The sequence below is a fragment of the Panicum hallii genome, chromosome 9 (assembly GCF_002211085.1).
Source record: "Panicum hallii strain FIL2 chromosome 9, PHallii_v3.1, whole genome shotgun sequence".
NCBI lineage: Eukaryota > Viridiplantae > Streptophyta > Magnoliopsida > Poales > Poaceae > Panicum > Panicum hallii.
In genome coordinates this window covers 5211901-5332702 of record NC_038050.1, presented here as the reverse complement: position 1 = coordinate 5332702, position 120802 = coordinate 5211901, and the positions used below count along the sequence as shown (strand labels likewise).

Genomic DNA, 120802 nt, shown 5'->3' with positions numbered 1-120802 from the left:
AGAGCCTCTTCGCGCTCCCAGGTCGCTTCTTCTACTCCGTGTCTACTCCATTGAACTCTGCATATCCGTACTTCGGAGTTTCTGGTCCTCTTAGCGAAGTGTCTAGAATCTTGACCGGCACTTCCTGATATCGCAAATCCGGCTGCAGGTCTATTGTTTCCACCAGCACATGTTCTCCCTCGGGTACTCTCAGACACCTTCTTAATTGCGAGACATGGAACACTGGGTGTATATCTGACATTTCTTCTGGTAACTCTAGTCGGTATGCCACGGCTCCGACTTTCTTTAGAACTTGATACGGTCCAATGTATCGAGGGGCTAATTTTCCTTGTACCTGAAATCTCCGTGTCCCTCGAATGGGTGAGACTTTGAGATAGACAAAATCGCCCGGATTGAAGCTTATCTCTCGCCTCTTCTTGTCTGCATAGCTCTTTTGTCGGGACTGGGCTGCTTTCAGTTTCTCGCGGATCTCCGCTACTTTTTCTTCTGCCTCTTTTATGAAGTCGGGTCCCTCTAGGGCACGTTCTCCAACTTCCGACCACATTAAAGGAGTTTTGCACTTTCTTCCGTAGAGGGCTTCGAATGGCGACATACCCAGGCTGGCTGGTAACTATTATTGTACGAGAATTCTGCATAGGGCAGACTCTGTTCCCAATCGTTTCCATAGGTCAAGACACATGCTCTCAGCATATCTTCCATGATCTGATTCACCCTCTCGGTTTGACCATCCGTCTGTGGGTGGTATGCGGAGCTAAAATCTAACTTAGTGCCCATGGCTTTATGTAGGCTTTTCCAAAACCTAGATGTAAATTGGGTCCCTCTATCCGAGACGATTCTGCTGGGCATTCCATGTAACTTCACTATGTTTTCCACGTAAAGTTTGCCAGCTTTCTCCACCATAAGTGGTTCTTACGGGTATGAAATGTGCCGATTTAGTGAGTCGATCCACTATTACCCATATGGAATCATGTCCCTTCTGTGTTCTGGGTAGGCCTATACGAAGTCCATTCCTATTTCATCCCATTTCCAGACCGGGATGGGCAAGGGTTGCAATAATCCTGCTGGCTTTGATGTTCGCCTTGATCCTTTGGCAGGTATCACAATGAGCCACGAATCTTGCAATATCCGCCTTCATTCCGTTCCACCAATATTTTTGCTTTATGTCCATATACATTTTGGTGGATCCTGGGTGGATAGAGTAGGCCGAGTTATGTGCTTCGTCCATAATTATCTGCCGGAAGTCTCCATTCTGGGGTACACAAATTCTATCCTCGTACCATAATGTTCCTTATCGTCCACTCTGAAACCCGGTGCTTTGTTTTCTCCGGTTTGTTTGCGAATTTTTACTAACTCTTGATCCGAGCTTTGGGCTTCTCTAATCTTATCCTCTAATGTGGATTGGACGTTTAGCACTTGGCTGGAACCTCGGGGTATAATGTGCACATTTAATTGTGCCATTTCCTCTCGCAGATGGTCATTCGTGGGCCCATAGGATTTCCGACTTAAGGCATCGGCTACCACGTTCGCCTTTCCGGGGTGATACTGAATTTCCAGATTATAGTCCTTGACCAACTCCAACACCTTCTCTGCCTTAAATTTAAGTCTGGCTGAGTAAAGATGTACTTTAGACTCTTGTGGTCAGTGTAAACCTCACACTTATTTCCGATCAGGTAGTGTCTCCAAATTTTAAGGGCATGCACTACAGCTGCTAGTTCCAAATCATGGGTCGGATAGTTTTGCTCATGGGTTTTGAGTTGGCGGAGGCATATGCAACGACTTTCCCGTCTTGCATTAGTACGCACCCTAATCCTTGTCGGGATGCGTCACAATAAATGACAAAGTCCCGATGAATGTCCGGTAGGGTCAGCACTGGGGCGGTTGTCAGTCTTCGCTTCAATTCTTGAAAACTCCTCTCACAGGATTTTGTCCAAGCAAACTTTTTCTCCTTCTTAAGAAGTTCCGTCATGGTCGGGCTAACTTGGAGATCCCTCAATAAATCTCCGATAGTATCCGGCTAATCCGAGAAAACTTCTGATCTCACTAACGTTAGTTGGCTGCTGCCAATTGGATACGGCTTCAACCTTCTCTGGGTCCACTGCTACACCTTCCGCGGTTAGAATGTGACCAAGAAAAGCTACTCTCTCCAGCCAGAATTCGCACTTGCTGAACTTGGCATATAACCTATGTGCCCTCAGCTTTTCTAATACTACCGCAGATGTTGCTCATGTTCCTGAATACTCTTAGAGTAGATAAGTATGTCGTCGATAAAGACTACGACAAACTTATCCAGCTCGTCCATAAACACTTTATTCATGAGGTTCATAAAATAGGCAGGGGCATTGGTTAGTCCGAAGGACATTACAGTGAACTCAAACTGCCCGTAGCGGGTGACAAAGGCTGTTTTGGGGATGTCACTTTCTCTAATCTTGAGCTGGAAATACCCTGATCTTAGATCGATCTTCGAAAAGTACTTAGCTCCCTTTAGCTGATCGAACAGGTCATCAATCCTGGGAAGAGGGTACTTGTTCTTAATGGTAACTTCATTCAGTGCCCGGTAATCCACACACATCCTCATACTCCCATCTTTCTTTTTGACAAACAGGACTGGGGCTCCCTAAGGCGACGAGCTTGGTCTGATGAAACCAATCCGTTGCAGTTCTTCTAGTTGCTTCTTTAATTCTGTCAATTCCGAGGCCGCCATCCTATAGGGTCTCTTGGCTATCGGAGAGGTTCCGGGAATAAGGTCTATGACGAATTCTATATCCCTGTCCGGCGGCATACCGGGAAGCTCTTCAGGAAATACATCTGGGTATTCGTTTACTACCAGGACTCCTTCTAAGGGCTTGGCTTCCATGCTAAATACCATTGGGTCATATTTACTATCCCGGGTACGGCAGATCACTTGTACTCCTTCGTGGTTGGTTAAGTGTACACTTTATCAGTGCAGCCTATGAGACCATTGTGTCGGCTTAACCAATCCATCCCAAGGATTACGTCTATTCCCCCAGGCTTAAGTACTACCAAATCTGCTAGAAAGTCTACCCCACTTAAATTGATCCTTACCCGTGAACAACCTAATTGGCAGTTGATGTCGCCTCCAGGCGTCCGGGTTAATAGGGGTGTTTTAGTAGTACTGTAGGTATTTTGTGTTTCTCCACATAGCTCGAGGATATAAACGAGTGTGATGCTCCAGAATCAAATAATACTGTCGCCAGGGCTGAGTTGACTAAGTACTCACCGAGCACTACGCCCTGAGCTTCTTGAGCCTCCTGCGCGTCGATGTGGTTGACGCGGGCTCGTCCAAAGGATTGCTGCTTCAGCTGCTGGCTGCCGTCGTTGTTGCGGACGGGCACTCGGTTAGCACCAGTCAGGGCTGGTCTGGGCCCATTCACCGTGTTGGAGAAGGCCGATGTTGCCGGTTTATTCTTGGCGTAGGGGCAATTGGCGATGAAGTGCCCTGTCTCGCGGCAGTTGAAACAGGCCCTAACGTTGTTGTTGTCGGGGGTGGCCTGACTTGCGTTGCTTTGCGGGCCCTCGAGGTATTCTGGCTTCTAGGCGGGGCCTGTGATCCTGTCACCTGGGACTGAGTTCTATACTGCATTGGGGCCTGAGTTCCTGGTGCAGTATAGCTGGAATTTCTCTGCTTCTGGAAACGGTCTTGTTGGCGAGCCTTACTTTCCAAGAACTTGCGTTTGTTGTCCTTTCTTTCTTCGGCCTTGGCCCTTTCCGTGAGGATGGCCTTGTTCATTAGGGTGTTGAAGTCCGGATAGATTTGGGGAGTAAGCAAGGTCCGTAGCTCCGGGCTTAACCCCTTCTTGAACATGTCTTGCTTTTTGTCGTCGTCGTTCACCTCTTCCGGCGCATATCGGGCCAATTCTATGAACCGGTGGGTGTATTCTTCCACCGTCATATTCCCTTGTTGTAGTGCGCGGAATTCATCCGCCTTGCGCTTCATAGTGGCCGAAGGGATGTGGTAGCGGCGGAACTCCCTTACAAATTCTCCCCAGGTGATGGTGGAGGCATCTTCGGCCGCAGCACAATAGTTTTCCCACCAAGATAATGCTGTTCCGGTGAGCTGGTGGGCTGCCAGAAGGACTTTATCCCGGTCCTGGCATTCGAATGGTTCGAGCTTCCTCTGAATTACTCGCAACCAGTCGTCAGCATCCAACGGGTTGCAGGATCCGGCGAAGGTTGGTGGCTTGGTCCTTAAAAAGGCCGTCAGCTTGTCGTTCATATTCTGCACTCGCGGCTGCCGGTTAATGAGGGCATTCGCCAGGGTTTCCAGTATGAGAGTTTGGTTATGGATGATCTGCGCCAGGTCTCCGAGGGGTGGGGGTGGCGGTAGTTGTTCTCCTTCCTGGCTTCCCCTTCGGTTCTGGCTTACTTCTTGTTCTCCTTGGGGAAGATCTTGCTCAACGGGATGTGCTCCGACACTAGCGGCTACGGGGTTCCGGCCGCGGGAGGCCCTCGCGATGTTCCGGGGAGTCACCTGTTGATTGGGTAAATTGGGGTTACGGTCTGCCTTCTGCCGATATCTATATAATTAAGCAGCACACAACACATCAGCACACAACATCACAAGCAACAAGCACCAACTATTTTATTAAGCAGGGAGGATACAACTTAGGGGTACGATTAAGTCTCGTGCTACTCGGCCAGGGTCTTGCAAAAGGGCACGTCTTAAACAGGAAGGCTGGGAAGGCATCACTGGGATGGCGTCGGTCACTCTACTTGTGTGGTGTGTCTTCTTCCGGGGCGGACAGGGTGAGAGGTTCTCGTTCGCCGTCTTCTGGGTTCCCATCGGTCAGGGGTTGCATAGCAGCATCCCCTCCATCGGCGGCAGCAGAGCTTTCAGGGTTCTTGGGTGGGGCTCGTGCGCTCCCGAAGAGTGATCCCCACCCTATGACGGGGGTCCCGAGTAACACGTGGTCTTCCCCTATCGCCGGGACTGGTGTTCCACTTTGGGTCCAATCTTGCATACGCCGGTCTCGGGCCTGTCTAAGGCTTTCTTGGGCGACAGCTTCGCTACTGACCGCTGCTGCGGCTCTCGCCTCGGCATGGGCGGTTCGGATCTGCTGTATCCTTACCGCGAGCTCTGCTTGCTCGGCTCGGTGAGTCTGCTCCCTCAGAAGGTTAGCTTGCCCGTCAAAGAGTTGGTCCAGGGCGGCTAGGTAAGTAGCCACTTGGTACAGGGGGCCTTCTTCGTGGCGACGTCGCTCCAGGTTTCTCATGCGCGCTTCCCAGACTGGGGTTCTGATGGCCGGTGGGAAGAACTTCGCTGGTGTAGGGGCGAGGTGTTCTTCAAAAATCCAGCATAAGTAACGGAGTGCTTTCCTGATAGCCAAGGGGTAGGTGTCTTGGTGTCTAAACCCTGTGGCGGTCGCCCGCCAGGGCTGGATGTCGGGGTAGCGGTGGCTCCTGGCGATGACCAGGATCACCCTGCAGCGGAGGGTACCATGGTGCTCGTACTCTCGGCTGTAGTACCTTGGGCGCTCCGTAACGCCAAGGCCTTCCAGGGTGTCGATCAAGAGGCTGGGGAATCCAGGTGCAGCTTGGCAATCGCCCTGGGTCCATCCGTCCTCAGCCATCTGAAACAGAAGTAGGGTAAACAACATGGTACAGGTGCAAAAGCGAGTAGATGATATTTATTATTACAACAAGGGTGGTACAGTTTTCATGGATACGTGGTCATTAGGGTAGGGCTCTTGCTAGGGTGCTAATCCTATCAAGGGAACTCTTCCTCAGTCCTGATGGAGCGCTTCTTTATTGGAAGGAACCGATCCATCTCATTTTCGGTCTGAGTGCCCTTGTCCCAATGGGTCTCCATGGGTTCTTCTTCTTCTTCTTCGATCCATCCACCTATTCCATTGCGGGTCTCGTATTCTTGCATCTGGACTTGGAGGGCGGCTAAGGAATACTCGGCGGTTGCAGCTCTTGTCCGTTGTTCCTCCAGCTCCTGGTTTAACTTTTCAACTCCATGGATTAATTTCTTCAGTTGTGCCGACTGCTCGTTGCAGAGTGCGTCTAAGCCTGTAAGGTAAATAGACAAGTGGGAGACCGTATCTTCTAGATCTTCTTCTTCTCGTCCAAGCCCCCTCATCCGGGCAATCCAAGTGCGTCCACTTCTTTCAGCGGGTGGGAAAAATCCCATAGGAGTCCGCTGAAGGTGGTGCCTATAGAGCACACGCAGTCGGCGTAGAGCTTTACGGGCGGCCTTTCGGTAGGTGTCGGGGAATCGGAAGCCCTTTGTGGAGATGAACCAAGGGTCCACCTCAGGGTAGCGGGGGCTTCTTTCCACAAAGATCATCGTGTCGCACCGAAGGGTGCCACCGGAGATGTATTCTCGGTAGGCGTACTCCGGCGTTTCCATGACCCCGACGCGTTCCAGGCTGAGCAATAGTAACTTGGGGAGGCCGGGCTCTGCGTGGCAGATTCCGCTAACCCATCCATTGCCAGCCATCTGGAACAAGGCAAAGACCAGTGGTGAGTGTTTGTGCAGAAAGATATCTAACCCAGGATAAGTTCTAGGGTCTGAAAAGGGGTCTCGCTCCTAGGGTTGCGTCCTACGGCCAGCCTACGGCTCTGATACCACCTGAAGCGTCCCCCCCATCAGGGAAGACTTAAAAGTGTCACTTTATCAGTCCCAGGAGGCTGATAACACTTTTATTACATCAGATGGTACATCACCGTACAACTCTACGCGGTAATGGGCAGTGAAGCGCCACTATCGCGAGGATTACAACCAGAACCCACACAACTACACTAGCTACGAACAAAGGATCGTCAGAGTCTTGCGCCATGCGGAGCTCCAACGGTGACCTCACCCACAGGCAAGACTGGGTGCAGGACGGGACCCTACTCGTCGTTCTCGGGGATGTAGTCGGGATCCTCCACTGTAAAGTAAAATGGGGTGAGTACAAACGTACTCAGCAAGTCCAATCACACCCACGGAGGGGTTATCACAGAATTACATGCACAGAATAATCCAAGGATAAGGTTATGGTTCATTTGCGGAAAACTTGACTTTATGCAAAGGTTCGTTTTAAAACATTTTTCAAAAACAAGTCGTTAAGCATCGAGGGGCACACGGTGTTGATCCACACAGGATCTAGTTTAAAACTGCTACCGGACTCCCCGTCCGCCGTAGCACACGGCACCACTGCCGGATACTTTCCAAACAACTCACACTGGATCAACCCTTCCCAGAGAGAAACACTAGTTATGTGACCACACCGTAACTTGCCCAGTACCGTGGGCACGGCTATTCGAATAGATTTCAACTCTGCAGAGGTGTGCAACTTTACCCACAGGTGGGGTACCACAGCACGAACACCTGAGTGCCGGTGCAGATCCCATCGAAGCCCTTACCCACCGTAGCTAGACCTGACTAGCCATCACGGGATCTATCAAGGGGTCATTCGACCTAACACCGAGGTTTAACCGGGGCATAAGTCACACAGAGCTTATCCCGTCTCCTTGATCACCCGTTGCTCCCAGCTCTCCTGATGGCTATCAGACTAACTAGTGGGGTTGAGCCAAGCCGTTGCCCATACAACGGTCAAGTGGTTCGCACTACGAGAAGCTAGGTGAGATGTCACATCAACTCGGTCCTTAGGGGTGACAAGATGGATATCTCCCATCCACGCTCAACCACACAGGTACGAGCACATCAGCGGCAATTCACACAGAAATGCCATCCATCTCATCTAATTCGCTTTTCAAAACCACATTGTATCCCTTCCCACACACACGCATTTTCTTTATAAATCAGGCAGTCAAAGTATGGTTATTTCAAGCAAGGGTGGCTATCCTATCGGGTTTCCAGCATGCAAAACAATGCAATTTTATAAAACAGGCCATTGGGTCGTGTTTATAAAAACTAGGACAGAAATATGCATCAAAGGGCGGAATTGAACTTGCCATCGTCAAACCCTTGCGGGAAGTCCTGATCGAAGCACTGTCCTTCGGGTTCGGGGCCGCAGTACTGGTCCTCAGTTGCCTGGTCGCGGTCGGGAACCTCGTCGTTTACTCCGTGTCCTACGACGCAAACAAACAGACACACAATCAAGCGAAAGAACTAAAAGCTTTTACGATAGGCTTGAATCGGAAATAATTTAGTTACGGAGTTAGGGGCAATATCTCTGGGTGGTTTCTTAATGGCATGGCTAAAACTATACTAGAAAGGGCGTGGTAAAGTTTCGGGTCAATCGGAGGTCGTTTTGCACATAAAATGACGCGCTAAAGGTGGTTTCAGGGCTTAAACGGGGGTCCAGGGACTTGTTCGTAATTATCTAAAGGGGGTAAGGGTTTATCTGCGAAACCTAGAATTAATCAGGGCATGCTAAAGGGTGTCGGGCATGGTTGGGTTTTTATGTAACGGAGGGATTCAATTTGAATTAATAGAGTGGGCAGGGTTTCTTTCGCGAAAGGGAGCTATTAGAGAGGGGGGGTCCTTATTTAGAAAAGAGAGTAAGGGCGGGGGGGGTTAAACGCAAAACCACCCCTTCTTCTTCCTCCTCTCACCCGTGAAACAGAGGAAGGGGAAAAGGGGCTCGGCGCCGGCCTAATCCCGGCGGCCGAGGCCCGGGGTGGCTCGGGTGCGTGGGGGAAAAGGGAGAGGGGCCAAGGGGAACTGATTCCCCTGCTCACCTTGAGCCGGGGCGAGGCGTGGGAGTGGGGCGGCGGAGGCCTGCGGGTGGCGGCCGAGCGGCGTGCGGCGGCGGAGCTGGGAGCGTGCGAGAAGGGGCTGGGGGTGGTGGCGCCGTTCGTGGAGGTGCCGAGGTGCGGGGGAGGGCTACTTATAGGCGGCCGCGTGGAGGAGCGATGGGGGTCGGTGGGAAGGGCCGGCGGGCGGTGCGGGCGCCATTAATGGCGCCCCGGCCGCTTGCGGCCGTCGCGACGCGGTGGTGCAGGACGGCGGCGGTGTGCGGCAGCGTGCGGCGCGGCCAATCGACGGGCGGTGCGGCACGCGCGGGGGTGGGCGCATGTGGGCGCCGTGCGGCACGGCGAGCGGCGCGGCACGCGCGTGCGCGTGCACTGGTGGCGCGACACAGCGCGGCCGGGGGGCGCGGGTACGGCGCGGCTGGGCAGGAGCTCGCGCGGCCACGCGGGGCACGCGGGGCGAGCGCGTGCGCGGCACGGTGGCGCGCGGCGTGGGGGTGCTCGGGAGCAGAGGCAGGGGAAGGAGGGGAGAGGAGAGGAGAGAAGGGAAAAGGAAGAAGGGAGGAAAAAGGGGAAAAAAAGAGAAAGGAAAAAGGGAGGAAAGGAAAGGAAAGAAAGAAAGAGAGAGAGATTGGAAAAAGAAAAGAAAAGAGAAAGAGGGGAAGGCGTGCCGGCGCCGGTCGCGGCGGCGACCGCGGCCGGTCGGCCACGCGCGCGCGGGGATTCGCGCGCGGCACGAGGAGCGCCGGCGCAGAACGCGGCGGGTGATCGCGTGCGGGTCGGCCACGCGTGCTCGGCGTTCGCGCGCTGCGCGAGGAAAAGAGTCGCGCCAGCGCTATTCGCGGAAAGCGGTCTTGTGTGAGTGGTGCGGGATTGGGACGGCGGTCAAATCCGCTGTCGGTCGTCAAGGGTTAGAGTTAGGGTTTGACGACGAATGGTTTTTCATTGAAACATTTTAGCGCGTGGTTTAATTTGGTAAGTTTTTAGGGCGTCACACCGGAGCCCCGGAGTTGCCGTCGATGACCTCACCAGAGACCAGGAGAGGGAGATGGGGATTGGAGAAGAGAAAGGCGAAGAAGGTCGCGAAGCAACAAAACAAGAGAGGGGGAGCGGATCTGACACCGGGCAGAGGAGACGAGGGGGCACCGCTGGCTTGCGTCGCCGGCTCGCCGCCTCTCGGCCTTCCCCTTCTTCCATCCCCTTCACCGGCTGTAAGCATCTAGGCCCTCAAGATATGTTTCGGTGATTAATGACAACCATTATTGTGACTAATGAGTTTGTGCAGCTTAATAGATCATTATCGCTCATTTGGTCATATGTCAAAAGAAGCCCCTAATTTTCGTTATTCAAAAAGGAGATCTCGGTATTCAACTCAATAATATGTCAAGACTAAGGATCTTTCTAGTCCTAAGTGTCATAAGGTTGACAAGGACACTTAGATTAGTATAGACTTTATAGTTTTGTAGTGATCGCACTATTAAGAGGGGTTTAGGCTAAGTAACTTGAGCATGGACATGGTCATTTGAAAATGGATGCACACAATGGTCACTCAGGTTTCTAGAAGTTCAAATTAGTGGTTCTCAACTCATATCCCAAAAATATTTGGATTTCATTCAAGACTTAAATCAGAAAATGCAAAATCAGGAAAAGTCCTTAACACCGGTTTAACCGACGATCTAAATTTTTCATACGTCGGTTAAACGGTGTCAGCAGAAGTCTGGACAAGTCAATACACCGGTTAAACCGACGATGTTTGAATTTAACGTCGGTGCAGTTGTCCAGAGACTTGGTTTTTCAGTTGATCAGTGGACAACTACACTCACCGGTTAAACCGATGATACGTCAGTTAATTTGCCCAAGTTGTAACGGCTAGTTCTCAAAAGGGGCAGCTTACATTCACCGGTTAAACCGACGATGACTATTGGAAGTACGTCGTATTAACCGGCGCTACGCAGTTTTCTGGCAGTTTTTTCTCCAACGGCTCTATTCGTGTGAGCTGCCTATATATATACCCCTCCAATGGGTCATTTTGCTACTCTTGACACCAGGCAACATACAAACACTCATACTATAGTCAAGAACTACTTTGAGCTTCATCATTTCACATATTTGTTCATTCAATCATTGTGGGAGCCCGGAGAAGAAGATTGTACGTGGTTTGATCTCCATCACACCGGGATGGTGAACGGAGACTCTTGGTGAGCGCCCTCATCTTGGTGACTTGGGAGGTGACAAAACTCTTTGTGAGTGTCACAACGTGGATTAGGGGTGTGTGCCAACACATCGATACCACGGGAAAAAATCCAGTTGTCTCTTGTCCACTTCTTTTATTCAAGCATTTTGTTTCATGCAATTTATTCATGTGCTTGACTTAGGGATCATTACTTTGCTCTACCTTGCTAGGCTTTACCTCTCTTTTATCTCTCCTAGCTTGTGTAGGTAGCTTAGTTACCCGGTTGGTGAATTGATGCCTTTCTAGCTTTGCATAGCTTAAGGTTGCTTTACCTTGTTTTAGAAATTGAAAAAGGCCCAATTCACCCCCCCTCTTGGTCCATCGATCCTTTCACCGGCCACAGGAGAGAGAGGAGAAGGATTGCTAGCGTCGGATCTGGCGGCGTCGAGGAGCTAGATCAGGCGAGCAGAGGAACCAGACCTGGCTCGTGTCGACGCCGCTCGGCCACAACCCTAGGCCCCGGCACCCCGTTGCCCCGCTTCACCTTCTTTAATCCCCCTCACCGGCGATAGGTGAGGGAGGAGAGCGGCTGCCGGTGTCGGATCTGGCCAAGCCGCGGCTCGAAAGGCGGCATGGGAGGTGAGGAGGACCATCGAGGAGCTAGATCCGGCGAGCAGAGGGGGAGGAAAAGGGAAGGGAACACTGGATCTAGGCAAGGAGAGGCGGAGAAGGCGAGGGCAGCGGCGGATTTACACCGGTGATGGCGGCGAGATGAGGGAGGCAAAGAGGCCGAGGGCGAGGGCGCGAGGGAGGCGAGGAAGCTGTGGGCGAGGGGCGGGGACGCTAGGGTTTCAGGGCGCGGCTCGAAAGGCGGCATGGGAGGCGAGAAGGACTACCTAGGAGCTAGATCCAGCGAGCAGAGGGGAGGAGAAGGGAGGAAAACACGGGATCCAGGCGAGGAGAGGCGGAGGAGGCGGGGGTAGCGGCGGATCTACACCGGCGGCGGCGGCGAGACGAGGGAGGGAAAGAGCCCGCGGGCGTGGGCGCGAGGGAGGCGAAGAGGCCGCGGGCGAGGAAAGGAGGGGGGGCGGGGGGGGGCAGGGGCGCTAGGGTTTCTGGGCCCGGCTGACGCTCGGGCTCCTGGGCCTTAGCAGGCCTCCCATGCCCGGGCCGACCCACGTGCCTGATCGGTCCGCGGTTTAAACGTGCCGGGCCGGGCCAGCCCACGTGCCGAGGAGTCGGTCCAGGCATGGCACGAGCCGGGCCCGATTAACTTCGTGCTGGGGCCGGCCCTTGGGCCAGATGGAAAAACTGTACCTATCGGATTCTTTGCTCTAGGAAAGGGTTTGACAGGTTTCAGAAGTATATGTGGGATAATGTGTGATATAATTAGCTGGCTGGCATGTTTTAAAGATAATAGTGCTACTTGAGAGGAGCTGCTCGCGCCTGTGAACCAGTGCATGGTTGTCAACTTTCCTAGCTTCTTGAGATGCACTTGATACTTTGATAGTTATAGTGTTGTTCCTCAGTATTGTTCAGAAGGCAACAAAATTTGCTCACCTAACTGTCAATTTTCGCATCTCAATGTGCTTGCCAAGTTGTTGTGGCAAAAATCCACGCGGGTGCGGAGCTCCGCGGGGACCCGCCCCGTTCCAGCGGGGACGGGGTCCATTTTTTCGGCAATACTAGGAGTCGCGCTCGAGACCACGATGCAACGCGTCACAGAAAGGTGCATTAGCTCCGTGCTCTTCCATATTTTAGCCTTTTTCTTAACTCTTTTGGCCCATGATTGCTCAAATGGCCCGTGTACAACACGGTCGCCGCAGTTGGCCCAGAAAAAAGACCGACACACGCGTCGGGCTTTGTGCAAAACAGATATTGGAGGAGAAAACCCGTAGCGTTTAAATTAAGTATCCAAACATAGTTTCGGTTGCACCGTTGTGTTTTTTACTCAAAACTATATCATATTCAACTATACTTAAATTAATAAATAAAATATTCTTAAATAAAGGTGGAATAATTTTATTATGAATCAGGAGCAATTTTTCCAAATTCGTAATGAAATTTTATTATCAATCGGGAACAATTGTTCTAAATTCATAATAAAATTTTATTGCAAATCAAGAACAATTGTTCCAAATTTATAATAAAATTTTATTGTCAATCAGGAATAATTGTTTCAAATTCATAGTAAAATTTTATTGCGAATTAGGAGCAATTGTTCCAAATTTATAATGAAATTGTTCTTTCTTTTCTTTTTTTAAAGAAAAGTTCTATCTTTAAAATTATTTAAATATATTCAAGTATGGTTTTATTTTTAAGATATTTATTTAAGAAATTCATCTATGTAATTGGATGCTTGGTTGAGAAGATATGTTTTTTTTCCGGATGTGGAACCTTTTGTTTCTCTTGAAACGTGTGCCCCGCCATTTCTGGTTGATTGGTTCCGCAGCTACGTGAATTTAGATGGAAAAATATGGACCTCTTTCGATCCACGGCCCGAAACCCGAGAAGATTTGCTGCGATGGGCCTTACGTGACTAGTTTGCACGCAGTCGCATGAGCTTCCTGGAACAGCGCCCCCCATTTCCCCCGCGGGAACCCGAAAAAAAAATAGGGAGACCAGCCCAATATGGCCCATTGGCCCAACAATCGAGCTCCTGTGAAACCCTAACCATTCAATCACTCGGTCACTCCTCTCAGCCTCTTGCCCTCTTCCTCTCCTCCTCCGCCCCATCTCCCGCTGCCGCCGCATCTGCCCGGTGCCCGCTCGGGCGCTCGCCGCTCGCCCCGGCCGCGGGCCACCCGTCGCCCGACACCGACACCGGGGCGCCACCCCCGCTGGCCGCTGCTACCTCGGGAGCAGGGGACGCTCCGACGGCGACGCCAAGCCAGCTCGGCCGCCCGAGTACCCGCCGCCGCTGCACTGACTCTTCGCTCCGGAGCTCGGGCGCCCAGCACCGTGCCTCGTCCTCAGGTCCTCATCCTCCTCCCCATCCGGCCGTCCTCGCCAGTCGCCTCCGCCTCTCAGTCCGCCGCCTCGCCAGTTGCCTCGATTTGCCGTCCCCGCGGGGCCCCATCGGGGATCGGGGATCCGCGGGGAACGGGGCCGGGGGGCAATTTTGCCCCGTATGATTTCGTGGCCGGGGCGGGGACTGTGAATCGGGATCGGGTCGGGGACGAGAATCGCTCCCCCGGCCCCGGCCCGCCCCGTTGCCAACCTTCTGTGTTAATCCTTTCGCGAAAAGACAAAAATATATGTTGGATAGACTTTCATGGAGTGTTACTTTGTAAATTCTGGCCGTGGTGATCAGAGTTGATGCAGCTTCAATGGCTGTTAGTTATGCTGTTGCAATTCTTGGTGCAGTCAGAGCTGCTAGTGTACCGTATATTTTCAATTCTTCTACAAATTGCAACAGCACAACTCTGTCTTTCCACGGGTTGTCTTTCCTAATATGTTCATTTACTTACTTCCATAGAGAAAGAAATGAGTTTTTCTTTTCGTGAATACGCAGGACATCTGCGCATCAGAAAGAAAATCTGTCGTTATAGCTTTATTACTGACCAACCCTGTATCGGTTGAAGCCATTTGCGCTCGTTAGTTATTTTTTTGGCATGCATATATTTGATCTTTGATTATAATTTATCAAGACCCTCGGAACAAAAAAACGAGAGGATCTTTTCTGGGTTTTATTGTCTTTGTTGGTTATCACAAATAGAAAATTTGTAATGGGTTCAATTACTTCACAAATTGTAGTTCTCCAAAACATATACTAGATAGCCCTGTTGGAGTTGTCCAAAAATTAGTTTTATATGAGTGACTGAGCATCATATTGCATATTAGTATATGTGCTATAATCCCTGTGTTGAATCTTTTGCTAGAAGTACCGTATGTTTGTTTCCTTTCATGTTGTTTTTGCACCATGTTTCTAATAGATATGTATGCTACAGCATTGTAAATTTCTTACCCATGTCAACAGTGAGGCAGTTTTCTAATCTGCTTCATTTTTTTTTTGTTGCTCTGGCTAAATTGTTTCATGATGAAGTTTTTTCTAACCATTTCCAGGTGTCAGGGTATTTGCAAACAGTGACAAAAGTTGTGCTTTGTCGTGGAGTCATGGCTGCAAAGATACGTGTAGTGATGAAGTCTTTTGCGAGCCAAAGCAACAAAGTCTCAGGGCTGTTGCCATACACAAAGAAGGTTGGATTGCCTGAATCCCGAGCCTTATTTACTGTGTTGCGGTCACCTCATATTGACAAGAAGTCCAGGGAACAATTTTCAATGCATGTCAAGAAACAGTTTGTGGAACAGAAAGCCGAAATACATGAGCTGCACAAGAAGTTGTTCTGGTTAAAACGTCTGCGTATTCCTGGGGCTCAGTATGAAGTCCAAATTTCTTTCAAGACACGGCTGGATAAGGGGAGCCTGAAGTCCCTAGCTGCTTGATGGCTCTTAATTCTTTCTTACCATCCCTTACGTTTGAAGTGGATTGCTATTCTGTGTTTTCATGTGGGGATTGTCCAGCAGAATTTGCATCCATCAACATTTCATATGAAGAACTGCTTTATTTGAAGAATTTCCAGAAATGCAGCTGCTATTTATTCAGAGCTTTTAGAAACCATGAATCTGCAACATGATGTCATGCTATAAATATGCTTGATTGTTGGAGCTTTGTGTGGTACTGTTTCCAATGCAGCTCAAGCAGTCATCATGTTCCAATCCAATTTGTTTTTTTAACTCGTGGTTTTATCTTTGTCTATTCCTTACATTAGATAACTGCTTGAAAACTCCCCTACAATTATAAAAAAGGGATGTTGGATGCTGTGGCAGACTGGCAGCAACTTGCAGTATAATATAATATTGGGTGTTAATTGGATATATGCCATTACAATTATCACGCTTCGAAGATACATTAATATTCATCATATTGTAAATGTATCATTACAATTTCACATTTGTTAAAGATACGATATTACACATTACCTATCATTATAATTTCACATTTGTTGAAGATACGATGTTTATATTTGGTCTGGGCCAAAATACCTTCATCTTCCTCTTCCGTATGTTTATATTTGGTCTGGATCAAAATACCTTCATCTTCCTCGTCCTCACATGAGAAATTTGTGATTTAGCCATTCTTAAAACTAGGCTTCGCTGGGATATCATTCTGCAATTGGGTTTCGCCGCTTTGCCATTATGAAACGGTGGGCCTAGCTTATTAGTATTCCAAACAGGAATTCTCCAACAATGTCCCAAGGAGTAGTTCAAATCCAGCAAGCACCGGAAAAGATTCCATCACCCTAAACAAATCTACAATTCAACATATGCTCTTTTTGTTGTTTTCCCTTTTAGCAAATTGACGTGTAGCGTGTCTTCGTATGGAAGCTGGAAAGGAAAAGCCAATTCCACAATCAGCAAAACCACAATTTTGCACTACCATAATGCCTGAAAATAAGAGGCTGGTGGGAGCAAAGAACCTTTTCAGTTAGCAGCTCCCAAAGAACTATCCCGAAACTGAAAACATCCGCCCTATGATCATACGGCAAGTGCTTAATGACCTGCAAATATTTTCTAGTGAAAAAGATGCTACAAGCTTAACTCTTCCAGTGGCACAAATCTAAAGCGTAGAGTGAAGATGGCGCATTAATATGACACCTCCTAAGGAACTCATTAACACCAATACACCAATAAATCATCTGTTATGTCTTACTGAAAGCAATCTAAAGATAAAAAAAAAAGATGATAAGAGTTTGTTGGACGGCCTTCGGTTTGTCGGTCACTGTCAGGTCACTATTTTACTCTAGTTGAGACCTGCAGTGTAATCCAACAAAAGGATTTGTGCATAGAGCAACCAATAGGATAGAGGCAAACGCTCTATTCTCTGACCACACAAGCATCCATTTTAACATTAGTGTTTAACCAAAATGGCAGAAGTATTTAACAAGTTCGGGTACTAACTTGATACTTGAAGGAGACCACAACTCACAACACCAGCAGTAGAAGATTACTTACAGCTACTCTGTAACGAACCAGAGTTTTACTGAAACTACCATTGCTTGCATTCAATTTTTACCACCATAACGAACCAGATCATGCTAAGAACTTGATCAAGCATCAGATTTACCACCATAACGAACCCTAGAGCAAGAACTAAATTGAGAGCAGATCGACCACGAGGACCAAATCCAAGAACACCCAACCAAATCGAGTCAACGGTAATAGGTTCCTCCGCCTCCGAGCTGCAAGCATCCTCAAGTGGTATGACGAGGCAAACTACTGCAAGCAACAAGTCAGGGGCTGTTTAGATTTGAGGTGTTTATAATAAATTCTGTCATATCGAATATTTGGATACTAATTAGAAAGACTAAACATAATCTAATTATAAAACTAACTATATAAGTCCAGAGCTTATTCGCGAGATGAATCTATTAAGCCTACTTATCCATAATTAGCACATGTTTACTGTAGCATCACATGGGCTAATCGTGGACTAATTAGGTTTAATAGATTCATCTCGAAGAAAAGCCTAGGGTTATGGAATTTATTTTATTATTAATCTATGTTTAATATTTCTAATTAGCATCTAAACATCCGATGTGATGGAGTTTATAATAATAAATCTTATTGTAACTAAAGCTAGTCTAAAGGAGGAGAGAAGCGCGGGCTCTGAAGATGCTGCTGGGTCTGCTATTCCTGAAGCTGATGCTGATTCAAGCGGAGAGAGAAGCAAGCGGGCGATGGAAGTCACATTTTTTAGCTAAAATAAACTTAGAAAGAACCGGGCTAGAATATAATATGTTTTTGAGCTAAAAATGAATGGGAAGGGTGCACAAGGGCTGTGTGTTTGGTTGGGAATAAACGGATGTTACATTTTCAGTGAGAATATTGTTTCTCTTAATATTGGGGAAAGCTAAAAAATTGTGGATGATGGTTCTAACATATCCAATCTTTTTTGCAAACTAAACGCATGCTAAGAGAGGCATGCACACATGGTTTAGTTTATTGAAGCTTCTTCTATGCTGGCACTAGGCCTATGGAAATATTCTTTTCTGAAAGAGAAGGTCTTCTATGCTGCTTGAAATATTCTTTATTTATGTTATCATTTATTCATTTTGGATGACAAGGTTGCTATCGCTATATTGTGGCGAACAACAAGCAGATTGTTTCACCCTGAGCACACGGTGATGCATGCAGCAATCTAGGTAGCGACATTGGCAGATTGCAACTCGAGAAGATAGGACTTCAGGTGGATTGCTGACTGCTCTAGCTGAGTACCGTGGGCCGTGGGGGGCTTCGACTTCGAGCGCTAATACGGATCACTCGTGGGCTGGGTCAGCAAAACGGTTTCGAATGGATCACTCGTGGGCTCGAAAGCATTGGGGCACCTGCTGACGTGGTAAGCCGGGCTACTGGCTACCAGTTCTGTCTCTGTACATTCAGACGATCATGACGTACCCGAGTCCAGCGCATAATTTTACAGCAATCTGATCTAAACTACTCCCTCCATTCTGCTGCGCGTCCTATTTCAGAAACTCAAATATTGATAAATAATAATCCTATTTGCTATTAGTATGAGCTATGCTAATAAATAGCACCAATAACAAGAAGTTCACAGTTAAAATATTGGAGGACCAACTAAAAGATTTATGTTGCATTTGTTATATAATAAGTAAGTTTGTTTTCCTTGGTCATTGTGCCAATGTGAAACAAAACTATCAAAAGAGAATGAATGGAGGTAGTATTTTCCATTTGCAATAGCTCTAATAAAAGCGAATTCAGACTGAGCAGGCATTGTTGGGGTCTACAACATGTTATTGTTCTAGCTTGTTGCTTATGCTCTGTTTGGATCACCTCTGCTAAAGTTTAGCTAGCCATTTTTAATCCCTAAAGCTCCAAACACATGGACTAAAGGGGGACTAAAAGAGCTCAAAACCCCTTTAGTCCATTAGTTCCTAAGGGCTGATTAAAGAAGACTAAAAGTCCCACTTTTCCACCTCTACCCTTCCACCAACCCTATCCGATACCGTCTCTCTCCTCCCTGCGTGCTGCCACCTGTCCTCGCCGTTGTGCCCCGCCTCACCTCGCTCCTCCATGACCGGAACCTGCTCACCAGCGCGCCGCCGTGGGAGCTCGCCTGCGGCGGTGCCTGCCTGTGGGCGCGGCCCTGGGCTCTACGCCGCTTACAGCGGCCACAGCAAAGTTTGCTCCTCACCTTCCTGCGCGCCGCCATCTGTGCGCTCCCCGCACGCTCGTCCGCTCCCCATCTCCCTGCGCGCCGCAGTGGGAGCTCATGTGCGCCAGTGCAGCTCGCAGCCGCACGTCCGGAGGTGCTTGCCCCCGCGTCGCCGTCGGTTGGGATGACCCGATTCGCCACCTAGGGGAGCTCGGCCACACACCGCGCGTGGGGGCTCACTTGCGCCGGTGTGGGCGATCCGGCGGTGCAAAGCAACGGTAGGGGCAGGGGTAATATTATCTTTTGTGCAGTTGTATTAATAATTTTTAATTCTTCCATCCAAATAGGGTATGGGCTAAAGTTTAGTCCCCGAACTAAAATTTAGTCCAGGAACTAGAGGATTCAAATAGGATCTTAATTACTCTACTTCCAGAAGAACTTGATTTGCCAAACACAATGCATCAACATTTCTCTTGTTCAACATGTACTATACCATAAACTTGTTTGAGTTTTTGAATCGCGGTGAACGTAATGCGTTTATGGACAGGGCTGATTTTAACTCAGAAGCGAAGCGAGTCCTGAACAAATCTTGCCCGGTACGAAATCGCCCGCATGGCCGCACAGTTCAACTCCTCATTCACCCACCAGGCCACCGCTCCTCGTGACACTAGCCCACACCATATTGTCCCCACATGTCAATGGCGAAGACTGGCTATGCCACCATACAACGAGAGCATTGTGCACTGAAGGCGGTTGCGATTTCCACCGGCTGCCCAGTTGTAAGAATCTGGCTCCCCGTCCCGGCTGCTGCGATTCGAAATGCTCCACCACCCCTGCTCTGCTCTCGTGCTCGGCTCCGTTGGAATTCCACCGGCTATAAAACAAGGCTCCGTATCCACTGCTCACAGGCTCTCAATGCTCAACTACACATTTTAAATCCTGGCCGTTCGCGTGCCATCTAAGGGTGCGAGGTCTTTTTTCAGTTTAACCCTCCTGCTCATAGGACCACAGTGTAAAGTCTGATGCATGGCTTGTCGAGGAAGCCTCTTACCAGAGTTTCCAGCGCGACACTTCGTCCCCAATCAGGTCGACGCAAGGACGAGGGCAAGGTGCCGCCGTTTCGCCCGCTGCCGGCCGTCGCGCACCTCTTCTCCGGCCAGACGCGGCGACGACGGACGATTCGGGCGCGGCTGCGACGGTGGGCGAGCAGGGCGCGGCTCCGACGGTGGGCGAGCAGGGCGCGGCTCCGACGGTGGGCGAGCAGGGCGCGGTTGCGACGGCATGTGAGCGGGAAGGCGTATCTGCGATGGAGGACGAGAGGGAAGGCGTATCTGCGATGGAGGACAAGAGGGAAGGCGTAGCTGCGACGGCCGGCGACCTGAAAGGCGGAGCTGCGACGGCGTGCGACCTGAAAGGTGGGGCTGCGATGGCGGGCGAGCATGGCATTGCTGCGATGGCGGGCGAGCAGGGCGCTGCGACGATGGCGGGCGAGCAGGGCGGCGCTGCGACGATGGCGGGCGTGCAGGGCGTTGCTGCGGGCGAGCAGGTGCTGTTTCTGTTATTCATTGATGTCATTAGTTAAAATTAGGCAAAGTAATTGCGCTATTTGTTATTCATTGATGAAGGAAGTTTCAAGCTTCACTTTCTAGAGGCCGTTGCGCGAATAACTTAACTGGTGCTGGTTGCAGCACTGTCACGATGTGATTTCTGTTGGTATGATGTAGGTTTCATGTGGTTCAACTAGTGATGTTCCATTCTCTTAATTTTCTCATATTTTTTCCATATTATTTCTGTTAGGCTGAAAAAATAATTCTATTATTTTTCTCATACTTCCTAGCAGGAGTTTCATAGTGATAAGGTACTTAAATTGGCTGGTAGCCAAGACATGAATAGTTTGGCGGCTCGTCGCCTCTCATTTGACGCTTGGGTAGATGAGTCCCAGGGTGGAGTGGTTGGATCATCTTCTGTTGGGTTTAGTACACCAACAGAGTATGTTCCCCCAAAGGTGAGATTCATTTTTTTTATTAGAACGTTGAGCTTGATCACTTGTAATATATTTATGACAATATCGATTTATATTGCAGTACTCCTCATTCAAGCCTATATGTGCGGATGGAATGAAGCCTGTTGTTGGAATGTCATTTGATTCTATAGAGGATGTGGAAGAGTTCTACAAGGTATATGCACATGAAGGAGGGTTTTCAGTTCGTGTTGGCTCCCGTAATTTGTCTACTGATGGTCAAATTGCAAACAAGAGGTTTTTGTGTTCGAGGAATGGTTTCAACAAGAGCAACGACGACAAGCCAAATGCCCCCACTAAAAAGAAAAAGAAGCGTGCGGTGAAAAGATGTGGATGCGATGCGAATATATATGTGAAGTTGGGTGCAGATAAGAAGTATCATATCTCTTCATTTGTCGAAGAACACAATCATACACTCGTCTCACCTGATAAAACTCCTTTTCTCCATTCAAACCGAGTGGTCAGCCAAAGAGCCAAGAATACATTGTTTACATGTCACAAAGCAAGCATAGGCACCTCTCTAGCATATAGACTTCTACAAGTCACTGACGGTGGATTTAGCACTATTGGATGCACGAAGCGTGACCTTCAGAACTACTATCGAGGACTTAGGGAGAAAATAAAGAATGCAGATGCACAACTATTCATTGCACAGATGTTCGGTCCAAAGGACGGTGTAAAAGAATCAAGAAATCAAAAGAACTACCCAAACCACGCAAGCGGAAGAATTCCAGTGAGCAACAACCAACCCAAGGCACGCAAACGAATCAGTGAGCTGGAACTAGCATTGTATGAACTGGGATTGTAGGAGAGGAATATCATTTTGTGGTTATAAAACTACTCATGTGCTGGTTCACAGCTTTTGGACTGGTGGTACATTCCTGAAAAGTGATATCTGTTTGTGCTATTAAAGGGTGCCAAAGGAAATTTTGATATATGTTTCATTTAACATTTCATTTGCTTCCTGCAGTCCATTTTTGAAAACTGATATAAAGGTGATTTTCTTTTGTGCAAGTTTGGATAGTTGACTGCAAAGCAATTTATTTGGATACATCACTCAAGCTGTAAACAATCATTCATGCAATCTGGTAACATGTTCAATATATTTCACAATTCAGCAGATTACACATGAACATGACTGCAATGCAGTCATCTCTGAGCTACAATTACACATGAAGTCATCTCCGATTTACACATAAACAACACACTGCAATGACTCATCTCTGATCATCATGGACTACATATGAAGTCCTCTGTGTGTGAAACTGCATTATGGATCTCTACGGCTCCCAGCAATCTGACTTCTGAAGGTCTTCTTCTTCCCTTCCTCGCTCCCTGCATGTATCCTTCTTTTTGTCAGCTGAACAGACTTTGAACCGTGCAAGAACTCCTGTCAAATGCGCACCAAGTTAGCTCAAGAATTCTGTAGAGAACAGAAATTCAGACATGCTCTATGCATATGCACGACACAGCCAAGGCTAGCTCCTAGCACAGAACAAAAATTTAGATTCACAACTAACACACCAGACCAGCAATATATACGTTTGTAACTAGAAATTCTAATTCAAATTCAGATTCACAGAGTCATGGCGAGCTTGGCCTTGAGCTCCACCCTGCGCTTCTCAGAGTCATGGCGACAAGGGACAGCACGGGAACCAGGTCGGAGGCGGCCGCATAGGCGGAGGACGCGGTCGTGGAGGAAGCAGAGGCTGCCGCTGAGTTCGCCGCGCCGCCGCGGCCGCGTCGTCGGGTTCCAGGCCCCGGGCGACAGTTGGAGAGGAGGGCGGAGCTCGCGCCGAGCCGAGGCGAGGCCATGGAGGAAGCAGAGGCTGCCGCTGAGGCGCCAGGTTCGCCGCCCCGCCGCGGCCGCGTCCCAGGCCCCGGGCGATAGCTGGAGAGGAGGGCGGAGCTCGCACCGAGGCGAGGCGAGGCCGGAGCTCGAGCCGAACTTGGGGGGTGTGCCGGGGCGAGGCCGGAGCTCGCGCCGAAGTTGGGGGGCGCGCCAAGGCAAGGCCGGAGCTCGCGCCGAGGCGAGGCCTGCGATGGGGGAGGGCGTGCCCAGGGGCATGCCATGGGAGAGAAGGGTGAAGGCAAGCTGAGGCATCCGGGAGAACAAAGGGTCAGGGGGTTGCTGCCTAGTACATTTAGCTCCTGGGCGCGGAGGGACTAAAGTAAAAAATATGATGCACCCTTGGATGACGCACGAACGGGCAAAAATTTAAAATGTATAGTTGAGCATTGAGAGGCTGTGAGCACCGTAAAACACCCGAAACTCTCGAGCCGCTCCCTCCTCCCATCCTTCCGCTTTCCGTGAGGCGCCGCAGCCGCAGTGCGTCAACAGTGTGGCGCACCTCCGCTACCTCATCAAGCAGGCGCCGCGCGGGGAGCGCCTTTTCCTAGAGATCGCGCCGAACATCTCATTCGAGGATGTCCGGATGATGTGGGAGGCGGCCACGCTCGAGGGAGGACACGCCATCTTCAACCCTGAGATGCTCCGCAGGAAGATGGAGGCCAGCGACTTCGTCAATGCAAGGATCCGCGAGCTCAAGGCTGACCGGGACTACCTCAACGGGGGCATCGGGTGTATGCGAAGCTGGTCCAACATGATGAAGAGGGACCTGGAGGACGGGAGGCCACGCATCCCTGCGCACCATGAGCCCCTGATGATGTTCGGTCCGCCCATGTTCCTCGACCTCGACCAGGTACGTGCAAACTGATGCCGTGGCGTGTATGGGTTATCTCTGCTTGGAATTGAGCAATTGGATGATGATTGGGTTTGCAGTTTGGGTGTTAGAAATGGGACTGTCTGTGCGGCTGTAGCCCCTTCTGTTTAGTACATGCTGCCGTTTTGCTCTTTCTTTATGCTCAGTTTGGCCTAAGTTGGTGTTGATACTGCTTGCAATTTCGGTGCTCAAAATGGATCAGTCTGTATCAGTTGACCCCTTGTGTTCAGCAATGCTACCGTCTGCTCTCTTTTGATGCTCAGTTTGGACTGATTCGGTGATGATACTGGTTGTTTGGGTGTTTGAAATGGAATAATCTGTATGAGTTTACCTCCAGTTTATTCAGAAATGCTGCCGTTCGCACTCTCTTGATGCTCAATTTGGGCTGATTCCGTGATGATACTGGTTGTTTGGGTGTTCGAAATGGAATAATCTGTATGAGTTTAGCCCCCCTTTTATTCAGATATGCTGCCGTTTGCTCTCTCTTGATGCTCAATTTGGACTCATTCGGTTTTGATACTGTTTGCAATTTGGGTGTTGAAAATGGAACAGACTACCAGTTTACACCCTCGTGTTCAGCAATGCTGTCGTTTACTCTCATTTGATGCAATTGCTGTTGAAAATGTCAAAATAGATTGGGTCTGTGGAGGATTTCGAGAAGCACCGCGAGGAGATCCTCGACGAGTACCTCAACTTGGCTGTGCCAGCAGGAGGGAGTGACCTCGACTACTGGAAGACTCCGGCCTCAAGGTGGAGAGAGATGCAGGACCGGCGCTCCTTAGTCAACTTTAACATTGACTTTCTTGAGATCAAGATCGAAGGTCTCCTACTGCTGCATGATCGCATCACCGAGGGCATCAAGGCTATGGAGAGGCTTTGCAAGGAGAGGATGCATATAGGCTGCGGGACCGCCGGTACGTACGGACGCTTTGTCCTTTTTTCCCAATTGCATTTTGATATTTTCGTTGCTTGATCACGATATATTTTTGGTAACTGTGCAGATTTTGGTTCCTTCCGTGACATTCGCATCGGAGACGGCATGGATGTGGATTGATTCGCTTCGTTCACCGCCCAGAAGTTGTCAAAATTTTGCGAGTCGTCGGCATGTTGTGATTGATGGTACTTGCCTGTCTGTGAATATGTTTCCGAGGGCCTGTTTAGATCAGGCTATAAAGGCAATTTTTTTTGCAAAAACGGTGTTTTTGTTTTTACTCATCTAAACGGACCGGTGTATTTTTTTTTGTATTTGGACCCTGTAAACGCAAAAAAAATTTGCGACGGAATCTTACCAATTTGAAGTACTAAATGAAGTCTATTTACAAAACTTTTTGCATAGATGGGTTGTAAATCGCGAGACGAATCTAATGATGCTAATTATTCCATGATTAAGCAATAATTAGCGGATGGTTACTGTAGCATCACTGTTGCAAATATGGATTAAGTAGGCTCATTAGATTCGTCTCGCAATTTACAGCCCATCCATGCAAAAAGTTTTGTAAATAGACTTCATTTAGTACTTCAAATTGGCAAGATTCCTTCGAAAATTTTATGTTTACGGTTTTTTTGCGTTTACGGGGTGGGAGCCGTAAACGTAAAAATCTGTAAACTTTTACACCCTCATTTTGCGTTTACACCTTTTTTACGTTTACAGGTTATCTAAACAGGCTCTAAGAGTTGTTCTGTTTTTGAATATGCGTTGTCTTTGAGCACGCGTCATGTCAGTGTCAGGAACCTTGTAGTGCCTGCCAAGAAAAAAATAATTGATGCAGTGCTTGCTCTATGCCTTCTTTGATGTTTGATAATCCTTAGCCTCTGTACACTCGAGCAGTCCCTCAACTTGTTCTATGTCAAATACTATCTTGCCACTGCATCTTCATGGGGCAATGGGGATTACTATTCGTTAGCATCGTATCCGATCTCCCCCCTCTCCCGATCATGCGCAGCTCCGCCGTAAGGCAACACAGTTTAGTGCACAGAAAACAAAACAAAGAATCTGACACATGAAACTCTGCAATACACGCACAGTTTCTGTTCCTGTTCAGACCAAATCCAGAATACGCCTGCACGGAGATCACATATACTAGATTCATAGCAGCTTCAGAACACAAGAAGTTGGTTGGGTCCCGGGCGTAGACGCCTCGGAGAAGGACGTGCCTCGTGTCGAGGCGTCGGCCAACGGCACTCGTAACCAGGAGACGCCCCAGCCATCCTCTGGACGCGTGGAGGTACTTGCCGTGCTCCAAGGCTCCGAAGCCGCATGAACCGTGGCATCACGACTCACAAGGGGGAGGACATCGCAAGAGAGGACAGTAAAGAGCTCGTCGCGACTTGTGGCCTTGTGAGCATTTGAAGAAGGCGCCGTACGCACAAGAGTAGCCACTGACAGGTGGGGGCTAGGAACTGGGTCCCGTAAACTGAAGCCAACAATGGTCACTGACGTGTGGGGTCAAAGGTGGTTGGACGTGCGGTAGAGGCTGCGAGCATCATTGGTTTGGTTTCAAAATTTGTCTCGCTAAAGTTTAGCAATTATAAACTTTGGCACTTATTTGGTTGGAATCTAAAAAATAGTCCGTATTTGCCAAAATTTTGACAAAATTTTTTTGCTAATATTTTAACCTGCCCTAATTTTAGCAAGGCAGATTTTGAAATCAAACCAATCAACGAGGCTAGTCTACGCTTTGCCCTGAGCAAACCGGTGCTTCAAAAATCCCGGGCGTCCCTCACCAACTTCCTCCCCCACAAATAGACCCCGTTTCCCTTCTCTTTTTCCAGCGAATCACACCGCCGCGCAATCATCTTTCCATCCCTCTTCGAGTCGGGGCCAAACCAAGGAGAACCAGCTAGGCGTGTGCGTGGCCGCGTCGTATTCTTCTCCCCACCTTTCCCCAACCTCTCCCCGCTCCTGCAATCCGATCTCCCCCCTCCCCCGATCATGCGCAGCTCCGCCGCCGCCCAGCCCCCACCTCCCGCCTCCTCCGCCGCCATGTACGGCTCCGCCCCCGCCTACGTCGCGTCGGCCTCTTCCGCCTCCGGCGGCGGCGGGTACTCCTACCCAGCGCCCGCCTCTTCCGGCGCCGGCGCCGGCTACGCCAAGATCCCCACCTACCCCGCGCCCCCGTCGTCGGCCTACCCCAGCCCCAACCCTCCCCCACCGCAGGTCTCCACCCAGGCCCCGATCCAGGACCCCACGGCGCCGCCGTCCCCGCTCGCCAGGGCGGCCGAGCTCGTCACGCGGTTCCGCGAGCAGGGCCAGGCGCTCATCGCGGCGCGCCGGCCCTGGGGCGAGGTCTTCCGCGCGCCGGCCTTCTCCAAGCCGCCCTCGCTCGGGGAGGCCGTCGCCCGGATGCGCCGCAACACGGCCTACTTCCGCGCCAACTACGCGCTGGCCGTGGTCGCCGTCTTCGCGGCCTCGCTGCTCTGGCATCCGGGGACGCTCTTCGCGCTCCTCTTCCTCTGCGCCGCCTGGTTCTTCCTCTACTTCGCGCGCCCCGCGCAGGGGGGCCAGCCGCTGAGGGTCTTGGGGATGGAGTTCGACGACGGCACCGTGCTCGCCGCGCTCTGCGGCGTCACCGTCATCGCCATGCTCTTCACCGACGTCGGGTGGAACGTCGTGGGGTCCGTCATGATCGGGGCCGCGCTGGTCGGCGCCCACGCGGCGCTCAGGTCCACCGACGACCTCTTCCTCACGGAGCAGGAGGCGGCCGGGGACGGCCTGGTGGCCGCCGCCGGGCCCATTCTGCCCACCTACGTCCGTATTGGTTGATTCCGTGCCTGGCCGTGGTATGATGATGGTTTCCAAGGTGCAGTCTCTACAGAGCATGTTATTGGTTGGTTGCAATGGCAGTTTCTTTGTAATTACCATGCTTAGCAGTTGGATTTGATCTCTGTGTCTAATATTGGTTGCCTTGTGGGTGTGTAAACATGCTAGATTTGCTTGTCATATTATGTTTGTGGTGAAATGCAATGGTACTGTGAACATATGAAGCCATTGCTGGAATCAGATGGTCATTGGTATGGTGGTGTTCATATGTGATTCTGTTGTATCTGATAATGACAATTGCGATTTTGCCTGCACATTATAATGCTGACGTTTCAAGTTCAGCTCTCTCAGTGCATTTGGTAAATTTCCAGAACTTGGAGTGATGTAGAGGGTGCATCCTGTAGAATATATTATCTGACTTGTGACTTGCCATAGATCCATACTTCCACAGCCCTGCAGTGCTTGTGTATGTCCATCACCGTTGACCTTCAGACTGTCTCTATATATGTGAAGTATAGTATCATGGCCTAAATTTTAATGCGAAAATCATGTTATCGTGTCCACGATCTTGTTCCCTCTTCTGTCTGGAGTTTTGGATGCTGCTGAACTTGACTCTACATGTGTAATGTATTTTCTGTCCACTTTGGTTCTTTCTCTCTTCTGTGATTGGGAGGTGATGCAGCATGCCTGAATACATATTTGGCCTTTAACATTGGATAAGCAGTAACCCAAAAAGAAAGAAAGCCTTGGAGATGCCCAACTGTATTGTGGAAACTGTTCTTTCTTATGGTGTATAGCAGTTAATTACTCCCTCCGTTTCTCCAAATTGTTTGGTCGTTTTGGCAAATCTACATACCTAGATTTTGCTATGCACCTATATATTATATATTGTATTTTAGATTTTGCTATGCACCTATATATATTATACATTATATCTAAGATATATAGCAAAATTTATGCATCTAAATTTGCTAAAACGATATACAATTTGCATCTAAATTTGTTAAAATAATCTACAATTTGGAACGAAGGGAGTAGCATTTGTAATGTGTTAGTTTTGGTGACATTTTGCTTGCTGTGACACTTGCCTTAATTTCTGAACCACTGGAGATTCAGGCTGATTGCCAGGAGGCAAAGGAAGTGAAAACCTCCGTGTTCCTTCTTTGTGATCCAGAGGCAGAGGATGCTCTGCCACTGGGGCGGCATTCTCAATGCTGTTCACAGAACTTTTTTTTTTTTGTCAATTTGCGGTGGATCACTACTATCTTATATGTATACGGGGTGTTTGGTTACTCGAGACTTGTAATAAATCCCACTTAAATAAACCACATTCCATGTAAACATCTAGGGTGAGGCTTATTATAAACCTTTCCATAAGCTTAAGAGTCTTTATAAGCCTATAAGCCTTTTAAGTGCTACTTTCTGTGGGCCCCACCAAGAAAATAGCACTTTCCAACCTCTAGCCCTCCGCAACCCTTTCCAACCCCTAACCCTCCGCAACCCTATCCATTCAGCCCCTTTAAGGACACCAATGAGGAGCATAATATCTATTTAGGCTTAAAATCCATGGTAAAACTTTAGCCCTAACTTTTTTTTGCCAAAGGGATCCAAACAGGTAGGGCAAATGGCTAAATTAAGGGCTAAATTTTTCCCCCAATGGGCTCTAAACCGGGCTAAACCACCTCGGGGCGGGCGCTGGACGCCTGGTAACCCCTCTCCACCCGGTCCCCACTCCCCAATCCTATCCTCTCCGCCGCTTTCCCCACCCACTGTGCCTCGCTCCTCAGCCGCCGCTGCCCCACTCGCCGCACATCATCCGCCGCCGCTCAGTCCAAGCTCTGCGCCAGATCCAGATCCGCGTGGGCGCAGATGAGCGGCTTTGGGGAAGACGACACCCGAGATTTCTTCTTCCAAACGGACACATATCCCCCTGCCGGCGGCCTCGACTTCTACTCCGACGAGGTGGGCCATCATCCGTTGTTGAGCTTCGTCCATGGCTCTTGGTGAGCATTGAGGCTCTCGCCCTCAACTCCCAGACGGAAGGGGAACCCCATATGGTGGCGTACCAGGGGTTCTTCCAGCCGCCCGAGGGAAGCGGAGGCAACGGTGGTAGCATGAGCCATCCTCCCCCTCCACCCCCGCGGTGGCAGAGGAGGCAGCAACTGCACCTTCGGCCTACGCGTGACACGCAGTGTAGGCGGTGAAGGGTCCATGCCCAGCCGCGGTCGAGGCTGCCGTGCTCCCTTGCCACTGGTTCGTCGCCGGCGGTGAAGGGTCCATGCCCAGCGTCGGCGGCCGTGGCAGAGGTGGAAGCCGTGGACCATCTCGCGGTGGCGGTCGGCACGGTGACAACGACGATATCGACTATGGTGACGATAATGACGTGAGATCCATCGGGTATGTTCCATGGTCTAAGATTGCCATGCGTTTGCCCTGTTGTTGGGATGATCTGTTGGTCTGTTCTAAGATTGCCATGTTCTTGTGATGCATGATGTAGAATAAAACTGACAAGACTAAATTTTTGCCCCTAAACTTTAGCCCATGGTAGCTGGATCGGAACAGCATCTTATTATAACCCTCTTCATGTGAGAGGTTTATGGGCTTATAATAAGCCTCCAGTAACCAAACAGGTTTGGGTGGAATGTTTGATTTGCCAACTTTTCTTCCAAGACATGGTCTTGAAGAGCAAGCGTCACCTCTGTGTGGGCGCCGATGGACCAACAGCTATTTCTGACCTCTTTGTTAGCGAAACCAGGGAGCAGTCGGTCACCTGTTCTTGGAGTTTGGTCAAAAAAAAAAACCTGTTCTTGGAGTGCCCTTTTGCCTGCAGTCTCTGGAGCAGGATTGGGGCATGGGTCGGCTGTAATGCTTTTCAGGCGACAGTCACCTGGAGGAGAATAGGGTGTCTTGCTGAATTGCAGCTTTGGTTGTCCATCACTTTTCCTTTCTCTGGCCTTGGCTGAGGAAAATAATTTTGCACTCTTCTTATTAATATGTGCTGGCAATATTCTGGGTTTTTTTAAAAGAAAGAAGAGCAAGCGTCGTCTGGATCTCCAACGGCAACATTTTGTCTAGGTTTTGCTGGATTTCTGTACCCTTCACGCACACGTTTTACGTTGCATTATTATCAGTGTTTCGAGTGGTTTGCTCCCTGGAGCAAATGTTTGGCCTGGGAAGGAGCTATTGCCGGGAGCCTGGGACGACGACGGATGCGTGTTGTTTCTGCTCGATCTCAGCGAGAAGAAGCATCAGGTAACGTTCAGTAACAAACAGATGGTCAAAGTCAACCGCCGCGGCATCTGCTTGCTTCGCTCAGTCAGAAGGTAGAAAAAAGGGCTGCCCTCCTCGCTTCCTGGGAGGAGAAGGGAATCACAGCGCACCGCGCGTCAACCCCTCCTCTCCCTGGCCTGCCGGCGTCAGCAACGCGGAGGAGTCGAGGAGCCATGACGTGGAGCCCAAGCTGGCAACCTCGTGAAGCTGTGAGCTGCGCGCGGCCAGCTTGGAATGCCATTGCCAGCCACGCCGCGCAGGCAGAGACCGTTACCGGTCAAACCAACGGGCAGGATCAGGTGGCCACTACTACGACCAGACAGAAACCAGCCGTCTGTGGCAAATCAGGTTTACGGTCGCCCGTAAACAACAAAACTTACGGTCGATTTCCAGCCGGATGTTTTTTTTTTCTGTTTTCGGTTTTGCGGCCGCGCCTCGTTCGGTCGTATATTTAGCAAAAACATTCTAGAACATAATTTTCTTTGACGAAAATGAAAAAAAAATGCAACAAAAATGTTCAGAAACATAAAATCAAGCAAATAAAATATAAAAGAAAAAAATTAAGAACAAAAAAGTTGTAAGAAAAAAAACGAAATAAAAAGATTGGAGGGAAAAAAGGAAAAAAATTGGGAAAGAGAGAAATTTGGCAACAAAATTTTGGGAGAAAAAATTATGAGAAAAATTCCCAAAACAAATCGTTTGAGCAAAACTTCGAAATGAAAAAAAGGAGAACAAAATTTCGTGAAAAAATGGAGACCTAATATTATAGCCATAAAAAAAAAGAAAAAAAATGGCGGCGCTGGCCGAGCTCGTTGGGGACAGCTGCCGCGCGGAGCACGCCGGGGGCAGGCGCCGTGCGGACCTCGCCGGGGGCCGCCGCCACGCTCTCCCGCTGCGGCGGTTCAGTCCAGCGGAGCTCGCCGGGGGCCGCGGGCAGCAATCACGCACCAGCCGCCGTTCCCCTGGGAGGCGAAGCTCGCGGAGCTCCCCCCCACCCCAACGGCCGGAGACGATGCCCCGTCCCGCTGCCGCCCCACGAGCTGCACCACGCGCCGTGCTCCATCGCTGCCTCCGCTTCCGCTAGCACAGTTGCAGATCTCCTCGGAGAAAAACGAAAGGAGAAGGAAGGGGAAAGGAACGAGGAAAAATCGGAAGGAGGAAATAGCGGGTGGTTGCTGTGGGGTCCACCCACGTGCTCCGACAGCGCGTCGACCGCAGCAAGCGCTGCGTGCGGTCGACCGCAAAACCAACTTCACGGCTTCACCCTTGGGCTGATAGCACAGCAGAGGGCACCGTGCACGGCCTGGCACGGCAATGGAGAGACGAATCACGGCGGGCAAGGATTGAAGAACACGAGATCGATTTCACTTTCAACCTAATTTTTTTTATCGTCAGAGATGTTCTAGAAGTAAACACGAACGATCGTTTAAGTTACTGAACATTTACCACAGACTGACTGCTGACACGCTAACTTCTTTCTTCTCCCTCTTTAGTCTTTACAAGATCTAAGGAACGAGGAAAAAAAACAATTGTAGGGGGTGATTTCTTTCTTCTCTTTCTATCCTAGCTCTAGCTGACTGAGAGGATGCACAGGAGCGGCGGACGGGGCAGTTCAGCGCTGCAGCTTCAGGCAGGCTCCACGGCGGCGCCGTCGCCCTCGCAGGGCTCGCCCGGAGGCACGGCAACGGCGACGACGCGGGGCGCCAGACAAGGGCGGTGGCGGCGACGGTAGCCCAGCGCCATGACGAACCCGGTGGCCGGGGCGCCCAGCGGTGCCTGCACGGGCTTCTCCGGCACTCTCCGCAGCCACAGCTCCACCAGCCCCTGCATCGTGCTCGAGGGGCAGATCGGCTCGCCGTGGAAGGTGATCTCCACCTGCAGTTGATGAGAAACACAGGGAAGACTTACTTGCAAGGGACAAGACTACAGAAATGGTCGTCATAGGTCAAGTCTACATCATTTCAGAGCCCCGCTCTGCATGAAAGTGTATAAACTACAAAAAGTGATGTCTGAGAAAAACACCTCATTTTCATCAGCTATATCCAGTTTCGTCGCGATGTACCTCTGTACCGAGGAAATCTGCAAGCTGCCGTCTCTGAAATAAAGAGAGAAAATTGTAGCAAAAGAAGAAATTAGAATTCAGGGAACAGAATACATGCCACTACGGCTGAGAAACATTGGAATGTTCAGTACTGTGGTTTACAAGTTCGAATGGATTGTAGCATTACAAGTCTAGCCTATGAATAAGTGGGCAGCACATAAAAGAGCTTCTAGCATGGCAAGAGTCAAAGAAAATTACGGGACTAAATGAGACTCACTTAATTCTCAAGTAAATCTTTGATAACTCAGGCAGCTGGGGTCCTCCTTTCCTGAAAATAAATAAGCATTTTGAACTGAAATTGGAAAAAAAAAGGCATAATAGGGCTCATCAGAATCATATTCTGAATACTGAGATCGTGTAATCTTACTGGTTAGGCGAAGAAACTAATGAGAACCAGACGGCAGTAGTTATTGGATCACGCAAAATGCTTGCAGGACCAGATAATCCTTGGTTCGAAATATCCTCTGTTGCTGCTTTAACTGTCGCTGTTGCAGGTTCTGAGGAACTGCCATTATTTTCCTCTTCAAGAGTCGGCTCATTTAAATGTTCCCCCACCCTTGTTCCAGGAATAACTACTTCGTTTTCTGTCTCCTTATTCCCTATTGGGAGTTCACCCTCTTTCTTCTTTGTTTTTTCTTCGGTGACGGGATGGATTTTGGGAGTTGACCTAGGTGCTTTTGTCTTGCTTGCAGCATAAACCAAATTATTTGAAGGTTTCTGGAGCTCTTCCTTTTCAGCTGTCATGCCATTCTTTCTCTTGGAAGACGGCTTGCTTGAGACTTCTACATCTGTATTTTTCTGTTTTGAAGCATAATGATTTGTGAGAAAAGCAAATTTACAAGAGAATTCACACCAAACGTTTTCATGAAATCATGCGTTATTGCACAAACATCAGATAGTTCTTCATATTTACCTGTCTTTTGTTTACAGCTGTCGCTGCCTTGGTCGGTTGTTGTGGTGAAGTTTTCTCGGTCTTCTTCTGATCTCGACTTTCAGTTTTCTTTGTAGGTGTTTCCACCTTGGTAGATTGTGGTGCTGAGCTTTTCTCAATCTTCTGATCTCGACCTTCAGATTTAGTTGAGGATTTCATGGTTCCATTATTACCAGGAGAAGTCGCATGAAAAACTGCTGCCCTTCTTGTACCTTTGGTTCTCTTTCCAGTCAAACCGGTCCGCATTGCTACACTTGGAGTGTCAACCGCCAAGGAAGAAAGGGACCTCTGTTTTCTCTTTGGTGGCAATGTTGTTGGAGCCTTTAGAGAATCAACTTTTCTCTTCTTAATCGGAAACAGCTTATTCCTGATATCTTGAAGGTTGTGGTCAGGCCTTCAAAACAGGGAAACAATCACAGTTAGGCAGCAATCCATAGTTGATCATTCGATACACTAGACATAAATAAGCAGCTGCAGCACTATGGCCGACAATTCTGTTTCACACAAACAAGAAACCGGGTACTTGAGGCAAACAAAATATTCAAAAAAAGGAACTAAGGTGGAAGGGGATGGTTTCTCCAACTTTTGTCAAATTAATTCTGTAAAGAAGGTAGTTACAAGCTGCTATCCTTCCTCAAGTGATAATCATAAGAAATGATGTATGCTACCAGAGCTTCAAAAGGAAACAACAGTGTCGAAGGAAAGTTAATGTTTACTCCTATGTTTACGCCTAGTATTAAGCCGATAAGATGAGGCTATATTTATGACGGGGCTCACTTGTTTGAATTACATATATCCTAGGCAAATAGCCCTATGTATGGGTTTTTTTCACAAGGTTTTATCCATTGTGATAATCTCGGTGATCCTTTTTCTGCACTTTGACCATCCCTTGATCTTGGCACCCTTGCTGGTCGAGTACTCGAGTTCAACGAAGAAGTTTTCAAGATACACAGTTTGTAACTTATTAGCAACAGCATGGCGTCTAGGACTTCACATCACATTAATACTTCAAGGTTGTACTTATACAATAATCTAAAAGTAAAAGGCATTGCCAGAACTGAGTAAGGAGAAACAATTATTCACAGAAGAAATTCAAAACTTAGAAAACTAGTTCACCTGAGTTTCTCTTCAGGATCACAGCCAAGATCAATGTTGCATACTGGGCAGCAGTCAACATCCTCGTCATTTATTTTCTCCATAATGCACACCCTACAAACTGTCAAAAATAGTCATAAAAGTTCTAGTAAGACAAGCAAGCCAGATTCAGAAAGATATTTAAAAGAACCTATTACAGTAACGACACTTGTTAACTTCTTTCTCAACAACAAGTAATGTGCAATATTTGGCGCTCAAACTCTGCAGGCTCCTGTCCAGCGAACCGTTTCCTTTGGTATCTGGTTCCTTACAAGCATATGTGCTGCTCTATGTAGAGCGTGGCTGACATCAACACTACACTTACAGTGCAGCAGCATTGCCTGACTTATGTCGCAAATTGTTCAAGACACACTGATATTCAGTGAAACCAAGAATATTTTATCGACTAAGAATGCTAAAGAACCGCCATCCACCCTATGCCATGAAAGCATGAACTCTTTGACTAATATCTATATACAAGCCTCAACTCCCTACACAAATAACTAGAAGGCAGTAGACAATCACAACATCCTACTGAATTCCAATTCTCAACCTACAGTCATAAGCACAGAGACTCATAGCTAATCGAGGATGCCACGTTTCTGATCAGAACCAGGCTAGAATGGCACCATCTCCAAACACCCCCACCATTACCAAACTCACTGGAAGCTACTAGAATGCCCATACACTCTGCAACAAGTGCCAACGCTTTACAGCCTTTCCCCTAGCACCAAAAGGTCCGCGGTCCGCAAGTGTTCATGCACCGAAAGTTTTTCGATCACCCTGTGACGGGAGGCTGAGCCACGAGGATGTGGCACCGGCGGTCACCGCCTAGGGTCTGCTCAGGTCAGGGCCCAAGATAAAGAGCGCCACGCGTCCCAACGGTTGTTTCGAGCTCAGACTGCGAGTAGCCTGCAGCGGCGGCGATGAGACCTGCGAGACGCCTGAGCGCCGCGGCTTTGCGGCATTGCCATCTCGGAAGAGCAAGAACCGAGCATACTTGAGCGAGACAAGGGTCATGGCGGCGGCGAGAATCGAGCCCGAGCATGCGCAGGAGGAAGCGATTGCACGAGAGAAGGAACCACGGAGGCAGCCGGTCCAGTCGTAGGCGGCGGCGCGGGGCCACCCGGGCTCGCTCCCGCGGCAGCCGGCGAGTACGTGGCTCCGCGTCGACAGAGCAGACCCAGGCCAGGAGAAAGCCCGCGCATTTTGGACCTCGTGCAGATCAAGAGGCGCCACAGGGCACCTCGGGATCGTCGAGAACAGCAAAGAAAACGCTAGGATGCACAGGAACGTGGAAGGAAGCATCGCCGGCGATGCCGGACACGAAACTCCGACGCTCATGGCCCGCTGAGCTCCTACAGCAACGCCGGCCACGGGGAAGTAAACGCGAACGCGGCGCGAGGTGGCCACCACGGGCAAAGATGCGGGACCAAAGCCACAATTCACGCGAGAGGCGGCGCGTTCGCCACCCTCCTGGGATCAAAGAGCTCGCATCGGACACCAGCCCGATCGCCCGGGGCACCGGAACGAGAGAACGAGAAGAATCCGACACGAAAACCAAAGGACGCAAACGCGACGCGACACGGCGGGAGGAGAGCGCCCACGCGGGGGCGGCGCGGGAAACCATGGCGACCTCCGGCGCTGGCGCTGGCGCGGGCAGAGACAGGCGCAGCGAGGGAGCACGAGCGAACGGGGACTCGGAGAGACAGAGAGGGAGGGAGGGAGAACTCACATGTGTGGAGGCACTGGGTTATGGCGGTGGCCTCCCTGAGGAGTCCCTGGCAGAGCGGGCACTTCATGCGCGCGGCGAGCGCATCCCGGCGAACGCGCGCCACCCCCCGCGCGACCCCCATCTCCTGGGCTCCTCCTCCTCGGCGGCCGCCGACCACCTCCGAACCCCGTGGGATGCAGGGGCTCGCGGCGTGGAAGCCTCAGGAAGACGCGGCGTCGAGGGGAGTCCCCACAGGCATTCTACGGCTGGAGGCGGCGGCGGAAACGTACGGCGGCGTGGCGGCGGCGGCGGAGCTCCGGCGAGGCGCGGGGTGGGCAAGAAGGGGCCGAGTATTATGTCTGTTTTATATCGCCGTATTGGTGTGTATAAATAGGGGGGAGCGGGGGATTGCGTGTGGGCGGCGCGGGGTGCGCGTAGCAGCGCAACCGAGGGCCAGGAGAATTTCTAGCTCCAGTGTTACGTCGTATACGTCCACGGAGGCGCCACGTAGGGAAACGTATTCCGAGTAGTTTTTCCTACGAAATCGCTTTCACACGATTCAAATTAGATTGATAAAAAAGGAAAATTGCTGGTGACTTGATATCACACGACATCGTCGAAGCTTTGCGGTAATTATAAGTAAATAATAAGATGACCGGTTTTCCTCACATGAGGTGGATTATTCGACGGTTCATAGGTTTTCCTCCGACTTGTCTACGAAGGCACCAATTTTCATGGCTACAATGATGCATAATAGACAGTCATTTTTTACACCTTCCACATTTAAGTCGACTCAACTTATATAGTCAGTTATAGTTGATTTTCGTTGGCACCTAGTGAACCATATCGGTTGGGGGTGGGTGCGCGGGAGGCCGTCGGACCGACAGATAACAGGTGACGAGGCGAGTTAGTAGGAGGGCTGAGAGGATGATTAGTGAATACCTGGGTGGCAGGCCGGTAGTTCTTGGGTTGGATAGCTAGTTCATGGTGATGTTAAAAAAAGGAAATTTTTGTTTCGTCCTCCTTCGGTATCTTGATTTATTTCTTTCCTTTTCTTATGCGTTTGTGCTTCGATTCCGGGGAAATCCAATCTAATATCCTCTTTCTCTAGCGAAATTGTGTGCATCAAGTTAGGATTGCCGGTTTAGGGAGGACGGGGCTTATCGAGTTTGGACATGGGGCCAAGGTGAGGGCGGTGTGGAATTGTTGGGTAGTGGGCATAGAGTGGGGCGGCAAACACCGCCAATGGTTGGAGGTGGAGGAGGCCGGTGAGCTATCATGTTTAATTGTACAAGTCCGCCGTCCATAGCTGTAGCCGAAAATTTTATGCAACTACTTTTACAGTAGTGCCGTTCTAATTTTTTCGAGAGGCATCCGGAATCTCTCGGATTACGCTAGTACGAGGCCTCTCATCTAAAAAGAGAGAAGAGATTATGTCAGGTCTCATGGTCTACGATGACAATGGATGAAAGAGATATGTATCCAATCTTAACAACCTTATTATTATAATAGGACTAGAATTAGCGGGGGGACCAGGAACTGCCGAATCATTCTAGCAGTACACTTCAAAATCTGCAATACGACTAGTCAAAAAAAAATCTGCTATGCGACGGTACCATGTTTTGGCGCGTCCGACCACAGGCCTGGGCCCTTGATGAAACGTGAAGAGGGAAGCTGGGGACCCCCATCCCCATGGCGGTGGTCCAGCGCCCGCGGCTGCACCCGATTGTGCCTGTGTCCGTCCGTGCTCTGCTCCTCACCTCGACCGACCTTTTCTGACGGCAGTTGAAGGGAGCAGCAGCGGCCAAAGCATAGCCCGCCCGTACTCTGCAACCACCAAACAAAGCCAGTGATCTGAGCGAGCTCTCAAGGCATTGTAGTTGTAGTTCAACGGAACATTGAGTATGCATGGCAGCTAGATGTATTTTTGTCTCTGTTGTTGCTGTCAAATGGTTGTGCAGCACTGAATTTACTGCAGCGCAGGCCACGCTGTTCCGATCTGTATACCATTGAGGATCTTGTTTTCAGAAGAAAAAAACAGAAAGGCAGCTTCTGCCAAGAACAGTCTTTGCAACACGCGCGATCAACTGGCAAGTGCTCCGGGGTCTGCGTGGATTTAGCATGCACACAGACACATCGCAGCCGACTTGGCAGCAGAAAAAAGGAGTGTCCACTCTCCAGGGATGGACCTGGCTCTTTGTCTTGGGACCTGACACCTTTATGCGCGTATGGTCTTCCCTTTTGCCGTTAACCTGACAGCGAGCGACGAGTGGAGCGGCGGCGGCCAGGGGCAGGGGCCAACGATGGGCGGAGATTGGAGTGGAAGGCAAGTAAGGCGAGTCCAGTGGCTGGCTGGTCGCGTTCGGCCAGCTGTCCTCAGGCCGCGACGAGCCGACGACAGAGACAGAGAGGAGACGCCGCGTGCGGCGAGAGGCTTGTCCGGCATCCTGCGATGTCCGGTTGCCCCCCGCCGCCGTACTTGCTGTACGGGCATCTCGCAGCTCAGTTCTGTAGAGACACTCCACAGACCACACTGCAGGCCCGCAGCGCAATCCGGAGCGCGCGCATCATCAGCTGCGCGGTCGTGGCGTGGTTGCATGCAGCGATTCCTGACCGTGCCCTGCACACTCGATCTTAGATGGCGGCGGCCGGCCGGGTGCCGGAGGATCTGGGGCGTCGTCGTCGACCGAGAAGGAGGCCGGCCGGCGCCTAGTCGCCATCGACGGTGCGGGCACGGCGTGCACCGGCGGTCCGGCAGCGCTGATCGGTGCCCAGTGTGCGTACGCGCTACTCTCGACGCTCGCAGGATCTGCTCCTCCCCGGCCGCGGCGCCGCCGAAGACCAGGCCAGCGCGGCGGGCGGCTGCCGCCCGCAGCAAGGTCCTTCTGGCCCTGGGCCGCCGCTTGCGTGCGTGCGGCGAGGGCAAGCGGGAGCGGGCCGGGGCAAGCGGGAAGCCCGTTTCGCTGTCAACCATGCCGGACGGCCCATGATGAATCAGACCTCGCAGCTGTGTGATCCGATGCGATGCAGAAACAAGGACGCTGATGCTACGTTCCGTGCTTCCATGTTCCATCACTAGACTAGATGCATCAACTGCAGTCACCGATGCCGAAGCTACTGCCACCTCTGAAAGATCTCGAGCACTGTAGCCTGTAGGGTTGTTAGGCTCCAGGCCAGACGGAAGCGGGCCGCCCAATTATTCGCGCAGGTCCAGACCCGCCAGATATTTAGCATCAGCCCGGGCAAGCAGCCGAGGCCGGGCGACCCGCGGCTTCAATCGCCGCTCCCCCCCTCAAAGCGGTAACAAGGCCGGGCGGGCGACGCCGTGTCCGTGTGTGGTTTTGGAGGCCGCGCCAACCGGTCGGCCGGGCATGTCCGTGCGAGCGCACGCCTCCGAACCGCGACGGTCGATCGATGGGAGCCACACGAAACCGAGTCATGAGCACATGGAGGCTTTCCGGCCTTGCCGAAACGGGGCGGACACCGGTAGATTGCGTGGAGATCCCTCCCATGCAACTCTCCGTGCAACGTTGTTGTCCCGGCAGGCAGGGCCACCTGCGCGCCGGGTGCTACGCCGGGATACTTAAACGTCTTGCCGGCGGCCGGACCGCCGGGCAGCTGGTAACTAGAGTTGCCACCGTGCACTCGGCTTGCCAGCGCTTACGCTGCCTGAGCTGGGCACTGAGCCACAGAGGTCGGGTAGCCAAGCGTTCTGCAATGGCCGGCGCGGCGGCGGCGGCGGAGCGCAGGGCGATCAGGGTCCTCCTCGTCGAGGACGAGGAGATCCACCGGGTACGTACGTACGTTGCTAGCGCACGCAGCCACGCACCAACTCGTAGTCGTAGTTTGTACATGTTCGATGATCGCTGGTGATTATATATTAAGTGACCGGCCGGCCGGTGCGACCGCCCTGGTGGCGCAGGTTCTGGCGAGAGCGCTGCTGAGGGCCGGCGGCGGCGTGGTGCTGGACGAGGCCGGGAACGGCGCCGAGGCGGTGCGTCGCGTGCGGGAGGGCGGCGCCGGCGCCTACGACCTCATCCTCACCGACAGGCAGATGCCCGTCATGGACGGACACGAGGTGCGCGCGCCGTTACACAGCAGTGGTACAACACAGTCGCATCAATCGAACGACGTCGTCAACGAGCTGACCGCCGGCTGACCGGCGCGTGCGTGCAGGCGACGCGGCAGATACGGGCCCTGGGCGTGACGACGCCGATCGTCGGTCTGTCGAGCGACTGCCTCGCCGCCGACGTCGACGCGTTCATCAAGGCTGGGGCCGACGACTTCACGCCCAAGGTGAGCCAACTAACCATGGACCGACTCTTCTCACTCTTGCTGTCTTGCACAAGGGATAGGTGGGCAGTGCAGCTTTGAGCAGCTCTGATGAGCGATCGTTTCTTTGAGATGATTCAGTGAGCATTTCCTGATGATGTCTGAACCTGTGTGCTCGCAGCCGCTGTCCAAGGAGAAGCTCAACCGTATCCTCGCCAAATTCAATCTCGCTTAGCTCTGCCTGCAATCTCAAATTCTCAATGAGGTCCAATAAATGAAGCATCGCATTAGAAAAGTACTCCACATCGAATGGGCTTTCTTCCCGAAGGCCTCAATCTCTGGGCCTTGGGCCTTGTAGCTGTCTGTGTCCGAAGCTGTTGTTCAAAACAGGAAGCTGACACCTCTGGCAGTAGTAATGTACGATTCATAACAGCTCTATGCGTTGGTAATGGCTTTATCATACGGAAAAAATATGATGTTTTCAACAGGCGGCATACGCCTCTAGTAATGTAATATCAGCTTGCAGAAGGGTAAAAGAGTTCCAGACACTCAAATCACGAGATATGAGAACATAATGTCACGCTGGTGCCATCGTGTTACCACTCATTCAGAAATGTCACAAGCAATGATTCAAACCCTGAAAGGAAAACGGAGGCTTTTCTAAACGAAAAAGTTAAGGAGAATGCAGGTACCTGTGCAATAGTTCTGAAATCGTTTCAGAAAGGCCTACCTAGTTAATAGCATAGACTTCGATAACTCGCAGATAACATTATGAAACTGGGAAACAAGTGGGAGAAAGCCACCACATATTTCTTTTGCATTAACTCTTTTCTATTTATTGTTCCTATTCAATATCCCCAATTTGATACTAATGAATTTGGTACAAGAGATGAATCGCACCGCAAAGTTGATGCTCTCTAGCTCAATTTACAGTTGAGGGAAGCAAGCTGCGGTTATTTCAGCTATTCAGGATCCAACGAGACCCTTGTGCCTCGCATAAGCAACAATGGAGACAAACATAAAGGCGCAAAAAAGCCCGGATACGAGAACCACCTGTCACAGGGGGAACAAGTTACAGCAAGCAACAAGTCATCAATCAAACAATTATCATATAGCATGTCAGAGTGTCTGCGGTAACTTACCCATTTGAAGACATATCCATGGTTGTCGTTCCAGGTGTATGGTATATTCATACCAAAGACTCCAGCAACTAACGAGTAAAGCGACAAGCATACGGTCCCGGAACTCAAGAATAACTCTAGCTGCGGGGACCAAAAGGAAAAATATGTTAAATTAACAGAGTGCCAAAATGCAACAAGTATTAGTAAAGACTTTGCTTGGGTGATACAACAAGATTATGGGAATGGAATGCCCATTCAGCACCTATTGATTACTAAGGTGCTACTTTTCTAAAATCAACATGTATCTCTGAAGTTTCTACATATCTGACAAGGTCCTGTGTTATTGTAAATTACCTGAATCAACTGATTACGGTGGTTGTCCAGCTGCACACCAAAAGAAAGAGAAACAAAAAAAAAATTAGAAATTGAATGGTTAAAACATACCAGCATGAACACACACATCGGAAAACGTTACCTGGATATTGATGTAATCTTCCGTGTCATCAATGTACTCCCTCAGCTGAAAAGGTGTCGCAGAAAAATACCGTGTCAACACAGGGCTAAATCCTAAAAGTTCTCTTAGCATGAGGACAGGCTTTGCTATACATTGTGATGCTGTAAAGTTAAAACCAGCTGCACCAACTTACCGTTGTCAATTTGTTTAAAGTGCCATCAATTTGCATGAAATATGCCTGCAAATTAAAGTAACTTACTCAACCAAAGGCAATGACAACTGATAAGTTATGGCCTTCAGGTAAAGGAGCAAAATACAAACCTCTAGCAACATCTCCAGTTCTTCCACATCATTCTCATTTCCATGTATGGTAGGTGCACTGGCTCGGCTTGCTCTTGATATTTTTGAACCAATAGTTGGGGATGCAGGGAACCAATTTGGTCCTCCAGAACCACTGACAGGGGAAGATGCCCCAGCCAACTTTCTAGACAAGTAAAGATCAGCCATGTCATCATCATCGTCCAATAATTGTTCAAGCTCGTCTCTCACCTGGCAAATAGAGAACAGTTTGTGATACCTTTTGTTTATGGACAAAACCATAAAAAGAGAACACAGATCCAATACTCATACATCATAAAATAATTAGCTTTAAAATGGCTGCATTGTGAATATCTTACCAGAAAGGTCAACCAAATTTGTTGGTTCATTCGTAGAAAATATGTTTTCCAGAAACTAAGTGATTCAATCCCATCAAAGCATTTTAAGGCAAACAATACGGTACAAAACTAAGGTAATTCAACACTGGTCCAGATACCGACATCTAAGTGTTTGCTTCAGTTCTTAAAATGAACAAATTGAACCTACTAGGAAAAAAAATATGTCCTGATCCCTAAAGTCGATTCTATCTTCTAAGCTTATCAATCCCCAAAGGCCAAAGAACATAGTGCTTCCCATCACGACTGTCTAGCCTCTTACAACATGGCTCATGAACAGAACGAAGCTTCCACAAAGCATAGGAACTGGGATTGTAACATGACTTTCGGAACACAGTGAATAGCACAGCTGATCCACATTCTCAAGAAAATATGCAAAAGTTTCACTGTACATAAAAGTTATAGCAAACAAAATGGAATAGAATAAACAGGAACCAGACCTTCTGAACCCTTGCAGTCAATCTTGTCATGCCGCTTTTTAACTTTCGTACTCTATCCAAGTTGCGGCTGCTGATCTGTGAGATCCACGACAGCTCAGCTTAATGTGGAAAAAAATGAAGAAATTGCTACAGCAGAATGTATGAAGAGGATGTAATTAGGAATTAGAAAGGTCCTACTAACGTGCCTTCATGGGTATACATATTCACCAATGCAGGTTTTGTCTATCCTGGGGTGCCACCATGCAACTTAGCCAATATTATGTTGGAAGTGAATTAAACTAACCATGCAGCAGATTATCTGTTAGAATGAATTGAAAATTATGCTTATATGGACCTCCAGCAGATTATCTGTTAGAATGAATTGAAAATTATGCTTATATAGACCTATGTTTTCACTTTTCAGACTAGCATGCTTGAAAGATAACAATTTTAGTATTTGTTTAGCCTTATTTGCAAACCAGCATGTAAATTTGATTGCTACCAAAATGATGCCAAACTATCTATGAGCAAAAGGGGCTAAGGGAGGTAGAGCATCAAGGTCACTGTTGTTGCAATCTTTTGTTGTCATTACGTGTAGAAACTTCTACCAACCAATGCTAACTCTCCCTAGTTCCCTACAGATAAGAAACTAAAAGATGATTGTGCAGCATTACTTTATCCAATGTCTGCATGTATATCTAAATTTCATTTATGAAAAAAATTGTGAAGTAGCACATTTCTGCACCCTGCAATTAGCATATCTTTCAAATGTTATTTAAAATAAATCAGATCATGTTTCTAGGATGCTGAACTTTGTTAAAACGTGCTAGAATGATCTAACCAAGTTCATACTAATGGAACATGGTATGCTAGCACATTCACTCACCTTAGATGTCAATTCATCCAAAGCTGGGTAAGCATCAGTCTCAAGCTCAGTAGTGCGCGCATCAAGGAAACTGCATATAGCTTCCAGAGTAACCTCCAGTGCACGGAACTCAAAAGGAGATTCTGGAGTTCATGAAATCAGATTGCAGGATGTTAATGAATTGTGTATAACTACTCTGGGAATCCACTAACATAAATAAAAGACTTAACTAGTAGATCCTAGCAAAATAATCCAACCAGAATAAACAAAAGTGAAACAATAACCAGGCTTTTGTTGTACTTTCATCTAGCATGAACCAATTACACAGATAGAATGTTTGCCATCAATTGACCCAAGGGGGTCAAGATATGGCTCCAAATGGGCAAATGGCACGTGAATTGTAATTTGTTTTCTACAGTAGACAAACTTTAACAAGCCTAGGATCAGTTTACTGAAATGAAAGATAAAGGTCTCGTATAAATCAAGTATTGATTTGGGATTATACTTAGAAATATGTTACTATGCTCTGGTCAACCTTATTCTTTCTTCATGATCATCTTTGTTTGAGAAAAGAAAAGGGATAGACATGTGGGCAGGCACACGAATGTCACAAACAAATCATAAGTTGGATATCTCAAGTTGCTTTCATAATTTCATTTATCTGAAAATCCTAGGAGAAGTCAAATGGACATAATTTAGAGAGCGAAGAGCCATACAACATTATTGACCCAGTGCAAGGAGACCCAGATAGCGCATTAGCATATCACAGTTAGGTGCCAAGTGCCATGGCTATATACTATGGACTTTTCTACCTGGACCAACATGTCGTATTTTTCCCAAAAGAATGTCCCAAGACAAGGACACAGACCAAAAAAAAAAGGAACACAATGACATGTCCATATCTCAATCAAAAATTTTTACGTCCATTTATTCCTTGTGTACTTTTTATGTCTAAAAACATTTCGTTGCTTGTTTGTTCAGGCATCAAAGTAAAATGGAAAACAAGAGGGATAGATGTCAAACAAAGTAACTACATCAACACTACACAAATATAGAAACATCCTTCTACCACATGCAGTTGACAAAAGAATGGCAAAGCCCAGCTTACCATCTTCTTCCGCCCCTTCTGCATCATGCTGGCCACTTAAGTTCTCCTTTCCATCATGCTGAGTGGCACATGATGGTGCTAAGCGCCTCCGGAGCTCCTCTACCACGGGGATTAAATTCTCATCAGATGGATCCCTAAGCAAAACCTGAGCCAAGCAAGACACAACAGCTGTGAGTTACCACATCTACCACCCTAAGAAAGGAGTATTTAAGATCCTCAGTTCCATCAAATAAACTATGAAATTACAGAAATCTAATCATCCAAGTTAGCATGAGTGATATTGCAAGTTTAACTCACAGAAACCTGTTAGTACTCTAGAGCCCAGATTATGAGAAGAACAAATTGAAAGCTCGTAGCAGCTAACCAGCTGGAAGAAGAATTAAGCAGTAAAATTCAAAATTTACCTCCTCGGAAGTGATGATCGCCTTTATATGCTGCTCGAACCACCGATGAAGATTCCATCAAAAGAGAAAACAGGAGTTGTTAGAAACCGCCTTTTACATGTTGAAAGCAGCTGCATCAAGTAATCAGCGCCCTTAACCATGAAAGCAAAACCAAGCCATCAGAAATTCAGAGATCATGAAAAATCACCCGCAGCTAGGGGATCAGTCAAGCGGAGCCTACCAAAAACTTGGTTCTACCACTCAACAATTGGCAGCACCGTCTCGCCACAAAGCACCATGTAACATCAAAAAATCCTCAAAAGGAACGGAAATTCAAGTAATTCCGGGGAACGCCCCGCATACGCCGTTCCATGATTCCTCCCACGACGTCCACCGAAAAAAAAACGGCATAATTGGCAGCACAGAGGCACCTCAGGATCGGCGAGGCGGGCGGGACCAGGGGGCGCACCTCGAGGTTGAGGACGATGGCGCGCTCGCGCCCGAGGATGGTGGAGGGGTAGGAGAGCAGCGGGTCGAGGATGCGGAGGTCGCGCGCGTTGATGTCGACGCGGTGCATGATGGCGTACTTGTCGGCGTCCAGCACCCGCTCCTCCCCGGCCGCGTCGAACAGGATCCAGCTCCGCGACGCGCCCCGCTTCTTCCCCTCGCCCCCGGCCCCCGCCCCCGCCGCAGCCATCTCCAACGGCGCGGCGGCTCTCACATCTCCGGCGCCCGCCGACGCCGCCGCCGCCGCCGCCCACGTGGACGGTGGACGCAGGGGCCCTTTATTGCGTCAGGAATTTTGCGGCGAGGAGGAGTAATAAATGGCGACGACGAGAGAGAGGGGGAGGCAGAGAGAGAAAGGTCAGAGGAGGGTGCGCAGAGAAGAGAAGAGAAGAGAGAGGAGGAGGGATGCGGCGTGGCTGCTCTGGTGCCCGTAGGATTCGTGTGCGTGCGTGCGACGGGTGGATCTACGAATACGAGCACGAGCGATCGGTTTGTTAGCGGAGGGGATGAAAAAGGAATCGTAATTATGCTCATGGTAGTTAAAGCTTTCCTTATAATCAATGGTTGTATGAATTGACGGGGTGTTTTGCAGTAAAGCCCCTGGTATTATTTCATATGGGAGGGCTGCTTTAGTTGAAATGGTAATGCCCTAATGGATTCGATTTGATTTAGTTGATATGGTGTTTTGGTTCCTGGACCGGACACTATTTGAAAACATGTTGGGTACGGTCTTTTTGTGTGTATTTATTTACTTCAAAAAGTTTGTAAGTTCCTTATCAAAAAAAAAGTTTGCAAGTTCGATACTCAATGCAAACATCACCGGCTTTTCAAAAAAAAAAATGCAAACATCACGAACCCGGTGTGCTGACTATGCAGCCCACGCCTGCTGCCATAAAATTTAATTGGAAGCATGGAGAAGCATTCACGTCGCCGAGGTTGTTCACGTACATTGACGAGGTTGCAGGTTCAGATGCAAATCGCGCTAGCGACCACCAGGCTCCAGGCACCAGTCAACGGCCCGCCGAGCGCACGAGATGCTCGGCGCCGAGGTGCGCGGCCGCGCGACGGCGATGCGGATCGGCCGGTGGGGGTGGGGCCCTGCTCCTGAACCGAATAGGATGCCCGCCCACCGAATGACCGGATTGCCCCCTGGCCGGCCGCGGCCACGCGCCCGGCGCCCGTGCCGTGCCGATCCCATCCCAAGCCGTCAGCCGAGAGCCGGTGGTGGGTCTGGACCGTCTGGTTGGTTGGTCCACGCTTTTCTCGCCGCGCGAGCAGGGTCGGGCGGCAGGCGCGCGCCGGCACCGTCGGCACCCACCCAAGGCATCTTCCTTTCCCCGGCGGCGGTTGGCGGCCTTCTCGGCTCCGCCCTCTCCGCCTCCGGTTCCGGTCCCCGCGGGCTCGGCGGCGCGCGCGGCGCCGACCGCCGAGCCGGCAGCAGCAACCGCCCCAGTACGCGTGTCGGGTCATCCTGCGCCGCCGCCGCTGCCTGCCTGGCCTGCGCGGCGCCCTCTGGAGGCTACGTGTCGGCGCGCGGATGGGTGCTCAGGCCGTCTGATGTCACCGCGTGTCCGTTGCGTAGCCTCTCCCCTCGTCACCTTCTTTTCTTTTCTTTTTTCTGAAAAAAAAAAGACGCGGGCAGCATTCGCAGTGGTGAATCGATCATGAGCTCTGTAAGCAAAAAATGAGCCATGTCTTCTCTTAGGTACAAGTCTCTATCGATGGACCTATTGCAAAAATAAAATATCGATGGACCTATTTCGTTTCTCCTCAAGCAGAGTCCAAATTGCATTTTCTATTCGGCATGAGTTGACTCCCAAATAGGAGTCGAACTTTTCTCTCTCTTCCATGAACTGGCTAGCTCCAGTGATTATGAATCGATTCATCATCTCCACGTCGACTGATGGCTCGGCCGCTGGTGAAGCCCTTACACGCCGGCCGCGGCCGTCGCCGTCGAGGCGTCAGCGTTCAGGCTAGGTAAAAGCTCACGCGTGACGGACTGACGGTGATGGGTGAAGAAGAGCTTCATGATTTGACCGGCTCGACAGCTTTAACCGTTCTTTTTCGAACTACTGCGTTGGATTATTAACCGTTCTTTTTCCACGCGCTCATGATTTGACCGGCACGACTGCTTACTGGCTGCGGTCGCCTTGGTCTTTTCAGAAGCAAGAAAGTCCAGAAGCGCTGCTCCAGTGCATCTCGTCACGTCCTAGAGTGTTTCGTAAACAAAAACACACGCATTAGGATGTATACCTTTTTTCCATGTTTGTAAATAATGTTTTCACTGCCCCCGAAGGAAGATGACAGGGTCGAGAGCTGGCAGCTGGCGATGGTGGATCTTACTAGATCAGGTGACGCGTACAAAGCTAGCTTGCTAGCTACAGCTGCCATCAGGGGACGTACTCTGATCGAGCTTGCAGCTTGCTGAAACTGAGAGGCGAGAGCGTCGTCTCTGGGCAATGGGCATAGATTCCACAGGCAACTCCAAATAATTCGAGGACAAGAACCCCTCGTTTCACGAACTGGATCCACGGCCAGCTCTGCTGACGCTACGCGCCAAGACGCCCCGCATCAAAATAAACCCCCAGCAATTACCGCGCATCAAAATAAAGTGTTTTTCCGGTGTGCCTCCACGTCAACGACGGATGATCTCACCTTGGAAAATATGCACTTGCCCCTCTGGATTGGCAAATAAATAAAAATCGTCGAACACCCCGGGCCTGAGAATTTCTGGTCACTAGCATGGTCATCCTGGCGCGGCGCCTCGGAACAGGTGGTCGTTGACACCCGGGATCGCGGCTCCTGACTGCCTGCAGGGGGGCACCTACGGACCGAGGGATGCAGCGGACCGGAGCAGGTGGGTACTGGAGCACGCCGCGTGTGAGGTGAGCAGGCGCCCCTACCTGACGCCACCGGGGCGCCGGGACAGGAGTCTTCTGTACGGGAGGCTGCGACGGGTCCGGTACGATCTAGCACGGGTGCGTATAGGAAGAAGAAGAGGAGGAGGAGGAAGCTGCCGCTGCTACGCATGTCGCAACAAATCCATTCGTCTGATTTCCTGAATCTTTACAGGCCAGGAAACATGCTGAAATTGTCGGTCTTCCTTGAGGAGGATCGCAATCGAATACGGGCCTGGTTTGGGTTCAAATGGGCGGGAAAACCAGGCTCACCCACGTATGATTGGCCCATAAACTTTTGCCCGAATTGGATCCGGCCCATATTTCGTCGATCAGCCTAGTAGGCCAGCAGTATCCAGAACAACGTGACAATGCCACGTTAAGCAGAGCCTCGAGATCAGCTGTTCAGTGATGATCCAACGCCCACTGTTTGACGAAGCTAACAAAGCAGGAAAAAAAAGGAGGAAGCATCCAGCCAAATTCTCCCGAGGAAGAAAGGAACCTTGGGGAAAAAAGGCAGCACACTGGAAGACGACGGCAAACCCTAGTGCTCACTCCACCGCGGCGCCCACCACCCCGATCGGGGCTCGATTCCGATGGACTTCGCGGAGCTGGAGGCGGTGGAGGGCCTCCGGTGGCCGTGGCACTCGTGGCCGCCGGCTCCCCCTGCCGCCGCGTCGCTCGTCGTCCCCACCGCCGTCCTCTGCTCGCCGCTGCAGCACCCCACGGCGCCCGACCTCCTCCCGCTGCTCCCCTACGCGCCGCTCCGCTGCGCGACCCCCGGGTGCGGCGCCGCACTCAACCCGTTCTCGCGCGTGCACCACGGCTCCGCGCGCTGGTCCTGCCCCTTCTGCGGCGCCGGCGCCAACCCGTTCCCGCGCCGCCTGGCGCCCGACGCGCTCCCCGCCGAGCTCTTCCCCACCCACTCCAGCGTCGAGTACGCGCTGGCCGCGGACCCTGCAGAGGCAGGCGGGCCGGGGCCGCCCGCGCTCGTGTTCGTGGTGGACGCGGCCACGGAGCCCGCGGAGCTCGCCGTGCTCAAGGGCGAGGTGCGCAGGGTCGTGCAGGGGCTGCCCGAGGGGGTCAGGGTGGCGCTCGTGACTTTCGCTGCGTCGGTGTGGGTGCACGATCTCGGATTCGAAGGGTGCGCTCGGGTGGTCGTGATCAGCGGCGAGCGCGAACTTGAGTCTGACAAGGTTTGTGAATCTGCAATGCGATCCTTCTGGGCCAATTGATGTGATCGATCAAACACTCTAGTATGCATCCTGCCACTACCACTGCCACTAGTCATCTCATTTAAAAACCACTCTGGGTGATCTCTCAAACTTGTAAATTGTAATCTGGTTTTGAATTTGAATACCGGTAGCTTTTTGAGATGCTAGTTTTGAGATGTAATCTTGGAAACCAAGGAAGTACTCTGCTCGTAATCAGTAAATGCAGGGGCAGTGCCATCTTTGCTTTAATGTTACATGACTTTTGCCTTAGGTTGGTGTTGCTCTAGTTGTTCTGTGCAGTAGTATTTCTACTGAAATATTGAAATGGACATTGTGCATAGCAACTTGACATGGCTTGGTTTGTAAAATTCTTCTTGATCTGGATGCTTTATTCAATTTTGCTTTTCTATACGAGCTGTGGTGTCTTAGTGTTCTAAGGTGTTAGTTGTTGCTGGATGTGTAATTTGGAATGTCTTGAAAATCCGCATGCCCATATATAGTGTTTTCGAAAATGTGGAAATTTGAAAACTGCGTAGCCGGATAATATTTTCCTTTATCTAAACCCATCGTGTCATGGAAACTTTAAGCTCGGTTCAGATTCCCTGTAGCTATGTTGCTAAAGTTGCCTTGTAAATTTGTTTCGCTTGTATTTTGAATTACTTCAAGTTTGGTGATCTGCTTTTGTGATTACTTGCATATTGCATTATCGAAATTCTTGTGATTGTTGTATATATATATCTCAAAGGCTGTGTTTTGTGTTTCAGATACAAGAACTTTTAGGTGTCCACCATTCACGATACAATAAGTTGGCTATGCCAAGGTCCGCTGAAGCACAGAGATTTTTGCTGCCTGTTTCTGAATGTGAATTTAACTTCACATCTGCAATAGAGGATCTGAGCTCCATGTCTGCGTGCCCACGTGGGCATCGCCCTTTAAGAGCAACTGGCGCAGCTATTTCCACTGCTATTGCTCTTCTGGAAGGTTGCTGCTCACCCAGTACCGGTGGTCGGATTATGGTCTTCACATCCGGTCCTGCAACAGTTGGTCCAGGGCTTGTGGTGGAAACTGATCTTGGGAAAGCAATTCGTTCTCATCGTGACATATTCAATAGCAATGCACCGCTCACTGACAAAGCACGTGACTTTTATAAGAAAGTTGCAAAGAGGTTAACAGACCATGCATTAGTTCTTGATCTATTTGCCTGCTCCCTTGATCAGGTTGGGGCTGCAGAGCTGAGGAATCCAATTGAAGTGTCAGGGGGTTTAATAGTGCATACAGAGTCATTTGAGTCCGAGCAGTTTAAAAGCTGTTTTAGGCATATGTTCAAGCGTGAAAGTACTGATTACCTTAACATGAACTTCAATGCTACAATTGAAATAGTGACATCAAAGGAGGTGAAGATTTGTGGTGCCCTTGGTCCCTGCATTTCCCTCCGCAGGAAAAACAGCTCAGTTAGTGACAAGGAAATTGGTGAGGGTGGGACAAACTATTGGAAAACTAGTTCTCTGAGCAGCAAGACCTGCATTGCTTTCTTTTTCCGAGTTGATTGTAGTCATAAAGCTGAGCCCCCAACTGTCTTCTTTATTCAGTTCATGACAAGATACCGACATGGTGATGGTAGTTATCGCCTAAGGGTAACAACCGTTGCAAGAAGATGGGCAGCACCTCGATCTCCTGAAATTGCTGCAGGGTTTGATCAGGAAGCTGCTGCGGCTGTTATGGCCAGGCTTGCTGTTTACAGGGCAGAGACATACCACGTTAGAGATGTTATACGATGGCTTGACAAGATGCTTATCCGTTTTACTGCTAAATTTGGAAACTATGTTCCTGAAGATCCATCCACATTTCGGCTGTCAACAAACTTCTCCCTGTATCCGCAGTTCATGTACTACCTGCGGAGGTCACAGTTCATTGATGTTTTCAACAGCTCTCCCGACGAAACTGCTTTCTTCAGGTTGATGTTGAATAGGGAGGGAGTTGTGGGGTCTCTAATCATGATCCAGCCGACTCTATTCCAGTACTCATTTGATGGACCACCTATTCCTGTGCTGCTAGATGTCAGCTCCCTCTCTCCGGATGTCATTTTACTATTTGATTCATACTTCTATATCGTGATTCATTATGGCTCAAAGATTGCTCAGTGGAGGAAGCTTGGTTATCATAAGGACCCAAACCACGAAAATTTGCGGAAGCTACTTGAAGCACCAGAAGTAGATGCAGAGGCACTTATGGTAGATCGTTTCCCTGTGCCAAAACTCATAAAGTGTGATCAGCATGGTAGCCAGGCCAGGTTCCTGCTCGCTCGGTTGAATCCATCTGTGACACAGAAAACACAGCTTTCAGAGGGATCTGAAGTCATTTTCACCGACGATGTTAGTTTGCAAGTTTTTATTGAACACTTGCAGGAGTTGGCTGTTCAGGGCTAGAAAGGCACGGAGCCTAACCATTTTTGTGCTATCCCAGTTGGGTCCATATGTGATCCTGAAAAATATGGCTTTCAGCGGGACCGGACTTCATATTCACTGATGAAGTTTACTTGCAAGTATTTATTGAACACTTGCAGTAATTGGTTGTGCAGAATTAAATTGTTAACGTGGATTATTTATATGCTATTTTCTGGTCGCCTGCATATATACTGGGAGAGCTCTACTGCCTGGAGGGGTGAGATCTCCCTGAGTTGTACATTGCTCAAGCTCCAGTTTGATGTAAGCCATTACATTTTAGTTTTTGTATAGCATGTGGTATTATCCTCTGAAAATGCTGGATTTTCTGTGAAAATGCGCAGTTCCTATTTTCTAGACTCGTCAGTTGGTATGCTCTTTAAGCAGGTGTCAACACCACAAAGATATAGCCTGCCTGTATTTCTTCTCACCACATAACTTCCACATAATTATTGGGAGGTTTCAATTAATTGTTGCGTGATCCCAAAAGGACACCCATCATTTGAGTACAGTTTTCAAGATATTATCATATGTTCAACACCAGGCAGACCAAACACTATTGGCATCTTATATATCTGTTACATTTCCCTGATCATAAATGTGTAATGAATAAAGTATGGTTTAGTTTGTTTATGCAATGTACTTGGCTTTGTTATGACCACATAGAGCAGGAGCCAGGAAGCTTCATGCTGTGATCATGCCATCATGCCTCAAGACCCAGCCTTCTCAATAACTCAAAGAGACAGATAGACTAGGGTTATACTAATGGATTCCCCATCACCAGGCACATGGCCTGTTTCCCCCACTTGATCACATATAGATTGCCAAATATTGTATTGACAATTAACAAACAGGTTAACTTACAAGATACCATAATAATAATAGTCTCATTGATGCCCTTTACTTAACAATCACACAAGCTTGATTAACAACACTGGAATAAAATCACCAAGTAGATTCTGGGACACACGGTAGGGGACATCACATAACACCATTCCAGCTACACACAGATAGATTATTGCTTCTGGTCCATGAACAAATTGAACAAGACAGCTCTCCCTCCACTAGTAATTAAAACACATTATATTTCTAGGAAAACCGCAGCACACTGCAAGGGCACCATTCTTATGACACAAGGCGCAGCATCTTAAAGCTGCATCTTGTTCAGCTCTTGTTCTTGCACTTGTCCTTGGTTCTTGGTGCTGCATTTTTTTATGTAGAAAACATAGAGGGTCAGAATTAACGTGTAAATTTTGAAATGAAAGAGAATTTTAGCTGATGACACTGACCAAGACCGATGGCTTCAGAACTCTTCATGATCCTCAGGCGCTTGCATGACTCGACAAACATCCTGCAGGGATTATAATTGACAAGCCAACATAAGGAGCTGAAGTCTGAACATCTTGATCTCATCCTGATCATGGGTCAGTAAATATGAAAGCATGTATTATTAACGACCAGGCACACAAGGATGAAGAACATACTCCCATGGTACGTCGCCAACAAGCATCCAGTCGCCATCCTTGTCTTCGTAAGTAGTGACAACATCGGCACCACTCACCGGATCAACCAATTTCCCCTCATTCATGTTCCCTGGTAAGATGGATCATTGATTCAGCTCTTATCAGTTCAGGTCAACTTTGCATTGATATCAGTTGACAATTTGTATGCTGCCGTTTCCCATGCCAGTGATGATTTACCAGTTGTGAAGGTGCTGAACATCTTCTTCAGAGCAATTGACAGGTCCTTGTAGCTGTTGTACATCTTAAGGTCCACCTTGCGCAGATAGGGTGCGCCGTCCATGCTGACCTTCACGAAGGCAGAGCTGTTGCTGCCGGCGTTGGCAGCGGGCTGCTGCTTCTCGGGTTCCTCTTCCTTCTTGCTCTTCACTGACTGGACGGTCATGACGTTCCTGCGGTATGATCGTACTGGTGGCCAACCCACAGCTTGTGCCCTGATATACACGCACAAATTTAGTTGTAGTTCCATGAATTTCACATATCAGTTCTGGTCTAGAGCTTGAAGAAGTTGGGATTCTTTTGCTATCTTCTCTGCGACCAGCTCTGCTTTCTGCTAATATTGTGTATAATGAAAATGTGGTGTGGTTAAGGCCACATGAATCATGACCGTCATGATTATTCAGAAATCACTTGGGAACAGGTGTGCTTCACCTGATACTTAAAATATTTTGCTAAGTATAATCCTTCATTTTGCTCAGTAAAAAGAATGAAAGAAAGCTACGAGCAGACCACTTTTTCCTAATGGAATCTGCCAAAAGGCGAAGCAAGTACATCATTCTTTTCTGACAATCTACCGACAAAGGCAGGCATCAAATGTGCGTATGTTTTGATTTTAAAAAAGGTGATGATAATTCGCGCGGCGCTTTACTAGCGACAAAGAACCTACACAATAGTTCCGCCGTCTGCACTTTCTGCCAGAGGATCTGTTCTATGGATATTTTGCCCTACTCAAAAGTGTTTCACGCTGATATAAAAAGGAGGCAAGGGAGAACAAAGAACAGCCAGCACATGCACATAAAGTCACACACACGCTTTCTACCAAATGCCATTAAACCATTTATGGGTCTTTTTATTTCATACAGAAAAAAGAAAATAAAGTCTCAATCATTTCATAAGAAAAGATTAGAATCGTAGTGCAGATTGAATCGCCATGGTTAATTAGTAGCAGTCAAAATTAAGCCTATCCCATGCAGATAAATCAGCATGGGCGCAGATGGGTGGTACGTACTTGGGTGCGGGTGGCTTCTCCGCATCAGCGGCCGCCGCCTCGGCGGGCCTCTTGGCCTTCTCGGCGGCCGGCTCCGGCTTGCCGGCGGCGGCTTCCTCCATGCCGGCGGTGGGCAGCTTCAGCTTGAGGTCGATGGTGTCCTCGAAGCCCCTCTTCGCGGCCTTGGCCGCCTCGGCGCCGCCTCCCGGCAGCCCGAGGCTGAGCTCCGTCCCGACGTCGACGTCGGCGCTAGCCATCGGCTCCGCGGGAGCTAGCTGCTGACCGGCTAGCCTGTCGCGGCCGTCGTCGTGTCTCTCCCACCTTGGACACCTTCAAGGCTCCAACAAGCTAAGCTAAGCTAAGCTGCCTGCCTGCTGCTTCTTGGGTCGGAGCTCCTCTGTGTGTGTGTGAGGATGGAGATTTGGGGCAGTGGGTTGGAGGTGGTGGAAGAGAGGACCCAGGAACAGGGTGGAGATGCGTATATATAGAGGAAGGGAGAGATGGAAAGGAGAGAGAAAGTGGTGGTAAATACTCCTATTCTAGGGTGGTGTGGCAGGAGGAGAGAGGGAGATGGAAGTGGGGTTGCAACTTACAATAGCAGTTAGTTAGAGCATGAGTGAGGCTAGTTGGAGGTTGGAGCCAATAATTTTTGTTTCCATGTTTCCTCCGTCTGGATTCTCTATTCATGGGCAGAAGCCAACTTGTTAGTACTGCATGTGTTATGTGTAGTATTTTTTTTCCTTTTGAAACAAGTGCATGTGTAGAGTCTCAATCGGATGCTGCGGCTCCAAAAGAAAAGAAATAGGATGTTCTATTTACTTATTTTATCCTTGACCTTTTCTCCTTGTTTCACAGTTCTTGCCCAAAACCATCATCTGCACGAACGGCAAGAAATCAATCCCTGGTTGGTGCTGAGAAAATATTGAACAGGTTTCTATGAAATTCAATATTCAGGCCCGTAGAGAGAGAGAGAGAGAGAGAGAGAGAGAATTGATAGTGCCACCAAACCATGCAACATTTAATCTTCCTTATAACATCGATGTTGCAACAGACAGTCAAAGTGAATTTTTATGTATTTATGTCTGCTGGTGAAAATTATTCAATTTGCACACCAGCAGAGTCAAATGTACACAAATCCATGTAAAAGAGCGAGTGAAAAAGAATGGAATAACTAAGGATGTGTTTGGTTGGAGAGTGAATTGGAATGAACCGTTCCGCTCCTTTTTTTTGGGCGTTTGGTTGCAATCGAGAAAGAACGGGCTCCGGGAGCCGAAAGATACGAATATTCCGCTGATATGCGGAACCATCCCGCTCCCCAAATCCGACCAGACGCGAGCTCTCCTTTTCTTCTCTCCCGCGCGCGTGAGATAGGGGCACCGCTCCCTCTCTTCTCCCCGCGTGGCCACCGCGCGCCGCCCCCCGCACGCCGGCCCCCCGAGCGCCGCCCCCCACCCGCCGGCCCCCCGCGCGGCCTGCTCCCTGCAGCGCCAGCCCCCGCGCGGCCTGCCCCCCGCGCTGGCGCTGGACGCCCGCAGCAGCGCGGCGATGTCGGCCGCGCTCGACGGGTAGAACACGGCCGCCGGGCGCGCGGCGTCCACGGACGACACGTTGGTGCCGAAGTCGGTGGGCCGGCGGCAGCCTGGAGCCCCCCCCTCCCCCCCCTCCCCCCCCCCCCCCCCGCGTGGCTTCTTGATCTGCTTGGTTTCAGTGATTTTGGCAGTTCGCAGGAGAAATTTGGGCTCATGTATGCGTTGCATGTGTCCTTGAACAATGCACTTAGGATTAATTTTACATATTATATCATGTTGAAACTCAGTTATATATGGTGCATTTTAACTGAAATATATAGTGGTAAGCTCACCCTAACAAAGGAGGAGGTAACCATACTCACCTGGTTGTTCAACCAAACACACAATGAAACGGTTCTAATCTAGCGCACTCTCCAACCAAACAAAAAATAGAGCGGCTCCGTTCTTCTTGCCAAACGTAGAACGGAACGGCTCCATTCTCAAAAATTGGAATGGAGCCATTCCATTCAAGTTAGCTCCCCAACCAAACGCACCCCACTCAAGCAGTGAAAAGTCAAAGGTGCATTCGATTTCCATTATCACATTGTTATCTATTTCATATAAACATATTTTTCGCAAGGATTTTGTTTCAGCTGATAAATATGATGCCTTCCCCATCTCCCTAAAGCAGATGCTCCTAGAAGTCCATAAAATAGATACAAACATGAAATAAACCCAAAAGCACTCTGGCGAACACGTAGCTAACGCATGGTTTATGAGCAGCATATAATCAGGGAGGGGTTCCCTGAAAGCGGGGGAGGGAACAGAGGGGCATGCACGGCTGGCAGGACGCATCCCGAAGACGATCCCGGGGCCAGCTCGGACAAGTGAACGGAGCCCATATGCAGGCCGGGCCACCCTGCAGACCAGGCGCCGACACGTGTCGCAGGATGAGCTGGACCGCGCCGATTTTGCCGGTGCCCGATGCGTGATGCGCAGCCTGACGTCACCGCCCCTCCAACTCCTCCTTTCCCCTGTAGTATAAACCGGATGATTTTCACCGCCGAGCCCACGGGCTTCAGTTGGTGGGCCATGCCGGCTTGTGGGGCCCCGATGATGCCGATCTCCCCACCTGTCAGGTCCCACCGCGCAGCAGGATCTACCTCGTTCCTTTCTCTCTGTCAGAATCCGCTTCGGTGACGATTGTGCCGGAATTTCGAAACAGGGAACTCGGTAGAGATTTACCGGACTTTTTTGTACTGCTTGGGTGCAAGCTGGTGAAAAGGTTTCACTGTCCTGATTAGTCGCCTCTCATGGATGAGCCTTCAGATTTTACCACCCCAATCACCGAACTTGCCGGATTTCTCCGGCTGTCTGCCATCCACTTTTCAGATGTGCGATTCCCATACCGTCAACACGGCCGTTACGACTTGACACCATCTTGGAAACCTCTTTGTCTTTGAGCACCATCATTGCTGCCGTCAAAATTGCGCGATCCATCCTTATCCCTGGTGCACTTGCTCAGCATTACCGTAACCGTCGGTGTCACTGCAAAAACGCTGGTTACACGACCAGGAACCTGATGATAACGTCGACAGGGACAGACAAAAGCCGCTGCTGTCTCCACTTCACTGCAAAAGAAAAAATTCTGGTAAGGCAAAAAGATGAAGCAACCCAGCCGGCACAGACGGGTTTGCCAAAAGGAAATGCCTGTCTGAACGGAGACGGCGACAGCTGGAGGGTGAAACAAGAACAGTTGCTTGCTTTCACGGCCAGCGCGAGAGAGAGAGGGGGGGGGGAGGGGAGGAGGACGGAGTAGTTGGATTTCCAGGCCTCCAGGGCGGCGGGGCCCACATGCCGGGAGGGGTGGGGGCAGGTCAACTCAGGTGTCGGCCCCACGCCGGCGCGCATGTGGGCGCGGGACGGATTCCCCAGCGCCACGCGACCATATTCCGGAATGATTATTGTTTACAGTTTAGTCGAATAATTATTAATCGAATGAGGATTAGCACAATGGAACGGCCGGGCTAGCGGTATTTCTTGGCCCCCAATCATTCTCCAGCCCACCATGCCCTGCTAACGAAAGGCTTTAAAAAAAGTTACAACCCGCTAGGCAGGGGAGAAAAAAGAAAGGAAAACGCACTGTACGTACTGACACAGCAGCCCGGGCAGAATGGTTGGTTACTCAAAGAGGCAAGCATGCAGCAGCGCTTGGATCCAACGTCAGGAAATTCTTGGCTGGATTTAGGAACGGGTTTCTTTCAGATATACCAAAAAAAACTCAAATTTCGTGGACAGGTCGGAACGCAGATCTTGCCAAAAAAACTTGAAAATTGTGTTTGCCATCCTAAAATGATCACCCTGTTCCAGACGGCGATGGACATGGCCAGTTGGTCACCAAAAAAAAATTAAAATGGCAGTGCTTGGTTAAACCAAGTGCTTGTACAGGAGCAGCCGGCTAGCGACATCGATCGCAAATCCACGAGAATTCCTGGCCGAAATGGTGGTGCCCCCCGGGAAAGCCTCGACACCGGCTAGCATAATAATAGCGGCCATGATCACACACACAAACACACAGAGTAAAGCGACCGAAGAAAACGCCGGCCGGCGAGTATATTATTGGCGGCGATCGCCCGGCCGCGCGGCATCGGCTCGTACGAGAACGCCCGGTGCGCTCGGGTGCGGGTGGGGTATAGAAAGATAGCGGAAGGGGAGGGGGGCAGCGCCGGCATGTGGGTGGGTGTAGTGGGTGTCGCCGGCGCGTTGAAACCCAGGGCCATGTGCCCCGGGCCGCTGCGCCCCACCGCCCCGGAACCCTCCCCAGCTTCCGTGCCCGCGCCTCCGTGCGCGTGCCGGGCCGGTCGATCCATGCCCGGCGCCGTGCGAGTCCGCGACGCGAGCGCGGCGGCGCGCAGGCCTAGAGCCTAGCGCTAGGTAGCTGCGTGTACACTCGCTTGAACGGATCCCGATGCGCGTAGTTTTCTTCTTCTTTTTCTTCGGGGATCTTGTGCCATCATGCCATCACCTCGATCATCGTTGACCATATACGCTGCTGGTGATTAGTGGATGATTTGTTTTAGTTTATAAAGTACTAGTAGGAGTACCTTTTAACCGTTCGAGTTGGTACTTTTGGTCGTGATCATGAGTTGCATGATGACCTGAACCTGATTGGCTGAGGTACGAGTGCAACATAGCAACAGAAGAGCAACGAACCAGTGGTACTACTGCGTATAGCAACAAGCCAACAAGCAGAGTACTTGCAGGGACCGACCACGTAAGCGCGAAGCGTCTGTTGTTCGGGACGAGACGGCCGGCCGTCGTCCGGCCGGGCCAGCGATCGATCAGTTTGGGGGCACCTCCTCCTAGTAGCCAATTCAATCATGGGCGTGCATGATTGGCACCATCATCTTCCCCCTCCGGCCTCTTCATTGCAAGACGCAACGGCGTGGTTGGGATTAGAGACACACGCAAATACCCCACTAATCTACTTGCATGCATGACCCTCGAGCGATCGATCTAGCCCTAGACAAGTGGACAATGCTCGCATCTACCTGAGTGGCCTAGAAATACGCTCCAGCCTCCGTCCATTGCATGTGCCCGCGCGATTCCTGCCCTGCCTAGCCACCGCACGGTACACGCACACTGATAGATGACGGATCACAGGACCAGCACGATCCAAGAAAATGTCATGGGAAGCCTGCACGCCGGCCGCCCGCGCCAGCAAGCTTCTCGTACCGGCGCAGCGGCACGCCAGCTCGGCATGCAGCTCATTCTTCCACTCTCCTCCTCTTGGCAACGGCAGGCGCGCGCTGGGAAACGTGTCCCCGTTTCAGATTGGAAAAAACGGCGTGGTTCTACACCACCGCGGCTGACCCGGGCAAGCTGCGCGCTGCAGGGTGTCCTGTCCGCGCGCCGCGGCGCAGGGGCGTCAGGGGGGCACGCCCCGGTGTCGCGGGCGGGCAGGAGGTCGAGGGAACCCATGCGCGGCAGGCGACGGGCGCGGCGGTACCGCCCTGTTGGATTTCTTCTTCCGCGAAGGAATGTGGATCGTACGACTCCAGCGTAGTGGAGGAGCAGCAGTTTTTCTTTTTGATTCTGTCTATGAGTCTCTCTCTCTCATTCTCTCTTGGTTGACTTCAAGCCTCCTGTTTAGAAAACCCCTTGTGTACGGTGGCGGCGTCCGCGCGCCAACAGTTCGCTCTCGCCGGGTTTTTTCTACATCGTACAGTGGCGCTGCTGGTTACGGTTCAGACGACAGTGTTTAAAAGAAAAGGAAAAACCCAATCGATACCGTTCCGTTGACATCCCGATCGCGGTGTACAGTGTACTAACTGGGCGGTTCTGAACCTCATGTGCCTGAATTTTAGGAGCTCTTCAGTCCAAACAGGACCCCCAACCGATTGGGAATTTGGAACCCCCACTAGAACGACACGAGCTAGCTACCGCCAGGATACGGAGCGACCACTGATCGACGCGACGAAAGCAGAGCAAAAGGGGGCACGGCGTGAGCAAGTGGAGATGTGGAGTGTGGAGCGAGCATGGCCGACCTGCCGTGCCTGCCTGCCTGCCAATAGCGCAGCCCAGAGCACGCGGCCGCACTCGCGCCGGCGCGCGCACCTCGCCAAGCGACGCCACATCGCGCGCGCACTCCTCTGCGCCAGCGTCCAGCGACGACCGCGAGGCGCGCGTGGCGTCGCGATCGCTATCCCTAGATCCCGAGACCGGCGCGTACGGCGCGCCACCGATCGGCATGACGCGCCCGCACCGCCGTCGCGACGAGAGATCTCCTGTCGCCGTCGACGCCCACTCGCTGCCGGCCCGGCCGCCGATCGATCGAGCGTGCGTATAGCTTTCCGCCATCACTGCGTCGCGCCATAGGCAAAGCGCCACTTCGGTGATGATCCGGCTACAGTGATCCCGGATCTTACACAAAAGCAGAATCCAACCAACTGGCCAACTTTTGAAGAAAAAACTGGCCAGCGATTGGAATGTGTACGCTTTGTGGTTTGGAAGAGACAAGTAATCATATCATGTTATGATTTGTTTATGGTGCAAAGCAGAGACCAAGGTTGATCATGCGAAGGTTTTCTCGTGGTGTAATATGTCCATCTATATTCAACTTCCCGACTCAAGAACACAAGTAATCATATCATGTTATGCTTAGAGATGTCCCCTGTCGAGATTTGTTTATGGTGCAAAGCAAAGATCAAGGTCGATCATGCGACGGTTTTCTCGTGATGTAATATGTCCATCTATATTCAACTTCTCGACTCAACTCCGGCGGGTTGGATTGGGGCATCAACACGCGTCAAACTCAACTCAACTCAAATAACTCAAGCTGTTCAGCTTGGGACGTCGACACAAGCTACACCACTTGTCTCCACGAGACAACTTAGCCCAGTCAGATTGGGATATCGACACGGACGAGACCACTCTGCTGGGCAACACGGGCAGAAACGAAAGCCTAGCCGCCGCGGCTAACAACCTTCTCCAACACATGAAGTCGCCGTCGGGTACGACCCCGCGCCGATAGGGAAACGAGAGAAACAGACCGCACCTCACCCGAAGAAGGCCACCGCCATACGGGACCCACCGCCGTAGTGTCGCTGCCACACCACACACCATCCGACAGGGTGAAAACACCGGATCCGGACCACACACAGGTTGCCTCGCAGTCGCCACCGCGATAACTCAATGCGCGGGGTCTCGCCACACACACCGTTGGACTCTACCTCGCTCGTCGCCTCGCCGAAAACACCACTCGCGGGGGCCTTGCCACGCCCGCCTTAGTACTCTGAGTCGCAAGTTCGTTTACTAGGTCGCCGTCAAGAAGACAAATAGTGTCGCTCTGTTTCCAAGAACCCCATCAAAACAGCCGAGCCGCGCCCCCGGATGACAGCATCTCGTTGCACTCGTCGAGTGGCTTTTTTTCTTTTTCCTAGTTATGGCCTTCTGGGGTTATAATCTTGTATTTTTTTCTGCTATATCAATAAAAACGTACTCGTCGAGTGTTGTTCGTTAAAAAAACTTCCCAACTCAAGATAGGTGCAGCTATTTTTCTGATTTGTGTCTCGTAATTTTTAGGGCAATTCATGCTCAGAAGTTAAAATCTTTGACGCACATGGTAGTTGAGGATCAAAGGACATATAATAACCCACTTATATGGTTCCGTTTGTTTCCGATTATAATCAATTTATTGGTGAAAATAAACGATAATTCCACCGAATGCTCTATTTATTTTTGCTTACTTTCGCTTATGTGGTAAGCTGCTTCAGAGGTTTGAACTATGAGAATTGAAAAGCGATAAGCGAGAAAATCTTCGCTTAGATTATTATCTAAGCGTGGCTGAGAGAAGCGGAAACAAACAGGGCCTATGCCATTTCATTTTGTCTAGACTGGTATTAGTGCCCAAGCTATATATGCGCATTTAATCCGTGTAGTCTTAGTCAACAAAGAAATTTGATGGGAATTTTTGTGAAGAATGAAAAGTAGGAAATAAAGAGATGGAAGATAGCAGACAATATGAAGGAAGATTTTCAATCCATATTGGTATTCCACGGAATACGTGCAGTAATTTCTTAACCCTACCAATCTACTAAAAGATGGTGTCGACACGAGAGGGAAGGTTTTTACCTTGAATTTCGGTATCAACCGAAGATAAAACGGCATGATTTACATCTCTATATCTATCTCTACTATTTCTAAAGTAAACAATAATTTCTTGGTCCGTCAATCGGAATACTAATTAGAATCCGAATAAATTAATCGGAATTCTAATAGGAGTCCGGACAAATTAATCGGAATCTCAATTAGAACCCGAACAATCAATAATTCACGCGGTCGCGTCATGGTCTGTATATGGAGTAAAAGAGTATAACGTTGGTAGTCTTATATACATTCGGATAAAATTTATATTATCCATAGCAATGCAAGGGCGTTGTGCTAGTAATAAAGAAAATGCCACCCAAAGAAGACACCAACAAGCACAAAACAAATTGATCCTCTGCATATTTTCTTCTTTTTTTTAGAAAAAAACTGAACTTGCAAAAGCTGCACTCCCGTCATACTTAGCAACCACTAGGTGCAAATCAAGTAAGATCCGGGGTCCTGTGCAGCTTCTGTATGCGCTTGCCTGCCACTCTACGGCCCTGAATGGCTGAATCCAACCACAGGCTCGGCGAGAACCACACATGCTGGCATGGCCAGGGACTGAACCTGCAGAGGGGGACCGCGCGCCGGCGGCGACTCGGGAGACCGGACCGCGGTACGTGCAGGTGCACCTTTCCCAACCAGCACGGGCACATGAACAACCCCCCGGAGCGCAGCGCGACCCTACCGTGCACCCCGCCCGCCCGCTCTCCCATCCTGGCAGCACCGAGCGTGCAACGCAGCGCAAGCGGCAGCGGGCCGCGTCGCGTCGCGCCACCACGCTCCGGACCCGCGCGCGTATGGGCGGGGCCCGATCGGAGCGCTCCGCCACGCCGCGCGTGCATGCGCCGACGAAACGAGCGGATCGAACTTGGATTCGGCCCCGGCGCGCGCGCCTGGATCGGTGGTGGCTCGGACGAAAGCGTCGCGGCCGGCGGCGGCGGCGGCGACGACGACGTACGGGCGAGGCCGACCGCCGACGCGCGAGGGCACGTGAAGCGGCGCCCACGCGGGCCGGCCGGCCGGCCGGCCGGCGGGCGCGAGAGGGGACACGCCCACGTGCGCCCATCAACGGACCATGACTAGACTACTCCCCGGGCATGGGCGACTGCCACTTCCCCGGACGGCCAGTGCAGTGCGGCCATCTCCAGCCGTGGACCACAACCATGGCAGTCAGCCGGGGTGGCGGAAGAGCCAGTGCGCCCGGGGCCCAGCGGCGTCGAAGCTGCCCTCGGCCGGCCCAACCTGCCTGGCTTTCCGCTTTCGTCCCGCCGCGGTGCGGCATCGCCTGACCTGACCTGAGACCCGGGACCTGCAGCGGCTCACATGGTACGGCGGCAACGGTAACCGAACACTGGCGTCCGCCGTGATCTACCTAGTCGGCAGGCCTGGCGGCTCGCCCTCGACCCGACGGTTTGCGGGGGCGGCGCTGACGTGTGATGGCGTCAGGCGCCCGCGCGCGCGGGGCCGGGTGCTGACTGGTCCGAGCCCGTGCACGGGCAGTTCCCGCATGCATTCCGTTGAGGATCAGACCTGGCGCAGTTGAAGCTGTTCCCTCGCTCCAGAGTTCAGAGCAGTCAGCAGTGCTCTCTCGATCCGATAGGATCCACCACTTCCCTCTGCATAGAGGCGTTTCGGGCTGGTCCACACGGGCCACGCCATACTAGCATAAGCTAAAGCCACGGTGCGGTGGTTCGGCGGATTTGCTACTGGCACTTCAGTTCAGAATGAGAATCTGCGCGAGAAAAAAGTACTGTGGTGCGTGCAAAGGCATGTGCGTCATACCGGTGTACCGAACGGATACGCCTGCCTCGGCTCGGCGCCGTATCACCGAAAGTCACTGGGATCCCGTGTCCGACGATACGGTTCCGATCCTTGAACGTTATGCGTCGCCCACTTGCACGTAGACATGCGTCCTTGGCAAAGACACTGTGGCAGTGGATCCTCCTACCTCTCTCTCTAGATCTTGACAAACACCGGCATCGCCCCGATCATGGTGTGTCTGGACATAATCCTTTATGTGCTACCACTCCGTATCAATCTTTGAGGAGTATACTACAAACTGCTCAATGCATTCGCCCCCATCCTCTTCTTTTGTTTTTGGGTTCGCATCAACGTGACGCATCGAGGACCAGGATCATCACCAGATCGATCGCTCCACAGGAACAACTCCACCAGGACGGTGCTCCCCTGCCGAGACCATGACTCAGCCCTGCACGCCTGCAGGCTGCAGGACAGCAGGGGCAGCTTCTGGAACGAGCTGGCTGGCTCGAATTGAACTGACCTGTTCTCGATCCAATCTCCGCACGTAGAATCACGGCGACCAGTTGATGGGGCGGCCACGGCCAGGAGTCTCGGGGGAGACGGGAACCGAGAGCGACCGGTGAGGAGCACGCGCGCCACCCCCACTACACCCCTGTCGCCCAACCTACGCGCGCGGGCCGCGGGGGGAGGATGCGGATCTGTCTCCGCGGCCGCTCACTGTTGCCGATCTGCCACGCAACGCCCCACGCCCCGGCGAGCTCGAGCGGCCGCCGGTCCAGGCACGAGCCGGAGATCTTTCTCTCTCCCGGCACATGCCGGCGGGATCGCGTGTGGGTGGCGGCGGCAGATACAAGCGTGGAGGGGTGGCGGTTGGTTCGACGGGAAGGAGACGGGGGTCGATTCGCAGCTTGTACGCTGCCGGGGGCTGATTCCGCGCGGGCGACGGCGAACGGGGCGTTTCCCCTGCTGCTGTTCTTATTCATCTCTTTCCTTCTTCTGGGAGACGCGTCGAAAAATTTCAAAATTTCTGGCCCAAGAATTCACTTTCTTTTTGAGAGAAGGCCCAGAATTTACTTGGTCTGGCCTAGGATGTACTTGGGTTTCCACTGGATCAAGGAAAGTGTCTGGGCCTACAAACTCGGGCCCTTTAAGGGCTCCATGAGTTGGCTGGGCCCATGTCAAGTTGGGCAGCCTGCCCACCACACTCGACGTCACCTCCTCGTCGTCAACGCGAATTGTTTTGATTCAGGATATTTCTCCTCTTTTTCTCGATTTCGCGAATTTCTTTTTCGTATTTCTTTTTCTTTTTCGTTTTACAGGTCACCTGATCTGCCCGTTTTGCCTCTCTACCCAACCGATTAGAATCCACTGGATCGAATCGATCCAGCCGGACCTTCTCCTCTCCTCTGCCTCATCGGCCTCTCTCTTGTCTCGATCGCAAGGGGGCGCAAGGGGGCGGAACTGGAGCTCCGCCGCCTACCGCCACCGGCCCATGCATATAACGATTAGTTTATCATAAATATTTTATGGACCATAAAAACTTTAGCTATAAATTAATTACAGAAAAAATATATATCTAAAAATAAAATAAAATATTTTTACTAAATTATATCATATCATATTCACTGCATACATCTAATCGTGTGAAGTTAAAATTTTTGAATTTTCTAGTTTGTTATTATTTTTTGATTTACTATAATTTTTTAAAGATTCAGTCTAAATAAATATAAAAGTAAAAGAGAAAAATCACTAAAATAAATCAGTTAGAAAAATCATGTATCCGGTATCACAAGTCAAGAAATTTAAACGTATAAACGGACGGTTTCGTAGTCTAAAGATGAAATGCGGATTCTAAACTCAGGGGCTAAAAAGGACTTTTCCTTACGTGAATGTCCAGAATTTACTTGGTCTGGCCTAGGAAGTACTTGGGCTTCCACTGGATAAACGAAAGTACTCGGTCCCTTCAAGGGCTTCGTGAGTTGGCTGGGCCCATGACAAGTTGGGCGGCCTGCCCACCACACTCGGCGCCTCCTCGTCGTCACAGCCGACCATCGCCGGCTCCGCCGCCAAGCCACTCGGCCGGCCGCGGCGGCGCCGGCGGCCGGACAACGGTTTGTCCGCAACTAGCGGATTCTCCCGGTAGCCTGATACCGCGCCGAGATTCGAACCCCCTGGCGCCTCCCTCCCGAGGGCAGGCCCGACTGCTCGCGATGGCCGCCGCGGGGCGCGCGTGGGACCCGACCGTCTCGCTGCGGCTGGGCCACCCGGCGCTGGTCCTCCTGGAGCGCGCTGCCGCGGGGCGGCGCCGTTCCGGGCCATCCTCGTCCACCTGCTCCGCCTCGGCCTCGCCTTCGAGACGTTCCCCATGAGCGGCTGCTCCACTTCGCCACCGCCGTCTCCTCCCCGCGCCTCGCGCGCGAGGCCGAGCTCCTCTTCCGCCACTTCACGCCCCGCCCCAACCTCTACATCTACAACCTCATGCTCTCCGCGGCGGCGGCGGAGGCACGCGACTCCTCCTCCTCGGCGCGCCGGGCGGCGGCTCTCTACCGGTCCATGCTCGCGTCGTCTGTCCACCCCGACGAGCGGACATTCCTCGCGCTGCTGAGGTCGGTGGAGCGCCTGCCAGCGGGGAGGCAGGTGCACGCCCATGTCGTTACGAGTGGCTTGCACTCGCATGCGTACGTGCGGAACTCGCTGATCAAGATGTACCTCGACTCCGGCGATGTGGAGACGGTCGAGCTGATGTTCTGTTCAACGCCAGTGTCGGACGCGGCGTCCTGCAACATCATGCTGTCTGGGTATGTGAATCAAGGGTGCACCGGGAAGGCTCTGCTGTTTTTCCGTGATACGGTGTCGAGGGGGATTGCTGTGGATCAGTATACAGCTGTTGCTCTGCTCACTTGCTGCGGGCGCCTTAAGAATGCACTTCTCGGGAGGTCTGTTCATGGCGTTGTCATGCGGAGGATCCATCCAGGAGATTGGGGATTGATTCTAATGAATGCTCTTTTGGATATGTATGCAAAATGTGGGGAAATGGATGCAGCTATGAGTCTTTGGTGAAGCTGACGAGAATGAATGAATGATGTCATTTCGTGGAATACAATGGTTGCAGGATTCGTGAATGCTGGCAAGTTGGACCTTGCCTGCAAATATTTCTTTGAGGTGCCTTCCAGAGATCTAATATCCTGGAAAGCACTTCTCGCTGGATTCGCGAGACTCGAAGATTTCAGTGCAATGATTGAACTATTTAATGATATGCTTGCCAGTCGAGTAAATCCTGATAAAGTGACTGCTGTTACCTTGATCTCTGCAGCCACAGGTAATGGATCATTGAATCATGGAAGGAGTATCCACGGTTGGGTGGTGAAAGGATTTGGGCTCCAGGATGCATTCTTGGCATCTGCTCTTGTAGACATGTATTGCAAATGTGGAAATGTGAGGGGAGCTTATTCTGTGTTTGAGAAGGCTTTGGACAAAGATGTTACCTTGTGGACAGCTATGATCTCTGGCCTTGCATTCAACGGCCATGGAACTGAAGCATTGGATCTATATTGGAAGATGCAAGCTGAGTTTGTAGCGCCTAATGGTGTCACATTTCTTGCTGTTCTCAGTGCATGCAATCATGCTGGCCTGCTGGATAAGGATGCAGGATTTTTGACGCTATGAAGCAAAGATACAGTATTGAACCAGGAATAGAACATTTTGGGTGTATAGTTGATCTTCTTGCACGATCAGGTAGGCTGACTGATGCTTTAGCTTTGGCTAGGAGGATGCCAATGAGGCCAAGTCGGGGTCAATATAGGGCTCCATTTTAAATGCAAGTTTGGCTTGTCAAAATGCTGAAGTTGCAGAGATTGCTTCAAAAGAACTTCTTCATCTTGATCCAGCAGAGGAAAGTGGATATGTCTTGCTTTCGAACTTTATGCGGCTGGAGGTCATTTGAACCACAGTGACAAAGTGAGGCAGAACATGGAAAGAAAAGGAGTGAGAAAATCAGCAGGTGCTAGTAATTTCGGATGTTGATGTTGTTGCTTCAGATGCAAGGTAAGAGTACCACTTATAATACATGTTTCAAAATGCAAGCAGCTTCTTTCTTCTAAGGAATGGATAACATATTGTACATTTCATGAAAAGTTACTGCTATTTCCACTTGGGGCATGAGGGTCAGAGTTTTTTTAGTTTACTGAATAATGTTTTGTTTTTCCTATTGACTAGTAGAACTGGAAATACGCCTTACAGAAAGTTTATGTTGAACTGAACCGTGTTTATTACCTTTTCTTTTACCCTGGAGTTGAAGTGGAAAATTTGGTGCAGTATGCTCTACATTTATTGAGAAGAAATCAGCTTCTGTTAGCTATACTGTTTAATGTAAGTTTCAAGTATACTAGGACACTGTTTACACTTTGGTCATCTCTGCTTGTCTGAATAAAGTGTGCCAACATGTTCATTTCGTACTGGGATTCAAAGGTTTTACCATTCAACAGCTACATGGCAGTGAACTCAATCATGCTCATAGTGTAATGCTAGTATTGTCGTTTAATAACTCTACTTTCAACTTTCCTTCTGAAATTTTGGAAGAAATTTCTACAATGTTTACTGACAGTACAAGTCTCAAATTATGTTATCTGCATGTTGTCTTGTGAAATGTCTGGGTCTTTAATGTTTTTAAGACTTCAAATCCTGACTTCGCTGTACTTGGACCAGAAGAGCAACTCTCTAGCCTTGTACATCCAGATGAATTCATAGCCCTTCCACTTGTAAGTGGTAGCAAAATTTGCAACTAAAGTGATGTGTGTCTGTGTTTTTTTTGTCTGTTGCAGTTTCATGGTGCGAACTTGAATTGATTGTTGACCTGATGTGACGATTATGACTAACCATGGAACCAAGCCATTCCGGCAATCCAGTGATCTGGCAACTACAATCACATTTTATAATCTAACTGATTGAAGGTAGTGATTCTTTGCCCCATCGTTTTCCAGTGAAAAAACACTGGCATTAATTCTGTGCACATGGTATACTTAAGATTACACCAACCCATCATACTACAATGTTTTCCTGATATATTTAGCTGAACTTAAGGATGATGGTAACCTATCTTCCAGACTATAATTCAACTGGGCATTTCAGTGGCAATGCTGTGCCTGGACTCCTATACCAATCTGGAAATTAGAAATGAGAAACTATAATACCATGGGAAGTTGTGGGCTGTTGAATAGTATCCTTAACATGCCCGCACACAAAGAAGTGCTCATTGAAACTTATTCAGACACTGTGTTGTCCTTATTAAAAGTCAAAGTTCATGTTTATCCGTTCACTATCCACAAACTTTCATATATGACAAATGCTGGCACTGGCCATGGACATCTCTCTTCTCCACTAACTTTGCCGGTGCTGGGATGCACATTAGGATATCAGCCTCATTAGCAGAGTAGCGTAGTAGTATTTTTGTGCATCATATGATTTCTCATAAAAAAGAGCATGGTAATCGTGTTTGAATGGCTTTAAGTTGAAGCACGTTGTTGCAGTGAATACCTGATGTACTGTAATCCTTCTCAATTATCGCAGGTGAATATGCTGTTGTCAGCATTGGCCACACGTTCACACATGGTGCCATTTTTGGGAAGTGACACAATTATCCAGTAATCTTTGGGAAGTGACACAATTGAGTACAGATGCCCTTAATAATGCACCAGAAAAGGGCAGGTCAAGTCTTTTTTTGGAAGTACACGAAACATGCCAAATTCTGGATTGGAGAAGTGGTGAGATATGAAATTGCTTTGCAGTTGTTACAGTGGCAGATTCAGGGAGGTGACCCTCTAGTGCTCTAGAAAGCTAGAAGTTAAAATTCCCAGCTGCCCATTTTATGAACAGTAATACCTCATGTCACTTGATGAAGGCAAGAGAGAAAGGAGTTTGCTAAGCCCTGAGCTTGCTGCAGGACTGTCAGTGGCACTGGTTGTAACTTACAAGCAGATAAGTGGTCAGCCTTGTCGATCCGATTCAGAGGCAAGTAGGCAGGATATCAAACATACAAGCAGATAAGTGGTCAGCTAAGTTATTGACAATGTCTGGTTGATCCAACCTCCGGGGAAAGTTCATGATGTGATGCTTACTGATTTTCTGCATTCCTCTGGAGAAAAGGTAACAATGTGTGGATAGTTCAATCCATTTCTGACCTCAATTCTATAGAAAACTGAAGCTATTAGAAACTAGAAAGAATACGGATTGATAAAACAGAGTTGCTCCAAAACTATTATTGCTATAGGGAACTGTTGATTTGGAGAGCACCCGAAAATTTATCCTTTTGCACATCTGATGTTCAGAACGGCCTGGTTGAGTGTCGGGATATGCATAGTGATGTAGTAGTAGCCACATAAAATTTCATTTGATTTCACATTTGCTATGTTGCCATACGTTGGATACAGAAGTAAAGGCCAAACTTATTTCAAATCTGTCATATTTCAATCTTATTTGCATCAAACAAGATGTGCCAATATTTTTCCTTTTCAGTTAGTACTACAGGTCTTTCTTCGGTCCTTGTTCACCACTGCATCTGCATCCGCTGCTGGTTAACTACCCCTGAGGGGCAGTTTGGTAACTGCCCAAAAACACCCAGGAAATCCCCGCCTACAGCTCCATCTTCCCGCGAGGCCCTCGCGAAATCCTCCTGGTTCCCGCCCTTCCAGCAGCTGGCCCGCGGGCAGTTACGGCACTTGGGCGGCATTTCGAAATTTTCATCGCAGGAGTAACCACGCGAGTCCCCAGCCGTCCTCAAGAGTCAAGAAGCCACCCGCCCACGATCTGAGTTTCTCGAACTTTACAAATAACGCCTTGTTCTTTTCTCAAATCGCACATGTAGCTACGATTCCGAACCGAACCGCACAAAACAAGCCTAGCTGAAAATATCTGCGTATCTCGAGGGGCTAGCTACAATGTTTTTCTATAAGAACCCCACACACCAAGCTCCACGCGGAGCCGGGGAAAAAAAAATCTCGCTTTCGTTTCGCGTAGCGCGAGGAGTCGGAGGGAAGCGAAAACTCGCGAAAGGTAAGGGCCTTCCGCGGCGCTCGACCCCCCGTCTTATCCGAACCCGCCCCCCTCGATTCGCCGCTCGATTTCCCGAATCGGCGGCGAGATCCGCCCGATTCGCGACCCGATCCGCGCTGATCGGCCCCCGCGCCGTCCGATTTGGTCCTGTTCGCTGCAGGGTCACAGTTTCCCTCGGAGCGGAGGAGATGGCCGGGAAGGGAGGCAAGGGGCTGCTCGCGGCGAAGACGACGGCGGCCAAGTCGGCGGAGAAGGACAAGGGGAAGAAGGCCCCCGTCTCCCGCTCCTCCCGCGCCGGCCTGCAGGTGACTCGCGGCCTTCCCTGTTCCTTGCGTGCTCCGCTTTCCGCTCGCTTGCTTCGTCGCGCCGTCCCACGCGTGCTAGGGCGCGCCTAGATTTGAACTGCCGCGTTAGCGCGCGCGGCTGTAGCTCGCACGTTTATTCAAACTGCTGCTAGGGCGCGCGTGTAGATTTGTGTGTCTCGCCCGGGTTTAGGTCTGAGGCTTCGTACGGTTAGCAGAGGTGCTGTCTTCCTCTTAGATTCGCGCGTGGGGGTTGGTTGAGCTGTGGCTTTGGGAAGGTTGCGCGCGTTAATCTTGCCAGGTTTTTAAAATCTTAGGGCTTCTGTTGTTCTGCCAAATTTTTGATCTGGATCCCTGGTTGCTCTGCCTGCCTGTGTCATGTAGACTGGCGGGCACATGATTGTGTCTGTTCAATTTAGGCGTTAGCACGTTAAGCAACTGTGAGTTCTACAGGTTCTGCTGTATGGCTTTGTGGCATATATTTGTGATGATGGCAAAGTGTAAGAGGTTGACATGAAGGGTAGGATTGATTATCTGGTTGTTTTTCTGTTGAGAAACTGCCATATCAAGCAGTCTTCCCTTCTCCGTAGATAAATAGGCAATGGTTGTCAAAAATGAAAATGAAATCATGTATCTGATACATGAACCTTCCCTTCATTTCTCCAAATTTCCATATCTTTAGTATATCTGTACATTGTTTTGGTGATTGATCCACCATGTGTATGTTTGTTCTGCTTGCTATTCACATGCTGCTACTGACCAACCATTTCTTTCGACTATGTAGCATTGGTGGTTAGGTGCACCAAATTGAGTTGTTTGATTGTTTGTGTTCAGCTTTGACATGGTTTGGTCAGAGGGGTTTGAACGTTGTTTGTTTCCATATGCAGAATTTGCTAATTTTTACAATTGATGCATTTCCAGTTCCCTGTTGGCCGTATCCACCGCCAACTTAAGCAGAGGACTCAGGCAAATGGTCGTGTTGGTGCCACTGCAGCTGTCTACTCTGCTGCCATCCTGGAGTACTTGACCGCCGAGGTTCTGGAGCTGGCTGGGAATGCTAGCAAGGATCTGAAGGTTAAGCGTATCACCCCTCGCCACCTTCAGCTGGCCATCCGTGGAGATGAGGAGCTTGACACCCTCATCAAGGGCACCATCGCAGGTGGAGGTGTCATCCCGCACATCCACAAGTCCTTGATCAACAAGTCATCCAAGGAGTGAGGGGCTTTTATAAAAAAAAAAGGAGTGATGGGCTAGAGATGATGTGCATCTTAGTTTAAACTGGACTTCTGTGTGCCCTTGTGTTGTAAGTCCTAGTCGTCAAGTAGTTTTTAGTGGAGCTGTCTGGTTGAATTGATCCTTCTGTGTATCGCTTTCCTGGTGCTGCTTCTGTTATTTGAACATCGTGTCTGTGTTGAGTCGTTAACTTCAGTGGTGCAAACCTGGATGCTTATTTAGTTATTTGCGACTGCCTGTTACTTCAGTTCATGTCATGGTTTGTTTTCTTTTCTCTCATTCTATTTGTTACAATTACATCTGAATTTGGGGTTGGGGGGGGGGGGGGGGGGGCGGGGGCGCTCAGATTTGGCAGTTGTCTGCCGTTCCTCCAGCTGCTTGTGAGATAGCAGCTACATTTTGTTTGTCATTTTGCAAATATTTCTCTGAATGCAAATTATAAGAGCTGTCGGGTTGTTTGAATGACACTTATGGCCCATTTGGATCCTAAAGGAATTGAAATCTACTTAATAAACTAGCCTATTTGGTTTATAATTTGATATCCCACCACTTTCTAAAATTTAGATATAGGTTTATTCTAAATTCTTAGGATGGGAGATGGAAATCGATTCTATACACTATCAAACTATGTTTCTACCGTAGCTTATAGCACGCTTTTTGTCTTACTTCTCTGTAGTAGAAATATAGTACATAATTATATTCGTCGTATGACCAATAATAATATATAAATATATTCTATATATAATCATATTATTTTAATAGATTTATATTTAAATTATAATTATTAGAATGGGATTTAATTCCAAGATTCCAAACCGAGCCTTACTCTTACTCTGTACCTTCATCCCGGGACAACTTCTCCATCACCGGCATCATAAAATTTCAGTTATGATTTCACATTTGCTATGTTCCGGTACAAGGGATACGGAAGTAAATGCCAAACTTATTTCAAATCTGCCCTACTTCAAACTTATTTGCATCAAAACAAGATGTGCCAATATTTTTTTTCTTTTTCAATTATTCGTACAGGTCACCATTGCATCTGGTGCAGGTCAACGACCCCTGAGGGGCAGTTTGGTAACTACCCAAACTCCCAAGGAAATGGAAATCCCCGCCTACAGGCTACAGCTCCATCTTCCGGAGAGGCCCTTGCGAAATCCTCCTGGTTCCCGCCCTTTCGCAGCTGGCCCGCGGGCAGTCACGGCACTCGGGCGGCGGCATTTCGAAATTTTCGTCGCAGGAGTAACCGCGCAAGTCCCCAGCCGTCCTCAAGAAACCACGCCGCCCCCCTCCCACCCCCCCACACCCACCCACCCACGACCTGAGCTTTTCGAATTTTACAGAAACACCCTGTTCTTTTCTCAAACCGCACACGTAGCTCCGGTTCCAAACCGAGCTGCACTAAACAGGAAGTACAACAATATCCGCGTACCTCAAGGGGCTAGTTACAATGTTACGTCCTTAAGACCCCCACGCACCCAAGCCCCACAAGGAGACGGAAAAAAAAATCTCGATTTCGTTTCGCGTGGCGTTAGGGGTCGGAGGGAAGCGAAAACTCGCGAAAGGTAAGGGCTCGCCCCGCGTCCGACCCGTCTTATCCGAACCCTTCCCCCTCGATTCGCCGCTCGATTTCCGGAATCGGCGGCGAGATCCGCCCGATCCGCCCCCCGATCCGCGCTGATTCGGCCCCGGCGCCGTCGTATTTGGTTCTGTTCGCTGCAGGGTATCAGTTTCCCTCGGAGCTGAGGAGATGGCCGGGAAGGGAGGCAAGGGGCTGCTCGCAGCGAAGACGACGGCGGCCAAGTCGGCGGAGAAGGACAAGGGGAAGAAGGCCCCCGTCTCCCGCTCCTCCCGCGCCGGCCTGCAGGTGACTCGCGGCCTCCCCGCTTCCTTGTGTGCTCTGCTTTCCGCTCGCTTGCTTCGGCGCGCCGCGGGTGCTAGGGCGCGCCTAGATTTGAACTGCCGCGTTAGCGCGCGCGGCTGTAGCTGGCGCGTTTAGATTTGAACTACTCCTAGGGCGCGCGCGTTTAGATTTGTGTGTTCTCGCCCGGGTCGCGCGGGTTAGGTCTGAGGTTTCGTACGGTGAGCAGAGGTGCTCTCTTCCTTGTTAGATTCTTCGCGTGGATCCGATGAGCTATGGGCTTTGTGAAGGTTGGGCGTGCTAGCTGTGCCTGAACTTTAAAATTTTAGGGCTTCTGTTGTTCGGCCAAATTTTAGATCTGGGGCAGAGGTTAGTCTGCCTGCCAGTGTCATGTAGGCTGATGGTTGCATGATTGTGTTCGTTCAATTTGGGCTTTAGCACGTTAAGCTACTGTGGGTTCTGACAGGTCCTGTTGTAGGGATTTGTGATATACATTTGTGATGATGGAAAGGTGTAAGAGAATGACATGAATTTGGATAGGCTAGAATTTTCGTTGATATGATGATGGATTGTCTGGTTATTTTTCTGATGGGTACCTTCCCTACGAAGCTGTGTGCCATCGCCGCCCACCTCCCACCCCCCACTCAACTTCTCCGCAAATATTTACTGTCCCTCCATTTCTCCAAATTTCCATGTCCACGCTATATTTACTTTGTTTTGGTGATTGATCCACCATATGTATGTATGTTTGTTCTGTTTGTTATTCACGTGCTGTTACTGAACAGACATTTCTCGTTGAATATCTAGCATTGGTGGTTGGTGTATCGATTTGAGTTGTTTGATTTTTTGTGTTCAGCTTTGGCATGATTTATTTAGGCAGTTGTTGTCTTTATATGCGGAGTTTATTGTCTCTACAGTTGTGGTAATAGTTTGCTAAAGTTTATGATTGATGTCATTTTCAGTTCCCTGTTGGCCGTATCCACCGCCAACTTAAGCAGAGGACTCAGGCAAATGGTCGTGTTGGTGCTACTGCAGCCGTATACTCCGCTGCCATCCTGGAGTACTTGACCGCTGAGGTTTTGGAGCTGGCTGGGAATGCTAGCAAGGATCTGAAGGTCAAGCGTATCACCCCTCGCCACCTTCAGCTGGCCATCCGTGGAGATGAGGAGCTCGACACCCTCATCAAGGGCACCATCGCAGGTGGAGGTGTCATCCCGCACATCCACAAGTCCTTGATCAACAAGTCCTCCAAGGAGTGAGGGGCTAGAGATGATGTGCATCTTAGTTTAAACTGCACTTCTGTGTGCCCTTGTGTTGTAAGTCCTGGTCGTTGAGTAGTTTTTAGTGGAGCTGTCTGGTTGAAGTGATCCTTCTGTGTAACACTTTCCTGGTGCTGCTGCTGTTATTGGAACGTTGTCTGTGTTGAGTTGTTAACTTCAGGGGTGCAAACCTGGATGCTTATTTAGTTATTTGTGACTGCCTGTTATTTCACTTGTTCATGCCATGGTTCGTTTTTTTTCTATTTTGTTACACTTAGATCTGAATGCGGCTGTGGGGGGCTCAGATTTGGTGCCTGATTGATGTTTGGGTGCCTGCTGAGTTGGTGGCTGTCTGCCGTTCTTCCAGCTGCTTGTGAGATTGCAGTTCCGTTTTGTTTGTCATTTTGCAAATACTGCTCTCTGTGCAAATTTACCATCGGGCTGTTCTGAATGACATTTATGCCTGTTCTGCTAACTGCAGTTCAGTATTGTATCCGTCGATAGCATCGCAGCTGCAACATAAGCAGATGAAGCAGTCATCAGTCACCTTTCACCTCTGTAGTTGAGCAGCTTCCGATAGAATTTCTACAAGAGTCAGTACTCTTCCTACTACAGAACTACACATTTTATTTTGGGTGGTATGCATCAGTTCACTGATTATTACTTTTTTTTTTCTTACTGCAGGGTGGTCTGGTCTAAGGTCCGAGCTACCGAATGCAGGTAAGCAGCGATGCTACCCCATTCTGTCTCCAAGTCAATTCCGACGCAAATAACCAAATAAACAGGGTCTCCGTCTGTTCGTCCTGAGAAACTTGCTCTGTACCTGCATCCCGGGACAACATCTCCATCACCGGCATCATGTGGGCATCACAGAGGTAACGAGTTCTCGTCTCACTCTGTTGCTGCAATTCACCTGCTATTCCCAACACCAGAATACCAGCAAGGCCTTGCGTGGCACAGATTGCAGCATTTTTCTTTGCCTCTCTCGACTGCCTCGAGCTGTAGTGTACGTGTATAGCTACCGCGACAGGGTCGCTGTCTCGAGTCGGAGAGCGGGCAAAGCGCCGGAAATGAGTAGGAAAACCACGAGACCGCCGTTTTTTCCACAGAACCCACCGTCCAGCCCAACGGGGTCATCTTTATTACTTGCACCTCGGTTTCCAATCACAGGATGCTTCCACCCTGCTTCCTTCCACCGCGGCCCTCCATATATATCTCGTTGCTCCTCGCACCAGCCTACTCTTCACCTACCTCCTCTCTCTCTCGCCTCCTGGCATTGATCTAGTGGTGTTGCTTGTAGCTTGCTGTCAGGGTGTAACAGTTGCATCTGCATGGAAGGGCTGACGGGCGAGCAGAGGCTTGCGTTCCAGGAGGCCTTCTCGCTCTTCGACAAGAACGGCGACGGTCTGTTGCCTCTCCTCTCTGACCATGGGTCCATGGCTCTGCTTGCTTGTTGATTTGCTTTGGTGCTTGTTCTCGAGTTTGTTTCTTTGTTTTCTCTTGCTCGGGTGTGGACTTGCAGCTATTGGGTTCGGAAGCAATGCTACTGCTCTGCTTGTGGGTAGCCTAGTATGTGTATGATCCATAGTTCTTTGCAGTTCTTGATTAGTGCAAGAACCATGCACTGTGTTGCGCAGGTCTTCTCTTGCATTCCTAGTTGCTGAGGGCTGACCTTTTTTTCCCCTTACAGAAAAGGGGCAAACTCGTCAATTAAAAGCAATCAGCTCTAACCTGAATCATCAGTTGGCTCAGAGTTTTTTGTTTAAAAATGTATTGGTCTCGTGTAACTTTGTGTGGTGTCAACTGTCAAGTGATAAGAGTTCGAGAAAAGCAGTAGATGGGCCCCTGGAAATTCTTTAGCTGTAGTGACAGCAATGTGCTGTATTACTACTAATTCTTCTACCTTTTTTCAGTCAGAACCTTCCTGCTGGTGACAAAAAATGTTTGCTGCTACCACAGTTTTTGATTTTTAGAAGGGCTCTGAATCTTTCCTGTGAGTTATCCGCCTGATACCTTTGGGAAAAGTTGTTGCCAAGTTGCTCAGTAGCTATCTAAGTGATTGCCAAGTTCCTCAAGTTTCCCAATCATGTCTTTGGAAACTATATTTTGCGAACGTCGTGGTTCAAGTGGTCATATTATTGGTCATTGAGCTTTATGATCCCCACATAGTTAAGTTGCTCAGTGGTCATCTTATTCAAAAGTTCTGACCAAGCTTTCCACTTGTCGTCTTGGACTCGTGGTCCTACTTTGATTTGCACTGATACCTGTGTGCAATCACAGGCTTATTGTTATTTTATTGGTTGAAAAGTAGGATGTAACCTTTGCCATGTGCAGGATGCATCACCATGGAAGAGCTGGCTGCAGTGACTCGCTCCCTTGGTCTTGATCCTAGTGACCAGGAGCTCAACGACATGATGAGCGAGGTTGATACGGATGGCAATGGGATCATAGATTTCCAGGAGTTCCAGAGCCTCATTGCCAGGAAGATGAAGGTGAAGTCTGATCTGCCTCTGATGGATGCTTCAATATTTCTCAAACTGAAGTTGCCAACATCTGACTGCTGTTGATTTGGTTGCTGATTGCAGGATGGCGATGGTGACGAAGAGCTGAAGGAAGCATTTGAGGTCCTAGACAAGGACCAGAATGGCTTTATCTCCCCAAACGAGGTAGTATCTTAGTGCCTTCACAAGTTCAGATCATTTGGTTCCATTTTGTTTTTATTCAAGCTTACCTTACTCATGTCGATGTGCACAGCTGAGGACAGTGATGATCAATCTTGGGGAGAAGATGACTGATCAGGAGGTTGAGCAGATGATCAGGGAAGCAGACACTGATGGCGACGGGCTGGTGAACTATGATGAGTTTGTGCTTATGATGAAGAATGCTGAACGGAAGATATCTGGGTGAAGAAGATGTAATGTGAAACCACTAGTCCTCAGGTTGGATGCTTCTGTTATAAGTTTACTGTAAATTACAACCGTACGTCCAGTTTAAGTTCTGTAAGTGCTGGATTCCCCTAATCCTCTGTGTGTTACAAGGCTAGCTTGCAGTTTGTAAGGTTGTGATTTGTTTCATTCTAGAGTGTTAGCAAGGTGACATGAATTCAGATTTTAAAATACCACATATGTGAAGTTTATATGTAACAACGTTTATAGGTTCTTGAAACTATGTTACGAATCCATGTTGTCCTTTCCAATCCCTTGCGGGGTGGCCATTTTATTTCCTCTGAACCATGAGTGTTCTCTTCCACTTTTATTTCCTCTGAACCATGAATATTTTCTTCTTAGTTTCTAGCATCTAACCTGTTGAAGTTAGTGAATTCATCACCAATGAGAAACTGCGTCTTAAAAGTCTGCTGCTTCAGAAAAAGGTTAACCTAAAAGCTTATGCTCACTGATAAGAGTAAATAAATGTTTTTTGAATAGTAAAAGTACATAAATTATACTCAGGTTAAAACAAATAGGGCATTCTCAAATTCAATCCAAAAGTTATGCTGGCCAATCAAAGACAACCAACAATTCATCATTCTGAGCCTGAACGATAGCTAGATGAGAAATTTGGAAACCAAATTAGCTTAAGAGATCTTAGCAAGCATATCAAGCCTTGTAAACATGTCACCACAATGTATATGTACAATCTGGCAGAGGATACAGAGCCCGTCCTTATTGACACTGAACACGTGATGGGCTCCGTTGCATGTGCAACGCTGCCAGCAGATAATGCAATGCACACCAGTTACAAACCACACAGTAATGTCTGAATCAAGCCCAGTGTTAAGTCTTACGACCGGTATACAATCATATAACATTGGTTCTATGTCGCAAAGAACCACTTACTGAGATAAAGTAGTATCCATTATCTTAAGCATTTCCAGCTTCTAGGCTGCAACTGGCTCGCGCAGCTTGCTGCTCCCCTCTGACGGCACCAAGCTGTCATAGTATTCCACGAGAACTTTCCAGCCACCCGGGCACATAAAACCATCTGGGGGACTCTCGCGGTTCTTGGCAAGAGTGCGCATCTGAATAAGGAGGTAACTTTTAGAATTTGGCCAAATTTGATAGGCACCAAAATTTACAACATCCGACCAAAATACTGAAGGGAAATTACCTTTGTGCCAGAGATGAACAGAAAATCATCTTTCCTTGATGGATCGAAGAAATCCATTTTCTTTTGCTTTGTGTCATATGCAGCAACCTGATCCAAAATAAGAGATATGTCAAGAAAACAGAAAAAAAAACAATCTCAAGGTTATTCTATTTGAAAATTAAATGATGCAGTTGACATCAAAATTGACATGCATATCTGGTCAGGAAGGATGACATACTCTGAAAGGAAGGATATTGAGCTTCTCAAGGCCAGGAGCCATGCTCAAAACCTTCTTTCCATGATCAGCATCATAAAGGTCCCTTTTCGCTGTGGGATGGCTCATACCCGCAGGGTCCCTTCCAACAATATAGAAATTTGCACCAGCATTAATACGAGCCTTAGCATGCCATTGCACCTCAGTTGGCCCAGCATAATGCATTGGAGAGGGGAAGATTGCAACAACAGTTGATTCTGGGTTGAGGACACCTTCCTCAAGAACCTACCAGAAATCAAAGTGTGAAGAGTGCAATCAGAACTTTCAACATATTACAGTAGCTGTATCAACCAACTATTTGGTTATCAATTATCAGAAAAGGCATCACTTAATTCCTACTGGAGTGTTAGGTAATTGTTGTTTTAGAGTTGACGTGACCCTTTACTGGAATTTAAGAAACCTTTGGAAACACTTCTCTGGAAGACTAGGTAAAACTTTTCAGTGTTAAATAGCATTTTCCATCCCAACATAATTATTAAATTCCAGGATTTTAGTGACTGCTATAGATAACAAAATTTTTTAGAGCTATCAAAGTAGTTTCCATCAAAACATCAGTTCAAGGACATAGTTGCTACTACAGAGTAGTCAGGAACCAATTAATTGAGACAATGGGAAAGGTACAATGATCATAGCTGAATACCTTCTCATGCTGCTTCATTCTCCAACTAAGAGGTACATCATCTGCTTTTGTGAATCCCCCTAGTGGATGGAGCAGAAGAACAGGGTTTTTGTAGCCCATCTCAAGGAGGCGTTTGCGAGTGTCAGTCATAAGCAAAGCATGCCCGTTGTGTACAGGGTTGCGAAGTTGAAAGGCAAATACAGCATCAGCATTCCGCCTGGCAAACTCTTCGCGCAGCTGTGCCGGAGACAGGCGATACTGATCGAGACCATCATTGTACTTGATCGGTTCTATGACCTCCAAGTCCCCACCAATCAACCAGTCACCAGCATTGGTAATTGCCTCCTCGACGTAAGGTAATCCAGGTGCAGTTGTCCCCCATGTCCTCGCAATTCTTTCTTCCTTGTTGTGCTTGTAGATCTCAATGCTGAAAGAAAATAAGAGAGATGTGTTACAACAGGAATGCAAAATTCGAATGAAGTGAAACAAACTCACTTATGTCATAGCAATAGGTCATTCTTGTTTACTATAAGAACAACATAAATATTGGGGCACATTTTGACATTCAGATGAATATCCACATCATCTTCTCATGGTTTGAGACTACAGAGGCGCAGACGCACAAGGTTGATGTTATTACGTCACCTTACGCATTTGATAGCTCCACTTGTAAACCGACATTCAATTCCTTTCAGATGATTTGACATCTACAGATGCTTGTAAACAAATAAGAAATAAAAGTATTTGCGTGACGTATGGATATTACTATCATTAGCCACTTCCAAATGCATATAACTAAAATACTGAGATGTGGCGAAAATAGCAAAACAAAATCTACTAGTGGAAGTGATATATGATTTAGTATAATATAATCAGAGGGCGAGGCTGAGGGCATGCCTATTGGTGTATACATATTGCGATGTTGCTGATAACGACCAACATACACAGATACCCTGATATAGTATGGTGCTGGTATCCGATAGAATAGTAGAATTGACAAAAAGGGAAACCATGTACTATCAAAAATGCGTTGACTGGCAAGATAAATCTACCTCATGATAAAAATTTGCTCCTAACAATAGTCAACTGAATATCATCAAGTGACATATCGTTCACTAGATTATTGTCGAACAGAATCAGTACTAGCGTAGCGTACCTAGTTTAAGGAAGGCACTCAACACATTTTTGGAGAGAGTCAAGCTCTGCACCTGAATGAAGTGGAAGACACATACCATCGGAATCCACTATGTTTCTAGCTAAAGAGATTACTCGTGAACCTAATTGCATAGAAGAGCATCCTAGCAACTCCGAACCAACCAGCAATGATTATGTCGTTGGGGAGACACCACAAAGCATATTCTTATCCATCATCTTCAGGTTACCAATGCAGATAGGCATATGAACAGCGACAGGGCAAAGAAACAAACAAGGGTGCTGGGGGGATTCGATTTGTCTTACTCGCTCAATACGGCGATGAGGCGGTCGCGGTCGTCGACGAGCGCGACGCGCGTGGCACCGTCGGCCTGGATGGCGCGTCGCTGCGCGTCCCCGAGGGAGAGCACGATGGGGACGGACATGTTGACCATCCTGCCATCCGCGCCGCGGATGGCGTTGAAATGAAGTGCTTGGAGGAACTCATGCTCGCGCATGAACCCTTGCAGCGGGCTGGCCCACCCTTCGCTCAGGACGTGGAGCCACTCCTTGTCGACGCGGCCCAGGCGCAGCCGGTGCGGCAGGGACGCCGCCTCCCGCCGCAGCGCCGCGCGCCGGCCGCCCTCCTCGGGCGCCACCAGGTCCACCAGCCGCCCGCCGTCGGGCTCGATCAGGCTGGCCCGGCACCGCACCCCGCGACGCGCCACCGCCCACCCGGCGCCCCCCGCCTTCACGCCGCCCACCCTGGCGCCCCCAATCGCCGCCACGCCCACCCGCGCCGGCGCCCCCGTCCCAGCGCGGTCGCGGGCCGGCTGCGCGGCGAGCTGCGAGAACCCAGCGAACAGGGCCGCCTGCGTCGCCATGGCTAGCTGGCCTGCTTGCTGCTGCTCGAATAGGCCGGTCGCTCGCCTCCTCTTCAACCTCCCGCCGAGGTCTCCTCCTCTTATAATGCGGGTGCTTTTTGTTCGGTTTTGTATTTGGCGGCCACCAGCGGGCCTTCGCAGTGCCTGCGTGGGTGATTGATTAGGAAAAGGCAGCATGGTGGCGGGGGCGAGTGAACCTGGATGGGATTGCGGGGCGGAGCGCGCGGTGAATGTAGACACGCCAGAGGGGAACGTGGGGGCAGGCAGGGCTAATGGGGGCCGATGAGGACGGATCATCGTGCAGTCTGCTTGGCCTTTGGTGTTTTGTTTAGGGTGGTGAGATGGTCGGATTTGGACTGATGTTAGTGTGATAACACCTTTCCAACGTATGAACCTATGTGTCTTTGGCTGACATGGATTTTCTATGCACGCAAAGCCTGTGGTACATCCTGCATGCATGACCCTCCGTTCCAAAATATAGATTATTTTAATTCTTCTAGATTCGTAGTATTTGTTATATATCTAGATATATTGTATGTTTACGGGCATAGTAAAATCTATGAATTCAGAAAAATTAAAACCACCTACATTTTGAAACGGAAGGAGCAGTACCTACAATTTGCACACAAGCACTACTTTTTTCAATTATTCGTATGGATAGATTGTCTAGTATGTATTTGGGCGTGTCTGCGCACACGAGCGGTGTTTTCATTATTGATTTTTTTAGTCACCATGTGATTTTATTATCGATCTTTTCTTCAATCAACTTGAATGATTTTTTTCTCTATTAAGCGAAATATAGCATTTTACTAATCCGAAACGAAAAAATACAACGTATTTCTTTTTCTTCCCTCAATTTCTTCCTATAGAACCAGGATTGATTTTAACCAAACCTCCCCGGCCGGCTAGGTCTTGTGTTGTAGAAAGACACTAATTCGCCCTAAACACAAGTCAACCCATTTTTTTTTTGTGAAAGAAAACAGCATATCTATGAGACAAACCATCATACTAGATGGCACCACGTTGGCACCTCGACGCAGAGGATCATCCTTTGCTCTTTGAATTATTGGCGGCCTTTTGCACCTTTGCAAAGCACGATCTCCTCCTGTGGGTAACTTGTTAGAGGAGTCTTTTATCCACCCACTAGCAACATACCTCGTCTTACTGTGGATTTGGAGAGAGATATCTGCCATCAGGTACGCGTGACTATACATGTTGGTCTTTCTTAGTACAGTTGTACAGATGAACTGACGTATTTGACCATGGAATTAAGATGCTGCAGGCTGAGAAATTGCGCGGACGGCAAGGGCGCACAAAACAACCACGCGAGTGCTCGAATTCGAGAACAACAGCGATGCCATTTCCCAGCAAGACACGTGTGCATGTCCTGCGACTTGGCCTGTCTAGATGTTACGTGTAGAGGGAAACAAACGACTCTTCTGATTGCTCGGTAGCTGGGCTGTCATGGATGACGAGGACGCGTCAGCATATATGTTGGATGTAACCTTAAGAAATTTGGCAAACAAATTCGCCTTCTGCCCAACAGTTTTTTTGATTGCATAGTTTCCGTCAGGCTCAGCCACATGAGTGAGCTCATGCCCGAACTGGAACGGACGAGTCAGACTCGGCCGAGCATCGTCGGAACAGATGGTGACGGACAGCGGTCGCGCCGCTCCCCAGACGGTGGCGACTCGGCACCAACCACACGCATTCCGCCGGCGGCTGGCGACCAGGCAGGGGCCTCGGCAGTCGGCACTGGCCCTCACCTCCCGGCGCGGTCGGCCCGTTTCGTCCCAGTCCGGGGACGGCGCGGTTCAGCCCCGCATCTGATTCTCGGGCTTCAGATTTGTCTCATCCCCATCTGTCTGTATTAATATATGCCAAGCAGAAAAAAAAAGAAAAAGAAGAAAAAGATTTGTCTCATCCCAGTTCCTTGCCTAGCCAGCTCGGTCCCTGAGCCTGTGTGGGCAATGCCAATGCTGGGACATTGTGCAACTGAACGGATCGATGAACCAACAGTAACCACAAGCTTTCGAACTCGGCGGTGTATGGATTTGAGTTACCCAGTCAAGACCCAAGAATGCAGTTTTGGCAATGAACCATCATGCTCCACTGGACGACCAGTCAGAGGAACGGCACAGCCCAGAGCAACCTGAAGAGGCCAAACGCCTGACGTCGCACCCGCACGCACAGGAAATGCGTCTAAGCCCAGCGCAGACACCAGCCGAGAAGATGGTGTTGGAAACATGGACAAAAGATGGACATTGCCGCATGGCAAGGCAAGCATGAGACAATTCAGATTATAGTTAATAGTTTCAATCCCAAGCTAACTGGTAGAAGACAACTGATACGCAAAGTATGAGGCCACAAGATGTTAAACCGACGACATTATCAGAGCAAAGATACAAATCCTTAACTACTAGGTCTGACCAGATCAGTCACAACTGTCCCTGAAGCACATATATTGTTGATGTCCAATTACACACATCAATTCAGCACTTAAGCATGCAACTGTCGTTGCTACATCATAGATAGGGGCCATCACTTGCCAACTACCATTGTCGCCATCAGTTGCCACCCAAAATTTGCCAAAGACCCATAGTAGTGAACAATTCAGGAACACATTTTACAACCATAGTACTAAGCTAGATCCCAATATTTTCTGCTGCTTAAGCTCACCTAAACCCTATAGCTAGATCCACATGATACTCCAGTGACCATGATGAGGTCATTTGCGAATGAGGCGGACAGCTTTCTCTTCATACCACTCGAGATTATGTAGTTCGCCTTCCTTGTGCATCGCCTTCTGAAACTAACACAACATCTTAGGCACTATGACACTATACATGTGGTCCGCTTGATCTGCACCAACTACTTGTTGTGGTGGCGGTGGTTGAGCTCCTGCTGTCCCAGCCGCCGCAAGCTTCTCTAATGCTGCTATCGCTGCCACTAAACCTACTTGCCGACTCCAAATGTCAACAGAGTCATCTTTTACAAAATGAGCCTGGCCATGGTTGAGATTCTTCTTAGCTCTGTCAATCCTGTTCTTCATGCCACACTGAATCTTGTTTATGATTCTTCTGTATTTTACATTGTCCAGAACCTGAATTACCATCAGATGGTTATACATCACAACTAACACAAAAGATTTCATCGCTTCGTTGTCATGGCAAATATGGAACTTAATTAGAAAATAATTTTTGCGCTTGAAGTTCCTCATCAGCAATATTAGGTTCTCGGTGTCAACAGGCAGTCCAACTAGTAAACCATCAAAATATACAGCGTGCTCGATCATATCGGCCCCTGCCTCCATGTCCTTCAACCTCATCTGCCCTCTGAGCCTCTTCAACTTATTCAAGAGGTGTTTTTCGCCTTTAAGATCACCGAGATGAGTAATACCAAAATCTGAAGCATCAAATTTCCCATCCAGTGTCCAACCATGGTCATGGAGGTCACATAGCCAATGCACAATGGCAGTGGTGGTGTGTCTAGCAGGATCAGAGGATTTGATATACTTCCTGGTATCACCTGGTAAGGCCATTTCCATCACAGGTACTTTGAAAGCGACAAATGACAGCATCTTCTCACGCTTTTCGATTTTGGAATAAAAAAAATAATACCCTAACAGCGCCCTACGCAATAGATTACCATAAGAAAGAAATTAGCATAATCATAAAGATAACATGCAGGTGGCATTGGATATAGGTTGGAATAGTAAAGGGATATATGGAGGATTATACTTACCGGGAGAATCGGAGTAGCAGCAGGACCAATTGGAAGAATCTGAGTAGCAGGAGGACCAATTGGAGAACACGGCAACGCCTAAAATGGAATCACAGTTTATTGTGAACTTCACTAGAGAATTTTTTTTCTCCCTCTTAATTTGAAGGGAATAGTGTAACCAATTAACACTAAAAACCTACTCGAATCGCGTAGTAGTACAACAGCACAATTAAATAAAATTAGCAGATATGGCTGGTATCGATCAACATTACCACCGAGGGCCCCCCCAAGCCACCGGCACGCCTGCGCTTGAACCGACCGCGCTGCACGAGCGTGCGGCCGCGGCCGCGCCGGCGACGCTGCGAGGACGTCATTCTCCCGGAAACGAGACGGCGGGGCGAGAAGAGGTTGCGGTGGTAGATACAGAAGCAGAGGGATTGGTAAGCGTGGGTGCCTGCGGTAGAGACGGCGGCGGCGGCGCCCGCCGGAGAGCGCGGCGCGACCTAGACGTAAGGCTTGAGGACTGCCGTGGGGTTGCGGAACGAGGAGGAAGGGATGGGCAACGGGGAAAGTGGTGAGCTTATGGGCCGTTCGTGAGGAAACGTGGTAGGTTTAATGGGCCGGTAGTCAGGAGATGCGTATCATCCCCCAGTGCCACAGGCCGGCCCACGGTGTTTCGCGCACGTGATGGTCCCCTTCCTAAACGGTGTTTAGAGATTCCGATTTTATACTCATCAGTTGTTCCAAAAAAAAAAATAGAAAATTACTTTCAAAAAAAGAAAATAAAAATGGATCATACCGACTATGATCTCTAGAAGAGAGCTATTTCATTGTTTGCAGTAATGTTCGTATTAAAAATGTTTTATTGAAGTAAAAAAAAGCTAAAACACTAATCGATTGCTCTCCTAGCTATAGCTATCGTTGTTTTGAAAACATCTACAACAACTACGTATACATCTATAATAGTTGCCGGCATCCGACATGTCGTGGCTTCGCGTGGAAACCCACGGGGCGACTGAACGACTGAGGCACAAGAAAAAAACAACATCATCGATTTGGTTGACAGTACAGTTGGTTCCGGCCCAATAAGGGCCTTGTTGCAGTTACCGATAGTACAGTCAGACATGCGGTCGGACCCCACCCTAATAGGGTTCGCCGATAAAACGAGTGTCAACAATACATCAAACAAAAACCATTGCAATCCTAAGCACGTTGAGCTTGGTTTCTTCTCCTTGAGTCAAAGGGCTCGGTCTAGGACGTTGCCATCTATCCTGCTAACCAATCAGCATTCAGTAAAGCTTCCCTGCAGCGTGGCAACTCGTGAGTGTACGTGTTCGTGGCAACTGATGCAACTATGCAAGGGTACAGTACATGTGGTCACCTGATTACCTTCTGGTCTTGTTGCTGGCATTAGTGGTACCTTGGACATCGGCGTGCCCAGAGGGAAAGAGTGAAACTGTCACAGCATGATCTAACACCACCGCCCAAAACAAAGCCTCAGCGCAGCGACCTCGCCACGCCACGCCATGCCACGGCATCGCTTGCGCCCCCACACGAGTTAGATCATGCTGGCAGCTTCACTCTTTCTCTTGGGCACTCACATTCCCCCGTAGAGCGCGCGGGAGGGAGAGGTCGAGAGAGAGATCCTCCCATGGCGGATTCCAAAGGGGGCTCCGGCTCGAGCTCACGGCCCCCACCCATGGCGCGGCAGCTCATACAGGCAGAGAGAGGATCACACCACATGGCCGTCCGCTCGCCACTGGTTATATAGACACGGATCGTCACATGGGGGTGGCCGAGGCTCGCGGTCAAGAGGGCGCCCCCTAAACAATGCTCGCCCTGTCTGCCGCTGACCCTGCCGCCGCCGCTGCTAGCGCGAGGGGGGATCCGAGACGCGATGCCGCTGCCAGCCAGCGGTGCGGCCGGCGGCGAGCTAGCTGGCAGCCGGCCGCGCGGGCGGCCAATCGGCGCGAGGTCAAACGGGAGCCCGGCACATGCGCGCGCCAGGAGGAGCGCGGCCCTGTCGTGGCCTGCAGCGGGGAATTAACTGCCCCGGCTTTGTCCTCGCCTGCAAACAAATTCCGTCTCGAGAAGCCAATCCGCGAGTTCTAAAAAACGGCGCGGACTAGAAGTGGAGGGATTGGTCCATGCAGAGATGCACGATAGTCAAAGATCAGGCCTCTGCACTTCTACAGGCAGTAGATGCTGCTTAAAATATATTCGAGTGCTCAACCAAAGAAAAATACAGGGTTGTCGCTCAAGGAAGATGAATAATACAGGGTTGTCGCACAAGGCCAGAGTTTCTCGGATCCCTGATAAAACTCATATCCAGACGATGGTGTAAATTTTCAGATCCCTGAACAAACTGATATCAAGACAACTGTGTAATGCTCATCGGCTGGAATTAAGAACTGTCTCCAGTGATGACCACTTCACGACGCCTATATACAATTGTAGCACAGCCTGGCTGTAAGATAGTAAAAGTTCCCGAACAGCTGATGCCGAAAATGGAGCGTGAAAATCAGAATGAATAACCTCACGAAACAGTAAAACAGCCCAGCAGTCTATCGTTACATACACGGACGACCGGCCATCGATGATCTTACAGTTGCACAAAAAATAAATAAAATTGCACATACAGAAGGCAGTGCAGCAGTCTATCAGACAAATGCCTTTGACCTAAATTAATAACTCAAGACATCACCAAATGATGATGGTAATAATGATATGGGGAAAAAATTGATGACATGACGCATACAATGATACAAGATCATATGACTACTACAACAGGTGAACCCAGATGACGTGCCGCTACAAAACTGACTGACTCAGGAGGAGCTCTGGTGACCAAAGTCGCTGACTTGGTCCCACTCATGTTCTGCCTGCCCGCCACCTGAAGAGCAACTAACCCAAGCAGCGAAATGGCCATTGTGCTGGTTAGAGCTTAAACCGCTGAAGATGGCAAGATCTCATGGCCTACTGAAACAAACCCACCTTGGCTTGCCCAGTTTGTTGCTCTGGTTCACTACATCATCCAGTAGTTTCTGGTTCAAGATCCAAAGTTTCACCTCATGTCATAACATGTGGGTAAGGAGCACAGTGAGTTGTAAATTTGCTCAGCTTTGGGGCGCTTGGATGCAGTCCCTCTGGTACACTGGTAGAAGAGATCTATCAGATGTCTCAGTTTATCTGCATGAGCATCAGATGTGATCCCTAACTTCAGCCTCGTAACTGGCTCATCCATTGTCCAGAATGCTTCTAATTCCTGAGTTAGCCTTGGCCTTTGTTTCTTCCTCTGAAGGGATAGTTTAGCAAGCTGGTTATACATTCATATGCAACCACTAGAGCAACTAAAAAAACAGTATTTCCTGCTGATGTAAATGGGCCTTACCATTATGAGATCATATATTTCCGAGTCAAGAAGTCCCTGGTAGGGTATCCGAAGTGTAAGCATCTCCAATAAAAAACATCCGAATGACCAGATGTCTACTTCCTGCATCCAAGAAATATTTAATTAGACAACTGAGCATCACGGTGATTTGGATGGGATGGGGTAGATCTGTTGATGTTTGACTAGCATACTATTGCAGGTACCTAGGGGGGCTATGTATTAACACTAACAGAGTTACTCAATTCAAATGGACCTCAATTTACTAAATTGAAGTGGATTTTGCGACGGAATCCAATAGCTACGCATAGACACGGGCTAAAAGGAACAAACAAATGCATGATAGTTCCAGTGGTCAGAGTAATGTCTGACGTATGAATAGATGTATGCAAAATTTGCTACTGCAAGATAATTGATTCCCAGCTTAGAGCATAGTTAAAACTGAAACCACGTTTGAAACATTGGTATACTCAACTAAAGCATATACACAATACAGGTTGTAGAGAACACAAATATCAGCAAAGTTACCCAACAAATATGCAGAATGATTGAATAAATATTCTTAATAAAAAAACAGACAAACAAATTCTTACCAGTCCATAATGGTGCTTTTCATGCATGGCCTTAAGAACCTCTGGAGCCATCCAACAAGGTGTCCCGACACAAACATTAGGTGGATGTGTACCAAGGTGAGAAATACAGCATGTATGCGACAAAGAATGCAAAGGAATGGATCTGTCAAAATCAGAGAGTTTGACAACAGGTGCGCCAGCATTCCTCTTAGAATCCAGATCAACCAAAACATTTTCACTTTTTATGTCCCGGTGAATAATAAGTTTCTTGTGCATATCCAATAATGCACAAGAAACTTCCCGAGCAATGTAAAATGCCAGATCAATGGGTACACACTTCTTGCCCTCCTTCAGTAGCTTTGTCAAATAGCCCTAATGAGAAAATAACAGGTTCATTACCAAAGCTTATCTTAACTGTTGTATTGAAAAAAATACAGTTTCATAAACAAGACAAATGATTCACCTTGAGAGAACCTCCATTTACATACTCCATTAATATTATTGATTGCAATATCCGGTATTCTTTATCACCATCGACTTGAACCCATTTAGACGAAAGTTGATGTCCATATATGTCCACTATGGACCTCTGCTTCCTTAATGCACCCAGCATTCTTACTTCTCCCAGAAGTTTGTATTCAAAAAGTTTAACTTCATCATTTGAGGCGCTGCGAGTATCTAGATATCGTATCTGCAATTGAAAACAAAGTCAAATAACTAGACCAAACAAAATAACACCAAACAGAAGGCACCAAAGAATAAAGGTGAAAGAACAAAAACCTTTGCTGCAGCATCAACAGCACCAATTTTACAGTGATAGACAGTACTAGAAGCTGTAACTTCAATTTCTTTGCATGATGAGACAGATGGGAAAGAACACCGAGGAGTATAGCCCTCATCATCAAGTGCAATCTGAAGTCGACTGAGCGGTACATACCTGAAACCGCATGAAGATAATGGGTTAATCAAACATAGGGTGATGATCTTGGATTCAGAAAGAACCTGCGTGTAGTGCTCAACGCCTCCCTGAAACAGCATGACTAATATGCATGCAACACTAGATCAGCAGACAAGATCCCCTACCATCAGGCGAACAAAATAATAAAGGATTAAAAGAGTATCTACAACGCCAAATGAAGAATTGAAAATGTAAAACGAGCTCAGTCCCTGCCACAAAGTGAAAATATTTTCTTGGAGGTTATAGGTTAACTGAATGAAAACTGTGCAGGCAGACAAACAGCTGGACAGGTCAAATTTTGAATACACCATTCTTTTCAAGACAGGCCTGCCACTCTTAAATCATTAGTTAAGCTACTTCAAAATATACATAGAACCTAAAAACTGGAAATTAACTGCTTTAAAAATATGTATAATGTGGAATTTCGTAGGCCATATTTTCTGCCTGAGACAACATTAGCACACACTTATTGCATGATGCATTCAATATAAATATAACAGATAAAATAATGGGAAAAACGGAAGCTACCATGATGGGTGCTTACACAGAGTAAGAACAGAAAATCGCAAGATGCTCACCTGCAGAAGTACTCTGGATCTGTCTCTTCCTTTATGTTGGTGGGGTAACAAGCATCAACAATCATCCTTACCCAGCCATTCCCTTTCCTAACAGGAACAACGTTCCAAGCATGGGGAGTGTAGTCAAGATGGCCCCTCACAAGCTCGCAAGGAATTGGAGGATCCGCCCGATCACACAAATACTGCAAATAATATAGTTGCAATATTCAAACTTCAAAGTGCAAATACAAAATGAAACTTGGTACAGGGAGCAGGGGAACTACCTTCATTAGGACAGCTCGGTGCCTACAAACACCAAACTGCAGTGCCCCTATAGGTACAATACCCGAATTTCTTCTTTCCTTGATGATATGTATTGATCTATTACACAGACCAGTTAAATCAAAGTGCCCGGACAGGGTATTGGTCTGCTTAGAAGCTTCGTTGTTGTCGCACATGTTTCCAGCAGAACAAGTACAAACAAAAGGCTGTTCCTTCCTCAAGCTAACTATTGCTCTCCGGGTTCTCCCAAGAGAGGCACTTCGGTCACAACCACCAAAGCAGTCAGAAACAAACAAAGCAAGCACTGATGCTCTCAGTAAATCATGGCCTGCATCTTCATCCATTTCGAAAAAGCTTGGCCTTCTCAAATTAGATAGCATTAATTGTGCTGAAGAAGCAATTGCATCCAATTCTTCATCTTGTTCTCTAAGTAAAGCAAAAGAATATTAGAACATACAGCATGAGAAAATCTGCAATACATGGATATGAATGGGCACTAACCTGTCCAAGAGAATAACTTCACGTGCATACAACCCAAGACTCCTTTCATACTCCTCTAATGACATGAAGGGCATATCTCGGCCTGCATCATAAAAGCCATCTGGTAGATGGTCATCTATGCTGCAAAATGATTCCACACTGTACTTGTATGAAAGTTTTGAGCGTTCATCAATTGCTCGAGGGCATTTGCTCGGTTTAGGATTGTTGTCCATATCAGGGTGCCTTTTAGATTTTGAAGCAAACTTGGACGTCGCTGAAGAGTACCCTTGAGGGATCTCAACAACATCATGGGCGGATGAAGCAGTATCATCTAGTTCATTTTCAACATTGCCGACTCTACCTCTCCTAAAACAAGTAGGCTCCGCACTAATACAAGAATTGCCATCATGGTGAACTCTCATATTGACTCCAGGTTTCTCCTCATCATAGTGGTCCTGTAACATCATGCCACTATCTTTTGCAAGCCCATCCAAGTCATCATCGACTATTGATGATACATCTTCAGATATAGAACTCGTTTCTTTCAACGAATCCTGTACAGATGTTTCTTCATCATCATGTAAACTAGAAGGCCATTCATCTTCAGCCATGTTCACAGCCATTTCATCTATGTATTTTTCATTCAGCTTGCTCCTGCTTGACTCAAGACGCTCCTGGCGAGCTTGTTGTTGCCGGCAATCGCGTCTCCTCCAGCCCTTCTTCATTTTCTGTGGGGCATGGTGTTTTAAATTTGGGGAAGCTTCTGGTTGCAAGCATAAAAGCGCAGCATTGGAAGAACGACTTGAAATCCTTGATTCTGCTAAACTGTTCATTTTTGCTACACCTGAGTACTTCAGCTTACCACCCTTCATGGCATTCTCAACATTTCCCCTCATGTCACAGCATATCCATGAGGGAATTACATAAGAATGGGAGAGCCTATTAAACTTGAAACAGAAAATAAAGTGTCACTGTATGATATTTGAATTATAAACACAACATCCATGATTTAAATTAAAATTAAATAGCATCAGAGAGTAAGTATAACATCACTAGTAGTATAAACAAAACTACAAAAGTGAGCCACAGAAAATACATGTAACCCACTATTGCTAAACTGAACCACAGAACAACCAAATCAGCAAAAACATGACATTCTACTCATGACTCATGAAAATTAGGCTTAGCAAATGGATAGTATACCTGAAGGTTTAAATACTGCAGTGTAAGCATAGAAACAAGTTTAATCGATCCAAGAGAAGTCAATCTGTTGTTTGATAAGTCAAGGCTTTCAAGACATCTCAAAGAGGAGATTTCAGATGGTACATCCACCAACTTATTATTGGTCACTTTGAGGAATTTCAGCGCACTCAACTCAATTATACAGTTAGGCAAGTTCTTCAGTTTGTTGAAAGAAAGGTCAAGTTCTTGGAGCTTCCTGAGGGAGCCAATCTCAGGAGGGAGGTACCTGAACATCGTGAAAAGAAAGATACAATGTCATTTCCTTTATCTGTATGACAAGGATAACAATAATTAACTCAATATAACATAGGAAAGAAGTCATAACTATTAACTATTATTAGGCCCTGCTCTTCCTTATCAACAGTCTAAACGGTAGTTCAGAGTAACCAGATGCCATGCATCAATCTGCATCATAACTGAAAGTATCTTATCTTGCTTATTTATTCCGCTAACAGTCTACAAACAAGGAAATCCACATGCTGTTAACTTTAAAACAAGCCATTTAAGGGAAACATGAAAACTACTAGTTATGGCAAGCAACCAAAATAGTATTTCACACAACAAGTGAATTCAGTCAGCTACTCCAATCATTAAAACACACACTTCTACCAACACTACAGTCCCATAAACATCGACTATGACCACTGATTTGTAACCAAATGAAATTTTTAGACGAACCCACCTATATAATTTCCATGTATCCATTCTAAATATTCATAAACGACCAAAGTTTGACTGCACAAATCACAATATGGCACTTTTGTGACAGGTGGGAATATTATCCCCCCCCCTTTTTTCTTTTCCTTTTTAGTGCTAGGAAGAATACAAGAGGAAACATGGTATAAGTTGGCAATATGCACACAAATCAGCACTGGAGCAAAGTAGGGAAACGAAGAGTGGATTTAATGCATAAAAAACATGTGCAAAACTGAGGATTGGCGGACTAGGAGTTTGATAGACCATAAGTTCAACATTACATTTACCCAACAAAATTTGGTTCTAACAAAAAAATGAGGAAAGCTACATACAAGTATAGCACATCACAGAATCAGCAGTTTGGCAAAACCAATTCTATCATTGTGTTCATACCACATAGCACTGGTGCTCATTTAGCAAAGGTGCTGCCTAACTGGGCTGAAACACCATTGTGTTCATAACACGTGGCATTGGTGTTCAATTAGTAAAAGGTGCTGCCTAACTGGCTCAAAACATCATCATTTCCACTCCAGAAACTAAAGGGCTGTTTGCCTGCCCGCCAACTCCGCCACACCGCGCCTAAGGCTGTTTGCCTGCCCGCCGACTCCGCCACACCGCCACGCCACGCCACACCTGCGGCGCGTGTGGCGTGGCGTGGCGTGGCGCGGCGTCCAAGGCAGGGATCCAAACAGCCCTTAAGCCTCTAACCTATATCAAAACAGATGAAACTTCATGGAGCCATTTGATGGCCCTTCCAGCGATTCAGAAATTTAAAGGTTCCACACTGCCCATGGCTCCCATTATATTTTCAACATTAAGGGAAATTATGATGTAAATCAGCAGTAACCATCTATATTGAACTCCACCAAGTCTCCAACACAGCCAATGGGCACTCCACCACCACTGGCCCAAAGAGGCGCAACAAATAATGCACACGCATTCTAGTGTATTTCAAACATGAATAGCAGCTAGCTGGAATTCAGAAATTTTCTACTGTGATAAATTGAACAGGAGACGGATGGATTAAAAAAACCTGAAACGTGATAAACATTGCAAGTACTATGTCAGAAGCAAAGTCACAAACCATATGATCAATGATCATTCCCTCTACCTAAATTAACACTTGGCAAAAGCAATCGTGGTTAGCACTTAGCAGAGAGTACCTAGCATGGCAAAATTCAGCCTAACCACAGTCATTACCAATCATTGTACCCATCCAAGCATTGGCATTACACCATTTCCCTAGCTTGTCATGCTACTGAATAGAATGCTACAAAAAACCAGCAGAGAATTCAATAAACCAACCACATGTAAGCTTGAAATCACTGGGAAAGAACTGTAGCATTTACGCAAATAATAATAAAAACCATTGGGCCAGTAAACACCATGCGGGCACTGGGCATTGAATTAGTGGCACGTACCTAATCGAGAAGTGGCATATGGTCAGCTTGGTAAGGCACTTGAGCCCGGCAACCTCGGCCAGTATGGAGCACGAGGACGGCCTGGGCGGCACCATTGAGAGCTCGAGCTCCTTGAGCGCCTGCATCCGGCGGAGCGGCGCCCCTGAGACCCTGGGTGCCGACACCTTGACCTGCAGGCTCTCGAGCCCATCCAGCTCGCCGCTGGCGTCAGTGGGGAGCACCTCCACATCGTTGCCAAAGAACTTGAGCGACCTGAGGCCGCCTCCGCCGCCGATAGAGCGCGGGACGAGGTTGAACGTGTTGCGGTAGATGTATATCTCGCGGCCGCCGCCGGCGGGGGGCGTGGGGAGGGTGGCGAGGTCCCAGACGTTGCCTGCGACGTCGGCGGCGTCGGATCTGCGGGAGGGGAGGTCCTCGGCGTCGGGGACGGAGAAGGCCGGGGCCATGGGGCGCCGCCGGACGGCGGCGGCGGGGTTTTGGGCGGCGGAGCCTAGGGTTTCGTACGGGGGAGGAGAGAAAGGGGTAGAGGGAGCGGGGAGGAGAGAGAGACAGAGACGGAGGTGGGAATAAAAGGTTTTGTCTGTACAAAAAAAAATAAGGAAGAGGAGGAGCGCGTGGTGGGGACGCGACACGCGACTGCGCGAGCCCGAGAAGACGAAGCAACGAAGCTGGTGGGGACTCGGAACTACCGCGTTTGGCTCGGCCGCGTCTTCACGGTTCGGGATGGGCTGGTCCAGTTCGGAATAGGCCTAGGAAATGTATGAATTTGGCGCCAAGCCCAATATTCGTAATGGCCGTGGGCCCCAGGACCAAACTATTGCAGCCCATCACTGGATTGATCTTTTTTGCCGTGATCAAGATCCACGACAGCAGGTTTGTTCTTTCATTGCTGTGTTTTTTTTTTCTTTTATGTAAATCGAGAAATGTCGTGATGCCAACAGTATGTACAGAGAGCCAATACAGTAACACTCCCAATGTGTTGTATCCGAGACACATGTTCAGGTAATGAAATGCAGCATCGAGAAAGAGAATTGTGATAAAACTGCCCCCAAAGTACCAGCATCACGCAGCTAGGAGTAATAAGGTAAAAACACGCAGCTTTACAAATTCACAGTACCAAATGGAGCCTCTTATTCAGCTTTATTGAAAGATGGGAGATAGATTTTGCAGATACATCTACCACCACCTGGGACACTCCGTATGATTAGTATCAGCACCACGACAACGCAGATAAAAACGCGATCTGAGAGTCTCACAGCGTTCGATAAATGCGTGAGAAACGTAGCTGAACTCAGCGTCTCAGCGGTTCATCAGATACACCGATCGGCACCCCAAAGAAGCCGGGGAAAGGCGATGGAAGAAGCCGGCGGTCAGAACTGGTTGGACCAGTCGGCGGCGCTGCCGACGCGGGGGATGCTGGCGTCCTGCTTCTTCTTGGCCTCGCTGTCGACCTTGAAGGTGGAGCCGCACATCTGGCCCTGGCTGTCCACGCGCGGCACGGCCTTGACCTCGTGAAGCGGGTGCTCGTAGCTCTGCAGCCCGCCGGAGGTGGTGTAGAAGCAACCTAAGAGGACGGACATGGACGATGCGTTGGTGGTGATCACGGCGGCGTCACATTGCAGAGTTCAACGAAACTCTCATTTCTGAATGTGCGAGCATGAATGGATCAAATGCTGTTCCTGTTGTTACAATTACCTTTGGGGAATGGCGCGAATGAGTTGCCGCAGCCGGTCTTGAGTAGCCCAGCGTCGTCAGAGAATACGAGGTGGTCCTCAGAGTCGACGCCCCAGAAGAAGGGAATGCTGCCATCAGCGTCCTGCATTTGGGGCATTGTAACCCAAGGATCAAGTCACTGTCAACAAGGTAGCAAATGTATGGTTCAAGAAGAAGAGAAGGTTGGATTGCAATAGGCGAACTTACAGCGGCAACGAAGGTGGACTTTGACAGCGTATCATACAGGATGAATGCAAACTTTCCACTAAGATCTCTCACGACCTGGCTGGCTGGGACGGGACCCCTGTCCCTCAGGGTTCTGTAGGCCTCGATGAGGATAGTCACCTCGTTCGCAGTCTTGCTCAGGCCGTAGTGCTGCTTCAGGTTGGCAATGTTCTCAATGTGCCCTTGGAACAGGCAGAAGATGTCATTCACAGCACCAAACAACCTGGACAGGAGAACAAGGCATAGAGTCAGGTAAATGTAATTACGGAAATTGTGTGACAGATAGTACCAGATAACAAAAGAATTATCAGGATCAATCATGATTCAAGACAAGTGTGTAAGTATTGCCATGCTTTTTTTTTTGACAAGGTCAAAATGATCTTGTCCAAAAGAAATTCTATGGGATGCAGTTGATGAAATTACTACACAAGCCTGAATGAAACCCTTATTTTTCCCATAGTTTTGACTTCCATCACGGCACCAATAGCATGACGTTTAAAAAAAGAACAAGCTCATGTTATTTTTCATATCGCACATGCCCATATAAGTCATTCCAGTTTTGTATCTGAAAAGCTATGCAGGCTAATGATAGGATAGACAAGTACAATGCACTTTGAGTTAGTTTAAAGGGACTCAACCCCCAACCTGTCCACTACCCTCCCGTGCCTGAAGTCCTTATTCCCATGGGAAGAGCAATCGGTTTAGGGTTTAGGGTTTAGGGTCCACTACCATTTTCATTTGCTGGAGAAGACGTGTTACCACCGAATAAGAAACATTACCAGTCACCATCAACCCCGTTTGAGCTGACAAGGAACAAATGCTTACAAATGTCAATTTGACATGTAATTCAGTTGTGTCAACAAGACATAGGCATGGTATTGGCCATCCTAGCTCAGCATTACCTATTTGTTAAATGTTTTGAGTACAATGACAGATACGACGTTAAAATAGCAGATGTAACACATAAAAACGTGCAAAAGAAAAATATAGAAACACAGAAGGTTCAAGCAAAGTTCTCATACACATACCCAACTCCCCGACAATAATTGGGAAGTTTATCTTTACATTGGATAACAATCATGCATGCCTGATAAGATGATTGGACTCCAAAATCATATTTATTTTTATAATAAACCGAACTCAGAATTCACATCTAACAGTTTGAACTAAATGGCTCAGGATAATATAAACATCAATCTCTCAGCAACTTTAAAAGAAGCACTATGTACTAGAAGTACAGGCATCCTAAATGTGTAAATGATCACATGATGTGACTGTGAATACACTGAGAACTAGGGAATGTTTTTCTTCCTTCTCTAGTCGCTGCAAGCTGGATTGTCCAACTTCATCTCAGAAAATAATATCAGTCCTTAATTGATTCCAAGTATTACATTGAAAATCCAATCTAGCACAGCCAATATTACCTGATAAACATCACTATGTAAATGAAAGCAGACTTAAAATAGAGATATAAATAAGGTGTAGGTGGGTATGAGTAAGGAAAAACTTGATGCAAAGCATGGCATTGAGCTAATTTCACTATGCACATGAATCCACGAACTCAACTGGCCAAATATTTTATAATCATAAACAGACAATACATCAAACGAAGAAACTAACTCTGCCACATTCTTATTCTTTTTCTTGAGTTTACTAAACTTCGCTTGATTTGAATCACAAGAATGGACCAAACGAACAAACCGCTGTGTTCATCACAGACGGTGCTGATTTGCCCAGGAAAAAAAAGATCCAAAACGTGCTGACTCTACCAACTTTTTGACCAGATCTAAGCAGCCACAAGCGCTGACTTACCATTACGCCATAATAAAACACTACAAATTTACCCGAGAAACGCTAGAGATTACAAGTTAAACAATATAACCCTCACGAAAACAAAATCTGAACATAGTTATCTCGCCTAGAGAAAGTGCAAACCCAACTTGAACCCCGCAAAAAAAAACACGAAGAAATCTCGCCTAGAATCGGCACCGAAAGCACTAACAGGACTGATCGAAGCCCACATCGTTAGCTAGCCACAAGCAACCAAGGCAAAACAAGATCTCAACACATTCCAACCAAAATCTCAAAAAGTTCCAACCCGTTCCAACCTCTGCGAAGCGGCCACACATCACCGAATCTCGGGGCGAAGCACACAAACACCAAGCATTTCCGCATCACCGAAGGCATCACAAGCACATAGGAGTATTCGGCAAGGACGCGAGCACGGGCGGGGAGAAGCACAGCACCTGGGGACGAGGGGGCTCTGGTTGGCCGCCGAGTACGCCAGCGCGCCGGAGGGGCCCAGGCTGACGGTGACGGCGCCGTCGTGCGCGGCGGAGAAGCCCTTCATCAGCGCGCCCACGCCGCCGGCCGCGGCAGCGGCCGCGCCGGCCACCGGCGGGCTGCGGAGGCCCTCCGGGCACTTGGCCACCGTGGGATCGAACACCGCCAGCATCTTCGCCGCCGTCCGATGCGACCTCTCCCTCCTCTCCTCGCTTTCCGTGCGCTGTCCTCTTCCGATACTCGCTCTCGCTCGTGACTTGTCTGTTGCTAGACACGCAAACGCAAACGCTGAATACCACCAGCGCCCACCAGTCAACATATATAGAACTTTTCGTGTCCCCATTTTGCCCTTTGGTCGGTTGGTAGGATATTTCTTTAGCAAACAGTTTCATTTAGTTGCAAGAGTTGTGAGCCACAAAAAATCAGAGAAAATACCACAAGGGACTCCAGCAAGTTTGTCTCGAGGAATTTGGACAGGCTGAATCATGAGATGCAGAAGTTGTTGCAACTCATTGTAGATACAATCCGGCTAGTTTGCACCAGAGATGCCTATGTATTGGACGAGGTTTCCGACCAATCGCATTCCAGGGTAGTCTGGTCAATTCGTTGGAACAAATGGTCCATTGTGCTTATCCGGTTATACTTTACTAAACCGGGGTAGAGAACCCAGCTGCAGTTTTAATTAGCACATGCAGAGAGAAAACCACCGTCTCATTCATCGTCCACTCGATGGATGCATTTTCCCCAGTTGATTACCTCGCCTAGTCCTGCCTCTATCAACTATCACACAAGCTAAATCAAAGCTCATTTCGTTTGGAACCACAAACTTTGGATAAATTTCGCCAGATTTTACTCCCTTTGGCTCCTTTTATGGAAAGCGTGCTGCAGGGCAGCACGTTTCCAAGCGACGGATAAAAAGGGAACGGAGGGAGTACATGGAAACGCGCCGTACGATCCTCGTGTTTGTCCTTAACCGGTTAGTTTTAACGTTCAACATCCCACCGCACGCTGACGTGGAGATGTGGAAGGCGACTGACGCGCTGTCTTGTATTCCTGTGGATAAATTACCTTATCAGTCAATGCCCGGACGCGTGGAATCCCAGCAAAATCGCAGAGGCATGTGCCCCTGTTGAAGCGGAGTACGGAGTAGGGCAGCGGGCCATGGCGCCTGGTGCCTCTACCACCTGTCCACAGCTGATAGGAACTCTGCCACTCTGCCAGTGAAAGAGACGTTGTGTTTGGTGCGAACAGGAGTTGCTAGATTCATTCGTCGTTTCGTCCCTCGCAACAACATTAGGTTAATAATGAAAAATCATAGGATCATGTGGGCGGATCCTTTTGATCGATTTTCTTTTTACAAACCCGTGAATCCTAGCGATAAGATCGAGAGGATACGACTGCCAATCCCAGTCAGTCAGATCCAGCGTGCAGGTCTAGATGAACCCCGGGAAGTGCAGATCGCTATGGGACGCGCCAAATGACCTCGGAAAAGTGCCTTTGCCGATTTGTTAACCTATGGACGATTGCCTGTGCGTCGAAATGATCAGCAACAACTGAACTATGGATTGGGCGTATCGCTTTGTTCAGCAAAACTCTTTGCGTGCAATGTATGTGCAGGTCCAAATGACCTCACCGAACACAAGGGTGCTACAATTACACCCAGTCAAAGAATGGACAACAACACTTCAAGGGGGAGGAGGAGACAGGAGAGAGAATGAACCTAACACCCCTTTCCTTCGCTTCCGCAACCCCAAGCAAGACATCGACACAATACATCATCATCGTCCGCCTCAACCGGCACCACCAAAATTACCCTGTACAAACTTTACAAACACCGGCACCTACAACCCCCCACATGAATCCTTTTCTCCTCAAAAAAAACAAGAAGAGAAGGTACAGCCATCTGATAATTCACAGTATAGGATTATGAAGTCAGCGCAGCGTCGCCTCAATGGCCTCACCCATTCATCCTTTCAGTGTCTCTGTTGCATTTCCCTCTAGCCCGAGTCATTGTATGGTCGGGTCATGGGCGTCCAAGGAAACCTTCATATACCATCATGGTAGGAGCACGCCGATCTGAGCTCTTTTCTCAATGCACGTCTATGACCATCATTTCTGGATGAGAAAGAAATCAGAGATATAATTTAATCAGCGCTTTCAATATGTGCAGATGAGTCCTATATTTGTCTGTCGCTATGAACCCTTGAAACTGTCGTCTTTCAATGACCAGGAAAGTAAGTGACCTCCGGCGTCACCACTCAGAAGCTGTTTCAGGTCCGGTGGTATGCAAAGGGCAGTTACTGGGTGCTTATGTGACTTGAGCACTTTCTGCAGCAGTAGTCTATACTCTGGTGTTTGGCCATTCAGGCTAAGCCCGCCAGAAGTGACTGCAGGCGATTTGCTCTTGCTATTTACTGCCTCATCAGACGAGCAGTGCACCATTTTCCATACCTTTACAGCGCCGCTTTGATGACCTGTCACATACCAGTTTGTGTCCTGCCAGTCTGAGTGTGTCGTGCTTGCCACAGATAAGATGAGGTCAGAAGGAAGCTGGGAGGTGTTCACCACAGCAAGGCAGTCCCCGTTAATGCTCCAAACAGCAAAAAGAACGCCAGCACCGGTCAGAATCTCACCAGTGAGGTTGTTCACATGTAGCGCAGATACTGATGCTGGGAACTTTGGTAGCTGCTTCACAAAGAACAAGCTTGTCAGGTCCCACAAAATCACAGAACAGTCATCAGAGCCTGACACAATTAATGAGTAAGGCTGGCTGACATAGACACAAGTTATCTTGCCCGTGTGAGCACACAAAGCCTTCTCCATTCTCAGGAGACGGCGGATACCATCCTTCACAAATCTCCACACTGCAACAACTCCGTCATCACCACCTGTGGTGAGAATATTGCCATCATGGCTCACTCCAGTGCACTGGATTTGACTACCACCATGAAGGTTTTCATGCGTGGACAAAAGTCTATCCTGATCATATGTTAATATTCTCAAGCTTCGGTCAGGGAATCCCCAGGAAATGTATTCACTGTAAGTTACTGGCTTGAGCAAGCTGTTAGCTGCGGCAATTAGGATCTTATCGTTGTAGGAGACAATTTGGGACACTGAAGATGCTGTCTTGCGAATCTCTTGTTGTGTAAGATAGGAGCTGTACCGTAGAGGATGAGGAGGGACTTTCCTGTCAGTCCGTCTCTGTGGATGTGGTTTTTGGAATAACTGTTTTGGGGTCTGACCAAAATGGTTGATTTGTGCCAGTATTGAAGCCTTCATGGTAGGATCTGATACTGCATCTATGTCAACACTCCCTTCATATGTGTAGTGATAGAAGACATTGACAGCATCTTCAGCTGCCTGCCATATATAAAATAAAATAAATATCAAAATCATGTCAGTAAACGAGTGATACTACCAAACGAAATACTACCTCCGTCCTAGAATATAGCTATTTTTAGGTTTTCTCCAAGTCAAACCTTTTAAACTTTGACCGTAGATGGTAAAAAAAATCCATAAAGATTGACAACATAAAAATAATATTAATTTATTCATAATAAAACCAACTATCGCAATATGTAACTTTTTCTATTTAAAATTAGTTATTTTTAGAGATACTATTGGTCAAAGATAAAAATATTTGACTTTGACCAAGTCAAAAAGTTGTTATATTTTGGAACGGAGGTAGTACATGACATGACCTACAGAAATACCCTCTGTTTCACGTTACAAGACACTTTGTGCTTGCAAAAACCAAAAAAAGAAAGAAAAGAAAACTCCCAACATAATACGAAGCAGATTTATTGATTAACTCATTATTCCTGCTCAAGACCCCAGAATGGAAACAAAACTATGCACGCTTTAAGAATGGGTCAGAGGGCACAAAATTAGATCTGTATTGTGCTCATCAATCCTGCATGTTCGAGATGATACAAAAAAGAAAAGATGTTATCCTTGTTTCAAAACAAAACATATTTGTGATGTGATGATTAGAGAGAGTAACAGCAAAACAAAATTCAAATGCAGAAACCAGAAACCAGAGATGCTTAATACCTTTCCTCTCTGCTTATATCCAAAAATAAGATCAATCCAATGATGTAGATTCTCAGATACATAATCTGACTCCAATGCTTCCCGATGCTTCCTAACGAATTCTCTGACACTGCCTTTAGCCCAAGGTGGCAGAACAACATCACCAACCTGAAAGCATCATTAAAGAAGTTACATGCTTACATCCAACCAACCTGAGCTTTCTGGAATCGTTACATCTAGTCTAGTGCAAAGGTTAGGGCATGCAATTTTGTAAAAGTATACCTTCTCTCCTGATTGCTTCTCGCCCAGGTCCAGATTAAACCGGTTTTCCAAAAATTCAGGCAAATAATAGAACTCAGGGATCAGTTCTTTCACATCTGATGTGTTGCTTTTGCCAGCAGCGCTTACCCATGTATCTTTCACACTGTTGAATAAACGGTCTGCATGGTCAAATTGTCCACCCTGCAATTTCTGATTTTCTGTGCTAAAAGGAGGCAACCTTAAGAGATAGAAAAGGACAATCCCAGCACTTGAATAATGAGAACCATAATGAAACTTTGGTACATCAGGATCATCCCAGCTATCATATCTGAAAGGAACAAAAGAATGAATTTCAGTCGAGAGTTAGACGGACAGACCGCTAGCATTTAGCAAAGTTGAACATGTTAGTTTTTAAATGAAAGAGAAACAAAAGCATACAAATTGATGCTAGATGAACCAACCTCTTCCGGAATTCCTCTTCTCCTTCCTCTGTTTGACATCCCATAGGTTTATCAAGCTTGCGAAATGTCTGTGGATTCCTCAGATCTAAAGTATCGCTCTCATAATCTGCAAGAACCCATGGAAATACTGGGTACTGTGTGAGATCACTGTAACCTCGACCGGCCAGTGTATTTAGATGCATGAGATATTGGAAGTTTGTAATTTCTCCACTCTGCCATCTTTTAGAAAACGATTTTGCCATGACTTTAAAAAGACGGCTCCCCTCACCGCTGTCCTGTTTTGAGGATGCCAATATGGTTGTGTCCAACCTGTGGAAAGGCATGTTTTCTTCAAATTATTAATAAAGTCCCCATGCCCAAGAAATCTAATGATAAGTAATAGCAATAAAATTACAACTACAGATAGTTCACTGAATGCAGAAGATCAAGGAAACCTCTTCACCTATTAACTGCATGGGACATGCAGAAGAACAGATAGCAAACATAAAAAATCTAGTATCACTGAAATATATCTTATTATGGAGTTCTTCCAAAAGTAACAACACTGTGCTAATGAAAAGCATAATTCATATGTAGTTTTTTTGGTGAAAATAGGCAGTCAGTTTCCAGCAAAATCAAGACTGATAATTCTAATAAAGAAAACTAGCAAGCAAAGGAAAAAAAATCACAAGCTGAAAATCAAGTCATGAACCTCTGGGAAGTAGGATTATACTCGTGGTTTACAAACTATTTCCTAAATGCCAGAACTTATGACAACACAAAAGTGTCAGTCGCCTGTTTATCAAGCAAGCTGCTGACAAAAAAAGTAACTTCACTCGCATTGAAGCATGAACGATAATTCCTCCGGGCCCCTACTCTGGAGCATGATGTCATGAATTGCTACCTATTACCTTTCATGCCATTATAGTTCTATAGATAGCTAACTGATTGTTCTGAATTCATTTTAATTCTTGTAGGAAGTGTTATCAAATCTTACTGCCATGTAATCACATGGTATCTTATTGAGCATGTGTAACTGCAACAGATTAAGAATACATACATGCTATTCCGCGGGAGATTCATGGCAATCAGATTTTTGAAAACTTCTTCCCTCTCCTTCTTGTGGAAAACTAGAAGCTCATTGCAACCATCCATGCTGAAAATTTCTATTGCAACAGGGCGGAGCTGGTAATCACGTTTTAGTAGCTCATGAACACTATCAAGCTTCCACATATGCCATGGATGAGGCAGGTTGCTGCTGCTGCAAAGATTCTCCTTACCCCAAGCACCTCCATTATATGCCCATGCTCTGCCACCAAGTAAGACATTTGCTGTCGCACCCCACATGGAAGGTGATTTCAGGTGAGATTCACTGCTTCCCATTATATCCTTGTTCACACCTAAAGCTTGATCAATGACAGAGAGCTCATCCTCACTGCCCTTTTCACAAATGCAATTGGAATCATCAATGTAGAAGTTCTCGATAATGTATAAGCAAAGTTCTCCAATTAGAAATATTCCGTCATGTTTATCAAGACCTGCAACCCGTTCACAGTTGTACTTATGCCTTATTTTCTCATAGGGTTCCAGATAAGGTCTGATAAGATATTCACCATTGTCAAGCAACTCCTTTTCTGATTTATCATCCGAAGTTCTTGCATCAGTACCTTTTACTGAAGGTGCCCTCCTTGGCGAACTAAGTTCAGATTTACCATGGTGACTCTCTGTCATGTGAAAAGAAAGGGAACTTGATTTTGCTCCAAATTCCGTAGCAGAATGAAGGCTCTGTTCATTAATGCTGCTTTTGTCATCAGTCCAGCCAATCGGAGCTGAAATTGTGCTTCCTCCTTTGAATATGTCATCATCGTCTTTGAACGATGCAAATTCAGCAGCATCGAGATCCTTCTGCTCAGTGTCATAAGGCAAAAGATTCAAGCCTGACATTGTATCTGACCCAGATGTCATCAACAAATCTGCATCCTCTCTACTGGTCATCTTAGCATCATCAAATCCAAGGTTGCTGGTTAGAACATTCTGAATAGTATCTATCTTAAATTTTGAGTGTTCAAGTTTCTTCCGCATTCTATATGGTCCTTCAACAGCACATAGCTGCCATGCAGGTTCTGTGGATGATTGCCGCATGGGGAAAATACCTCTCTCATGAACAAGTTCTTGGAGCTGGCTTTGCCACTCACTTTCTCCATGCAATATCCATCCGTATTTATCTTGACGAATTGCTCTTAGCTCTGTAGACATCACATCGCGAACCAAATCAAGATTATACCTCCGCTCATTTATCTGTTCCCAGTGCCTGACATCTAGTTTTGCAGATTCCCGAGATTTCCGTCCCATCTCTTTCTTGCGCCTGACTTCCATTCCTTTTATTCGTATGCCAGGAAATTTTGCTGAGCCCGCAATATATTGAACCCACATTATTAGTGCACACTGGTCCAACACTTTACTTATTGTCTGCTGAGAACCCTGGAGCCATTCAAAAAACATTGAGGTACTTCCAGTGAGCAACTTGTCAAGTCCTCCATGAAGGACGTCCAGTTGCTGCCCTTGGTTAGGCTTGCAAACTAGCAGGTCCTCAAGAGATTGGCGACGATGCACCACCAAGTATTTAAGTAAATCAACTGCCAAGTTTTGAGCAGTCGATCTCTTGTCATGGAGAAGTGCCATTAAATTTATGCAGAAACAACACATTAGATCAGTATCAACATTGCTTGGGCAGATCACCAGTCTCTTGTTGGCAATTAGAAGCTGAAGAACTGTACAAATATCGACAGAAAAATCTTCCTGATTAGGTTTAGAAGCTAAACTCCTCCCAGTTTCTGTTAGGAATGCAAGATTTGCAAGTAGATCATCTTCCCCCATACTTTTAAGGAATGTTGGGAGGAAACAGTACATTATCATCCGGTTTGTGTTCTTCAATATGGCATGGATGTAAGGATCGAGTTGCCTGCTTCCTCGGGCAATGGACAAAATACCTTTACCTGGAGGCACAGCATCTTCGATACGGCCATCTTTGTTAGCAAGCTGCAACATGGACATTAAGAATTCTAGTGTTTGTAGTACCCTGAGTGGGGTTGGAAAGCAGCCCATGTACACGCGATCAACTATCATCCAGCAAAGTGGATCCAAATTGACAGACCAGCGGCTTTTGTCAAGTTTCTTTCCATCTTCTTCATCATCAAGCAAGAGCTTTCTTTCAAGGAAGTTCATCAATCTGCTTAGGCACAAACCTTGAAAAACAAGACCAGAGTCGATATCAACAAATAAGGGTACGGACTCCAAAAAGGTCTCAATAAAAAGTGCGGCTTTAAACTGATCTGAGATAATGTCAGCAAGGATTTGAGCAACAAAATCAAGAACAGCAGTTGCTCCTGCAGAGCATGGGCCACCCCCATAACCTAAATCATCTATGTCAAGCAAAAGCTTGGAACTGATTGGGAAAAGGGTATTCACGGCAGGCGAACTCTGAATATTGCTCTTCGGATCTGGGGATGAGTCCAGGTCTATCCCAGATATAGATGAAGCCATGGATGGAGATGCTGTCAGGTGTCTACCATCACTATATGATCCTACACTGCCAGGCCAAGATGTGAATGGAGCCATTGGAGATGCAGAAGGGGTACTAGCTGCTCTGTGGGTTGATTTCTCGGATAAAACAGGGGATCCAACATTATTCATGGAAACCGAGTTGGGTGAATCAGTTACTTGGTGTGATTCAGCAATACCATTTGAACTGGGTGCTGTGATCCGTCCTTGATCATGAGTATTATTAAACATTTGGTTTTCTTCACCATTTAAAATCTTAGTACTGAGCTTCTGATTCGAAGAATCATCTGCTTTTACTTCAGCAGTTTCAAAGGAGTTTCGCATGCTGGTACTTTCTGAACTGGAACTCTTCTGCTCCTGAGGAAAACTTGTAACACTTATCGTTTTGGCAGACTGTTCCTGATCCTGTGGTAAACTTGGAAAGGTGTCCTTTGAACTTCCATTGTCATCGTCATGGACATTCTTCTCATCAGTTGCGGCGGTTGTAAGATCCTTTGCCATCCTCAGGGCACAATCAGACCTACATAACCAAAACAAGGCTTAATATAAACATCTCTGCGCCAAGTAACATGATATATTGCTGTGGGAAAAAATAGTAGCATGATATATGCACATTGACACATTGTACAAACCTTACACAAGAGAAATATAAATCAATACAGTTCTCTAGGAAATCATGTCGCCTGCAAACAGCAGAGAATGGTGGGCACATCTTTGCCAGATCAACCATGAACCTCAATATTGATGTAGCAACAGCAGGTGCGGCTGCTTCACCACCCATTAACCTTGCTGCATATGTCTTATGCATCAGAGCTTCTCCTTGAAGGTCACCTCCCATGTCTGATGTCGCCTCATCGAGATCAGCAACCAAGGTGCCATTAAGATGTGAAAAATTGTTATTCTCATGCGCAAGCACAGATTTCATTATCAAGGAATCAAATGTAGCTTTTGCCATTGCAATTATAGTATCCAATAGATCCACAAACTTCAATTCTCCGTAGTTTCCATCACTAGGCATGAGAGCATGGAAATCAAGCATGCGGACCTCTGGTACTCGAGGATAAACAGGCTTCCCAAACACCAAACAAAACAATATATAGTATATTTCTGGAGAATCATGAAAGCTTGGAAGCACATGATTCAACCCTTGAAAACCTCCACTTGCACGAAACTTCAGAGCAAATGTAGTTGATGACATAAGGCAAACTCCTAAAAGAGTCGTGATCCATCTCATACTAGTTGGATGTACAGCTTCATCAAGGAAATATGTGACCAGTCTGGACGAGACAACTTTATGCCATTGTTCCATCAATTCTTCAGCATTTATGGTTACTTGTAGATCAATAAGCATTTCCAATAACATGTTCCTCACAATAACATGCTTTCCCATAGCCTCACGCACAATCTGGCGGTTTGGTGTAAGCTCTGGAGGATCAAATGTCATTATTATGAATCTAACAACAAGTTCCAGCTCAGAAGCTAGAAAACCATCCTCCAGGATGACACCTAGTAGCACAACTAGCTTCTCCAGCACAGGAATTTCAACATCACCACGTTGTAAAGTAACAAGAAGATGCTGAACAAGATTAATCCGGCGCAGTATTGTAAGGTTGTGATTTCGGAACCAATGCATGGATACCATCCTCTCAAGAAATCCAAGAAGAGTTATTTGCACAGATATAGGAGCAGCAACCCATATAGTCCAGTCCAAGAGAACGTGTTCAACCATATCAGCATTTGACAAGACTATGAATTCAGAAGTCTCGCCAGCTATTTCAGCATTCTCCAGCTCAGACAAGCGGCTAAATGAATCCTTTTGTACTGAAAAATCATCTAGATCCCCATGCGATCCACCAGAAGACACATCATCGCCAAACTTGGGTAAGGTAAGATCATCAAGGCTGGCGTCCGGGGACATCCCAGATGCATAGCTTGCTGTTCGATTTATCTTTGATTTCTGCGGCTCAGGAAAGGAAGCCTCACATGCAGCAATACGGAAGAAGATATCAAGAGATTGCATATCAAATAGTGACATTCTCCTATGCAGGAAAAGTGCAAGAAGATGATAACCCCTCAAGGCCTGCATGTTTTTTACATTTTGATGGCTCTGCTGAAGAGATAATGCAAGTAGCTCCAGCGCCATATGCAGCATGTCCCTAGATTCAGCAGCTTCAACAAGAGCAAGCACAACAGGCATCCCACCAACTGTTTGAACAGTGTCACCAATTGTGCACTGGTTGCAGATGTAAACATCACCACTTAGACGTCCATATCTTGGTATACCTGTCCATATAAACAGCTCATTGAATTATGGCATATTCCAATTTAAAGAAAAAGTTAAATCAAATAGCTAGACGACATTACGCACCTCCTATTGGGGATGCAGCAGCAGAAGTTGGATCAACAAGGTTCAGCAACGAAAAGGTCCCAGATGCTCGAAAAGCATCTGATGAAGTTCCATCGAATGCAAATATGAGCTTCCTTCCAGATAATTGTAAGGAGAGATTTCTTAACCGTTCCATGTCCCAAACAATTCCACTGCTCTCAAGTCTAGAGTTTCCTTGTTTCATTGAACTGTCAACACGCTGGCTGCTTGAAGATGCGGGTACCTCCACTTCTAATGAATCCAGGATCGCCATTACCTCTCCACCACAGGCCCAATTTGGGACAAATCTCAGAAGATCAGTGTCCTGGAACAACCCTCGATACCCTTGTCCAAGAATGTACATGAAACAAATGCTCCCGGGTGTCAAGACCTCCTCAAAAAGATAACAACACCGGAGCCGCCATGACAAGTCAGAAACTTTCCCACGAATAGTAGATGTGCCAAGTGTTACTTGCAAAGATTTACCAAACGGGGATGGTGAGTATCCAAGCTTCCCGGTGTGCCTCAGCTTTCCATCAAGATACAGGCTAGCCACACTTGCTTGGAAAAGGCCAGCTAGTGCATTTGGCTTACTATGGACAACAGCAAGATGATGCCATTTTCCTTCTTCCATTTCAATGCCAGGAAATGACAATGAACTTGAATTGCCCGTAGATATAGTAAAAACACCATTATCATTGAGATAAAGTTCAGCATACAGAGTGTTGGCATCATCCACTGCACCCACAGAAAATATGCGCAAAACATGCCCACTCCTTTTACCATAGGCCCCTTTAGATGCTTTTTCTGCTTCCTTCGGCTGGCATTTAAAGAAGTTCTGAAATTGGAACCAGCAAACAAAAGAGTACCCAGAAACAGGCGGCCATGTTCTTTCTCCTAATGAAACTTGAATAGATGCATGACCGGCTTTGCTCATGTCCATTTCAATAAAAGGAGCTAGAGACACGTTTCCTTTTCTGACGTCTTCCATTTGAATTAATTTGTCCATCATGTTAACAAAAAGATGACCAGAACGCTTCACTTTCAGCTGAAGAATATATCTCACAAGAAGTCTTAGCTCGGAGGAGGACAACCTGGAACATAAAAGAGTAATCATGTACCACAAAACAAGAAGACGAAATCATTTCAATGAAAATGTAATGGATGTAACTGACCTGTAGGCACCTAGAAGTTCAACAATTCTCAAGGCATGATTAAGAATAGGAGAGGAACCCTCCAAAAACGGGCTGATTGTCTCAAGTAGCAGGCCAACGCATCCTATGTAATGAAAGAGTAACAAAAATATAAGGTGTCCTTGTCAAAACGAGTCAAAAGAAAAGAGTAACAAGAATATTTTTTGCACATACCAACAGAAGTTAAATTCTCCTGGTTGAAGGGACCAGCATTTGCTAGCTTCTCAATGAATCTCAGCAACTCAAGTTGAACTTTAGGTGTAAATACCAGCAAAGAACGGATCAAAACAACTACTGCACTAGCATTATACACACGCTCCTTGTCAAGCCTTGAAAGTCCAAATGATGCTGCAGACAAGAAGCTCGATTCATCCTCTGAGGTTTCAGATGAAATGCACTCTACCTGCAGGTTACTCGTGGGCGGAAGGACAATCTCAAGTGCAAGCTCAAGCAAAAGCAAAATAACTTGTTTTTCACAATCCACACAGAGCAGCCCAGACTCAGAAAGGAGATCATAGAAAGTGTTCGACGAAAGGGTTGTATGCAGTTTTATCCTATTAACAGAATTGTTGCATACTGCAGCTGTCATTGCTCGCAATAGAAAACCAAAGATCTTCATATGAGTATGTAAAGATGATTCAGTCTCTTCACTTTCACCGTCATTCTGGAAACTATGCAGCGTTGTCAGTAGCAGGGAAAATCCAGTGGCTTCTCCAAAAATTCTTTGTGCTGAACTATTCACCCCAAGAATGCGCCACAAAGCACCAAATGCATCACACTTTGCATCATTATCAAGCTTGAATTGAGAACCTGATGACGTTGATACCATCCCACTCTTCAAGATTTCAATCAGTGATCCTATTTCTTCTGGATGAGCCTGAAAACAGAGTATTCATATGTAAATTTAAGTCAAGTTCACATGCATGCCACTACTGCTGCTAAAAAAATCACTAGGCGTGATTAGAAATATACAGTGAGCATAGGAAAATGAAGTCCGTCAACTTGAACATGTGCTCCACCAGGACTCAGTAAATTAGAAAATTAAACATATAGGCCCCTAAACTAAAAATGTTTCAGAAGAAAATTGGTATGTTGTTTTCATGGGATAGTCAGCTACAAACACAAACCTGAAGAGAATCTTCAATTATCAGGCATGACAAAAGTCGTAATACACCAGATCTGTGGCTTTCGGATACCAAGAAAGGAAGAATGATGTTCACACCATTGGACGATCGGAATGATTGCTGGTTAGGCTCAGCTCTTTTCAGCAGATAAAAAAGACAATCCCATGCAACAGTAATTGTTCCTTCATCTTCAAACATGGGAAATTTTGCGGAACTAGAAGCCATTAACTTTGGCGAAAGAATTGCATCTTTGTTGTTCACCGTCTTCTGAAAATTACTTGCATTAGACATCCTCTCTGTAGAGTCATAGGCCTTATTGTGCTGCTCATCTCCAAAGAAAAGCTTGTTTTGCTTCAAGTCATCTAACAATACCCCCAAGACACCAACTTCTCTGAGAACTTTCTTGTACTGCTGATCAAAGGAGAGGAGCTTTACAAAGAATGAAAGCACTGTATGCTTAAGACTGGTAGAAATTGGTTGTTGCAATAAGCAACAGAGTGACAACAACTCCTGCTCCGGAATGCAGTTTACGACCGTGACAGCATATTCCAAAATTTTTAAAATGACCTCTTGTAGTGCTGCAGGGAAGCTGCCCATGTTTAGGATAAAAAGAGGAACAGTACGAAGTTGTTGGCACAGCTTGTAGTTTTCAAGATGGCTCGAGAAAATCTTGAACATTCTATTGAGAACTTCAGCTTGCACTTCCAAGTTGTCAGCCTTCAGAAAAATATCTTGTAGCATCTGAATGGCATCAAGATCTTTTACCTTGGGGCTACTAACTTCCATCACCTCATCAAATTTGTCAGCAGATGGAGTTCGGCTTCTGTTGTGCCCTGTTCCTTTCGTGTGAGAAGATTTCAAACTTTTACCACCACCATTTTCAGAGGGTCCAATTTGTGACAAATTTACTAGAACATCAAGCAACCTAGACAACTGAGGTGAAAGGTCACATGAGAATACATCTTGTTCTAATCTGTGAGAAGGATCAAATCCATGCTCTCCGGTTACTAACTTGGATGAGGATTGGAGAGTCTGGTTTTTGTGTAAGCTACAAAGTGTAAGAGCAAATTGAACAAGGAACTGATAACCATGAGCATTGTGTATGTCTTCCCTGAGCCTTATGGACCCAGACTCTGCAAAGTAAACCAAATATTAAAATATTAGCCCAAGACAAGAGTTATAATTCAATTTGCACAGCAACAAAGCATTTAGTCCCAAGCAAGTCAGGATAGGCTAGAGTGGAAACCCAACCAAGACATAGACCAAAAAGGATATTTAATTTGTAAACATTGAAAAATATTGAATTCAAAGCATCTCCTCTCAGAAGAAATACATCTGAGTGGCAAAGTTTGTCAGTACTTACCAGGCCTGTAAGACAACTCAACACATTCCAGTAACAAATCCACAATGCCCATGGTGTAAGCAGCATCACCACTATGAGGATTGAAATCCTTCACGGCCATAAGAAGTACTTTAATCTAAAAGACATGATGGAAATGGGTCAATTAGATTGAACAGAAATATACGCACAAGAATAAATGCTTTCCAATAAATAATACAAGGAAAGCTGCCACAAGATGGCATCCCAACACTCCAATGGAAAGGGGTCAAATCCTGGCATGATGCCAGCACGAACCTAAAAAGAGATTGGAAAAAGGAGAGCAAAAAATTCTTTGGTAGCCCAGTTACAAAGGTTTAGCTGGGGGTCGAAAAAGGATCGCCCCGATGTCTGAAAGAATGCCTAAATGAAATACTAAGATGCTTCAATGAAGCTTTCCTGCTCTTTGAGAGTTTACTGTCATAACAGCAAGAGATAACAGCTAGACATTTTAGTTCTGTGTGATGGTCGAATAACTAGGGATGCAATGCTACATGTTGTTACTCTCGTGTCAAGAGATCCAACTAAACCCAAGAACAGGACAGCATTCATCGACAATAAAGAACAGATAGATAATGTACCAATTGGTGCTTCCTGATGTACTTGGCAGAAGTCCCATTGTCGTTTGCAAGAAGAAGACCAAGAACCTGTTCGGTTATGAACGTAACATATTTAGCAACTGTGATGCAGCAGAAACATGACCCTTCAAAACATGATGGCATCTCATCTCAAATTACCTGCATTGCATGGCGATGAAGCTGAATTGTGTGAAGGGGAACAATACCATCCCTGAATTGCGAAAATACAGTGAGTGAACCATTTGCAACCATGTGGAAGAGAACTTGTAAGGCATCATCTTCAATTAAACTTGGTGCAGCAGATTGATGGCTCGCCAGTGCTTTCATTATATGTATTACGCTCCCCTCAATCTCCATACAGCAGAAACAAGAAGAGAAGTCAAAACCCATGTTGACCAGGATAAAATGAGGGCAAGAAATATAGTCAACGTATAACACATATGAACATGAAGCAAAAGACTTGTAATAACTAATAATACAGATGGATATAGTTCAATGGTGAAACACGAAGCTCAGCCAACCCTATGTTAAACAATTTATGATTTTGTGTATCTCAACAATAAAGTCTTGCAAAGTAAGTCCTGTTACTACGAGAACCAGAAGAGTGGCATTACCTCAAGCCGCCGTGATTGAGTAGGATCCAAATTTTTGCTTTTCTCAATTTTTGATCCTGCTTGGTGAACAGGAGAGATACTTGGGGAGTACTCATTGGGACTCAATAGAGAATTGAGGATATATATAAGGCAGCACAAAATACCAGAGTCCAACAGAGGCTGTTTATCATTAGTCTGTAACCAATAAATTAAACATGACAAGAGATGCTTGTTAGTTTTAAACATTCCGTAGTTGTGTTTCATATTGGATACAGAATATAAGACACAGTGAGCAAGTCCATATTGTAGCTAAGTACATTTTTATCCGTGAGCCACCTGACACCCACCCCCAATACTCATGGATATTAATTGAATCTGAAAGCAGATGCCTCTTGCTTCTTCATACTACCCATTGCATGCATTAATTTGTGAAGTACTACAGACGTTGCATTGAAAGAAAATAGAATATAAGAACAACAAACTCTGTTTTGATCACATTATAGCAATTGCACTAACCTCTGTCACAAGTACTTCGACTGCGTACAACAAGTTTGATCCTGGACATATACCAAGCTGGATTTGTGGAAAGAAAAATGTTATAGGAGAGGGTATGGCCACATGGAATCCGGAAATTGCACTATATAAACAAATACAAGAACATACCTCTGTGATTTCTGAAAAAAAGCCAATAACATCAGCAACACGCAGTGCTCTTCCTTTGCTGTGGATTCTTAGTTTCTCCACATCGGTAACAAAAGCTCTTCCAATAACAAAAGAAAAAACATGTGCTTCTACTAACCTGTAGAAATTATGAAGGAAAGAAACAAATGGCCAATATTCAGTTTTTTACATAGACAGTAGATACAAATTCACCAAAATAAGTGCAATGTAACAGCATAAATTATTGAAGTAGCGTGTGCGATTGTAAAGAGTCATACTTTGCAAGCAATTGCGCTACACTAGAATGCTGCTTGACTAGCCTACAGAAGACATCTACGGCCAAATTTAAGGCCCTTTCTTTCTCCTGCAGTGGAAAAAAATAGAACACAATGTCAAGGTACGAACCAGCTCACAAGGGGTGATTATTGATTTATGGTGAGAAAAATAAAAACAAGTGTTAGGGTACCTTTTCAGAGCTGGAAGAGCGAAATTCCTCCCAGAACCTCCTGAAGTCCGATTCCAATTCATTTTTCCCCCTGAGTACAAGAGAAGGAATGTTAAGATGGAAAACATGGAGAAATTTTGCAGCATGTAATCATTTACTTGAGACATTAGAAACAAATTTTGAAATGAAGAATGCAAATTCTTGATTTGATTGTTGTAAGCTAGAATATAAGAACATAACTATGGAGCATATACTGCCATGTGAGAGTGCATATAGTACCATGTGATCCATATATCCATACACATACATGAATTAGCTTGCAAAGATTGGCAGCAAACTAAAAGGTAAAATAGAAACCTATCATATAAGAGGTACAACTTCTGTTATCAGGCCCAAATGCTATACCCTTTCCAAGAGAATATAGCTGATAACATAGTGAGTGTTCCTTTATCGAGGGATTATACAGTTAGTCCAGGAAATGGATAGTACAGTGGCAAGTGCATGAATGATCAAGTGTCATGGTGTTTCACAAACACTGCAGCATTGCCAATAGGAAAATGAACAATCAGGAATCTTATTTTTTTGCAAACCAAAAATTAAGCATGTATGGCTTATAAACCTCCATTCCACAGTAAACTAGATAATTTATTATATACATATGATCTCTATGAAATGGGTCCAAAGCAGCTAATCATGTAACTACACACTGATAACGTAGCAACCCTCATCAGCCATTGTCCAGCCAATACGAGTGACTGTGCAGCAGAAGGAGGTCGTGGAGAATATTAACCATTATCTTCGCATATCAATATGTTACTATAGTAGTAGCAACAACTATGATCCTAGCAGGACATTCATTAAGTATCTAGCTAGCTAGCACGTGAAATCTAACAAAAATTTAATGAAGGCATAAGTATATCCCTAGCTGGGCAGTAACTCGAGAAAAAACATAGAGCACAGTCAATCAAACTTCACAACACCTTTGAATGGTATGTGCCACAATAATGCTACAGCATCCCACATCAAACGGCAATCAAGCGACTTATCAAGTTAACCCCAGTCGTGATGACTAAAAATTGCACTCTCTACTACGATAAATGCAAAAAACCGGAGTTCCATTGTTCTGCAAAAGCACATGCAAAAGAACAAGAAACCAAAAGGACAAAGACCATAGCCTTCAGACATAGAAATCCTAGAATTGACTATGCAGCTAACGACTCACGCAACCACCGTCCTAGAACAGCATCATTCCTTCCGAAGGCACCGTCATAGTCTGCCATCGGCACAAGAGCAATATCAAAAAAAAACTTCAGCTCTATCGCCAAGCTCAGAGCTAAAAAGCCATTCAATCGTATCAATCCTACCGGTCAAAACGTTAATATGACGCATAATCCCGCATCTACCAACCAAATCACCAAACAGGAACCAAGTACGCGCAGATGAAACGGAAAAGCAAGCATCTGAGATCGAACGTTCCCCGAATCCAAATCTGATCGCCATTGCTAAACCCGGAAAGCGAGAGCAACGGGATCGCACCGGAGCTGGCTATGCTTCGCCGGATTCGATTCAGGCAACGCGAGACTAGTTGGGCGTTTGAATCGGCTAGCGGGACCCACCTGGCTAGGGACGCGGCGGCGGAGGGCGAGCTCCCGGCCGCCGCGTCGAAGCCGCCCTCGTCCCCGCCGGTGGAGGCGGAGCTGAGCCTCGGGGTGCCGAGGTCCTGGTCCGCCTGCTGGCGATGAAGCGGCGACCCCGGCGGCGGCGGGGGCGGGGGCGGGGGCTGCTGCTCCTGCTGCTGGCCGGCGGCGAATACGACCTTACTGAGCAATGTGGACCATTTCATGGTGCCGACCCCTCATCCGGCGCGCAGATCCCGGCCGGATCCCGCCGATTCGCCGGAATTCCGACGCGATTCCCCGCCTCCCCTAGTTTCTCCGAATAAAATTTTATTCACGTTGTTCCTCGCCTCCGCCTCCCGCTCGTCGCCTCCGACCTCCTATTTTTGCTTGTCGTCTGTTGCTTGTGTTTTCTCTGCCTCGCTCGTTTCCTTTTTTGTTTCCTCTTTTTCACCCACGCGCCTCCACCCCTTCTCTCTCTCTCCTCTCTTCTACCTCGCCGCGACGCCGCCTCTCTTCTCCTGCTCTGCTCCGTCTATTCGGGTTTGCAACCTGTGAGTGTGTCCTCTGTATTTGGTTGTTGGCTCCGTTGCCTGGTTGCTTGCTATGCTTCCCT

At 47.9% G+C, this 120802-nt stretch overlaps 14 protein-coding genes, 2 long non-coding RNA genes and 1 pseudogene across 23 annotated transcripts; 7 read left to right on the top strand and 10 right to left on the bottom strand.

Annotated features, from left to right (window-relative positions):
- Positions 1-22103: 22103 nt before the first annotated feature.
- LOC112876854 lies at positions 22104-23158 on the bottom strand. 2 transcript variants are annotated; one of them, XM_025941034.1, is made up of 2 exons: positions 22611-23158; positions 22104-22420 (listed from the first exon to the last, which is right to left on the bottom strand). In XM_025941034.1, the coding sequence occupies exons 1-2, from the start codon at positions 23132-23134 to the stop codon at positions 22387-22389; spliced, it is 558 nt and encodes a 185-aa protein (XP_025796819.1). In that variant the 5' UTR covers positions 23135-23158; the 3' UTR covers positions 22104-22386. The 2 variants fall into 2 exon arrangements, with proteins under 2 accessions (XP_025796819.1, XP_025796818.1); XM_025941033.1 differs by having other exon boundaries at positions 22643-23158.
- Positions 23159-26517: 3359 nt separating this feature from the next.
- Positions 26518-27854, top strand: LOC112875509 (PRA1 family protein B6-like). The gene has a single exon (XM_025939385.1). It carries the CDS (start codon positions 26686-26688, stop codon positions 27514-27516), a length of 831 nt encoding a protein of 276 aa, XP_025795170.1. The 5' UTR covers positions 26518-26685; the 3' UTR covers positions 27517-27854.
- Positions 27855-32145: 4291 nt separating this feature from the next.
- Positions 32146-37031, bottom strand: LOC112878227 (E3 ubiquitin protein ligase DRIP2-like). Its single transcript, XM_025942661.1, has 7 exons — positions 36685-37031; positions 34932-35031; positions 33798-34209; positions 33252-33682; positions 33102-33152; positions 32806-32878; positions 32146-32658 (listed from the first exon to the last, which is right to left on the bottom strand). Exons 1-7 carry the CDS (start codon positions 36803-36805, stop codon positions 32410-32412), a joined length of 1437 nt encoding a protein of 478 aa, XP_025798446.1. The 5' UTR covers positions 36806-37031; the 3' UTR covers positions 32146-32409.
- A 3349-nt stretch (positions 37032-40380) lies between these two features.
- On the top strand, positions 40381-41304 carry LOC112877074 (two-component response regulator ORR41-like). Its single transcript, XM_025941278.1, has 4 exons — positions 40381-40455; positions 40586-40741; positions 40840-40959; positions 41117-41304. The coding sequence occupies exons 1-4, from the start codon at positions 40381-40383 to the stop codon at positions 41168-41170; spliced, it is 405 nt and encodes a 134-aa protein (XP_025797063.1). The 3' UTR covers positions 41171-41304.
- A 379-nt stretch (positions 41305-41683) lies between these two features.
- Positions 41684-46956, bottom strand: LOC112877017 (magnesium transporter MRS2-I). Its single transcript, XM_025941216.1, has 11 exons — positions 46468-46956; positions 46020-46049; positions 45616-45760; positions 44529-44650; positions 43664-43738; positions 42832-43059; positions 42704-42748; positions 42532-42576; positions 42411-42440; positions 42078-42197; positions 41684-41988 (listed from the first exon to the last, which is right to left on the bottom strand). The coding sequence occupies exons 1-11, from the start codon at positions 46693-46695 to the stop codon at positions 41902-41904; spliced, it is 1155 nt and encodes a 384-aa protein (XP_025797001.1). The 5' UTR covers positions 46696-46956; the 3' UTR covers positions 41684-41901.
- Positions 46957-49903: 2947 nt separating this feature from the next.
- LOC112874424 (protein transport protein sec23-1) lies at positions 49904-55281 on the top strand. 3 transcript variants are annotated; one of them, XR_003224971.1, is made up of 4 exons: positions 49904-50598; positions 51381-53321; positions 54415-54653; positions 54747-55281. XR_003224971.1 is itself a non-coding variant. In XM_025937737.1 (2 exons), the coding sequence occupies exons 1-2, from the start codon at positions 49999-50001 to the stop codon at positions 53040-53042; spliced, it is 2262 nt and encodes a 753-aa protein (XP_025793522.1). In that variant the 5' UTR covers positions 49904-49998; the 3' UTR covers positions 53043-53414. The 3 variants fall into 3 exon arrangements, 1 of the variants encoding a protein (XP_025793522.1); XR_003224972.1 differs by having other exon boundaries at positions 54323-54653; XM_025937737.1 differs by lacking the exons at positions 54415-54653; positions 54747-55281 and having other exon boundaries at positions 51381-53414.
- On the bottom strand, positions 53875-56274 carry LOC112874425 (auxin-responsive protein IAA13-like). Its single transcript, XM_025937738.1, has 5 exons — positions 55806-56274; positions 54758-55011; positions 54542-54650; positions 54347-54408; positions 53875-54259 (listed from the first exon to the last, which is right to left on the bottom strand). Exons 1-5 carry the CDS (start codon positions 56039-56041, stop codon positions 54222-54224), a joined length of 699 nt encoding a protein of 232 aa, XP_025793523.1. The 5' UTR covers positions 56042-56274; the 3' UTR covers positions 53875-54221.
- Positions 56275-67695: 11421 nt separating this feature from the next.
- LOC112877065 lies at positions 67696-72156 on the top strand (annotated as a pseudogene).
- Positions 72157-72602: 446 nt separating this feature from the next.
- On the top strand, positions 72603-74543 carry LOC112877851 (probable histone H2A variant 3). The gene is made up of 3 exons (XM_025942226.1): positions 72603-72751; positions 72912-73056; positions 73975-74543. The coding sequence occupies exons 2-3, from the start codon at positions 72940-72942 to the stop codon at positions 74269-74271; spliced, it is 414 nt and encodes a 137-aa protein (XP_025798011.1). The 5' UTR covers positions 72603-72751; positions 72912-72939; the 3' UTR covers positions 74272-74543.
- A 1156-nt stretch (positions 74544-75699) lies between these two features.
- On the top strand, positions 75700-77646 carry LOC112877850 (probable histone H2A variant 3). The gene is made up of 3 exons (XM_025942225.1): positions 75700-75851; positions 76009-76153; positions 77110-77646. The coding sequence occupies exons 2-3, from the start codon at positions 76037-76039 to the stop codon at positions 77404-77406; spliced, it is 414 nt and encodes a 137-aa protein (XP_025798010.1). The 5' UTR covers positions 75700-75851; positions 76009-76036; the 3' UTR covers positions 77407-77646.
- A 225-nt stretch (positions 77647-77871) lies between these two features.
- Positions 77872-80587, top strand: LOC112875066 (calmodulin-like protein 4). Of its 4 annotated transcripts, XM_025938755.1 has the most exons (7): positions 77891-77999; positions 78091-78126; positions 78192-78281; positions 78707-78810; positions 79741-79898; positions 79992-80072; positions 80161-80587. In XM_025938755.1, the coding sequence occupies exons 3-7, from the start codon at positions 78265-78267 to the stop codon at positions 80311-80313; spliced, it is 513 nt and encodes a 170-aa protein (XP_025794540.1). In that variant the 5' UTR covers positions 77891-77999; positions 78091-78126; positions 78192-78264; the 3' UTR covers positions 80314-80587. The 4 variants fall into 4 exon arrangements, with proteins under 4 accessions (XP_025794541.1, XP_025794539.1, XP_025794542.1 ...); XM_025938754.1 differs by having other exon boundaries at positions 77873-77999; positions 78091-78281; XM_025938757.1 differs by lacking the exon at positions 78707-78810 and having other exon boundaries at positions 77889-77999.
- A 372-nt stretch (positions 80588-80959) lies between these two features.
- Positions 80960-84599, bottom strand: LOC112875064 (ATP-sulfurylase 3, chloroplastic-like). The gene is made up of 5 exons (XM_025938753.1): positions 83844-84599; positions 82407-82812; positions 81731-81991; positions 81514-81600; positions 80960-81424 (listed from the first exon to the last, which is right to left on the bottom strand). Exons 1-5 carry the CDS (start codon positions 84575-84577, stop codon positions 81284-81286), a joined length of 1629 nt encoding a protein of 542 aa, XP_025794538.1. The 5' UTR covers positions 84578-84599; the 3' UTR covers positions 80960-81283.
- A 2246-nt stretch (positions 84600-86845) lies between these two features.
- Positions 86846-88659, bottom strand: LOC112876673. Its single transcript, XR_003225355.1, has 3 exons — positions 88396-88659; positions 88145-88222; positions 86846-88032 (listed from the first exon to the last, which is right to left on the bottom strand). It is a non-coding gene; the product is annotated as an uncharacterized LOC112876673 (long non-coding RNA).
- A 502-nt stretch (positions 88660-89161) lies between these two features.
- On the bottom strand, positions 89162-89992 carry LOC112877895. Of its 2 annotated transcripts, none has more exons than XR_003225581.1 (2): positions 89505-89992; positions 89162-89426 (listed from the first exon to the last, which is right to left on the bottom strand). It is a non-coding gene; the product is annotated as an uncharacterized LOC112877895 (long non-coding RNA). The 2 variants fall into 2 exon arrangements; XR_003225580.1 differs by having other exon boundaries at positions 89513-89992.
- Positions 89993-90631: 639 nt separating this feature from the next.
- Positions 90632-98287, bottom strand: LOC112874691. Its single transcript, XM_025938170.1, has 10 exons — positions 97720-98287; positions 95564-95828; positions 94382-95307; positions 93883-94306; positions 93620-93801; positions 92864-93020; positions 92547-92774; positions 92105-92455; positions 91515-91616; positions 90632-91418 (listed from the first exon to the last, which is right to left on the bottom strand). Exons 1-10 carry the CDS (start codon positions 98163-98165, stop codon positions 91188-91190), a joined length of 3312 nt encoding a protein of 1103 aa, XP_025793955.1. The 5' UTR covers positions 98166-98287; the 3' UTR covers positions 90632-91187.
- Positions 98288-98804: 517 nt separating this feature from the next.
- On the bottom strand, positions 98805-102227 carry LOC112876350 (stem-specific protein TSJT1-like). Its single transcript, XM_025940443.1, has 4 exons — positions 101904-102227; positions 99640-99880; positions 99415-99535; positions 98805-99283 (listed from the first exon to the last, which is right to left on the bottom strand). Exons 1-4 carry the CDS (start codon positions 102110-102112, stop codon positions 99090-99092), a joined length of 765 nt encoding a protein of 254 aa, XP_025796228.1. The 5' UTR covers positions 102113-102227; the 3' UTR covers positions 98805-99089.
- Positions 102228-103499: 1272 nt separating this feature from the next.
- On the bottom strand, positions 103500-120413 carry LOC112875006 (protein SPIRRIG). The gene is made up of 19 exons (XM_025938663.1): positions 120187-120413; positions 118592-118661; positions 118404-118489; positions 118129-118264; positions 117982-118038; positions 117487-117660; positions 117032-117223; positions 116876-116941; positions 116280-116394; positions 114920-116049; positions 113967-114669; positions 113775-113877; positions 112603-113693; positions 110867-112517; positions 107734-110754; positions 106695-107003; positions 106255-106561; positions 105994-106140; positions 103500-105300 (listed from the first exon to the last, which is right to left on the bottom strand). The coding sequence occupies exons 1-19, from the start codon at positions 120411-120413 to the stop codon at positions 104134-104136; spliced, it is 10752 nt and encodes a 3583-aa protein (XP_025794448.1). The 3' UTR covers positions 103500-104133.
- Between the last annotated feature and the right edge of the window lie 389 nt (positions 120414-120802).

Excerpts from the sequence above, each read along its gene's own strand:
- LOC112874425 (XM_025937738.1), bottom strand. The coding sequence starts at position 56,041 with ATGGCTAGCGCCGACGTCGACGTCGGGACGGAGCTCAGCCTCGGGCTG. Across the intron at positions 54,409-54,541 it reads GTTGGCGACGTACCATGGGA|GATGTTTGTCGAGTCATGCA; the intron begins GTATGTTCTTCA and ends TAATCCCTGCAG. Across the intron at positions 54,260-54,346 it reads TTCTGAAGCCATCGGTCTTG|CACCAAGAACCAAGGACAAG; the intron begins GTCAGTGTCATC and ends AAAAAAATGCAG.
- LOC112874424 (XM_025937737.1), top strand. The coding sequence starts at position 49,999 with ATGGACTTCGCGGAGCTGGAGGCGGTGGAGGGCCTCCGGTGGCCGTGG. Across the intron at positions 50,599-51,380 it reads GCGAACTTGAGTCTGACAAG|ATACAAGAACTTTTAGGTGT; the intron begins GTTTGTGAATCT and ends TTTGTGTTTCAG.
- LOC112877017 (XM_025941216.1), bottom strand. The coding sequence starts at position 46,695 with ATGGCTGCGGCGGGGGCGGGGGCCGGGGGCGAGGGGAAGAAGCGGGGC. Across the intron at positions 45,761-46,019 it reads CGATCATCACTTCCGAGGAG|GTTTTGCTTAGGGATCCATC; the intron begins GTAAATTTTGAA and ends TGCTTGGCTCAG. Across the intron at positions 41,989-42,077 it reads ATGGATATGTCTTCAAATGG|GTGGTTCTCGTATCCGGGCT; the intron begins GTAAGTTACCGC and ends CCCCTGTGACAG.
- LOC112877850 (XM_025942225.1), top strand. The coding sequence starts at position 76,037 with ATGGCCGGGAAGGGAGGCAAGGGGCTGCTCGCAGCGAAGACGACGGCG. Across the intron at positions 76,154-77,109 it reads CCTCCCGCGCCGGCCTGCAG|TTCCCTGTTGGCCGTATCCA; the intron begins GTGACTCGCGGC and ends TGTCATTTTCAG.
- LOC112875509 (XM_025939385.1), top strand. The coding sequence starts at position 26,686 with ATGCGCAGCTCCGCCGCCGCCCAGCCCCCACCTCCCGCCTCCTCCGCC.
- LOC112874691 (XM_025938170.1), bottom strand. The coding sequence starts at position 98,165 with ATGGCCCCGGCCTTCTCCGTCCCCGACGCCGAGGACCTCCCCTCCCGC. Across the intron at positions 94,307-94,381 it reads GAAGTTATTCTCTTGGACAG|AGAACAAGATGAAGAATTGG; the intron begins GTTAGTGCCCAT and ends TGCTTTACTTAG. Across the intron at positions 93,021-93,619 it reads GATCCAGAGTACTTCTGCAG|GTATGTACCGCTCAGTCGAC; the intron begins GTGAGCATCTTG and ends ATGCGGTTTCAG.
- LOC112878227 (XM_025942661.1), bottom strand. The coding sequence starts at position 36,805 with ATGGGGGTCGCGCGGGGGGTGGCGCGCGTTCGCCGGGATGCGCTCGCC. Across the intron at positions 33,683-33,797 it reads CAGCTGTAAACAAAAGACAG|AAAAATACAGATGTAGAAGT; the intron begins GTAAATATGAAG and ends GCTTCAAAACAG. Across the intron at positions 33,153-33,251 it reads TTAGTTTCTTCGCCTAACCA|GAAAGGAGGACCCCAGCTGC; the intron begins GTAAGATTACAC and ends ATTTATTTTCAG.
- LOC112875006 (XM_025938663.1), bottom strand. The coding sequence starts at position 120,413 with ATGAAATGGTCCACATTGCTCAGTAAGGTCGTATTCGCCGCCGGCCAG. Across the intron at positions 118,490-118,591 it reads GCTCTTCCAGCTCTGAAAAG|GAGAAAGAAAGGGCCTTAAA; the intron begins GTACCCTAACAC and ends TTTCCACTGCAG. Across the intron at positions 112,518-112,602 it reads TGCTGCATCCCCAATAGGAG|GTATACCAAGATATGGACGT; the intron begins GTGCGTAATGTC and ends TTATATGGACAG.
- LOC112877074 (XM_025941278.1), top strand. The coding sequence starts at position 40,381 with ATGGCCGGCGCGGCGGCGGCGGCGGAGCGCAGGGCGATCAGGGTCCTC. Across the intron at positions 40,456-40,585 it reads AGGACGAGGAGATCCACCGG|GTTCTGGCGAGAGCGCTGCT; the intron begins GTACGTACGTAC and ends CTGGTGGCGCAG. Across the intron at positions 40,960-41,116 it reads CCGACGACTTCACGCCCAAG|CCGCTGTCCAAGGAGAAGCT; the intron begins GTGAGCCAACTA and ends GTGTGCTCGCAG.
- LOC112875066 (XM_025938754.1), top strand. Across the intron at positions 79,899-79,991 it reads TCATTGCCAGGAAGATGAAG|GATGGCGATGGTGACGAAGA; the intron begins GTGAAGTCTGAT and ends TGCTGATTGCAG. Across the intron at positions 80,073-80,160 it reads GCTTTATCTCCCCAAACGAG|CTGAGGACAGTGATGATCAA; the intron begins GTAGTATCTTAG and ends CGATGTGCACAG.
- LOC112876350 (XM_025940443.1), bottom strand. The coding sequence starts at position 102,112 with ATGCTGGCGGTGTTCGATCCCACGGTGGCCAAGTGCCCGGAGGGCCTC. Across the intron at positions 99,881-101,903 it reads CAGAGCCCCCTCGTCCCCAG|GTTGTTTGGTGCTGTGAATG; the intron begins GTGCTGTGCTTC and ends TCTCCTGTCCAG. Across the intron at positions 99,536-99,639 it reads AGTCCACCTTCGTTGCCGCT|GACGCTGATGGCAGCATTCC; the intron begins GTAAGTTCGCCT and ends CCCCAAATGCAG.
- LOC112875064 (XM_025938753.1), bottom strand. The coding sequence starts at position 84,577 with ATGCTGCCTTTTCCTAATCAATCACCCACGCAGGCACTGCGAAGGCCC. Across the intron at positions 81,992-82,406 it reads GAATGAAGCAGCATGAGAAG|GTTCTTGAGGAAGGTGTCCT; the intron begins GTATTCAGCTAT and ends GATTTCTGGTAG. Across the intron at positions 81,601-81,730 it reads TCAATATCCTTCCTTTCAGA|GTTGCTGCATATGACACAAA; the intron begins GTATGTCATCCT and ends ATTTTGGATCAG.
- LOC112876854 (XM_025941033.1), bottom strand. The coding sequence starts at position 23,134 with ATGCCTCAGCTTGCCTTCACCCTTCTCTCCCATGGCATGCCCCTGGGC. Across the intron at positions 22,421-22,642 it reads ATGACTCTGAGAAGCGCAGG|GAGTTCTTGCACGGTTCAAA; the intron begins GTGGAGCTCAAG and ends CGCATTTGACAG.
- LOC112877851 (XM_025942226.1), top strand. The coding sequence starts at position 72,940 with ATGGCCGGGAAGGGAGGCAAGGGGCTGCTCGCGGCGAAGACGACGGCG. Across the intron at positions 73,057-73,974 it reads CCTCCCGCGCCGGCCTGCAG|TTCCCTGTTGGCCGTATCCA; the intron begins GTGACTCGCGGC and ends ATGCATTTCCAG.